Source organism: Stegodyphus dumicola, chromosome 9 (genome assembly GCF_044657685.1).
Source record: "Stegodyphus dumicola isolate Sdum_Otavi_A_Nest chromosome 9, ASM4465768v1".
Taxonomy (NCBI): Eukaryota; Metazoa; Arthropoda; class Arachnida; order Araneae; family Eresidae; genus Stegodyphus; species Stegodyphus dumicola.
In genome coordinates this window covers 143,177,975-143,322,153 of record NC_140776.1, presented here as the reverse complement: position 1 = coordinate 143,322,153, position 144,179 = coordinate 143,177,975, and the positions used below count along the sequence as shown (strand labels likewise).

Here is a 144,179-nt window from a genome sequence, read left to right as displayed (position 1 = left end):
AAGTAAATTAATTTGAAGGTAAAAATATTTTAGCTAGCAGATCAGAAAATTACCTTCAATGAAAATTGTAAAATTTACGTAAAATAGTTTCAATGCATAAAAATGCCAAAAGAAGAACACCAACATACTGAAAGACGAGGGACAAAACTCTGGAATTTAGCTTAAAGAAATCAATTCAATAAACCTGATTTAGACATACGAAGTAAAACATTTCTTGTTATTAAAAGATTCTCCTTGTTAATTTTACCTCCTACCAACCGCGAATGAATGCATAGGTCCCTTACATAGGTAAGGGAGGAACGGTGAGCAACATATTGCATACACATAATACTGCGTATACATTACATAATATTGAATAAAAATAAAATATCTTATGAATCATTGTTTAAAAACAATGCTGATTCATCACAGATGAAATTTATTGTAAATTGAATATAATAAATATATCGAAGGAGTTTCCTTCAATACATGTTTAATGCAGAGGGGGCACAACCTCCGGCCGCAGACCGCATGTTACCTAAACCAAATATCAATGCAACTCAAGAAGCGTAAAAAACATCACTACCCACCCCGATGATACATTTATGGATACATGTATTTCTAAAGGACAATTTGTGTTTTTGTCAAAGAAATACACGTGGATACATGTGTTATACGTGTGTCGAAGACAGGATTATATTAATGTGAAGAACGCAAGAATTTGTAGCGAACAATTTCTGTCAGTGATGATACGAAAAAAAGTCCCTTACTTGGATTGCCGCAGAATAAACTGTTAAAATCCAATACTATGCTAAGAAAAGAAAAATAATGCAGAGTGCTTTTGGAAGACTACACGAATTTAATTTGAGGAAAATTCATTTTGAGGCCGATTACGAAAATTATAATAAGAATAATAAATCAAATATGAATTATTTTAAAATAGAACTCACAAATGGATGCAAATATTGCTGAATGTCCTAATTGTAAAAATAAATAAGAATGCATTGATAATTTGTAAAAGAAAGTTAGCTCAACATTTTAGGTCATTTTTAATCGTATAAAACGTCAAAGTAATTTGCATCTTTCTTTTGAAAGGATAAATAATTTTTTTTTAGATATTGTGAGTTTAGTTAAGTTGTTTTGTCAAACTTAAGACAACGATCTTGTATTTAATTAAATGTTATGTATGTGTATAAATATTAGTATAAGTTAGGCAATTATTTGCAAAATATCTGACATTATATCAGATCGGAAGAGTACCACGTCAATGTAAAATTTAAAATTAGATCGAAAAAGCAATCTTAGATTAGATTGAATAAAACTATCGATTTCAAGGGTAGTCAAATATAAATTCCTCTTCTTTAGCTGCAGAAAAAAAAATTATATATATATTCAGACTATGCCAAAATAAGGGGTTTTTTTGGGACTATCTTTAAAAAGCTATTATTATAGTTATCTTAGAAAGAGTAATAGAATTTTCCCACTTAGGTATACAGATGAAGAAAAGATAATGAATAATGTGTTTTCCTTCATGATTTAATACTAAATGCACATGGGAAAGAAAACCTGCAACATTTAAGAAAACGTAGCGTATTTTATTTATTATTTTAAAATAAATAAATAAGTATTATTAACTTTTTAAACGCTATAAATGCATACAGTAATGACACTTCTATTATAAATTAAAGCTAATTTTTCAAGCATATTTTTAGGCTATTTTATCAAAATTAAAACTTTTATTTCTTTGTTGCGAACTGCATCTTTGAAGTCAGTGTCAACATGACTACGTCATCACTACTCACTTCTTATATCAGGGGAAAAAGCTGTATAAACTAGCGCTTCTGCTTTAAGTCCTGGTTATTAGGAAGTACAAATAAAAGCAATATATAAACGATAAACGATTCACTTTCTTACGCTGACAAAAAAAAAAAAAAAAAAAAAAAAAAAGAAAGAAAGAAAGAAAGGGAGAAAAAAAAAAAAAAAAAAGAAGAAGAAGGCCAGAACAACTGAAGGTAAATAAAAACAATTATACGTATTAGCAGCTGGAAACGTAACAAGGTTTTAACGCAAATAATAACTAAATAACGCAAATAATAACTTTTCTTCGAGGTATTAAAAACGTTTAACACATTCGAGAAGAAATGTTACTTAATTGAGCGTCCTTAAAATGTTTGGGATGTAGTTTTCCCCGCATTTATAATCATTACGCCAATTACTAATACAAAACGTTAGTATAAACTAATAAATAAATTTTATTAGTAGTATTATTGCTTTCATTTTTTATTAGTTTAGGTAAACCAACAAAAAACATCTCTTCACAACAATTAAGCCTTAATGGAAAAAAGTGACCATGAGTATTAAAATAATATATTTAAACTATTAAAAATAATAGTTTACACATAACCGTTAATGTTAAGAATACTATCATTAAATGAATAACTACACTATTTCCGTATATTTTTTTTAAGGTAAATGTTTTAAATAAATCTTCACTGCTAGAAATATTTTTATAAAATTCTTCATAGTTAACGGGAAAGACTATTTCTAGATCACGAATTTCTTTTCAACCATTCTATGCTCAGCTGCAATTTTACTGAGGTACAAAATTTAATCAACAGAGAAAAAAACTCTATCAGTCACACCGTGGGTAATTAACAACCATAATGCAAATCCAATTATTTTCTGAACGTTCCTGAATGCTTTCGTATCAAAATAATTAAATATTTCTACTCACCTTGCATCGGCTGCCATTTTTTGTTCATTACAAACACTTAGTGTCATCAACACATTTTTTTATGAACAATATTTCATTTTTTTTAAAAAAAAGCTGTTTTTAGAAGCTGATAAAGGGAAAACGGGCATTTAATTCATTTTTTGCCTTGTCAGCATCGAATAAATTCACTTTATCATTTAATTTCAAAATGCATTCAAAACGTTTTTGCATACTTTGCATATTAACATCGCTTTAAAATGGATGCACTTAAAACAGTAAACGTGTTCAAATTGTGATAAGTGGAGTTTTAAGTATTGGATGCACTTTTTACAAAAAGTTTTGAGAATAGGGTTGAAGAAATCTGTTTTGGATCAATTAAAGTGAATAGTGACAAGTAGCGATAAGTGAATTAGCGAGACACAAGTAGCGACAAGTGAATTAGCACAGCAACAAGTGAATTATTTTAATTTACGTGGCTTTAGTTACATGTCTTTGATGTGGATTTGTATAAATATGGAAAAGAAATGGAAGATAGATGGTGAATACAGGACATTTAAAGAGCAATGGAATTATCAATATATCATAAAGCAATATGTATAATTTTCAGTGAAAGACATAAATGGATGACTAATAAGGCAATATGTATAAAGGAATAATAAGGCAATATGTATAATTTGCAATGAAATAGCATCAGTCCTCAGAGAATACACTACAAAACGTCATTATGAGATTAAACATTCCCAGATTTACCTCAAATTTACAGATAACCTACGATTAAAAAAATACAAATCTTTAAAACGCGGATTACAATCTCAGCAACTATTGTTTAAAAAGTAAATGATGAACAAGAAGAAACAATTCGTGCTAGTTTCCGCGCGGCTCATTCAATAGCGAAACACGGGAAACCATTTACTGACGGCGCATTAATCAAGGATTACATGGTTACAGCAGCACAAGAAAAGGGACCAGAAAATGCTAATTTAGTTTAAAATAATCAGTTTGGCAGCACACACTGTGGCTCGAAAAGGGAATGATTCTCGAAAGTATATTAACTCAATTTCTGAGATAAAGCGACACTTAGACACTTAGATAAAAAGCGACACTTAGTGTTTGACCCTGAATGAGTCAATATATGTTTCGGATAGTGCTCAGATGTTACTTTTTATTCGAGGGGTAGATAAAAATTATCAAGTGTATGAAAAGCCTCTTGACGTTCATAGCATTCACAGCACAACCACTGAAGAAGATATTTTTTAGAGTTGAAAATGTTGTTCGGAAAAAACAATCTTCATCGGAACAAATTAAAGTGTATTGTTACTGATGGTGGCAAAAACATGTGTGGAAAAAATAAAAGTGTCGTTGCTCTCACTGTAAAGGCCATAGAAAATTATTTTAGTTCAAAACCATTATTCATCAAAATCATTAATTATCGTACATATCATCCTTCAACAGTCTTTGTGCGGAAAATACTTAGATATGTCTGAAGCCAATCATGTAATCTGTTAATTATATCAGTCACATGCTCTCAGTCATCATCAATTGCTCGTGTTTACTGAAGAGCTTAGAAAAAATGATTTACCATACTATACCGCAGTATGCAAGCTTAACTGTAAAAAAGTTCTAACGCGATTTTTTGGACTTCGAGAAATAATCGAAGTTTTCTTGAATGCAAAAAATCTTACTTTGACTTAGTTGCAAAAAAGGGAATGATTATGGAAGTTTATTATTTATACAGATGTAATTAAATGTATGAATGACCTGAATTTAAAATTACAAGGAGAAATCAGCTAATAAATTGTTTCAATACCAACTGGACAAAAAATATTTCAAGCTTTTTAATACAAGTCCAAGCATTCAGTCTGCAGACTGAGATTCCATTTCCAGTAGATTGTGCGGCTGAAGCTTTGGACGCTTTAAAAATAAATTTTGAGCCTCCATTTTCAAATTTTGAAGTAATTGCAAACAATATAAATTTTTGTCAAAATCTTTTAACACCGAAATAGAATCCCTTGGCCCAGAACTTCAAGTGGCAATTTGTAGTGTAGCGATATTTTTAAAGAAAATTATTTAAACTCATCATTGCTGGAATTTTATAAGCGTCTTTCATTCACTTAGTTTGTACAATTGCATAAATTTGCTAGTGGCTCTGTTTCCGCTTTCGGAAGTATTTATTTGTGTGAGAAAAAAGCTTTCTAAAATGAAATATATAAAACATATTTACAGATCCATGCTAATTGATGAACATTTAAAGTCACTGCTGATAATTTCCACAAGTAAACTTGAACGCAATTGCAAACAACAACAGTGGATTATCAGTGGAGTGTTATAGCTACATAAATTTCATTAATAATAACTATAAGCTTTATATTCGTTATGTGAATTGCGTATGTACGTCACTTATTGTTAAGTTTTTAGAACAAATTTTATAGCATTAATTACAAAGCTCAATTTCAGTACGTATATTAGTTATTGTGTTTCTTCTGATTTCTACTTTGTTTACTCACATTGCAAATTTCGAAATGTAACAAACTGTGAAGCGTCAGATATTGAACCTTTCACGGGTAGCTCATGAGCCGTAGTTTGGAGACTCCTGTCTTAGGAGACGAACTGATGTGAAAGAATCATAAATTATGCCGCATTGTTAAATTTAATGTAATTTTCTGTAATTTCTGTAATGTTTTGGTATTTTTAAATTTAAAAAATAAATATATTTTTATTTTTAAACATTTGTTATTATGTACAGTTACTTGTGATCTCTTTGATTACAAAATATTTCATTCAATTCCGTAAAAAGTAAAACATTTAATTAAAGTTTGATATTTTATTTTTATAAGGTAAAATGTAAGGCTTCTGTGAAAAAGTTTCTTAACTCACATTATGTTTCGTGCATTTATGTTTTGTGCATTTCTAATGTGTTATGTGTATATTTTGTTCGCAGCCTAATCAATTTATAAAGTTAAAAAACATATGTGATCAACCACAGAAGTGATATTTAGTCATGATTTTTTTAAATAAACTATATGTAACAATACGGTTCACTTTAAAAAGAAAATGAACGAATTTCTCTCTCTTTCAAAGTTCTCCTTTTATTACTTTGAGATATATACTAGCATATATTTCGAAGGGTATTATAAATTTCTTCCGTTACACAAAGAATTAAATCAGAAAATAATTACAAAATATTTAATCACTTAATTTATTACCTAAGATAAATGAGTGACAAAACTTACCATTCACATTCAATGAATCTTTTCGTGGAGACCACCTTTGAAAGTGACAGTGTATCTGAGAATATGAACACCGAACAATAGAAGATGGTCGACTTCACCACATTTTGGGAAGTTGTGGTTAGTTCTTTATGAGAGGATTCGCCATACATCTTAAAATCAAATTCAGAAATTTGGACTAGCTTTAATGTTTTAAGTGAAATAATCACTAACTCTGCAAATTAAACTGTAAAACATTGTTAAAATAACAATGATTACTTTCAAATTAAAATCTGAATTCATTCAATTAATGTGACTAGAATTCTTTGGCAAAAGTGAGTTAAATTATAATCGAGACAAGTAATCCTCTTGATGAGGTAATTACTATAATGATAATATTAAATAGGTTTCTATAATTTCATTTTCGATTGAGTGGATTATTTAATAATTAAAGTAAAATACCCTGAAACACTAAACGCACTTTACTTATTTTCAAGAGCTGGCGTCTTTTATTTAAGTCCTGGAAGATAAACAAAGCCATGAATTTATACTCCTGCTTTGCTTCAATTAACGGATCGATTAATCAGCTTTTAAGTTCCTCGTTTAAATTGAGCTAACCATTACTATAATTGATCAAAATGTATTTAATTGGATCTGATTAAAAAATATAATATAATATAGATTATTCGAACTTTAATGGACAAAGCTGATTTAAGGTAACTGATTTCCATATTAAAAAAAAGACTATTAGCCAACCATTTATTTTCGAAAATCACATTATTTACTTTAACAAAACAAAAGTTTTTTAACTTCAAAGAATTAGGTATTTTATCTTGAAATTAAATTACATTTTTCAGCAAAACAAATGTTAATTTTTCACCTTTTATGATTCTCACGTATGTACTTTTCGATTCTACGGAAGTAATCTTCCTTTGAAAGATAAATAAATAGTTTATTTATAAAGTATTTGATTTTTACATTTTTTAAACTAAAAGATTATCTTCTGATAACTGTGGCAGTTAATCGAATAATATATAGTTTTTAAATACATAGTATTCTATGTATTTAAAAACTATATATTATTTATATTGTGAAATATTAAGTATCGGATATATACCTTTAATCGAAAATCCACTGCTTATATTTATTAGATTTTAACTCACGGTCATTATACTCTTGTGTATAATTGCTTGACCTTTTTTTTAACTGAAAATTTAAGATCGTTTTCTTTCTGCGTTTTTGATCATAAAGATACGTTTTTTTCTGAGATATCATAAATAATTCAATTCCATTATTTTTGTTTTTTTTTCCTCTTCTTTCTTTTTCCCACTTTCCTAAGAATTGCATGAAGTTCTGGCAGAAATATTTTATGCAACTCTTCATTAGTATCACGAAATATAAAGTAGCGAGAATATGAAAAATGAATTTTTGAAACTTCTATTGCAACTAATGTTTTATAAGAATCTTAAATATAGTTGGTATTATAATTTTTGAAACTTAAATTAGAATATTTTGTATAACAGCTTTAAATCCTATGTGATCTTGTGATCTTCGTTTTAGCGATAGTCATTTTTTGTATCAATTCGGTCTTCGCAATTACTTTTGCATCATACAGACCGACAAAATTTCTTTCTTATATTGTAACATCTAGTAAAATTAAGCAATCACTGTTGCTATCTATGTTTTGAGCAATTCGGTTTTCCTGTAAATTCTGACAAGGAATTGCGTAATTTCTTAATTCTTTTATAAAATTGAAATAATTTCTATATGAAAGTTGACTTTTACCATTATTTCAAGATCCTAACACTTATACAAATAGATCCCCATTTATCAAACTTTTATCACTGATACCTTAAAAACTGGGCTAATACTTAATAGCTGTACTAAACTTCTTAAACTAGTCACTTCTATTTACTTATTCCTTAAAAAAGGTTAAAAAGGATTGTTTGGTTCACCCAACCCTTTTTATTACCTGCTAAGGCAAATTTCCTGTTGATGCAAATAGTTGGTGGTGGTTTCAGTGTTGCGATTATTGAGATTTATTACTAATATATATTACTAAATTTAAGAAATTCTGATGTTGTTCAAGTTATTTTTCTTTACGTTTTGAACAACTAAATCGTTTCTGATTTTCTGTCTGATCATTTAAATTAGAACTTTGCTTCGAATATTTACTAAATTACTACATCTACTCTCACATTGAGATGAAAATCAAATTTTCGCTTTTATTAAGATATTACGTAGACTTCATAACACTTTTAAAACATAATTTTTAAATGGCTAACGGTTTTAAAACAGAATTTTGTAAAGTGACATTCAGTCAAAAATGTTGGTCTGCAAACACTGACCAAACCACAGATTTAAACATAACTCCTTAACTGGGTTCATAAATTAGCAATTTTTTTTTAATTCATAATCTTTGTTTAACTGAATATTTTCTTGAGAATATCATTTATTTACTGTTGAAGAATAACTTTTATTTTTAATTTGAAAAGTATTGGAAACTCCTAAACAGATATCACAGAAAAGCTTAAATTACATTTTTAAGTTTTAGGGAGAAATTTTTTATGAAATAAAACCAACAAAAAAATTATCTTGTTATTGTTCTTTATGGGCAGTTTTGATTAAAACTAAAACGTGTGTCATTCGACTTTTGATAATATCGCGTATCATTCCTGAATTTTATTATTATAGATATAACTCACGTATATAGATGAAGTATAAGTACATTTAACTTACTTTTTATTCTTCATAAGTTTATTATAATAAAAATTATATTTAGGCCCTTTTCATTAAAAACTATTATATTTTTATAATAATTATAAAAAGGAATGCTAAAGTTCACTGCTACTACTTACAGTTCTAGCATATTACTCAGTTATTTCCTAACTAAAATTTTATATGATGATGAAATTCAAGAACTCGGAACTTGAATTAGGGATGTCTCACAAAGCATGAATTAATTAGCAATTTTAACCCACTCATTTGGAGATAACGCCTTTGACATGAAATTAAATTAAGCACGAAATATACCGCTAACGTTGGTGACAAAGCATTAAAAAAGACGAAAAACCGCTGAAGAAATGGAATTTTTTTAAAGAACTCCTGCGATGATCCGAAATCAAAACAATTACTTTGAAACTCATTAGCTGGAGAACCTGCGAAAATTCAGTTCTTTTATTAATTGAAATCGCAGACGAAGTACGACCTGGCTACCAAAACTTTCTGAAGTGTTTGTCGCGTACGTTATCCATGGCACTGTCAGGCGACGAAGAAGCGTTTTAATATTTTGATTCCTTATGGGATTACTTGAAGTTTCCCAAACTGAGTATTTGCTTTTTAATATCTTTCGTTAAATTAAATTCTTTGATGAACAGGATAATTGATTTTGAGATGAGCCTACCAAATGTTTCGTTGATTTCCTTAAATTTAATTTGGTATGAATTTTAGAAATCGTTTCTACTGTAATACTTAACTTTTCGTGCAGTGAATTTCGCTACTGAAGTTATATTTTTTAATATGTCATACCTCATCTTCATAATATAATTTTATCTGCTTAATTTTTAATAGTGTATTTTAACAATCAAGTATTTTACTCTAAATGAAGTACACTCATGTCCATAAATTAAGGATAATGCAAAATCAGGCAAAGGAAGAGTTAGAAGCAAAACAAATTTGACTTATTTGTAAAGCTTATTTATTAAACAAAAGGTAAAGAGCAAAAAAAGATGCTATATGTTTGATATTATTAAAAAAATTAGCGATTTTTTCTCCCTGGAGCAAATTAAAAAAAAAAAAAACTATTTACCAAAAAAAAAATTCATGGTTGGTATGATTGTTAATACATTGTATGTCTCCCAGACGATGCAATACAGTCCGTACAACACCTAGGCATGCTGAGTATCAAATTATCGATCTGATCTTGGGGGATATTACACCACTCAAAAAACAATGCTCTCCGAAGTTCCGGTAGACATGTAAAAGGAGGTTGACGGGCTGCAACTCGTCGGCGAAGCATGTCCCACACGTGCTCTACTAGATTCAAGTCCGGTGAGAATGCTGGCCAGTCCATACGGGTGATATCCTCCGATTGAAGGCATTCGCTTACGATGTTTGCACGGTAAGGACGGGCGTTGTCATCCATAAACACAAATTGTGCGCCCATGGCTTCCCGAAGCAAACGTACATTTTGTTCCAGAATGACATCCCGATAGATTTGGCTTGTCATGGTTCCAATTTGAACATGCAGGTCAGTTCTGGAACCCAGAATAATTCCACCCCAACGAGCATTCTTGCACCACTGTAAAGGTGTCGTTCAATGATGTTTTCTTGGTAATAACGGGTACCTGGAGCTCTCCATATGAAAATCCGGCGAGAATCAGACTGCAAGCTAAACCTGGACTCGTCAGAAAACATCACACAAGCCCACTGTTGCGGTGTCCACATTGCATACTCTCTACTCCAGGCTAACCGCAGGCGACAGTGAGTCGCAGTAAGTGGAACGCATCTGACAGGTCTACGAGCATATAGACCAATCTGACCTAAGCGTCTGTACACGGTCTGCCTTGAAACTGTCGTACCAGTGGCTGAAGAGAGCTGACGAGACAGGTCTGAGGCTGTGCTCCGCCTGTTTCTTTTGGCAGTAACTGCGAAATACCGGTCCTCATTCGGCGTTGTAACTCTGGGGCGACCTGTCCTGTAACGTCTACTCACATTACCATCATTTTGAAATTGTTGCCAAAGCCTGGAGATGACACTCTGGGCAATTCAAGTTCGTCTGATACTTCCAGTTGGGTAAGCCCACATTCCAGACGGCCGATAATTCTACCACGTAAAAAATCATCCAAATGCGTCCTTTGTGTCATAACTATTTGGTTACTGCACTGAAATGCTTATAAAGCGCCTGCGAACAATTTTACTTATATGCCTGTATTCGTTATATATCACTCTCTTAACTCTCGTCATTGTGACGTACCATCGGTGTCATCTTGTTACTTCCTGAAATTTGCATATGCCTTTTGAAGATGTGTGTAGTGATTTTACAGGTGATATATTTATTTTAGAGTTCGATGAATTATCCTTAATTTACGGACATGAGTGTAAAATGAATTTAAATTATAATTCTATTTTTACTTCCTTGTATAAAGTAAAAGAAGTATTCTAATCGCGAACAATTTCGGGTATTATTCTTCAACGGAAATATCCGTTTTGACCGTTCCCAAATCTAATTCAACGATTTTTTTTGCATGACTTCTGAACGTACGGCCAGTACAGAAGACTTTTTTCCAAAACGGATTGTAAAATGGATTTTTTTCGTGACGTCTGTACGTTTCTATGTACAGTGTCTCAAAAAAGTGATGGGACACTTGTGATTTACAAAAAGAAACTGCAATAAAATGAATTTAAAAAACATGTAAAAGTTTTTGTGGGTGTGGTTCATACTTAAATTTAGTAACAATTATTACATAACATACATTTTCTCAAATTATTAAAATATTAATTTAATAAAAATACAATTGTTAAGAAAGGAGCAGAAAATGGCTCACTTAAGTGATGGGACACTTACTTTTCCATCAAATATTTATCCAAAAATTTTACTTTTCAAAAGGTTTTAATATTTTGTTGGATTTCGTTTTACTTTTAAAACATGATTTAATCTTCTTGGGATGGATTCGACTAGTTTTTTTTTGTGATTTCTGGAGTGATTTTATACCATTCTTCTTGAAGCACAGATTTTAATTGTTGTTTTGAAGAAATGGTGTGTTTGCGAATTCTTGATTCCAATTCTTGCCAAAAATTCTCTATGGGATTTAATTGTGGAGATTGTGTGGGTGTTTTTATTATTTCAGGACAGTTATACAGCAGCCAGAGTCTAACGTTTAATGCACTGTGCTTGGGGTCATTGTCCTGGTAGAATTTAAAATCGTTATGAAGGTTCAATTTTCGTGCTGTAGATTTCAAATTTTGATTTAAAATGTCAATATACTTGTACTGATCCATTATACTGTCAACAAAAACAAGATTACCAACTCCAGCGGACGACATACACCCCCATACCATAACTCCTCCTCCACCATGTTTTACTGTTGGCACCAAGATCTGTTTGCAAAATTCTTCCCTGGGATTTCTCCACACCAAGATTCTACCGTCAGAACCAAATATATTAAATTTACTCTCATCAGCAAATATAACTTCATTCCAGTAATCAGAATTCTTATTTATGTTGGATTTTGCGAAAGCCAGTCTGAGTTTTCTATTCTTTTCACTTACGAAGAATTTTTTCCTGGCTGCTCTACCGTGATATCCAGTAGATCGAATTACTCTTCTAATAGTCTCAGAATTAACAATTACTCCATATAATGCTTGTAAATCAGCAGCAACTTTAGGAGCACTCATTCTTGGATTTTTTTTAAATATTTCGAACGATAATTCGCTTTATTCCATTGGATAGCTTTGATGGTCGGCCAGGTCGTCTTTTATCGTGAATCATATGATTCTTTTTATATTGTTTAATGATATTGAAAACTGTTGAATGACTGAAGTTAATTGTTTCGGTAGTTTCTCTAATAGATTTTCCAAGTTCAATATGCAAATTAATAACTAATTTTCGAATTCCAGGCAAAGTTTCTTTTCGTTTAGCATTCATGGCTGCACAGAGCTAAAAACACAAAAATTCCAAAACAAACTGGAGAGAAATACTGCAGACCATTTTATAAATTATTGGCAATTGCTTTTGAGTAAAAATAAATACCTCAAAAGATATTTTTATTGCTTAATTCAGACGATTTTTGTTGCATAGTACGTAGTGTCCCATCACTTAAGTGAGCCATTTTCTGCTCCTTTCTTAACAATTGTATTTTTATTAAATTAATATTTTAATATTTTGAAAAAATGTATGTTATGTAATAATTGTTACTAAATTTAAGTATGAAACACACCCACAAAAAATTTTACATGTTTTTTAAATTTATTTTATTGCAGTTTCCTTTTGTAAAGCACAAGTGTCCCATCACTTTTTTGAGACACTGTATGTATATATCTCGCTTAACTCAAGAACGTTGAAATTTGGTGTATCAAACTGTTATAACACTAATTGTGTGCGTCCGTTTCTATTGCAATTGGCAATACCAAACTCTTTCTATATACATACATATACCCACATTCTTACCCAGCTTAAAGGTACTTACCAGGCATTTATTTCACAATCTTGGTAGAAGTCATTACTTCCAATTGCAGAAGTGTTTTGAATGACGAAAATATTCATGTTTGGGCAATGTCAAAAAAAAAAAAAAAAAAAAAAAAAAAAAAAGCGAATTTTCGACCAATAATGAAATTTAACTACATACATAATAACGGTTTGTAAATACATTTAGTCTAGCAGCAAATATCTAACAATATTTGATAACAGTTTATTGCTGTAAATATCTAAAATTACGTAATATCAATTTATTGTTTCAGCAGAAATGTGTATAATTTAAAAAGCGGCAAGAGAAAATCATGTGGTATTCAACTCAGAATTTATGATATTTTACTATGTGATTACGTCACATTATTTTTCTCAAGAATGGAATCGTAATCACTCCACCGTAAAACTGTAAGCCCACAGTACTTCGATTACACTGTTCCAAGCAGTTTTTCGGACCACAGAATTTTACAACCATATTACATTAAAAGCTCCATATTTGCTAGCAAATATAATATAAAAATTACTACGTGAAATATAAGAAGAAAACATTTAAGAATAGAGTAACAATTGCATAAAAAAGTTATCAAATAACAAGCAAATTTAAGTCTGTTTTTATAACCGTGGAATACTAAGAGCAGACGATGAAAGTAGGGGAAATTCGAAAGATCCATCTCAAGTGGTTTTCGGTCATTCGTTAGCTACCGTCCTTTAACTCATTTCTTATTAGCTATAGTTAGTTTTCGGTATCAATGTGAGTCAAGGAAATTTTTTTCCGTATCAATGTGAGTTCTGGATACACAGTTTTTGTGACAATAGTTCAGTTACTGTTTTAGTGTCAATCCAGCTTCACATTAATAATAAAAGAAAACCATAAGAATATTCTGTTAGATTGATTATATGTTATTTGAATTAAGTTCAATTCTTAATTAAATCAATCAAAAACTATTAGTAGAAACAAATTAAAAAAATAAATATTATTACGAAGTAAATATATTGCATTTAAATTGTTCAGTTTGTTAAGGAAAGTGTAGTTTTGATTTGAAAAATGAGTTTAAAATCTTATGCAATAAGAAAAGAAATGTTCTTAGAGTTTACAATCTGCTAGACTATGCGGCTGATAAATTGAAGAACTCTGTTAAGAGCTGATTACTTGCCGATGCCACTTGAATGATAAATACGTGGTAGTGTTTTATAACGTAAGTGGCACAAAAACCTGAATGGTATAGAAACTATAAATCTTTCTAAGTGAAAACAGATAAAATGCAGAATCCTTATATAGAAGTGATAGTCACCTCATATTTGTAGGTTCCTGAGCTTCAGAGATTCTGGTTTGGCTTGAAACACCAATAAAGAAATTATACAATTTTATATATTTTGTCTGCCTATAACAAACCACTTTTCAATAGGGTATCACTAAAATATTGTCACTTTCTCTTTTGAAGAGATATCTACAAATTTTTTGTACGAAATTGGAAGTTTTTGTATTCTACCCCAAAATTTCTCGAAACGTCATGCCTTGATTGTAAACAGTTTTTCAAATGAACAAAAAGAAAAAAAAAAGAGAAACAGGAAATACTTGCAACAGCAGTTCTGGATACACAAATAAGGAGAAACCAATTTTAAATGTTCAAACAAAATTTATGAGCAATAAATCCCACACTAACAAAGCTGAATGCTTAAAGAAGAAATTAATTACAAAGGATGCTATATTTGCAAATGGTTCGAAAGTACTTTATAAAATTCTCGTTAATTAACGTCTCCTTGGTTACAAGAACTTTAAGGAAGTATCTAGCGACTATTCCTTGGTCTTCTTACAACTGTAAAATATAAGTCCAAAGAAGAGTTAAAATGCCCTGTTATGTTAAAATGTTAGCTTTGATAACCTGCAAAAGAAGTTCACCAGCCGTTTTTATTATTTCTGCAGCAGTGTGAACAAACATAGTGATTAAGTAGCAAACTGGCAGAAATTCTTCTCTCCAGTACTCGAGCTTGATGTAACAAATATTTCCAAACTGGTAGAACTTAGCATCTCTGTCTCAAATGCTTTTGTAGATCGAATCTTTTCACTCATGAAAAGTAAGTTGTGTGATATAGGAACCATACTCTTAACAGATTTAATAAAGGCAGCATTCGAAGTTACAATGACCCATGAAAGCAAGTCCTGCTCAGAATTTTATACATATGCAAAAAATTATGCTCAATAATTAAAAAGTGCTACGATTTCGCCCACAAACCGATAAATTGCATTTAAAAATGCCAAGTAGTGAATACTGGCCGCAATTGGCGGAGAATACCTGCGGCAACAAGCAGACGAAAACTAAAATAGAGGAGGTAATCAGGCTATGCTCAGCAAGGTACTAAGAAATTCTCTCCCTTCCTTGAGAACTGTATCTTCGCAGCAAAATTTTAATCGCAATTCAAAATACTAAAACAACTGAAAAACCACATTAGAAAAATAGCTCACCCCGTAGAAAAGTAACAGGACTGTAAGAACAGAACTATTGTAATGTAAGCATATTACTATCCAGTTTGTATGTACTTGATAAAAATAATATTGCAAAGCAGTTTAAATGATATTGAAATTCCAGTCAATGTGTAAATGAATTACAAGTTTACTTTGATTATCTTTAGTAAAAGTATTGTAAATATGAATTCAGATAATGTTTAAATGTAAACATAGCTGTCATGATTTTATGTAACTATCATATGTAACTTGTACAAGACAATGTTTTGTAATCAACATATCTATGCTTATACACAGCCTTGTATGCCCATGTAATATTTATATTTATATTTGTACACGGAGGAAATATTCCTTTCTGCCAGGATGACTATTAACACTGTAAGACTTTTACAACAAAGTCAGGTCAGTGGTTATCTCAGGTGGCGCTCAGTGAAATATAGATAAACAGTGTCTGATCGACCAGCCCTTGAAAATTATGTTTTGGTTGTTGAGATTGATCCTAACTGGTTAGCCATTTGTCTAAACCAGATCCATGAGTCCAAGAGCTATCAATATTTCCAATACGAAGGTATGCCTTTTCAATAGGTCCTCTTTTACAAGTCCTAAACGGATGAGAAGATGTCCAGGAGCGAAAAGATCAGTAATACATTTCCTATAGATGAGGTGGATCTTAATTTCTCGGTCAAACTTAAGGCATTTCAGATGTCTACTTAGAAGCCTTTCAAAGTAGTCTGCGGAGCACGAGTACCCCCTCCTCCCCGAAATCATAGCACCTCTCGGCTTCCTGCCAAAGTACCGATAATGAGCCGGAGGAGAATGCCAGGAAGAGGCAACAGTAGATTTAACTCTCGAGCACATTTCCAAAAACGTTAAGGTGCCAGTGGTCAGAGTCATTGAAGTACCTTCCATAGCCAGGGCATGACCATTTCATTACCACTGAGACCAATATGTGAAGGGATCCATTGAAGATGTACATCATGATGGGAAGAGAAATTTTGTAGTAAATAGAAACTGAAGTCTTATCGCTAACATGAGACCAGTTTTGCAAATATTGGATAGAACTGCGACTATCAGTCAAAATCCAGATATCATTGTAGGCAGTACAAATGCATGCAGCCTTAAGGCCCTCCTCAATTGCTATAAGCTCAGAATGAAGAACATAACAGTGATAAAGGTTTCAGATCTTCGTATTAAAGCTATTAATAGCTGTTCTAATGAAGACTCCACTACCGAAATTCCCATGTCCATTTTTACTGCCGTCAGTGAAAATCTTAAGGGCATTAGAGGGAATGCCGTTCAAAATTTCCAGTGCAATCATGGAAAAAGGAGAGTGGTACAACTTCTGTTCGTCAACAGACGTGGAGCACCAAAAGGTAGAAGACTAACTTCGATTACTAGTTTTATCTAGGAAAATAGGAATGGCCTTCACGTCTACGCTGGCCCTACCAGGAGAAACTATCGATGTACTTCACCTATTAAGACCATTGTCACTCCCCTGCCACGTTGAGGCAACTAGTAGGACTTGAGGAAAATTATAATCTTTCTGTGTTCTTCGAAGTCTCATCGATCAGCCCTTAAAAGTTATAAATACCTAATATTTAGTATACGAGGGCCATCCAGGAAGTAGATTACGTTTCCGTCTGTGTCCGCTAGGGGCGGGGCTAGCGCGGCCATCTTGGGGTCAGAGCGTTGCGCAGCTCAGTCTGCATCTAGCCGTGCTAGTGAGAGGTTCGTGCTGTGCTCCGTTCAGATACTGTGACGGTTTGAAATGTCTGCGTTAATTGAAAATCCCGCGAGCTGCGAGGTGCGCTCAGTAATAAGGTTTCTGACTGCAAAAAACTGTAAACCGATAGAAATCTATCGGCAGCTTCGTGAAGTGTATGGGGACAACATTATCACTGAAGGTGGAGTGCGTCAGTGGGTCATAAGATTTCAAAATGGCCGAACCAATGTTCACGACGAAGATCGAAGTGGGAGACCCAGCATAGTGACCGCCGAACTTCTCGAAAAAGTCGATGCTAGTGAAAATCGAAATTTCACAATAACGGAACTTTCTTTGAGTTTTCCACAAATTTCGCGAAGTTTGTTGCACGAAATCATCAGCGAAAAGCTTGGTTACCACAAGTTTTGTGCAAGATGGATTCCAAAAATCTTGACAGAGGACCACAAAAATCAGCGAATGGCTGCAGCGTTGAACTTTTTGGACGCTTACCATAAGGATGGTGACTCTTTACTCGATCGCATCGTTACTGGTGACGAAACATGGGTGAAACATATGAACTGTGAAACGAAATTGCAATCAATGCAGTGGGGGCACACAAGTTCTCCCCAAAAACCCAAGAAATGCATGCAAACAATGTCGGCAAGGAAGATGATGGCGACTGTTTTTTGGGACAGAAAAGGTGTAATTTTGGTGGACTTCCTGGAAAGAGGCACTACAATAAACTCTCAAAGGTATTGCCAAACTCTCCAAAAACTCAGAAGATCAATTCAAAACAAGCGCAGAGGAATGTTGAGCTCTAAGATCTTGTTGATTCACGACAACGCCCGGCCCCACACGGCAAATGTCACTCGTAAAGTTCTTGAATCTTTTAAGTGGGAGTTGTTTCCTCATCCGCCGTACAGTCCCGACCTGGCACCGAGCGACTTCCACCTATTCCCAGCAATGAAGAAGTGGCTGGCTATGCAGCGTTTTGATGACGACGCACAGCTGCAAGAAGAGGTAACGAAGTGGTTGAAGGCGCAGGCGGCCGAATTTTTTGACGAAGGAATTTCCAAGCTCGTACATCGCTACGATAAATGCCTTAATTTGTATGGTGACTATGTAGAAAAGTAGTATTTGAGTGTGGCTTTCATCTGTATATAATAAAATTTGTTTCCTATACTTTGTTTATTTTTTTATTCCAAAACCTAATCTACTTTCTAGATAGCCCTCGTATTTGTGTGTTCTATAAATGTGCGGCCCAAAATAGTTTATGCATTCTCTAAATAGGTAATAGGACTATTACTTATTTATAGAACATTAGTAATATTAGTTCCGTTTTAGAAGTGTGATAGGCCTATATAATGTTGACGTTTAGTAGCATTTTGTAAGTAATATAGTAATTTACAGTACATTGTTATATATATTTCATAGCCTATTAGTTATGAAAAGACATCGTCTCACAAAAACAACGAGTCGTTATTTACTTTTTATTTTACAAAATCTGGGAGCACTATTTAATATTTTCTTTGTGACTGCATAAGCAAACATAAACCTACATACAGTTATATAGTGATTGATAGAGCGATTGATATAGATAGATGAATCGATATTTACGAATAAGAGAAATTTAAAAAGAAGCAAGAGGACAATTTTCTTTAAATATAAACTATTGATTTTCTTCCATTTTATATTACACACAATGGAATTAATCCTAAGATTATCACCTGGTGTTCCAGGCTATTTCTGTGAAGCCTAAATTTTATTAGAGAGGTTTTGCTGAATACCAATGTTTATTTATGTTCTACGGAATACTCGTCAGATTCAGAAATATCGCTATGACAAGTTTCACTGTAATTTGTCATAATTATAAAAAAGTAAACTAGTACTAAACCGAAGTAAAAATCTGTACATATTTAGAGAACTTGCCATTTTAGCCAAATTAGGTTTTAAAATATCAGATAAGATCAAAGATGCAGTTACTGATATCAATTATAACCTTCATTGTATTGTAAATTATTATAAGTTTTCGTTTGTAGAGTATTTTTGTAGTGATGTGTATGGTTTTATATACTTATTGGCTTCTCTTTAGTTATTATTTTATTACTTTGGTGCATCTATACGATGATATTATGTTTATTTTATTTTATTTTATTTTCACTGGGAGCTTGTTGTGTTTGTATGCATTTATTTTACGTATTGTGTAACAGATCTTTTAATTCTGACTCTATTGAGAATGAAATTGTAAGGATATCTCAAGTAAAACCGTAAGGGCAGAAACCTTTCTATCGAGCCTTGGCAATATTTTGTAGTTTTTGGTCAGTTTGATGATATTCTGCAAGTTTCCAGAAAATCCATAAGGAATTTTCTGGAATTCTTAGAAATACTTATATTCCCATTTGGACAAAGATATATACATGAGCCTACTTAGGATCCTTGATCCTTGAGTCAGTCAGTCAAATTATAGAACTGCGTGTCAAAGTGGCTGTTTTCCCAGTGCATTTATGATGACTGATGTTTTAGATTTAGCTGTATGAACTTTTTTTTCGGTAATTTACGACATTCCTCTCGAGTTAAGGAGAATTTCGCTTTATCTCTGTTCTTCTCCTTGGAAAATTTATATTTGTTTGTTTTGGATGTGAGACCTGGCATTTTACTCAATAAGGCCATTATGCTTATCTGTCATAGTTATTTAAGATCTTTAAAAACCTTTAGAGCTGAAGAGTATATTTTTATGAAATGATTATACGTATACCAAGTCCTATAAATTAATATGTTATCATTTTTCAACTACCGTAATTACTCGCTTAATTCAAAAACCCGAATTTTAGCACGAAATTAAAAAATATGAATATTCTCAAACGCTTTAATATTTAAAAGTGTTTGCTGAAAATTAACAAGTCAAGAGTTAATATTATCTGAATTTTTTCTATGACTTCGTGGCCCAAATATTAGTTAACATCTATCATGCTAACTATTGTACAGCTTTATTCTTACAAACTAAATTGTGATCATTTAAGCAGTCTTGATTTTTATTTAAGAAAAGTATTTAAATACTTCATAAAACACATCAGAATCTATTCCTAAATTCTATCCCAAGTGCCTTTTATAAGTTACAAAAATGTGGAATAAGAATACTTAAAATATATGAATAAATATAGTTTCGGCACTTTTCAGTTAAATTTTCTTCCATCTCACTATTTAATAAAATTTTATGCATTTAATGTATTTTGATTTCATCTCTCACCCGTGCTCTTAATGATTTTCCTTTTCAAAGAATGACACAAGTACCTTAGTTTATTTTAAACCAAACCTAATTTTACAAACTACACGAAACAATGTCTCGGCAACTTGTCCCACGCATTCAAAGGGAGAATTCTAGAATTCCAAATAGATTCAGATGCAATGCATCAATATTATATTCTATTCTACAAAGCTGCGATGCACCTCAGATTCTGTTTATGGATGACAAAATACGTCTACGTGAAGCTGGTCTAATAAATGAATGTTCCGAAACAGAGTGTATTGGATTGTGTAATTGTTAGCTTATTTCTCATGAATTAAATCCAATTTTATACGTGTTGGACATACTCAGGAGACAAGTTGGAGGTGAATAATTACACACTAACACTGTATCGAGGGTCAGAACATCATTAGTAAAAGAATGGAATATCATACATACTACAGTTAAGTGCTGAATAATAGTATTCCCAGATTGCCAATTTATTGTTCTGTACTGTACGTGCTACTATGTTGTACGTAGTGTGAGACATCATCAATCTGTATTAAAATGGCAGAAACAACGAAACTTGTATAGGATGGGCTCAAGGGGCAGTGTTCATTATTACGACAACATCCTCTTAACCTTAAAAACACTTTAGCGGAGTCTTTCCGATAGTGTTCCCATTGCGTGAAGTTAAAAATATTTAATTTATTCTCTACACGATCAGTGTTCAGGGTATTGCCATATTATAAAAAGATATCGTCACACAAAATAACGAGTCGTTATTTACTTTTTATTTTACAAACACAAGATCAAGAAAGATCTTTAGATCACAAGAAAACACAAGATCTTTAGATTATCTTTAAAATGTAATCAGTTTGATTGCTTAGGTAAATTGGCGGTTTAAAGGATAATAAACGTTTAAATCCTTATTTTTAATAAAACAGCTAATTCATATAATTTAAGATGCTTTAACTTATAGTATAACGGAATGATAATTTTATAAACATTTGTAGCATTATTGTAGTTAATAAATCATGTTTTTTGTCACTATATGCCATATGTATTTCAACTCAGAATCATTTTCCTACAATCACTCACTTATATAATTATTTGTTTTTAATAACTTTGAGAATAGGTTTTTACATATTTCGATCAGACTAGTTCTAATCAGGCAGTTTAAACGCACCCAAAAGGTATTCCTTAATTTATGAGTACACAGCATTGATGGCAATGCTGTTTGAATATTCATCATTAAATGGTATTAATAATTTCACACTGAAAATAATCGTCAAAAGCAGATTAAAATAACCACTGTAAAGCATCCATGAAACTCTTACCGTGAGAGACTATTTTGGACTACTGTTTGGATGGTCGATTTAGAGAACATGATGATTAGCAAAGCATACAATATCTTTATTTAATAAATTTAAACAAATTAAATTTAAATTTTAACAAACACGTATAAAAGTAAAAAAGCAAATTTAAAGCCAAAATTAAAAAAAGCAAATTTAAAGCCAAAAAAAAATTTTAAAAATTTATTTTAAAAAAATGTGTAAACATATAAAAGATTTAAAAGATTTAATTCTCGAACTAATCTACAATATCATTTAAATTCAGAAGCATAAGCAAATCAAGTGCAAAAACAATCCATGAAAATAAATTCACTAATTTAGCAAATTAAAATTAATCCAAACAATTTTTTAAAAATGCATAAGAGAATGACTGTTGAGCAGGCAGGAGACAGACTTATCAAGGGGAATTTGCCTCCAAACCTAACTCTACAATCATTCAATTCATGTTTCGTCATTCATGCAGGCAAGGGTAAAAGTCAAAACCAAAAGTAAAAAGTGAAGAATGTCCAAAAAGAAATACCAATAAAGTGGTACCCTTAGAAATTAGCATTTAAGAATTAAAGTTTTAAAAGTGTTAAAAGGAAAATACTAATGAAGTCTTTTGAAAAACAAGCAAGTAAAGTTAAGTATAAAATTAAACTTTTTTTAAAAAAATTAAATTTTTAAAAAAATTAATTTTTTATAAAAAATAATTTAGAAACTAATATATTTTAGAAACCTTAGTCTACAGAAACCTCCCAGACACGAATATGCATATCAATAAAATGAAACTAAAAAAGAATTAGACATAATCCATATAAACCAATAAGAAACAAAGAACTAATTCACAATTTTTAAAAAACAAATATATACTTAAATATATAATTTCATATCTAAAAATACTTAAATACTACATAAAAAATTTAAAAAAATACTTAAATCAAGTAAATAGTAAGTTTTAATTCTAACTTGCCTACTAAATGAGCGCTAGGGTCTGCAAAAGTGTTTTTAAAGAGAAGTAAGTGTGTTCTTCAAATTAATTATATAGATGGCGCTTATGTAGGTAAAGTTGAGTGCCAAGCTGCTATCTTTGTTATATTAAAAAATTTTTTGCAAACATTAATATTAAAATATATATATAAAAATAAATCTAGAAAAGTTAAATTAAAAATTTATTTAATAATGTTCTCAGCAATGCTTGTCAATGAAGGACTAAGATGAGAGGTTTCACTGCGTATACGCTCACGTTTTTTAATTAAAGGAATGATAACGACGGATAGTTAATGAACAATTTTAAGTTACTGAAACTAGTTCGCATTTACGTTATGCGTCAGGAAAATTCTCTTGCAACCAGCCTGTTGGCAGTGATTTGATACTGTGTCGAACAGCTAGTTTCAACACATTTACCTCTCGGCAGTTGATAACCGTTGCTAAACTGAGCTTTGAGTGACACTGATTTTTTAAAATAGTTCGTTTGAGCAAAGAAATAATACTATTATTTATAATTTATTTCAAACAGAGATCTGGGCGTGTCTGATTCTGTTAAATTTCTTGATAAGGAACGCAAAAAAAGGTAAAATAACAAAATAAAGTTACTCGGCAGTTTCTTTATGACTAAATTTATCAGTTCACAACGTAGTTAAATTCATAAATGGAAAATCATATACAATGAAAATATAGGTGCGCTGAAGTAGAAACATGCGAGGAAAACACATTCTTCACAATAATTGCATTTTTGATCTTGTTGACAAATGAAAAATGTAAAAAATTGCGAAAATATTGAGCTTTAATTAATTAAGTGGATAAATAATTAAATGACACTAACTTTTTATTCGCCAAATAGAAGTTCTATTTGTTCAGTCTAGATTGAAGATAAATGAAATATAAATAATTCGAATTTAAATATTTATTTACGTAGTGTACATAAGCACAATGAAAATATTTAAAGTAGGAACAAAGGGGTTAGAATCTTCAATGCTAAACTTGCATGATAAAAATATATCTGATTATAGTAATTAAAAAAAAGTTTGGTTTTATTTAAATTAGTTACAGAATCCTTACCGATGATGCATAAAAAATTGTTGAATACAATGGTGTCCGCTGCTAAAGGCAAACTTTGTGATAAAATCTGACACATTTTTGCTTTTGTTCCTGCAGTTTGACGTCTTTACAGAAAACTCTTTTTCAACATTTCCTAAAATTTGAAAGTTTTCTTCTGAAGTTCCCAGAATTTTTTAACGTACTGCTTATTATTTACTTATATATGTTTTTGTAAAACCAAATAACTACTGTTACGTTTGAATTTCAGTTTAGTGCACAAACTACACTTATTTTCAATCCTAAAATCTTTAATTTGAATTAATTCAGTAAATGCAGTTAGAAACTCGTATAAAGTTCATAACTGTTTTGATCCTTTTCTTTCGTGAATAACTGAGCAAATTACTGGGTATTTCAATGTGGTCTCAAATCGCGGTGAATCGGTTGCCTGTTCTTTTTTCCCCACGATTTTATCGCGAATACGAGGCAATTGCTCTTAAAATGTCCACCACAAAGTTATTCCTTCATTTATGCAGTAAAGTTTTCATGCTTTGCCATAATGAAACTACTCCCAAGTTCCAGGTTTTCGATGTACTTCACATGTGCAGTCAATAATAATAATGATAAGTGTTTAACCTACAATCAGAATATTGATTTCACGTCTAGTTGTTCCTAATATGAGTGCAAAATAAGATAATTTTCAACATATGATGATTTTTAAGATGTGTCGTTTGTTTGGTTGCATTTCTGAATATTGCACTCATTTCTTAGTATATTGGCTAGAATATATCTTTTTGCATGAGTACTTCAAAAAATGTGAGCAGACATTGACTGAAAATAAATATTTCGGAAACTCATAAACTAATAAATATATTCAACAAAGCTAATAAATGCAAATTAAAATTCCACACATTGTCTAATTATTTATTACTTTGTCTTCCTTTCCCATAATTGATAAACTGAGGACTTGGGAAATTACAGTATTAAATTTCGGAAAATCACAGAATAGTTCTGCATCAATCAAATCGTTAAGTTTTTGATTTAACTACCTATTATTCTTACTGTCACTTCTATTACTGTTAACAGCAATTTTATTAATCGTTATTCATTTCTAGATGAGCAGAAAGCTTTTCAGAAAATTGAGCATGTATAGTTAAAAGAACTTCTTGATTTGCGAGAACCAAACGAAACCCCTTATAGGCTTTTATGCAGTCCGTCAACGGGTAAAAGTAAGCTTTGTAGTCGCAGCGAACGTTTGATGTGACGGCAAGGTACAGTGAGTTAAAAACGCATTCGGGCAGGACAAGATTTGAGACATATTTTGTTTTGAAAAATTAAAGTAATATTTAATTTAAACGAAATACTTGTAGAGACATTAAGTTAATTGGAAACGCCGAAGAAATGAAAAATTGCAAGCGCCTTCGCCGGGAATCAAACCACAGACTTCTGGAATACCGGCCCAGCGTGCAGAACCATTACACCACGAAGGCACGCTAGGAAAGTGGGAGAAATACCTTATATACTTTTATTACAATTTAAAGATTAGAGACTGACATAGAAAGTGATCTTGAAGCCACTTCTCTGGTTGAACTCGTCACGTGTGGGATTCTCTGAATTGGCGGGTTTCCTTTTTGCTGTAAAATATTACGTAATTAGTTCCTGAAGTCTGCGGAGCCAAGTGCTAAGTCAGAAATTTACTTACGAATTTTTACATGATCTGAATTTACCTGTGGTTTGTCTTACCCTCGAAAAGCGGAAATAAATCTGCGTTACATTTGTTTATACTTCCAGCTGTAACCTACAATAAATATTAGTTGCTTTTATTCTACCCTTTGTCCATTTCGCGTTCTGAGATAGAAGCTGGGACAAAATTTGTGTGCTAAGCTTGAAGATTAGACCAATCTAGTTTAAACCAATTTTAGTTTAGCCTTATAAATGTAAAAACTCAGTATACCATCATATATTAGGTAAAGTAGTAAATTACATAACAGAATAAAACTTTGTGGTCCACTATTAAAAAAATACAATGCCTTAAATAACCAAATTAAGCAATGACATATAGCGTTAAAAAGTAAAATTAAAAATTATATCTCTGTTTCAAGACATCACCGATCTTCCTCACAGTGATGAAGACAAAGTCAATGGATTTATGGATTTGCAAAATTCTGTAGAAATATTAGGCTCAATCGAACAGCGATAATTTAATTACGCGTGTTAAGAAAACAGATAGCAATAATCTATGTACTCTGAGCAAAATTTACTTTTATTGTTCCACTCTCTTTAACAAGAAACATTATAAGGAAACTGAGTAACAGACATACGGAATAAGGTAATATCAAAAATCTACTTTTAAAAAATATACCACTCAAAGGTATCACATGCATTACAAAAATTATAAACGCCCTTTTGAAACCTCGTAACTTTTCTAGTTATTTGAAACATAAAATTTTTTTATTTTCTTTAAAAGCCTTTTTCTCAAATTATTGATAAATGATTCTCAGTTTTCTCTCTAGAAGTGCAGAAAAAGTTATACTCCGTTACATTAAAACCACCATCCAACCCTTCTCCATCCAACTACACAAGTAATTTGAGTAAAATTTCTTTCTTGAGCAACAGCTCCATCATGATAGCATTGCTATTACTGAAACAAACCGCCTACAGGTACAATCTTCCTTGATGTTGTAAAAGCATGTGATTGCTTGGGCTTATATTTATTAATTAATCAAATCTAATATCTCAGGGAATGTAATTCGTATTATTGCTTCTTTCTCCGTACGAAATGAATTAGCTTCCGAAAGTGAAATGCATACAAACGCGGAGGCTAATTAAAACAGGAGTGCCCAAGGCTGTTTTCAAGCCTCTCATTATGTGTACACACTTTGACATCATAAAATTCAAACAGCACTGATTGCTGATAACGCAACTGTTCTGAGGTAAGCCGAAAATCTGAAAACTATTTACAGTCAACTACAACTAGGGTGGAATTATCTGTATAGGGAATTTCATAGTTTCAGGGGAATACGATCAGCCTTTCATTTAGCTGTTAAGTATTTAGGTTTAGTTTATGAATATGAAAAAAATTTTCTAGAAGTATGGCTTGCAAATTGGAGAATCTCAACACCGTTAAAATTAAATGCAATCTATTTCGCAAAGGTGATCCATGCACTCTACAAACCACACCCATATCGCCTCAAGAATAAATATAGACCACCTGGCAAGGTATTATACTATCTGAAAATAAACTTAATTTTATGCTTTACTTTGCACAATTCGAAAACAAATTCAACACTTTATTAGCAGACTTAAGACTCCATCTTGAAAAAAGCAGCAGTCTTTCGGTTAATATTAAGATTATACTGCATAAAACAATAATATGTAAAGCCTTTTTTAATATCTCTCCATATGTCGACGTACTACAAAACAAATCTCTGTAAAGTGCATATTACTGCAAAGTTAAGGCTTAGAGAAATTCAACACTTTATTAGCAGACTTAAGACTCCATCTTGGAAAAAGCAGCAGTCTTTCGGTTAATATTAAGATTATACTGCATAAAACAATAATATGTAAAGCCTTTTTTAATATCTCTCCATATGTCGACGTACTACAAAACAAATCTCTGTAAAGTGCATATTACTGCAAAGTTAAGGCTTAGAGAAATTCAACACTTTATTAGCAGACTTAAGACTCCATCTTGGAAAAAGCAGCAGTCTTTCGGTTAATATTAAGATTATACTGCATAAAACAATAATATGTAAAGCCTTTTTTAATATCTCTCCATATGTCGACGTACTACAAAACAAATCTCTGTAAAGTGCATATTACTGCAAAGTTAAGGCTTAGAGAAATTCAACACTTTATTAGCAGACTTAAGACTCCATCTTGGAAAAAGCAGCAGTCTTTCGGTTAATATTAAGATTATACTGCATAAAACAATAATATGTAAAGCCTTTTTTAATATCTCTCCATATGTCGACGTACTACAAAACAAATCTCTGTAAAGTGCATATTACTGCAAAGTTAAGGCTTAGAGAAATTCAACACTTTATTAGCAGACTTAAGACTCCATCTTGGAAAAAGCAGCAGTCTTTCGGTTAATATTAAGATTATACTGCATAAAACAATAATATGTAAAGCCTTTTTTAATATCTCTCCATATGTCGACGTACTACAAAACAAATCTCTGTAAAGTGCATATTACTGCAAAGTTAAGGCTTAGAGAAATTCAACACTTTATTAGCAGACTTAAGACTCCATCTTGGAAAAAGCAGCAGTCTTTCGGTTAATATTAAGATTATACTGCATAAAACAATAATATGTAAAGCCTTTTTTAATATCTCTCCATATGTCGACGTACTACAAAACAAATCTCTGTAAAGTGCATATTACTGCAAAGTTAAGGCTTAGAGAAATTCAACACTTTATTAGCAGACTTAAGACTCCATCTTGGAAAAAGCAGCAGTCTTTCGGTTAATATTAAGATTATACTGCATAAAACAATAATATGTAAAGCCTTTTTTAATATCTCTCCATATGTCGACGTACTACAAAACAAATCTCTGTAAAGTGCATATTACTGCAAAGTTAAGGCTTAGAGAAATAAATAACCCTTTATAAGGAACAGCAGATGTCAAACCGATTAAAAATTCGAAGCATTGAGAAAATAAGTTTCAGAAATTGTTCATGACTTTTATTGCAGTTTTTATTCAAAATCATGAATTATATCAGAATGAAAAAGCACGCATACCCGTGCAATGCTCTTCTTTTGCGGCATCCAGCATCAATTTAAGGCGGCTTTTGCCATCTTTTACACATAAAAAAATTTAAATGCTTTTCACAAACATGCCAAATCTAATTACTCCATTTCATTACCGCTTCCTGCAAGGGAGCACAGAATACTGTTTTACGGAGCTTTAAAAATATCGTTTAATTTTTATATCAACCATTTTAATCTCAAATATTTCAGTACCTTTTAAAGATTCGAATTATTTCCAGATTTCTTTCCAACTGTTAAGAATAAGGACTGCCGCTAAATTCCCGAATAATTTTCATATTTTTAGTTTGTTAAATCAAATACTTTCATTTAAACTAAAATCATCGTAGTGTGTCGCCGTAGGGAGAAGTAATCAGTCCAAACCTCGAGCTAAATTAATTCTTAAGTTTGTAGAACTTTTGGATCGATAGTCACACTGACTATTTTTCCATTTGTAGCTAATAGTTGCAATCATTTCTGATGTACTTGTGCTAAAATGGCAAATTACTGAAATTAATAATGATCGCTGTTATTAGAACTATGAAATAAATATTCAGTGTAAATTCAATGAAGTGAAAAGTAAATACATTATTGAAGCTAGAATGGTTTGTTGCCTGTTATATAAGTTATGAAAAATGATGCGGAGATTTCTGAATTTTATTTATTTATTTATTTATTTTTTTTGTTTAAATGATGCCATTACTAAAACACCATTTCTTTTGCTCACGTTTCACGTTAACATTCCTCATTGAGAAGTAAGAAAACGTGAGGCAGTTATTATGAGAGTTAAAAATTTATGGACTAGAAAGCACTGCTTGCGGAGATTTTTCAGACCTCAGCAATGAGTTTTTTTACGGCGTCAAAGAATATTCTTGCCAACTTCGCTGCGGATGTATTGAACAGTATAGAGCTTTCAACTAAACATGTGCATGCATTCATGCATGCACGCACATCTGTTTCGGCATTTTTTTTCAAATATTTATATAGCATGTTTCTAGGAAAAGAATTCTGCCCCAAGAAATACAGACAAATAGAAGTTACTGAAATTCTGAAGTATCTTTGATATTTTTTCTTGTATGGTGAGATTCAGTGAAAATCGACGAATATCAGTGCCATTAAAAACACCTACGACTTTGCGAAAACACACTCACTTATTGAAAATCCAAGATAATATTTTTGCTGTCTTACTGAAGTATTTCTTTTCTGCAAATATGTGATATTTTCCCTAACTTTTCGAAGTTAAGGGATGTTGGAACCCCAAAATCTTCAAAAAATTGTGATTTCGGATTTTTGCATTTTCAAATTCTCTACACTTTTATCTTTCTAAAAATATCATTCTTTAATCTCTATGAAAATTAGAACTGTAAAAAAATTTAGTTTTAATATGTCATCGACTGCTTTGATCAATGAGGATTTTTACATAAAAACGTGTTTTTCTCCAAACGTGATTATTTTTATACTCGATGTATCTTTTCTCAGGAACTACTGCTTACAGGTATCTAAAATTTTTAGGGCTTATTTATTAGGTTTCCTAATATTTACTGAAATGAGCTTTTTGTGATAAACTTAGAATAAAAAATTTTAAAAAGTTTTTTGTGTGAGAAAAGTGCTAAATTTTACTATACCTAACAAAATATTCTGTAAATTACTCTAAAATTCAAAATGTTTCAAAAGCTCATTTCAGTATAATCAGATAGGTATACTTTAATTACACAACAAATTTCAAGCGTGTATCTACAGCAGATTTTGAGAAAAGGTACATCGAAAATGGCCAATTTAACATTGTCGGTATAGGGGTTTCTGATACCCCTTATCCTCTAACATGATTTTTCACATAAAATTTGGTTTAATTTTAGATAATAATTATTCATCAAGATTCTGCTAACAATATTTCCTTAAATATTAATATTGACTATTAATATAGAACTAACTTCGTCCTACTGTTTAATATCGCAAAGCAATTTAGAAAATATTATTTACTTTAAAATGATGAACTTTATGCCCGCTAAATGTAATTTATATTAAATATGAACCAAGTTTCCTACGAAATTCCTCTCCGAAAGCAATTTTATACCAGAAATGTAGAATTTGATTGTTTTGGTGCTATTTATTAAACATTTAAACTAAACATAGGCAGATAATTGATAAGCAAGCACATGAAGGATAACTTCCTATGAATATTTGTCTTCGTTCAAAAATTTTAATATCTGCTTTGGTTTCATTAGACTTGAAGAGTAGGCTGTCAGAGAAGAAGGATGTGTTATTGCGGTGAACTTTAAGGTAAAAGCGATTTATATTTATGTTCCAAAAACAGGGAAACTTCAGAAAACCAATCCAGTCAACTTGTAAAGTCACCTAGAAACCAGCTAAACTAAAAAACTTTTATTTCGTAGGTTTAACTTTTCGATTATTAATGGGTCTAATTTTCTAGGGCAAACTGGCTATTGTTGTTTATGATATAGGTGCTTAAAATTAAGGAAATCCCATATAGCCAGGCGGTTTTACTGAGAATGAAACTGTCAACATGATCAATGAAACTGTCAAGCTTCTTATTGTTTTGTCTACTAACGCTACCATTGCTAAAATTTCACTAAAGTCCCTATATTTTTTGTTAATTCTTTGAAAAAATTTAAACATCGTAATATGAATCCTTTATATAAACCGCAATATTAGGGATAAATTCTAGAAATTGTTTTTCCGGTTGAAACGGAATACAATGCATTACGTTATATCACATAAAAACTTCTTTCTCGTGTTAATTAAATAACACAGTTGCAACATCAGCCAGTTATTATTAGGTAACGTGTAAAACTAAGTAATAGGTGATGGTGCAGTGGAATGCATTGTACGGACTTTATTGTTGACACTAATGGAGTTATTTCTTTTACTAACTACATTGTAATATCTGTTAAGCATTATTGTTAAAAACTTGTCAATTACGTTATTAAAAATAAAAGTAGGATTTTAAAAATTGAATTATTTAAAAAAATGTAAAACTTCAGCTTTAGATATGAATATACATCAGAATTTGAAGAGAAATGAAAAAAGTTACTAAATCAAATTGTGAGGAATCTTTGACATAAAATATAGTTTTTCAGAAAAATATATTTGTATAGAAATTAGACGTTTTAATTTCACATTTGAAATGACGATAAGAAAAGTTAAATGAAATCTCTTTCGTTTTTCAGTTTCTAACTGGTAAACAATTAATGTCATTAGATTTAAGTAATTTAAAGGAAGCAGCTTATAACTTAGCACTTTAATATCCGAGTGATATGAACGCTGAAGAAATTCAGTCAGAAATATGTAGTTTCAAGAAACATGTTGTTTCAATAATTCTGGACAAAAGCCGCTACAAGCTTTGAACTTTTAAAAATAATTCGCGATTATAATTTAGTTCAGTCCTATCCGAATTTAAAAGCAGCGTTGAAAATTTTTTAACGTTGCCAGTTACTGTAGGTAGTGGCAAAAGAAGCTTTACCAAACTTAAAATAATACAGAACTATATGAGATCTTCACTAGACCAAGAAACACTTTCCAACAGGGCCATTCTCTCTACAGAACATGAGTTCAGTAATCAAATAGATCTTGAAAAATTATGGATGACTTTGCTTCTTTAAAAGCAGGAAAAATTAAATTATAAATATGCTTGAAAGGTTTATGCCATAAAATTTTGAGCAGATGTTTTATTTATACTAAACATTATTTGATCTTTTTTAAAAAGAATATTTCAAAATTTTTAATCATTATTTGTGCTTCACTTTGTGGAATATACAAAGTTATAATTAAATATTACTACTAGATTTATTGTATTTTCACTTGAAATAGTTACTTTTAATGTGCATAAAATATGTATAAATATAGCTAATTTGTTCTATATGTATGATTATATATATGCAGTAATGCATAAATACATACATATATGTATGATTAACGTGTTTGTATAATGTTATGTTTTCAAACATCATTTAGTATTATTCATTTATTCTCCCCCACACAAACAGGTAAATAAATAATCTTGCATTGTATACAGGGGCGCACATTTACCGCTTTGCCTCAAATGAAAAAATATGTAGGCACGGTGAATTAGCTCTGTTACGTATTTATAACAAGCAACTTCAATCCTGCTCAAAATGAAACATTTAAAATATCCACGACACAACTCTGCTGCTTAATTTAAAAATCTGTTTATATATATATATATATAATTATAATTAACCTTAAAGATTCCCAACTATTTTGGCATATATATTTGCGGATAACGTTAAAGATGAGTACCAAGTTCGCTTGGGAACTAAACACTGGGGGTCCAACGACAAGCTGACGGGCCCACGGTCAAGAAAGCAGATTTCGGGTCCTGCAGGCCTTGGACCATTAGGGCTGTTACGCCTCTGGATTTAGTTTTTAACGTTAAATATACTTTGCCTAAGGGGAGAGATATGCCTTTATAAGGCGCACTTTCTAAGGGAACTTAGCTCTCATTCTCGATTTGCTACGGAAAACTACTTGATCAATACTGCATAAAAATATTCAAAATTCCCTTCTTATTTGATCCAGTGTGATGTGTAATATAAATACTCTCTTGTATTTATGTTATGCGTGGGTAAAATACGAAATTAAACCTTTAAATGGGTTCGAAACCAGCTTGAACTACCGAAAACTAAGAATAAATGGGTAATTGAAGGGGGAGGGGTTCGAACTCAATGGGTTCGATTTAATTTAAATGGGCTCGAACTACCAGTTCTCACCGTAAGCTTAAATCATCTTATTCTTTTCAAACATTTTACAGAAAAGGTAATTTTAATCAGTATTTAAAGTGTCTATTTATTTAGATTTTCCTATTTGCCTTTTATTGCCACATCTAGCATCTTCTAAAACGAACTAACGAGCTTCCTTCTTATTTATAATCTCATATAACATACAAAATTTTAATTTACATGATACTGAAAATGTTCGGAAGTGGAACTAGATTAAAGTGAACAAGAATATTACATTTATTAGCTCTTCATTTATTTGCTGCATTTTTTTCAATTATGTTTGCAATTATAAATTAAAACTCTTTGATTAAATACGCAGTTTAATGCATGAATAAAAATATTTATAGAGACAAGCTACTTTCAGATAATTTATGTGGTTTTAATTGCAGCAAGCAATGATAAAATTATTGCTAATGATAAAAATACTCCTAAATTTCGTTCAAAGAATGGAAGAAGAGATCACAGTCCAGAAATACTAATTTTACATGACCTATCTCAGCAGTACCATTCTTCTGTAAAATAAAAGTGTGAATTTTTTTATAGACTCTAATTTTCATATAAAAATGAACTTCTTAATCCAAACCAGATACTCCCAACTAATTAATACCTGAAATTCACCATTTTTTAAAAAAATATTTGGATGGGATTATTTTCTTTTTAACAATGAATTTAACCAAGACATATGGCTTGATGGAAAAATAAAAAAAAAAAAAAAAATAAAAAAAAAAAAAAATAAAATAAAATAAAAAAAAAAAAAATAAAAAAATAAAAAAAAAATCATATATTTTTATCAATCGATTCATTTTATCTATGTGCTTGGGTTTCATTACAGAATTTTTTATGAACATCTGAAGCTTACTATACTCTTAGATTTATTCGTTTCATTACGGATCGAATCTTTACCAGAATCAATTCTCGGAACAGTTATTTTCGGAAAGTATGAAAGATTATTTGTTAGCTTGCTATCGTTTCGTCGAAAATAGCCGTAGATTTACATTTTTTTAATATTTGAAATGTTTTTCATGGAATCTTTCGACGATATATCGTCGTTCGCAACACTTTCAAAAAGAGCTAAAGACGATATATTGTTGCGTATCCGATGGCGCCGTATTATTCGCAAATCTCTCATTTCGCATTGAGAGAGAATTTTCTCTCAATGCGAAATGAGAGATTTGTCAAAATAAATTTATGATGCGTTATGAATGGTCTAATTTCATTGCAAAAGAATTAAAAAAATGGTTCTGGGTTTAAAGTTTTGTTATATTCTATGCTAGACTTCATATATAATATGAATGTAGAAGCGATGAGGTATGAACGATAAGGTAGAAACTCGACACGGGACAGCTTCTTGGGACCGTAATCGCAATACGTTGATACTTGTTACAACAGAAGCTTATGTGTCACGAAATAATATTGTATTGAAACGGAGAGACTAAAATCTTTCTTTCAGTCTTTCCTCTATATAAAGAGCATTTCTAAGAATTTCAGTGTTCGAAAACCGTCACTTTTTTCATACATTTATAACTAGCAGCAGAGACTTTGTAAATATTATTCTTAGCTTAGCTTTCATGAGCTTTTTCGCAAACCTTAGTTCTTCAAACTTGTCCTGTATTCTTTGCATAGATACGATACTTTACGATACTTTACGATACGATACTTTAACACGGCACTAAAACAGTTAAGTTACAAAATGTTATTCCACCACAAATTTATCATCGACGTTGCTTTGCGCGAAACGTAAGTTAGTTATATTATTTTCTACGTAACTTCACAAATAGCTGTTTGTCAGACTGCTGGCATTCAACAAAGCGTGGGATCTTAAATTTATCTTTCAATTTTAATCACTTATTCAGAATTAATCGGTCTATTACTGCTTATTAAATTTGAGCGATTGAAAAGCAATAAGCACATTTTTTATTAATTTAAATTTCGTTTTTAGTGCTATATCTAACTGATATAGTTTAAAATAAATTAAATTAATAAAGAACCCATTTCTTAAATATGAACATTTGCAGCATTATTGTAAAAACTAAAAAATTTTTCTAATGGTAAATATTACGAAGATTAAATGTAGATATACAATACTGATATATTGCGAGAAATTTAGAAAATTTATAAATTTGTGAATCTTTTAAGATATTTTCCATCATGTGCCGTAACTAGTTTTCGCTAAAGTCAGCAGCAAAATTATTTAGCTTCACTTTTTAAAATCATGCGAAATGGGTAATCCATACGCTATTAAACACACATTTTTTTGCATTCTCTCTCCCGTCCGCGATAGATGCTGTCTTTTACAAGAATTACTGCGAAGAAATGCAAGAGGGCTCACCTTAAGAGTTTCATTATTAAAACTAGAGAGGCGGGCATGAAATTCAGCTCTCTTTCTCGTAATTCTATTTAACTTTTTTATTTTAAATTTAAATTTCTGTCTTAATGTACGAGTACTATTCGACCAACCTGAATATGGTACTGCAGTTGAAACAAAAGTATTTTGCAAATTTGCCAGATTTACGTGTTTACAATATAAATTCCATACTTATGAAAAAAAAACCGTTTCTTGTTCTTGCTTTGATTTATAGTCTTTAATTTACAGTTAAATTCTTAAGCATGCTCATTTTCTGGATGATGGATAAAGAGCATCTGCTTCATCCTCGCGGTGAAGAGAGAATGTTTTAAAATAATCCTCTCGTTCCTTGCATCCGATGAGAGCGGAATTATGGGAGTGACGTCGCCGCTTGTGACGTCACGGAAGAACGAAGGATCCCAAACAAGCGATATGATGTTCAACGTTTGTCATCGGGCATTCTTGGCAAGTAGGTGTTGTTATATTTTTGTTCTATAATCACTTTCGTTTATATTTGAAGCAACTGAATGTGCTTTTACTGACTCCACGATTAAATGCATTTTCATCTAGTATGAAATTAACCATAAACCTTTTGCAAGGATACTTGTAGTATAGCTTTGCTTTAAGTTGTGCCGCAATTTTCTTTGGAGATTGCTTCAGAAATTTATAAGTCCTAAAGTATATCATTTTGTACCAGCAAACTTATGCTAAAAGCCTGCTAAATGCACATATATTTTAATTATCCCAAAGTTAATGAATATTGCATAAATTTAATTAAGAAATTTAAAGAATAACGTTTTTTTCTTTAAGAAGAAATTGTGTGACAGATAATATTCCTGTAAGGGACGATTAGTGTTCTACTTTGACTAATGCACTTTTGTTAATTGTTCCAGTTTATATGATATGCAAAATGTTGTGATTTGTACTAAAGCGGATACTTTTTAATCTAAAAATTTATTGATTTGTAGTAAGGATTTAAATTTTATTATTTTTTAACGATTTTATCTTTAGAAAACTCTTTCTAACAGAAAAAAATATATAAGTCTTAGTCGAATCTGAATTTATTCGCTAGTACAAGAAAAGATCTCTCATTCTGCACTGAGGGAACTTTTTGATATGCAAGTGTAAAATGGCTTAAAAGTAAGTATTAAAGCTTAAAAGTATTTGAATAATTTCGACAAATAATTTATTGAATGATTTAAATGCATTTTATCATATGGATACTAAAATTTTATTTGCGAAAAATTATGATAAATATTTATAAATTGTTTGAACTTTTAAATATGTATTGCTTCTATCAGTGTAAAAGTATTTATAATGTCTTTGATTATTTTTAAGTTCATTTGATGAAACGTTCATAATGATACTTTCCCAGTAGTTTATTTAAAATTTGAAATAATACATTGTGAAAACTGTTTTGTTCAGAGTTCCTTCTGTGTTATAACATTATATTGATTTTCTTGCAAAGGTAGTGGCTTCACTACTTGTTACCTTTTCTGTACGGTTGATCATGTTTAAAGTCGTTAAATAATTATATTATTCTTTATGTTACACATTAATATTTCAGCTAGCGAGATTCAGATGAATATAAATAACATATAACCAAGTTATACGCATTTGGAGAATTATTTTTTTGGCCCAAATAAGAACAGAAAGACATATAAAGAATGATTTAAAATTATAAATTACATATGTGGATAGTTTTTCCTTTATTTAATAATAAGCCTATGAATAATTTTGATACAATTAATCTGTTATTAATTGTATTAAAAATTCTTCAATTTAGTATTAAGTATATCTTAAAACTGTGTGTCACAAGATAAATTCCTAATGAAGTATGGTGTTACGGAATTGTTTAAATGTCTGGTTTTTTGAACAATAATGGATCTTTTCGTTAAAAATACTTTAGCTCATATTATTTTATCTGAACATGTGTATTCATGTAAACTGTATTACATTATAGTTTGAATTTGTAGACTTTTTTGTATCGCTAATATATAACTTATAGGGAATAAAATATTATGTGATAATAAATAGATTATGAATATAAAGAACGGAACTGCTTGAATGAGCACGAAGTTAAATTACTGGATTACAGTTACGCACATAGCAGTTGCTTATTTGAGAACAGATACTTTTCTAGAAGATAATCCAAAAGGTTTTGTCATCATTTATTGTGAGGAATTTATATATATATAATTGCGTGTGTAGCCATGATAAATTACTTCCATTCTCTCTCTTATGTTTGGAATATCCTAAACGAAGCTAACAACATTCAACAAGTTTATCCACTCTTAATTAATAGTAGATTAGTTAACTCACTTACTTACCTGATAGGTGCTAAAGTTACAGAATTAACTGCTTTGTTTAATAATAGTGATAATTAAAGCATTTTTAAGTGCTTTAATGTTATCTTTGTATGTTAGTTATTTGCCACTTCCTCTTTTCTTTTCTCTCTTTCTTTTTTTTCTGTGTGGAAAAGGGGTAAAATGAATTGTGTAAAACCTTACAAAATGATGTGGAATTTAGAAATTCAGATATATGTTAAGCCTGAAAAACGTCCCTACTTAAGAAAAATTCTATGTTATACAGTGTCTCATAAAATTGATGGGACACTTGTGCTTTACAAAAGGAAACTGTAGTAAAATAAATTAAAAAACATGTAAAAATTTTTTGTGGGTGTGTTTCATACTTAAATTTAGTAACAAATATTACATAACATACATTTTCTCAAAATATTAAAATATTAATTTAATAAAAATACAATTGTTTAGAACGGAGCAAGAAATGGCTCCCGTATGTGATGGGACACTTACTTTTCCATCAAATGTTTATCCAAAAATTTTACTTTTTAAAAGGTTTTAGAATTTTGTTGGATTTCGTTTTACTTTTAAAACATGATTTAATCTACTTGGTATGGATTCGACTAATTTTTTTATGATTTCTGGAGCGATTTTACGCCATTCTTCTTGAAGCACCGATTTTCATTGTTGCTTTGAAGAAATGGTGTGTTTGCGAATTCTTGATTCCAATTCTTACCAAATATTCTCTATGGGATTTAAGTCTGGAGATTGTGGTGGTGTTTTTATTATTTCAGGATAGTTATACAGCAGCCAGAGTCTAACGTTCAGAGCAGTGTGCTTGGGGCCATTGTCTTGGTAGAATTTAAAATCGTTATGAAGATTCAATTTTCGTGCTGAAGATTTCAAATTTTGATTTAAAATGTCAATATACTTGTATTGATCCATTATACTGTCAATAAAAATGAGATTACCAACTCCAGCGGACGACATACTCCCCCATATAATAACTCCCTCTCCATTATGTTTTACTGTTGGCACCAAGTTCTGTTTGCGAAATTCTTCCCTGGGTTTTCTCCACACCAAGATTCTACTGTCAGAACCAAATATATTAAATTTACTCTCATCAGCAAATATAACTTCATTCCAGTAATCAGAATTCTTATTTATGTTGGATTTTGCGAAAGCCAGTCTGAGTTTTCTATTCTTTTCACCTACGAAGAATTTTTTCCTGGCTGCTCTACCGTGATATCCAGCAAATCGAATTACTCTTCTAATAGTCTCAGGATTAGCAATTACTCCATATAATGCTTGTAAATCAGCAGCAACTTTAGGAGCACTCATTCTTGGATTTTTTTTTAATATTTCGAACGATAATTCGCTTTATTCCATTGGATAGCTTTGATGGTCGGCCAGGTCTTTTATCCTGAATCATATGATTCTTTTTATATCGTCTAATGATATTGAAAACTGTTGAATGACTCAAGTTAACTGTTTCAGCAGTTTCTCTAATAGATTTTCCACGTTCAATATGCAAATTAATAACTAATTTTCGAATTTCAGGTAAAGTTTCTTTTCGTTTAGAATTCATGGCTGCACAGAGCTAAAAAAACGCAGAATTTCCAAAACAAACTGGAGAGAAATACTGCAGAGGATTTTATAAATTATTGCCAATTGCTTTTGAGTAAAAATTAAAACCCCCAAAAAATATTTTTATTGTAGTACGTAGTAGTATCTAATGGTGTCCCATCACATATGTGAGCCATATTTTGCTCCGTTCTGAACAATTGTATTTTTATTAAATTAATATTTTAATATTTTGAGAAAATGTATCTTATGTAATAATTGTTACTAAATTTAAATACAAAACACACCCACAAAAAATGTTTACATGTTTTTTTAATTGATTTTATTACAGTTTCCTTTTGTAAAGCACAAGTGTCCCATCACTTTTTTGAGACACTGTACATAGAAACGTACAGACGTCACGAAAAAAATCCATTTTACAATCCGTTTTGGAAAAAAGTCTTCTGTACTGGCCGTACGTTCAGAAGTCATGCAAAAAAAAATCGTTGAATTAGATTTGGGAACGGTCAAAACGGATATTTCCGTTGAAGAATAATACCCGAAATTGTTCGCGATTAGAATACTTCTTTTACTTTATACAAGGAAGTAAAAATAGAATTATAATTTAAATTCATTTTACACTCATGTCCGTAAATTAAGGATAATTCATCGAACTCTAAAATAAATATATCACCTGTAAAATCACTACACACATCTTCAAAAGGCATATGCAAATTTCAGGAAGTAACAAGATGACACCGATGGTACGTCACAATGACGAGAGTTAAGAGAGTGATATATAAGGAATACAGGCATATAAGTAAAATTGTTCGCAGGCGCTTTATAAGCATTTCAGTGCAGTAACCAAATAGTTATGACACAAAGGACGCATTTGGATGATTTTTTACGTGGTAGAATTATCGGCCGTCTGGAATGTGGGCTTACCCAACTGGAAGTATCAGACGAACTTGAATTGCCCAGAGTGTCATCTCCAGGCTTTGGCAACAATTCCAAAATGATGGTAATGTGAGTAGACGTTACAGGACAGGTCGCCCCAGAGTTACAACGCCGAATGAGGACCGGTATTTCGCAGTTACTGCCAAAAGAAACAGGCGGAGCACAGCCTCAGACCTGTCTCGTCAGCTCTCTTCAGCCACTGGTACGACAGTTTCAAGGCAGACCGTGTACAGACGCTTAGGTCAGATTGGTCTATATGCTCGTAGACCTGTCAGATGCGTTCCACTTACTGCGACTCACTGTCGCCTGCGGTTAGCCTGGAGTAGAGAGTATGCAATGTGGACACCGCAACAGTGGGCTTGTGTGATGTTTTCTGACGAGTCCAGGTTTAGCTTGCAGTCTGATTCTCGCCGGATTTTCATATGGAGAGCTCCAGGTACCCGTTATTACCAAGAAAACATCATTGAACGACACCTTTACAGTGGTGCAAGAATGCTCGTTGGGGTGGAATTATTCTGGGTTCCAGAACTGACCTGCATGTTCAAATTGGAACCATGACAAGCCAAATCTATCGGGATGTCATTCTGGAACAAAATGTACGTTTGCTTCGGGAAGCCATGGGCGCACAATTTGTGTTTATGGATGACAACGCCCGTCCTTACCGTGCAAACATCGTAAGCGAATGCCTTCAATCGGAGGATATCACCCGTATGGACTGGCCAGCATTCTCACCGGACTTGAATCTAGTAGAGCACGTGTGGGACATGCTTCGCCGACGAGTTGCAGCCCGTCAACCTCCTTTTACATGTCTACCGGAACTTCGGAGAGCATTGTTTTTTGAGTGGTGTAATATCCCCCAAGATCAGATCGATAATTTGATACTCAGCATGCCTAGGTGTTGTACGGACTGTATTGCATCGTCTGGGAGACATACAATGTATTAACAATCATACCAACCATGAATTTTTTTTTTGGTAAATAGTTTTTTTTTTTTTTAATTTGCTCCAGGGAGAAAAAATCGCTAATTTTTTTAATAATATCAAACATATAGCATCTTTTTTTGCTCTTTACCTTTTGTTTAATAAATAAGCTTTACAAATAAGTCAAATTTGTTTTGCTTCTAACTCTTCCTTTGCCTGATTTTGCATTATCCTTAATTTATGGACATGAGTGTACTTCATTTAGAGTAAAATACTTGATTGTTAAAATACACTATTAAAAATTAAGCAGATAAAATTATATTATGAAGATGAGGTATGACATATTAAAAAATATAACTTCAGTAGCGAAATTCACTGCACGAAAAGTTAAGTATTACAGTAGAAACGATTTCTAAAATTCATACCAAATTAAATTTAAGGAAATCAACGAAACATTTGGTAGGCTCATCTCAAAATCAATTATCCTGTTCATCAAAGAATTTAATTTAACGAAAGATATTAAAAAGCAAATACTCAGTTTGGGAAACTTCAAGTAATCCCATAAGGAATCAAAATATTAAAACGCTTCTTCGTCGCCTGACAGTGCCATGGATAACGTACGCGACAAACACTTCAGAAAGTTTTGGTAGCCAGGTCGTACTTCGTCTGCGATTTCAATTAATAAAAGAACTGAATTTTCGCAGGTTCTCCAGCTAATGAGTTTCAAAGTAATTGTTTTGATTTCGGATCATCGCAGGAGTTCTTTAAAAAAATTCCATTTCTTCAGCGGTTTTTCGTCTTTTTTAATGCTTTGTCACCAACGTTAGCGGTATATTTCGTGCTTAATTTAATTTCATGTCAAAGGCGTTATCTCCAAATGAGTGGGTTAAAATTGCTAATTAATTCATGCTTTGTGAGACATCCCTAATTCAAGTTCCGAGTTCTTGAATTTCATCATCATATAAAATTTTAGTTAGGAAATAACTGAGTAATATGCTAGAACTGTAAGTAGTAGCAGTGAACTTTAGCATTCCTTTTTATAATTATTATAAAAATATAATAGTTTTTAATGAAAAGGGCCTAAATATAATTTTTATTATAATAAACTTATGAAGAATAAAAAGTAAGTTAAATGTACTTATACTTCATCTATATACGTGAGTTATATCTATAATAATAAAATTCAGGAATGATACGCGATATTATCAAAAGTCGAATGACACACGTTTTAGTTTTAATCAAAACTGCCCATAAAGAACAATAACAAGATAATTTTTTTGTTGGTTTTATTTCATAAAAAATTTCTCCCTAAAACTTAAAAATGTAATTTAAGCTTTTCTGTGATATCTGTTTAGGAGTTTCCAATACTTTTCAAATTAAAAATAAAAGTTATTCTTCAACAGTAAATAAATGATATTCTCAAGAAAATATTCAGTTAAACAAAGATTATGAATTAAAAAAAAATTGCTAATTTATGAACCCAGTTAAGGAGTTATGTTTAAATCTGTGGTTTGGTCAGTGTTTGCAGACCAACATTTTTGACTGAATGTCACTTTACAAAATTCTGTTTTAAAACCGTTAGCCATTTAAAAATTATGTTTTAAAAGTGTTATGAAGTCTACGTAATATCTTAATAAAAGCGAAAATTTGATTTTCATCTCAATGTGAGAGTAGATGTAGTAATTTAGTAAATATTCGAAGCAAAGTTCTAATTTAAATGATCAGACAGAAAATCAGAAACTTAACTTAAAAAAATCAGTTCTGCTTAATTAGAAATTGCTATCTAAAAATACGCGAAGCTGTGTAAAAGAGAGTTATTTTTATCTAGCCTGATTGAAGTAGTTTATGTGATTTTTTTTTACAAGAATGTCTGGTATACAGGGAAGAAGTGTTAAATCACAGCGCGTGTCATGTTATTTTAAAGAGGCTTTTTTTTTTCTTTCTTTCCCCATGTAAGTTCCGAAAAATGTTTAATTAGGAGAAGACGAGTTTTGTTATATTCACGGATTTTTTTAATCTCACCATTGAAGTATGTGATGACACTGGTCATCGAAATTAAAGGATAATGATAGAAATAAAACGTAACTAATACTTAAGGAAAAATTATTAATAGAAATTTGTACACTAGTAACATAAATTGCTATGTTTAGAAGAACCATATTTATGAAGATTGGAAAATGATGAAAAAATTAATTTACCTTTTGTGGAAAAAATGTTTCTTTAATATGGTATATGAACATCTTGGACAGTATATATATATATATATATATGCATACCTCAAATCTTGATTTCATAGACTTTGCCAAAGTGTTGATCAAGTCTTGTAGAACTGCACACCACTCTTCTAAAACTGCATTTTCAGCTCCTGGATGGTCCTGGGAGGAATTTGGCGCGCTGAAATTCCTTGCCCTAAGACATCCCACACGTACTCTGTCGTACACGTCTCAGCCGGGTATGTAAGGTGGCCAGTCCATTTGAGTGATATCTTCTGTTTGCAAATATTCTGACACATATGCTTCATGATGCTGAGCATTGTCATCCATTAGCAAAAACTATGGACCAACAGCACCCCTAAACAGCCTAACGTGGGGTTGTAATACCTCAACCACATACCTCCGAGAGTTTACAGAACCTCCTTGAAATATATACAACTCGGTGCGTCCATTTGTCATGATTCCTCATCAACCATCAAATCGCGGTCGCGGAAATGGGATATTCCACGTACAAGGGAAAGCAAGTTGCGTGTTCCTTCCTGTTTCCAGATCAAAACCTCGTCTAGAATCACTGTTCATACTATATCTGGACTGGTCAATAAACAGTACTCGAGAAGAGTCATCTTGGCTCCACTGAATATGACGCCAGCACCGGTTTAAACGGGCCCCTCTGGAAGCTGGAGTAAGTGGGACACAAACCATTGGTTTTCTCGCAACCAATGAAACCTCATTAAGCCTTCGTGCAGCAGCTAATGCCTCATTAAGCCTTCATGTTTCGGCTAATTCGAGTTTCTGTGGCAGGCTGAAGGTATAAAACCAAATCTCTTGTAGTTGTTTCGTGGTTTCTTTGAGCCGACAACGACACAAAACGATAATTCTGATGCAATTGCTGCTCTTCTTCTTGCAATTGTCATGCTGTCAACTGATTCAGTGCTTAAAAAGTGCTTCAGGCTCTTGGTGTGACACTTTGAGGGATATTCTAAGTTTAGGAGACTTCCATTCGTGTCTGACCTCCCTCGAGTCTACCAATCATTGGCTACTTTTAGCCTTCACTTAAATAATGCCGTTGAACCTTAACTATTGAATACTGTTTACTCTGTGAAACCACATTCACTTTAAAGAAAACTACAGACCAGAATTCGAGCATGCGTCCATTGCGCGATTTGTCATTTGTCTGTCAACTGACTATCAACACCACATTATCAACCACTGAATTAGCATATTTCCTGTGCTAATTAATGCCCGGAAGTGCAATTTTGTTTTCAATTGTATTTAATTAACATAAATAATTATCGCATTGGGTATTTGGTTGCATCATAAATTTAGTGAGCATATTTTTTCTCATTATCCTTTACTTTTGATGACCAGTGTATTTTGCATCGTTTAAAGAACCACATTCTTTGTTGTTTGATCTACTGCTAAGGTGGCTGATGACATCCTCTGTTTGAATAATAGTTTGAGAAATGATACTGGTGTTATACAACATGCATATTTGAGTTTAATACGAAAATAATGTATGTGAATTGCTTACATCGATTTATTTTCTACTGGCAATAAAACTTGCCGTGTAAGAAGTTTATTCAAATTGTGAGTGAACAAATTCTATTTGGTAAATATTATTGTGCCTTTCTAATATACATATGTATATGTGTGTGTGAGTAAAGCGATTCATGAGTAGCTAAAAAAACAAAGCTACTCAGCCATGTGCAGAATAACATATTTGCGTTTCAGTCAAACAAAATAAGCCAAATAATGAATCTCTCTTTAGCTTTGAAAACCTAAAGAGAGATTCATTGTTTGGCTTATTTTGGTTGACTATATTTTGAAATTTTGTGCTATGAAGTTTTTGAAGTTTCGGTAATTTCAATTTAACAATCATATGGTGTATCACGACAGACTGCGACTGACATACATTAGAGAACTGCATCATGCAAATATTTACCATGGCATAGGCTCTCTGCTTTAGAGTTAGATAATGTAAAGTGAAATCTATCGCAAATTTGCTTTGATTCCACTGCCTGTTTTCTGTGCGAGGTGATGAAATTTGACTTCTACAGCAAATTAGCGAGGTACTCCTAGAACTTTAAATTTTCGCTTAAGAATTGCCAATCTACAAAATTAGTCACAAAAGTTTTGCCTTAATTTAATATTTTCCTTTAAGAATACTCCATTTATACAATTGAAAGTTCTTTATTTAAATTTTGAAGGTTTTTGTTCGAGAGTTTCCTTTTTAAATTTGATCGTCTGTTAAGAATTTTCCTTTAGATTTTAAAAACCTTCTCTTGTAGTTAAAACTGTTACGTTCTTCAATAAAGCTCCTTAAAATTAGATTTTTACTCACAATTTTTCTTTTGCTTTAGAAATCTGACAAAAGAATTGCATTTATTTTGTTTGCATAACATGTATGTACCCCAATACATTTTATAACATATGGTTTATATTATAAACTATCCATCTCGATGCGTAAGATCTTTACTTAAATATCGATTGAAAAAGAGCAGTTCTGAGACGCATGCAATGTTGTAATAGTACTAATCTTTATTGCTCATATTAGTGTTTTGATCATTTATTGTTAAACCATAAGTAAAAGCTAAAAACTCATGTTTTATCCTTTAGCCGCTTTAATCGGTGTTGCAGTTAACGATGCTTGCTACCGTATTGGTCCGAATTCGAATGACCGAGAAAGCTTGGATGTTTGTAAATATATAGTATCTCTGCGGCATGGGGCACTTAAAACACTGGCGAGACAAAAGCACTTTCGAGAGATTTGTGATAAGAAAAGAGCTGTACGAGACCATCTTTAGATTCATTCTGCAGGGTGTTCTCTATCGAAATTTGGGCGTAGTTATAGAGTTAATGAGGTGGGACTACACCTACACAACTACTGGTGAAATTATGGTACCCCACCAACATATTTCTGTCTTGTCTTTCCGATCCTTTGCATACAATATGAAATTTTTTAAAATTAGATATGTAAGAATAAGCGGTATCGACATTTAGTGTCTTATTACAATGATTTGCACCCACATTCAACTTATTTACATTCCCTACTATCTACTAGCTCAGAAGAGTTACCCTCGCAGCAGGTGGAATCTGACATAAATCTTAAAATCATTTCGTATAGTTGAAATTCACAAATTTAAATCTTTAAAATATTTTCTGTTTGATAAAGGTTATCTTTTTTCAAGGAAGAAATTTTAGGAATTCTGTGACATTTTTGAGACTTTGGAATCATCTATTTTTCTGGTGAATTTGCTCTAGTCGGTATTCGAATTGCTAAAAATAGAGTTCATATTTCCAGTTGGAGTACATTTCCAATGAAACAATGAAAATCAAGTGTAGACTGCACTTGTTTGCGTACTTTATCTGAGTATCGGTTCAATCGCTTAGGAAAATAAAATAGTATACTTTTTTCTTATGCTGAGAATATAATTATTTTCTTTTATGAAACTGGAAACGTAAGCTAACAAAATGTTTTTAATAATTTAGTAACGTTTGGGAAAGTGCTGAATAATTTAAGATTTTTGCATGGGTAGAAATCAAGTATGTATTCTGAAACATTTGCATTAATTTCAATTATCTGGGAGAAATGTTCCAGAAAGAATTGAAATGTAATCTAAATAAATATAAATTTAGCTCAATTTGATGGTAACATTTATCTTTTACTTTATTTAAGTGTCTATGAAACAGAATTTAACATTAGTTACTTTAGTTTCATAGAACGTGATTTAAAGATGATCACTATTTTAAAACAGTGGGACTAATATTTTCAAATAAAACTTAAGCATGAAATTTTTATGCATTTACCTGACGTTTGATTTGTAAGGTTTTGTTTACAGCTCGAAGTATGTAAAATCTGCTTGTCTACTGAGTATAATTATTATCGGCGTAATAAATTCTTGAAAACTGTCTCATACTTCATGCTTTAAGCAATTTAGCTTCACTTCTGATTTCGAACGTGCAATTATCGATATGAAACATTTCAGCGCAGCTAAAGTAATTAATTGCAAGAGACTGAGTTGTGGATGAAGGCTGTTTGAATATTGAGAGAGAAAATTTATGTTTTAGAATATGTATTTTAAAACGCCTAAAGGGGAACTGGCAGATGCACTCAAAATTTGAGCACAGTGTCAGCTTTAATTTTGCATTGCTTTTAGGGAATAATAGACACACCCTACTTAAAGTAATTTGTTCTGTTTAACAAATCTTCAAAATAAGCTTTCGTTGAGAATGTTTTTTAAGTTTTCGCTTTCAAATTTTTTAATAAGCATTTATTACGAATGTGGGAGCCTTTTTAAAGACTATTTTCGGCTTATAATTTATATTTCAGTATTAATTCTGTATAAGTACCGCTAGTTTTAAAATGAAATATATCACTGAAATTATGTGAAATAACAACAGACGATAAAACAGATCAGTTTACAAATTTGTTCCTTGACTCATTCCTGCTACCTCACTTTTTTATTTCCGAAACATTGCTTTCTTCTCATATACATCACATAATATTCTATAGTAAAATAACAGGTGTGTATTGTGTGTGTGTATTGAGAATACGGCAAATACACTAGGGCTATCTGCCTAAGGGGATGGGATGCCTTCGTGGAGGACTTTCTAAGGGGAACTGGCTCGTATACACGTTACACATGGGGAAAACCACGAAAACGCCCATGTAAAATAACAGAATTTTTAAAAATAGCCTATTTTCAGTATTTCCATATTTTCAGCATTTCCGAAGAGTGTTAAGTGTTTGCCATACACATTTCTACCTTTTTTCAGTCTTTTATCAGGTTATCATATCAAGTTCACTTTTTTAAGTAAGAAGACTCACCCAATTTTGTTGGCTTCTTATTATTAATTTTTGTCGTTTTTAATTATCGCTCTCTTTGCTCAAAATGCAGCATGAAATTGTTGCAATCATGGCTAATTTTAATAATTTTTTTATTCACGGACTTTTAAAATCATTATATTCTGCAATGATTTAAAAATGATACACATATGAAGACAGAGAAAGAGGATTGCAGTGTGTATATTATTGCAAAATTTCATTATTACTGTTAGATGTTATTTTAGTTTAACTCAAATTACTGTATTTAACAATTAGAAATTCTCTCGTAGATAAGAAGTTATAAACATTATTATTATTATTATTATTATTATTACAGTGATATAAAGTAACATTTGTTTCAAAATATGATTAAAAATTACAAATAAAATTACTTTTTAAATGGTTTCTTTTGTTATATTGGAGTGCAGTGCAGTTTTATAATATGGAATATACATTAAAGACCTTAGGCATCTTTCGTTTGAGAGAATTTTGAACTTTAAATATAGCAAACAAAAGCTCTTAAGGGAAAACAAAAATAACATTCGTTCGAGGTGATAAGAAATTTAATTTTGCATGTATTTTGAGCAGAGTTATATTTTAAAAGCTTAAAAATACCACATATAAAAAGGAAACTTGAAATTAAAACCTGATATTTTAAAATGGCTCATATGGGCATTATGTGATATTGCGAGAAAGCAAAGTATTGATTAAATTATAGTTTAATATTAAATGTAATAAAAAACTGAGTATTTTACGCTTTAGTTTCGCTTTCGGCTGCTGTTGAAATTGTCCCTAGAGTCATTTGAATTTCAGGCATTGTTAGATTTGAATGGAATTCGAACAGAAATTCTAGTATTTGGAATTTTATCCAAATATGATCATAACTACGAAAAATGAGTTATGAATTTTTATAAACTGCGTTATACTTATAGTTATTCATTTTCTTCTAAAACGGAATACGGAAATTGTTATTGTAAATAAAATGAGTTTGTTTTCCATAGATTTTCTTTTCTCAACATAACCTGAATTTTTGATGATGTTATTCATGTGGATGTATATATAAACATGTTCATATTAGTGTGTAATAACTCCAAAAAGAAGTATGAGAAACTTACTGCTTCTCTTGTCAGATATCTATGATAATAAACATTTTGAAAATGGTACTTTTATGTTTGTTATGTACGTTACGTTTATGTATGTTGTGTTACTTTTTGCTTGTATATAAACTTTCATCTCTGATGCCGTATGTTTGTGCTGATGAAAAGAATTTCTTGTTTTTCATCAGTTTTCCAGCATTTAAGGCACATAAAAGTAAAGTAATCAGGTATTTACTACATATTTTCGTGTTTAAAGCGAGATATTGTAGCAAATTTTGTCTGCTGAAGTCTGGGGATAAAAAAATATACGAGTTAAAAATCGCTACAAATATTTACACATAAGTAAATTTGTAGGTTAAATAACTGAAAAAAATATTACTTTGATTTTATTTGATACTAATTTATATATATATATGTGTGTGTGTGTGTGTGTATAATTCAGCTTTAAGCCTATATATATATGTAATAATAAAATTAGTCAAGAATACACTTAAAATTCTAACTGTATGTTCTTTTCATTTTTAATGGCGACGTTCTCTTATTTGAAAGTACGTGGAATTAAATCCACAGCCCCGTAGTCAAGTTGTTTTTCCCGCCTTTTCTACACGTACAGTTATAGAATGTTCTGGAAGTATTTAAAGCGAACTGGATTGGCTGACGAGGCTGACGTCATTTCTTGGAAGCTCCGCCTTTCCAGAGGCTATAAAAGGACTCGCAAAAGGAATATCGGGGCTTTTGGGTTCTTAAATGTCACGATGCAATAAACTTCATACAAAAAGTTATTAGTAATTCTTTTTATTTACTCCGGATATCTGATTTTGTAACTGCTATTTCTCCTGAATAATAATAAATGGATCCTGTTTTTTAAACTTATCGTCTGATAATTTAAGCTACGACTACATTTTATGATTCTTCACCAATCTTTTATTCTGGACAAAAGCTGGTACATCACACACACACACACACACATATATATATATCAGCGTCAGGCCAGTAATCCGTTGTGGTTGATCTTCTTTCTATTGATATTTTTAATCTTAAATAAAAATGTTCTCAATCTTGAAAAATGTCTTACACGCCAAAATTCGTGATACTTTTAATTTGTAACAAATTGATCGGCCAAGTTGCTGAAAGAACAAAGATCGCCTTTCACAATCCTTATTATTAGCTAACACATTTTCTTTTGGGTTTGATTTGGTTTATTTAATTACGGCAAAGTTGAGGTCTATCTGACCAAGGGGAGGGATGTTTTCGTGGCAGTTTTTTAAGAGAATCTGGCTCGTATACCCATTACACATGGGAAAAACTACGAATATGCCCACGCAGCCGGTCCATTTGCCGGAATTCGAACCCGAAATAAACTACCAATGCTTAGCGATTTTACCGCTTGGCTGCTGGTGGGCCTCACTTCGTTTCTGAGTGAAACTTTTGTTTGAACTCTCAGTTTTTTTTGCCGTCTTGTATAGATTATTATCGAGAAAAAATGCTTCTTGATCTTTAGTTTTTTAAGATTATTTCCAGCTGCAGCTGCAGGTAATATGTGACATTTCGAGATCAAAATACATTTTTAAAGCTACATTTTATGGCTTAATCTTCTGCTTTCTACTACACGAAGTATAGGTGTACAGACAAAACAGAGAAGTCAGCATTTGATAATTTATTCCGTTTTCAGACTTTAAGTAGGTTTTTGAATTTCCCTTCTCTGGGATTTTTTCCTCGAAATATCCTTTCTTTTCTTTGCAGCGCTTCAGATTTCTCTTGGAGATTTATTATGTCAGTTTCTTTTGAGGTCCCTCTTGCCATCACAGGTGTTTCAGACTCTTCCTTTTCTTCGGGCCATTCGTTTACTGGTCTAGACAGGTATCTTATTGATTAGAAGTTCCCTCTTTAGTGACATATTGCGTAACTAGAAACTGAAATATTGTGCGTTTGTGAATAATTCATAAAGCTATCGAATTTTTAGAAATGAGAGGAGAAGGTTAATAAGAATTTGTCTTTAAACCTTTAGTTATTTTTATATTAGATATGGCATAACCCAAGATTATAAGCTTATAGTACTTAATTAATATATTCTGTTAAGTGTTTTATTTGTACTCATAAATTTTGTATAAATATTTTTTTCAGATATAATAGACCCATCTAGCTTGAAATAACCATTGCTTGAAAGAACTATTATGTTTTAAATCAATTCGTTACGAAGAAGTATTAGTTCGTCTGAAGTTAAATTTTAAGCATTTGATTAACATTAACAAATTTGAATAAAATTTTAAAACTAAAATCTAGTAAAATATGATATTCTTCTCAAGTTTCAAAGGTTTTCAGCTGAATTTCTTTCTGTAGTTGGAGGGATGTTTTTATGAATTTCCAATACATCTCTTATTTCATAACTGGTTGCAAGATAAAATTTATGTACTGTAATTTTAATAATCTGTAATTTAAAATATGTATTCTACATTAAAAAGTATCAACTATCTGTTAAAAATAATTCTTTATTTAAAGAAAATATTTATAAATAATCTTTAAGGTGATAATACTTCCATGCGCATATTACAAGCTCTTTCTTCAGTCTCTTTATTTACAATTACGTTATATTGTTAAGCAACCACCGAACTTTTCAGAAGAATGTGTAGATCCAGAAATTCACACGTTGCCTACATCCTTTTGAAAAATGAAATTACGAGGTTATATAATACTGCAAATGACAGAAGTGCAGCTGCATTAAATGACACTTACGAAGTATATGACAGATACTTGACAGAATACTTGGCGTTAATATAGGATTGCCTAGTAGTAACTTATGATGTTGTAATTCTATTCTTTTAACAAAGCATTATCTTCAAATAATTTTTTCATCAGGTTTAACTAAATTTTCGAGTACCTTTTTTGCAATCTGTTTTAATCTTTTAATTTAAGGACTATTGAAGAGAATTAAACGTATTTATCGCAGTCTGTTCATACGCGGATTCCTTGCGTAGGAATCTAATTGTTTAATAGTACCGTGACTCTGGGCTTCTAAAAAATCTGTATCAGGTAACTTTTGGATATAACCTGTACTTTGTAGCATCTTCATAGCCCATTCTAAATTTCAAGAAAGACCGGCAATTTATATTTCGATAATAATAAATTCTTTGAAAAACAATCTGTTTAGCTTATCCTGCGATTTTGAGAAAATATTTCTCTTGTATGTCAGCTTATAAGGTATTTCTCCCGTCTTCTTAGCATGCCTTCGTAGTGTAGTGGTCAGCACGCTCGACGCGTATTACAGAGGCCCGTGCTTCGAATCTCGGCGAAGGCGTTGCTAATTTTCTTATCTCTTCTGCTTTCAAAAAACACCTACTGTCTATACAGTGGTGCCCGAACTAAAAAAGGTGGTGGATGATGATTCTACGCCACCAGGATTTGGCGATTGGTTCCCTTAATCCCCCTTTGCCCTTTAAAAGAGGCAGTATATAAGGTATTTCTCCCGCCTTCTTAGCATGCCTTCGTAGTGTAGTAGTCAGCACGCTCGACGCGTATTCGAGAGGACAGTGGTTCGAGTTCCGACGAAGAAGTTGCTCATTTTCTATCTCTCCTGCTTTCAAAAAATACCTAATGTCTAAGCTTAAGCATTAATATTACAGGTCGTAAATAAGCATTAATATTACAGGTCGTAAATACTGTTTTTCATAATGAAATGCAATAAATTATATGACTTTAGTTCTGGCTATCTTCACTAATTCACATTTAAAACGAAGAAGAAAATGAAATTATTATTATGTTGCGAACATGATTTGCCAAAATTTCGTTAGACTGATATCTTTTGTTTTCATGAAAACACTTGAATACTTAGGTATCATATTATTTTGGTGTTAACGGCAAGAAGCTCCTGAGTTCATAACTTCCATTCATTCCATTAACTGGATTTGACATAAAAGATACAGAGATAGAACTTTTATGTAAGGAATATAAAAAGAAGTGTTACAGAAAGAGAAGAAAAGAGTGTTAAGAAGAATTGAGAAGTGTTAAGAAGGGATGGCTCATTCATTATGAGTAAAACGTACAGTGAGATCACGACAGATAATACCACAGCAAAATTCCTCAACAGGTAAGTTTAAATTATTGAAATTCAAGGATCTGAAGCCTTAGTTGATAAATAGGACCAAATGTGAGCCTTATTTGAAAAGAGTTCTTATTTCATTGATTACACCACGTGTTTGTATGTGACGCATCTGATATGACTGTTCTAAGTAAATATGTGATTACGACAATTGCTCTTTGAGATCCCGATCTTTTTCCTAAACTAATAAACGTTTTGCCGTATTCTTCTTAATGACTAGCGCTGTATCTGCAACATAAAATTATGTTTGTAAATCGAACTAAAACCTAAAGGGGTCACAGGGTATCGGAATCATGAGAACGATGACTTACAAAATAAACGTAAAGAACAGACGATGAAATTTTATTTTGCAGCTACTTGTAGTTTGACACACTTAAAGCAATTTACAACGCACAATAGAAATACATCTTCCAGAAAATATCCTAAGCCGCTAACAATTATAAAACATACTTGCCTAATTATAAGTTTCGAATTTCTAATATCTAATCGCGGTTACTGTCAGAGCTACGGAAGGGTAGGATAGAGTAGCGGCGAAACAATTCGGGTATGCAAAAAGCAATCCTCGATAATCAAAAGCTGCAATTAAGAATTAGAGTTATTTACATTTTCCGCTCGTGTTAACTAAAATTTACATCATTTTCTGGATTGAACGAATCTTGAATGATGAAAACGGAAAAGAACAGGAAAGAGTAAACTGAATGTTAAGGAAGTGATATAATTGTCCCAACGCTTTGAATATGTTTGGTTTTCAAAATGTATTTCTTTTTGTTTTTGTACCGGTCGTTAGTATCAGATATATTGTTCAGTAATCTGCATGATACCGAGTTTGAAGCTGAGTGATTTAGATGGCAGTACGATCGGTATAGCAAGCTCCCATGTTGTAGGATATTTTTTATATTTTGGTACATATTTGTAGAGTCATTAGGTATTTTTGAAGCAGAAGCACATGAAAAATAAGCAATGCCTTCCCCGGAACTCGAATATGGACCTCTCGAATACGCGTCGAATGTGCTAACCTTTGCACCACGAAGGCATGCCGAAAGGAGGGAGAAAATACTTCATATTATTATTCACAATAAAATAAATATAACACCTGCTCAACTGAGACACGGAAGGTTTCTGACATTCACTTATTTTACCAAGGAATATTACTAGCTGTTAGAGCTTGAATTTGTTTGTCGTTTAGAATTTTCGTGTAGAATAAGCTGAGAAAAGATTTACTTTTAAATCTTATGTTTGTTAAATCTTAAAGAAGAATAAGTTGCTTTTTCCTGGAGTGATGTCAGTTAATGCCACGCTACTTGTATGCAAGATGCGACGGAAAGGAGCTCCATATGCTAAATTTGAACCCGCTCTTTAACTTTGCTTCTTGTGGATAATGCACGCATGACTTTCGGTCTGTAGTTTTCCAATAAAATGGCATTCTTGCTCAGGTTTTGAATAAATGTCACATTTTATCTTTACCATATTTATTAATATTATTTTCCAAAAGCATGTAAAGTTACTATTATTTTTCATCAACTAGTCCTTATATATTTTGGATCTTTACTGTCTTCCCTCCCTCCGTTTCCTCGTCGGAATACAAATTAGATTGAGTATTTAAGTTGAGGTTGTTAGATTTTGAGACAGAAAGTGATTGGCTGATTAGTAAGCACGGCTGTGAAAGTAAGTATTTTTGAAAACGTTTATATGCCAGTTTTATTCAACATTGTATTCTATCAACATTTAAGAGAAATTAATATTTCATTTGATCTCTTTTCAGGATTTGCCATTTTCTTCAGCTCGTGGTCTATGTTTCTTTTCATGGGCGTCTCAAGAAAATCGCTTCGAGACTTCCTGAGCACAACACATTCGAAGTGTGTTTGTACGTCTTACCTGTTATTACTGACTACATTAATTGGTAGTGTGAAGGGTGGTTCGGTTGCCGTGTGAGTACAGACTTTGCAATTTTGTAATGCATAATTATATCTGCATGTAAAATTTAAATATATAATCATTATTTATATTTAAAACTGCATACGCATAGATATTCTTTATTAGAATTGTACTTGATGATTTACCTGTTTTAGCGGAATAATTAACTTTACTTACATTTTTTGAAATTTTTTTTTGAGACTATCGAGCTAACTTCTTTTCTCATTGCAAGTAACTTCGTTGTAAATTTTAAATAATTTAAATTCATATCCATCGTACAGCTAAGCATTGCTTTAAACATTCAGTACTTTTAATAATTATTTTACTTTATTATTTCCTACAGCTTTCAATTAATATTGGTAAAAAACCCAGTTTCCCCAAAGAGATGTACGTACTCCCGAAACAAAAATTATGCTTTCGTAACAGTCCTTTTAAAAGCAAAATAAACGTCATAAAGCTGCATATTATTGCATTGCTACATAACATTTTTAAATCGATTAATCACTATTTTAACTTTGCACAGTTGCAAGAACTGAGGTAGAAAAAAGTGTAATTTAAAAAAGATGGGTTTTTATGCATATATTTAAGGCGAATATTAGAAAGCTGTTTATGCTTTTCAAAATTCTTTTATTTATTTTGTAAAACATTAAGGCGTTCTTCCTGTGTTTCTTGGGTATATAGAGTAATATATCTATCTAGTGATTCAAAGGTCATGTGTTCAGTCCAAGTAAGGCGAATTCTTTTTCTTTACATCCGTCATCTAGAATAGTTATCAGAAAACTGGGAATAGACTAATTGGGACCAACTGGTTTTAGTGCCTATACTCGTGGGAGACAATTCTGTTACATTTTAAGAATATTTCTTCACTTCTATTGCTATACGGATGAGTTATCTGGGAGTAAAACCACAAGTTCTTTTGTATTTTTCACTACTATGCTGGGTAATATTTCAAATCTGTTTTGGACGTAGAGCTTTTGAGCGTTTTTGATTTCAGAATTTCTCATTTTGCGCTTACGGATATATCAAGTGTGATTCTATTCACGTTTCAGAATGTTATCTGTTCAATTCACGTTTCCGAAAAATGATTGCAACATCTTGGAAAGTAACAGAGATATCGGAAGTTATTCTTATTGTTCACCCAGATTCATATTTTTATCGTGAATTATCATTCAGGAGATACGTGAGTCGAAAACACATCAGCTGGAGTTCGGGACTGATTTTATTAGGAATGCAGAAGAGTATTTGAAGAAAGTAATGAAAGTTTAGTTGGCAGATTATCATACCCAAACCTTCCAGGACTATCTGCTTAGAGAGGAATGACTGTGAAGGAGATTTTATATAGAAAATCAGCTCACATTTTCATTATACCCTCGGAAAAGCACGAAACCTCTATGCATCCAGAAATCAGAATTTCCAAACATCGAACCTTGGAAAAGTACCAGCGTTCAAAGACTTTAGGGACGCCTCCGTGCAACCAGAAGGAAGAATCTCCAAGAATTAAACATAGAATAAACTACCAGTGTTTCAAGGCTTTAGCACTTCTCCATGCATCTAGAAAGAGATATGCTAAGAGTCGAACTGTATAAATTATTATCATTCCAAGATCATTAGGCTTTGCCAAAAATACTGGGTTTGATGCCGAAATGAAGAGATTTATATTTATATGATGTAATGACGTAGAGAAAGATAAATTTGATGAACAAAATCTTCAATAAAAAGCCTCAAGCAACGAAAATATAACACACGTTTGTGAAAGGCGAAATCTTGATACAAAAGCATTATAAATGAAAGATTGGGGAAACTAGAGATAGAAATCAGGCGTCACAATAAATATTTTCAGTATAGTGCTTCTGAAACAAGTACAAGGAAAACCTTTGTTAAATTTTATTATTTCAATTATTTATTGTCGCTAAATATGAACGAATGCCCAAGTGTTGACCTGTATTCATTCATGTACATGTGGCATTGATTTTGAGCTCCTTGTTTGTTAGAACCAAATATACTTATTAAATTGGGTATCTCCCTCGAAATATCTGTTGATATGATTATTAGATAAATTTGTGAAACACAAGCAATTAACTTTTTTAAATGGTTGCTCCCGTTTTCCTTTCAAATTTAAACTTATAAATGTTTAAAATCAGTTGCATAATATATAAATGAATCCATTAAATAATATATATATATTAAAATCTAACAAGCAGACCAAGCAATATGGATTTTATCCTCTTCTCAAACAGTAACATCTTATATTTTTCTCGTATTTTAAATGACATTAACAGATTAGAAAAACCTCTCGCTTGAAATTTATTTCCATTGTGTTGATTCAACAACGAGGTATTATGCCATTGTTAAAGACTGACCATTTCATGAACGAGCAAAACAAAATACGATGTCACAACAAAAATAGTATTCGTCTAATCTACAGTTCTCCGCTTCAGTATTTCTCAGGAAACTTTATATTGCATCGAAAGTGAACGTAAAACAAGAGCAAATATTTGTCTGGCTCATTCCTCATCTTTAGGAGGATATCAATATCCCTCTTCCCTCGGTCCATTAGGCTGGTGTCCGATTAACTTACAGAGGTTAGTTAGAACTTCTATAAACACTTAGAGTCTGGATTTTCCCCAATCACTACATATTTGGCAATATCTCGTTATCTTCAATGGAGGAGGTGCAGAAAAATATTTTTATGTGAACAGTGCTCTCTCTCTCTCTCTTGTATCAGTTAGGTCACGTTTAGCGTCCAGTTGCAGTTAAGGTATACAATCATTATCGAAAATATGTGTGCAATATAATTTTTCAACTCAATAAAAAGGTTGCAAACATAACTTTAACATCAATTTAATGATTAAAATTTTTTAATAGTTCAAACATATACGACGAGTATTTTTTGAGATACAAAACAGGTTGGAAAGATGAAATATGATGAAAAATCAAACATTTACAGTGATAATTTCTTTTACTTTTTTTTTTTTTTTTTTTTTTTTTTTTTTTTTTTTTTTTTTGTCTGTCTGGTAGAAAATTTTGTTCTGGGAAAAATCAGTGAAGATAAATAAGATATATAGATTTTCTAGCATTTGCAGCATACAGTGACTGTTATCCCAAAAGAGAGTTAACCGGCATGGACGTTTAGTCTCGAAACGGGATTTTGTGTTGTCCAGTACGAACGGCTGTACCACTTTTCAAATTTTTGCCACCAGATATGATCGCCCTTAATTACTTTTAAAGAAAGTAAATAATGAAAAACATGTATGTATGTATCTTTCTCGCTTGTGAAAAAACGACCGTACCTAAAGCCGTCAAATTTAGAATAACGTAGTCCTTCACCCGAACATGTGCACCTGAAAGCCCTAATTCTGAATTTCGAATTTTTTATTTCATATTTTATGAAACTTTAATAAATTTTTGATTAACAAACTCAACGACTTGCAAGCGAGCAGGGGCAACAATGGACAGAATAAAACATTTTTCTTTTTATCCAGCGGGCAGGACTGTATATCGGAAATTATAAAGATGTGATGTTTTTAAATATTGTGTCATTTTGCTGTTGAATTTTATGCAGCTTAAGTGCGAAGAACATGATATTTTATAAATAAAATTAACTCACAAAAGGCTAATATAAAAAGACAAAAAAAAAAAAAAAAAAAAAAAAAGAAAAAGAAAGTTTTGCAAATGTTCCAATTTGAGAGTAACTATCAAACTGGAAAATCAGAGCTGCGGTAAGACTACTGAAGACAAATTTGATGAACAAAATCTTCAACGAAAAGCTCCGAGTAACGAAAATAAAACCCACGTTTGTGGAAGGAGATATCTTGATACAAAAGCATTATAGATCAAAGATTAGAGGAACTAGAGACAGTAATCAAGAGTCTCAAGAAATGTATGCAAGGAGTGCATCTTACTGAGGAAACTGAACATTGAGATGACGAACTGAGGAGAAAACTAAAAAAAAAGAAACAGAAAAATGAATGTAAAATTTTAAACAAATGCTGCTATGCTGTTTTTAAAATTTTTTGTAATTTTTCTGTTGAATTGTATATGGCATAAATGGAAAAAAAAAAATTATCCTTAATTATAAAGCTAAAAGAACAAAAAGAAATGGGTTAGCGGGAGTGACAAAATGGTAGACTGCGAGCTCAGAAAGAAGACAAAAAGCCTTAATAAAATCTTTTGCGCGTTCCTTAAAAGCTGCACCGTTTCAGGTTTTTAAATTTTTTCCTTTGTGACTGATTCTTTTGAAATATAATTGAAACAGCTTTAAATGCAAAAATCTCTCTCAAAACTGATACCTAATTAAAAAATAACAAGCTATTAACGTTTCACCATCTAATAAAAGTAGAATTATTAAGGGTGTCAGTTGTATGCAACTATCAAAAATTTTCCCTGCTATGTTTCTTTCGAACTTTTAATCAGCAAATAACGCGTCATCTATAGCAGTTTCTTTTCTTACAATCAAGTTTTAAAGCAGTTTGTTGTATATTTTTAAAGCGTCGATGCACTGGAAATTTGAGGAACTTACAAAAGTGAAATTACTTGGTGATTTTTAATCAGTCGCATTCCTCAACATATAAAGTATATTGTGTAGAATCATTCAGTTTATTTCGAAGAAATAAAAATGAAAAATCACTGAGGCTCTCACCACCATTCGAAGGTCTGACCTCCCGATTACAAAACGGACATGTTTCTAATTACACCACGAAGGCAAAAGGAGCAGAAAGGATAAAATTCCTCACAATTACAGTAATACACAGCAGCCAGTAATAATGAAGTTTCTGAAGGTACAGTCAAATAGCAGAAAAGATTAATTGCTTGTTTTATTCTACGCCAGTTCTTAATGGAGAGATTTGCTATTACTTGGTTTCTATATATATAAAATAAATAATTCCGCTGACAGAAGACCACGTATATATTTTTGCTAAATTTTTCTCAAGAGGGATACAATGTAGATTAACATCTAATTAAGCAAGAAACAGGAAGAGAGAAAAAAGTGTTTGTGGATATAATATCGTAGCCTGTCTTGAGTAGCCTGAAAATAGCCAGAAAAAATTAAGAAAAAAAAATCTTGCATTTATTTTTATTCATATGATTCCATTTCTGCGTACAAGGCATTTTAATAAATAAAACCGAGATTATGTTATACAAATTAATAGAAAGAAATTATTTGAATGAAAAATCCAGCCACCTCATTGCTAGGTAGTCCGTAAAAGATTATTCTGTAGTTCAATTGCATAAATATACAGTTTGAAGAAAGATTTTAAGTAATTTCACTAATTAAGTAAGTGTTTAATAAAAATTATTAATTAGATACAATATACTTGTGTTAACCATTAAAAACGTATGCACGTTTTTACAAATTTCTCAAAAAATTAATGAAATTTGGTGTGGATGCAGAGTAATATAAGACTACAGGTTATACCAAAAAAATGTGTACATGCATGAACGTAAGAATACTCACGGCAACAGGGATGTCCATAGCTGACTTTATAAGATGATGATCAAATGAAAATGTTAAGAGGTAAAGTCATTTCTAAATAGACACAAAAGTCGTACAATGAGTTGTCATAGTGTTTGCGAGACAGTTGATGAGACCCTGTGGCAAACGTATTTGCTCAGATACCAAAGCGTTCTAAGCTTTCGACGGCTCTCGCAGGCTTTTAGCGAATTGCAGTTGCTTAAATACTTTCCAGACATATTCAGGCGCGTTCGGGTTTGGAGAATTATGTGGCCAGTGCATCCGTTGAATATCCTCGCTTTGAAATTATGTGTCTAGTATTTAAATAGACGATTGTCGTTGAGTGCTAATTGTACTCTTGAAAAATCGCAGATAGGGCTCTGTGTAACACTGAGTCATCTTCGTCAAACACACGTAAAGTAGTGTTTTGGACATCCAACATGGGCATTTCCGCCGTCATACTGCTAAGTTTTCCTGCTGTTAGTAAATATATCAAATTTGAGGTTCCGTCCAGATAACGGTACATGGCGAGTAAGTGTCCGGTAAGTTTCCGTGGAGAGTAGTGTTAAGAATTGTTACTAAAACGAACGAAAGCACACTGAAGTTGTTCTAAGGCATAATCGTTTGTCAAACGCGTTTGCCATTGTTTTCGGCAGTTTGCCAAACGCGACCTGCTGTGTGTGACAGCGAATGGACAAAGAGAGCGGGCCTTCTTGCGAAACGCCTACTCTCGTTAAGCCTTTGGGAAGTAGCAACCATTGAAACGATGGTTCCAGTGGTTGCAGAGAACACGCGAGAGAAATGTTAAGCTGTAATATTTCTTTGGCACTGAAGGTGCGAAATAACGATCTTCATTGAGCATAGTGGCTTTTAGATGTCGTTGCTGAGGCTTCTGGATATATGGAACTGATAGTGTTGCAACAAACTGAAGGCGACACTAATCGTCACAATAAACTGTTTTACAACTTGTCTTTGAATTTAAAATTACTTTGATAATCTTCAAATCATTTTCCAACTTATTCTGTCATTTGAAAGTTGGTGCCTAATTCTCTCTCAATGCTTATGAACATTAATAATAAGAGTGCACTATGATTATAGCCGATGTGTACGAACGGAGTAAGAGAAGAACAAGTTACCAATTTCTTATTCCTAACACTTTATACATCTGTCACATATAAAAATGCAATTCTACATCAACACCAACGTTGTTGCATTATTATTAGACCACACACTTTTCAGTAGGCTTTAAAAGCTTTTAGCTCAGTACGTTTTAAAAATGGGAAAATAATGTTTATTTTTTAAATATTTAACACCCCTGTACAAATTATATAAATGATATCGATTAATATAAAAGTAAAAAAAAAATATGAAGAAGAAAGAAGAAAAAGTTGTTTTTAAAGTGTTCTTTTTTATAGACTGAATGATTCATAATTAACTTGCTGTTGTAATTTGAATGATAAATGCGACATGGATCGGAAAGATGTCTGAAAAATGCTACTTTGCCAGGAAGCGTAAGGATTAATAGAATGGAAGCACAAGTAATCTGTTTCAATTATTTAATTTCTCTACGTACATACAAACATTTCAATCTGCATGTAAAAGAAAAATCAGATAATTAAGTATTTTAACAGATTTTGCTGAATTAATTAACTGCTAACAAAAAATGAAATCTGACGCTAATAAATATTTTAGTTTTTCTACTATCAAAAAACGTTACGCTAAAGGAAGTTTGCAGACCGTTTCTTATTTTGTTTTATTCATTGTCACTGATGTAAATATTCTTTCAATTGCTTCCGAAGAATGAGAGAGACGTAAAACAGCTTTAATTAATTACATTAAGAAACATTTGTTTTCTTAGAGCATTTTTCATTTAAAAATGCTATTCTTAAAAACAATAAATTTCTTACCTTTTAGCAGTGCTTCTGAAATTCTAAACGGATAATATTCTTTATCAAGTTCGTTATTGATATTTCATTCAATGAGATATGGAAAATTCAAAACGAGTAGCGTTGTAATAGAAAACAATACTGTTATAATAATATTTTCTAACACAGAATAATAGCAGTAATACTTTTTAATACAGAATCTTCAAAACTTGATTAAGAACTCAACATACTATATAGACACATAACTCATCTTCAGATGTTTTATATAAAACATTATATATATATATATATAATGTTTTATATAAAACATTATATATATATATATATATATATATATATATATATTTACATATGAATTTCTGGTAACAGTTTATTATTTGAAATAAGAAATATTGCTACTTTTATATTTATTCTTCTTCCAAAATATTGCATGTAAACTAGCTGTGGATTGAAGCATATGTTTCATGTTTACGAAGAGAAATATTCCTATTTCATAAATCAAAAACATTTTAAAATTCACGGTATTTAAAATTCTCAGTGTAAAATAAGCAGCATTATTAAACAGAAAAGGAAAAACTGTCAGTCATCAAATCTACATTGAAAGGAGACTCCAAACGAATACCCGAAAAACGTACGTCTGTCTCTAATGTTTATAAAGTTCAATCATTTGGATTAAAAAAAAATTCGCCAACCAATAAATTGTAGAGTCTTTAAATACATCTGTAGTAACAATAAATAAAATAATAAATCAAGATTTACAACTTAAAAGAGTTAAAAAAAATTTCCCCAGCTTTTGCTGAGGCATGTGGCTCAACGAAGAACAATTTGTAGAACCTTGTACAAAAACCATTTAGCAGAAGGTAAAGGAAAATACTTTGTGACCCTTGAAGAAGCATGGGTTTACCTAAATGAATGGTAAAAAAAGAAAGGGACTATTTATTATCGAAAACGAAGAGAAAAAAATTACAAACCTTGGTTCCGTCACTGCAAAAAGATTTCAATTAGGGGTTTATGACTTCCGCAGAACTGGTAAATGGGAAATAAATAAAAAAACGGAAAATAAAAAAAGACTAGAAAAAATATTAAAACCCAACTCAATATACTATCAAGAGAAAGTCTTAAGTTCGGTACTTGCAGAAGACATTCCTTTTTTTAAAAAAAAAATTTCTAATGACTTTCAAGGAGTGAAACTTCATCAAGACAAAGCAACAAGTCATACTTCAAAACGTACCAGTGCTTTTCTAGACAAAATGAAGACTGCATACAAACAAGTTCTCTCAAACACCTATGAGAAATACGAACTCTCTGAGATATGGTAATATTTGATGAGAGATGATAATTTAATACCTGTGATTAAGACGGTCCGTTTTAGCATACAGAAAAACCAAAGAAACCAAAGAAAAGTTTGAAAATAGATTTTGAGTTCAACAGTAGAAAATGGCAGAAGAAGAATGAGTGTGTGTCAGTTTATAAACCGTATCCTAGATTTATTGACGTTATAATAGACAAGCAGAGAAATTTAAATTCATCATCATAAAAATTTAAACTTCGATATAGTGTCAAATTCTTCAAACACGATGAATCCAAACGTATTGAGAAGAGTGAAAGGATTTAGATTATCAGTACATCCTCAGTATGTTTCTAACAGCTAATAATAATACAGAAATAAAAATGTTTAACTTTATTCATTTTTTTATTTTTACTATTTGATAGAAAATAAGTGTTTGGGGATTTTGGGGACATTATATTTTTTGATGCTGGAGACGTAAAAAATGAGGAATACCTCGCTGGGACTGGACCTCTCGAACCTGGATTAACTCGTTCGAACCTGCACCTCTCGAAAACGCGCCGAGTGTTCTACTGTTACATAACTAAGGCATGCTGAAAGGAAGGAGAAATTACCTTATATACTTCCCTTTTTAAAGGGCGAAATGGGAGAAGGGGACCCAATCACCAAATCCTGGAAGTGACGAATTATCGTCGACCGCTTTTTAGTTCTGGTACCACACTTTTGAAACAGACGTATATGAAAAATGTGCAATGCCCTCGCCGGTACTCGAACTTGGACCTCTCGAAAGGATGGAGAAAGTACCTTATAATATTTCTTCTTATAATAGAATATATAATTTTTAAGATCATAATTGTATTTTTGTGAGAAATATTTCGTATAAAAATAATATATGTATATATATATATATATTGTTGGCATCAGGATTTTTCTCTTACAATTATATACACTATGTGTATCGTTTTGGAGTTTTTATCAGGACAGAAATACACAACCAACATCATCAAAATACTTTATTCTACTTGTCTTTAAAAAGTGCACGAGTAATTAATATCGTCTGTTGCCATGGTTACATTCTTTAGCTCTCGTTTTTATTATTACAAATGATTTGAATAGCTTTTAATATCATGACGCCATCTGGCGATAGATTGTGGAAATTTCTAACATTATATATATATATAGCAATATTAGGAGATAATATAATCAATATTTTTTCAGTAAATAAATTATTATTATCTTACTTTGCAGCTATTGCGCAAGTATCAGAAAAATTTATTTTCGAACTAAGTGAATTTAAGTTCATACAACACATATATATATTTCATACAACATATCTATATCTATATATATAAAACATATATATATATATATATTAGATGTAAGAGGAACGTTTAAAAGCTTATGCTAAAAAATATATTTGATTCTATAGTTACTTAGCAAAAATGTAAAATCATTCAACAACTAGAAACAATAATAAACTAAATATTAAAATTACAAATCGAGATGACTTTAAAATTAAAAACGGATGAGAAAAAATTAATAAATTTTAACGCACATATAATTTTAAAAGGACTCTTGTCAAAATTAAACATATTTCAAAAATACATGCTATGTACAAAAAATTGCAACAAATGATAAATTGCTCAACTCAAGGTTTGAGCTGGATTTATCAAGGGACAAGCAGCTCAAAACTCGAATCGAGTTAATACCTATAGCGCGTTTCGTCAAACGATAATAATTGAGACTAAAAACGAAATTTCACTAATAGAAAATTCCAACTTAATGATCTGAAAACGTTTGGTAAGTCTCAATTATATCGCTCTTTTCCCGACGCGCCGTAATTTAAATTGAAAATGTAAAACTTACTATTTAACAAGAAAAAGCTTTACAAGAAAGCTCAGTTATGCAAAGGTACAGTTAAAATAAAATAGGCTATTGACGAGCTGTAATTTAAATTGTAAATGTAAAACTTACTATTAAACAACAACAACAACAACAACAAAAAAAAAAAAAAAAAAGCTATACACGAAAACCTAGTTAGGGAAATGTAGAATTAAAATAAATAACTTAAAAAGCTATTAGTCTAAAAACAACAAAATTTTAAGGGATAACCCTCTAACCTGAAAATTATAAACTTTTTAAGAAGAATCAAAAGAAACATAATAAAAACGTATGGAAATGGGTCTTGCAAAGACCAAAGAATAAAACAAAATAAGGACGAAATATACTTACCTCCATAGTTGTAGTCTGCGAAACATAAAATGATTAAAATAGCTGCACAGTGTTGCCGTAAAATGTAGCTAAAAAAGAGGAGTGTTACAAGAAAAGAAAAGTAATTAAATTTCTCCAATACGGTGAAGCTTCGTAAAAGGAGGAAACTAACGAAAAAAAGGCAATAACCAATGGTAAGCAGCGGCCAAAGGGGGAAGAACTTGTTGTTTTGGTTGAGGGTGTCAGAAGGTAAATGATGTAAGCTATTTTTAACAAGATGGCGTCTTGTTCAAAACTGTGTCGTGAAGACATGTGAAGCTGAAAAATAAAATGGCTAACTTCTAAGAAAGTGCTAATCTGGCCGAAAAGAGTTGAAATTGGAAAAATTAGCAATTTGTTAATAAAAAATTGTAATTCTTCGCGCTAGACGGCGGTCAAGCGTTTTTGAAATGAAAATAGCCCTTAAAATTAATAAAAGAATAGGTATGGCCAGAAAACAGCGATATTAAAATTTAATATTTTAACTGAAAGTTTGTGCCAATTAAGAGAAAAATGGAGTCAATAGAACACTATGTTACATTTTTACATTAGATCAATTGAATTAGCCATCCATCAGTTATCTTCCCTCGGGATTCGAGTAAAAATTTCATTATCTAATTCAAATAATCTAAAATAAGAGGTAAATGCCAGCTTTTTAAAGGAATTTTTAATGATAGCTTTTGGAATAAGACTGCTTTGTAAGATTTTAATGAAGTAGATTATTTCTTCTTGAAGGAGGTCTGCGTTATTACAGATTCTTTTGATTCTAAGAAGTTGTTCATTAATGGTATTGATAATGACTTTTTTAGAAATGTTAGAAAACCAATTAGTAAGTTTAAGTGCATGAAAATTGAAGTCTCTGCGCTTGTCAAATATTTTAATAAGATTGTAATTGAGAATTTGAAGATCTAGGTAAACAATATCATTTTGAATAGCATTAGTGGCATTAAGTTCGAGGCAAGTAGGGTAAATATTAGCTTGTTCTAGTTGTTAAAGGCAATAACATCATCAATATATCGATATATGTGTTATATATATATACTATATAATTTTGGGCATTACTTTCGGAAATCACAAGTGCCTGTTATCGTCTGAGACACAGTAATTATAATTGTTCGCAAGCTTTTTAAATTATTTTTGTTTAAAATAAGGCTGTAGTTCTTTACATTTCGAAATTAGCCTTGAAAGGTTACTACGCTATAAAAATTTGCGTTGTAGAATTATATATTTATTTATTTACCATTATTCACTTTTTACGTTCCATTTTTGTAATATTTTTACGTTTGAAATTATTGCCTGAAATACCTGAGTTATTCTGATCCCAACATAACGATCATTTGGCTGGGAACGATTGTTTTATTTACTCGATAATGATTATTTTGCCTGATAAGATTTTAAGTATTTCGTATCACTGTATGATTCCTTCATTGTCCATGAACTATGTTTACTAAAATGCTTTTATTACTGATCCGTTACACCGAACTAACTATTTCAAAACAGTTGTGGGAATTGTAATTCTTTTTTCGTTTAGAGAAAATAGATCTAATTCAATTTGCTTAATCAAATTTTGAATCACCATTATTTTTCAGAATGCTCATTAATAATGTTTAGAAATTTAAAAGCTTTCATTTTCTAATTTTCTATCTTCATGGTTCATTACAATAAATTAACTCTTTCTCGTAGGGTAATTGAATTTATTATACTAATTCAAAATGCATTTTCTCTAAGGGAAAGAAGGCAGTGCTTAAATATTTCTAGAGCAGTAGCATTCTAAGATAAATTTTTAAAAAGGAATGAAATGTTAAGTGAGTAAGTTGAAAAAGAGGACATTCTGAAATTTCCATTGCATTATACCAATTTGTGTTTGTGCATACTTTGTGTTGCGAAGGAAATGGAAATGAGAAAATGAAAGTTTTATCGGTGTCACGGATTAATGTATATTGTGTTTCTAGTATTAGTATTTCAAAAGCATCTCTCGATGAAGTAAAAACTAAACATTAGTTTAATAGCTTTTCCTGTTTTCAAACAAGAAAGAACACATAAAATAGTAGGTATGTGTTCATATAAAATACTCTTTGCTATAAAATTTGTAAACAAATTTTGTTTGTTTAAATTGTTTTCTTAACACATCCCTACTTTTCACATTCATTACTTCTTCCAGGATACTTTTAAGTATCAGATTTCTGTCATATGAATGCCATATTGAAGAACATAAAAAACTGCAAATTGCGATTTAATGATAATGATTACTAGATAAGATTTAAGTAATATTCCAGAGACATTAGGTTATTTTTGGTACAAGAAACGTGAAAAATGAGCAATGCCCTCGCCGGAACGCGAATCGCGGACCTCTCAAATACACGCCGAGCGTGCTGACTACTACACTACGAAGGCATACTAAGAAGGCGGGAGAAATACCTTATATACTCCCCCTTTTAAAGGGCGACTGGGGATTAGGGGACCCAATTGCCTAATCCTGGGGGTGGAGAATCATCATTCACCACACTTTTATTTTGGACGCCACTATAGTGCTATTAGGTTATTTCGAAGCAGGAAAGATGAAAATTGAGCGATGCCCTCGCCGGGACTCGAACCACAGATCTCTCGAATACGCGTCGAGCGTGCTGACCACTACTCTAGAAGGCAGGCTAAGAAGGCGGGAGAAATACCTTATAATATAACTATAATTTAAGTAAGGAGAGCATGTAAAATATTTGTCTCTAGTTCAGTTCGTAAAGATTGTCGAGGAGCATTTAAATTTAGGAATTAAAATTAATTTTTATGGATATTAATGAAACTTTTATAATTTATTTAAGTAGTCAGTAAAATTAGTAAGCCATGCAGATAAACAAACGTTCATAATCTCTAAATAAAACTGCCATTAATATAAAAAATAATGGCAGTTTTTATTTAAAGTATAATGAGAAAAGAAAAGAAAGATATGACATATTAATTGGAATACTGAAATAATTACATACAGTAATTGGAAAGATCAATGCAGTTATTAATTAAAAGATCAATTCCTATCTTAAGTTAAATTTAAAGGACATGTTTTACTATAAAATATCAGCACAAAATGGAAGGAAGAAAAATTACGCTACAGAAATTGAAACCAAAATTGTCTAAGGAAATAGCAATGGAAATTTATTTTGAATATCAATTCTTTATTTCGTTTGAATTTACAAATTATAATTTTGACGTTAGTTCTCCTTTTTCGCTTCACATTAAATTGCCTACTGGCAAATTTATATTCTACCCGTAATATTGCAGTGAAAGATCTTTCATTTTTTTTGAGTTAGTATATGTATACATTCCACATCTGTAAGCAACGTGCATTAATGTATGCACGTTGCTTTATTTACTAATTTCTATAACTTTAATCTTGATAAATCTTAATTTCTGTTCATTTAGTAATTTACTAATTTCTATAACTTTAATCTTCATATTCTTTGCATTTGTGTTAAAAGATCGAAAGATTTAAAACCAGTCTAAAGCTACAAAGACAGACATTTCAAAATAAAGATAAAAGCATTAGTTTTTACCTTGATTTTGCTTTTTTTTAACCTTTATTTTAATTTTCATCTGTTTTAGTGTTTTACAGTGTCATAACTTGTATTCTTATTTTACGTTTTTTAACACGCATCTATTGGAAAAAGTTTATAATATAGCTAATAAATGCCAAACGACTATTTTCGAGTGCTATATCAGCGAGGCTCAATTATATATCAAGTAATATGCAAGGAATAAGTATATTATTGAAAATATAGCACATATAAAGCATTATAGCAATACGTAGCGTAAAAATTAATCATACCCTTGAAACTGCATATTTATATATATATTTTAATGTCATTACATCTTTTATGCGATAACTTGTAAAGTCATCTTAACAAGTCTTAACCGGGAATTGAATAGAAGATCTTCCAAATGCAAATTCGTTGTGCTGCTCACTGTACCGTAAGGATATATAAAAGAAATTATTTTCAATGCAAATACAAGTTTAATTGCAACTAACCTTTTGTTTACATTATATTTATACTATATACACTGAGCAAACTGTACATTACCTATATCATAGAACAGTAGTTGATAGGGAAAATGAAAATTATTTTTAAGTTCAGAAAAAACATAGGTTTAAGGAAGATTAGTTTCAATTTTTGTAACTAAAATTCTTTGTATAACACGTTAAAACTGGCTAATAATATAAAATATCTATCTCCTGTTCAAATATAGTGGTAAGCTTAAACATATTAGATAAAGGGAATGTTATATCATATCTTTTCTCATAGAGTGAATTTTCGACCTAAAGCAACTGCACTTGACTTTCGATTATCCGAGGGTGAATTATCCATTTTATAAATTATTTATGCATTGCTATCCATGAAACAAAAAGGAGGAGGGTGAGAGAAATAGAAACGGAGATTTCAAACTATAAAGCGATATTCATCATTTGATGGATGCCTTAACTTATTTGTGAGACTTTTCTGCTACCTTTTTATTACTCTTTTAATAAACAAAAACAATTTTATGATTTCCATAGTAGTAAAAGTTTATCGTAAAAAGAGAAGTCAATAGAAAGTGACTGTTTATCAACAGGAAACAACATGAATAACTTTCGTGACTCTAGCTACGTGTAAAGGGTAGGAAAAGGGTAGGGGTAGCTACGTGTAAAGGAAAGGGTAGCTACCTGTTATCAGGTTAGATGATTTTCCAATGGGAATCATTCACTAACTTTAGTTTTCTCCGATGTTTCATGATTCCTGTTTGTGAAGATTTCCTTCAATTTGCAAGTGCTTTATATAAAATATTTTTGAGGATGTATTTTAATTTTATGCAAGGATGAGTGAATCAGAAAAAAATTGAATAATTAAAGAAAAGCTAGACACAGTTGCTTAGCTAGAAGTAGGAAAATTAGATCACAAATCGGTTACGGATTTGGATACTGCTACTCAAATTATATATGACTTGAAATATAGAACGGAAATCTCTTGAAATTTGCACCTGACTGAAACACTAGTACTGTAATAAACACAACGTAATAGGTTAAAAATTCTGCCTACGAACAATGTGATGCTTATTTAATTCAACGTGTCATTCAAAAGTCAAGAACATTATTGCATTTCGATTTCCGAAACAATCTGTAAGGAAAAGCATTATTTTTTCACAACACTCTTTAGGTACTGAAAACTTGTCTAATGCATCTTCAGACTATTTCCCACAAGGAATGCAATGACATTTGAGTAATGTGTTTGAAAGGTAAAAATCGAGTGAGAATTATTAAACTATGGAACTGGTTTTTAAAGAATTTTTTTATTACGGGGAAAAGGAAGGTTAAATTTTAATTAAACTGATCAATTTTCAATGCCAATGAGACAGGTAACGTTTGAAAAAGGTCTATAGACTAAGTATTAGCAATACACTAATGAAATGAAACTCCAGTTTATAAACCACTTAAACAAAGATTTACAACGATGCCGTACGGAAATTCTTCAAGGACTTTAAGATTGGCGTCTCTCGTTATACGCAAGTCTCGGAACTCTAAGAGCATTGGAAAGAAGTTTAAAGAAACATCTTTCTTCTCTGATTTTCATTTACCTGCTCGGATGGACACTAGAGTTTTTTAATACTAAATATGGCTATGTAGAGTATTTGTCTCACAAGTGAGCTAACTGGGGATAAAAATGGTCTGAAAAAAGAAAAATAGTCATAACTGATATTTTATGCTGTCCCATCCAACTAAGAATCTTCTGATGATGGAGAGATTATTGCAAAGTTTTTTCTCATCTCATATGACTTCATCAGCCCAGCCAATAAATCAAAGTGTCCTATCAGCAATGAAAAGGATTTATAATTTCTTAAAGAAAATTTAAAAAGCCGTACATTTTGAAAGGGAAGGGGAAAAATCAGAAAGCTTTCCGATTTTATATTACCCTCAAAGGGCCGTTTTTTAACGTTTTGTGCGTTACTTTTAGTTATTAAATATCATTTTCTTCGCACTCAAACCACATAAAATTCAATTCAACAACAATATATCGGCCCACGAGCGGCCGAGCGGCAAAGTCGCTGAACACTGGTAGTTCGGTCCGAGGTTCGAATCCCGCGAACGGTCTGGCTGCATGGGCGCTTTCGTGGTTTTTCCCATGTGTAACGTGTATACGAGCCCTTAGAAAGTCCTCCAAGAAGGCATCCCTTCCTTTAGGTAGATAGCCCTCGAGGCTTTGCCGTAATCACACAACAACAATATCACAAAATATTATTTAGAAACAGAATATCTTTATAATTTCCTACACACAGTCTCACGCGCTAGATATAAAAATGTCTTTTTTCCGTACAGTGTTGCCATTGCTTGCTTTGAAATCGTTGAGTTTGTTAATCAAGAATTCGTTAAAGTTTTACAAAATCTGAAACAGGTTATAAAACAAATTCGAAATTCAAAAGTTCCAAGTGTCCATGTTCGGATTGAAGACTACGATATTCAAAATTTAATGGCTTTATGTACTGTTGTTTTTTTACAGCGCAAGAAACATTCATGTATTTATGCAGATTCTCCATTATTTAGTTTCTTTAAATATAATATATGCGATAATATTTCGTGACAACAGCTCGGAAAGTGAATCGACGCAAAATGCCGTTTTAAAATTAATAGCCCTTCTGGGCTAACGCCATTTGGGGCAACAATTTGAGGTATTGTAAACTTGATTGCTAAATCGCGGTTTGAAATCAAAACATGGACTTTAATTCAGAGGTGAAAATTTTGATGTCTGATACCATAAATGAAGAATTTCTCCTGCCGCAAAGAGGTTGTATGAGTGGTTCTTGTTAAAATCATTTCACGTATTCCTTATTTTGAAAATCTAAATGAAGAAAAATGAAAATAAAATGGCTAGAAAATGAAACAATTGACTGAAAAAGAATGAGGAAGGTTACGAACTCTACTCTGATCAAGATATTTCAATCAAGATTCAGTAAACGAAGTAGAAGAACAAAATGAAGTTGAAACAAGAAAGATAGCCCACAGCGAAACAACTGTTTTTGCTATTAGTAGAACAGCTGGCTCAACGGTTAAGGTACTCAACAGTGTATTCGACCATGACAGAGCAAACAAGCTAAAGAGTTAGTGCTGTGGTCTTCGGGATGTGAATGGGTAATATGAGGGATATTGAAAGAAGTCTTAGAACAAGGAGCGGAAGTACGTGGTAAGGAGAGCGCTACTGAGATAAAGTAAAAAGTAATGATGACAGCTTACTTTGAGTATAGATAAATTGCTGTAGCCTGCAAAGGGGCACTGTCTGATGAAAAAGATTGTTTTGCACGCAGTGACTTTGTCTGGTACAGATTGTACATAGTTATAATGCCTATCAGGAGTAATACATTTAGGTTAAAAAATAAGACGACGTAGATACTGTTACAAAAACCATTACAAACTTGCAATATTTTACATAGCTAATATAGTACTTATTTTAGGTACTTCTCATTATTATAGTAAATGTAGGGCATAAAAATACAATAAAGGAAGGGTGTAGGTACAGGTACAAATGAAATTAGTAAAAGAATATTTATGCATTGTAATTAAAAAGATTTATTTACAATAATAGATTACATTAGAATGTACATGTTTGCAATTAACGGGTACAATATGCGAACATTAATGTAGATTATTTATGCAAAATTGCAGATTCGGATTTCGTATTATTAATAATTACACACGTAACAACGAAACTCTAGAATATGTAGGCAAACTGTTGGACTATGTAACTCAACAAAGTAAATTTGAATTTGAATAGCATTATAATATTGCTTAATATTCACCAAATTTGTTGAATAAATAACTAGATGTGGAAAAACTAATAAGAGAGTTTTCTCTAAAGAAAAACTGAAAAATTATACTGATTATTTTAGTTAAATTATTGAATTATTAATACCTTTTTCAAGTAAACATTAAAACAATTGAAAATTGTGTTCAAAATGTGCATTTAAAACTATATTTAGTAATCTGGGTTTCATAATTGTCAGTGCATAGACATGTGCTATTTACACATTTAAAATTTTTACTTTTATAGCATTTCGAGCCATTTCGGATTATCCATGTTTCTCAAAAATTCGTGCATACCAGGGACTTTAACTGTTGATTGTCATGGAAGAATAAATTCATAATAAAAATTATGCATTACCATACTATGGAGGAGTATACTCGTCAGCACACAGGAACATTAATATACAGTCCCCTACAGAAACATGTTACGAGTGTTTTAATGGCAAAGTTGGACTTTAAAAATTAAAGTTGCGTGTATTGGTGACTGCTTCAAAATTTTTCACACTTTCAAGTCGATTCAATGAAACACAAAATCTGATGTATACACCACATGACTTCCTTGTACGGAATATTAAATTATACGCATTTGTTTCTTGCATTTCTTTTAAACTTATTGGATTTAATTAAATCTATGTACTTCGCCGACAGCGCATAAACCACAATAGAATAAAGGCATTCTTTAAAATTCACTCTATTTGTTTAACATAGCGACACTATGGCACTAAGTTCACTTAACAGTATTATATTTCATTCATATTATAACTCAGAATGCACAAAATGTATATCATTTAAAGAATTATCTAATCGTTGTCACATGTTCTTTTCAAATACTATAATAAAGCTAGAACGATGTAAAAAAGAAATTAAGAAAACAAAACAAAAAAGAAACAGTGTTTCACAGACGATTGAGTATTTCTCATTCAATTAATTCAATTTTCACTTCGCGACAAGACAAAAATACATAAAAGCTCAAAATATCTGTATTAAAAATTACTAATTATTAAAAATTAAATTACTAATTATTAAAAATTAAGTAAATCTTAAATACTTATTTCCTCGAAAAAATTCCAGAAAGCATTAAGCATGATTTAATTCGCAATAATAAATGAAGGCGTTATTTTTGTTGTTGCGAAGCTTAGTCTCTCTAGATTGGCAACAAATCTACAATTCTGCTGTTTCAAATGTAAACAAATATGTCCGCCATGTTATTTAAAACTTAACCGCACTTAAACAGCTTTTAAATTGTTGATAATTGTACAAATATTGTTTCCAGAATTACGAAAGGAATAAAAACCTTAACCGGAAGATAAGAACAACATAATTCAATCATTTTTAAAGCAATAAATGTACAATTTACAAACATATAAGAGTAAAGAAACTGAGATCACTGTGCCGAGTAACATAGTGGATATATATATAAACATAGTATATTTATATACGTTTGGTACGGCCGATTGCAACCAAAATACGAGGTGCACTTCTACATGTTATAGCAGTCTTATATACAAAATTTCAACATTCTGAGGCTACTCGTTTTTGAGTTACGCGGGATACGTACGTACGGTCATACGTACGTACAGACGCCACGAAAAATTCTCTTCAGAATTAATTTTGAAGCAGTTTTATTATTTTTTTGAGGAAACGAGTCTTTTATTCAGTCCTTACGTACAGATATCACGCAAAAACATCGTTAAATTGCATTCGATAGCGGTTAGAATGGATATTTTCGTTGAAATATGCTGCCTGAAACTTTTCGCGATTACAATACTTCCTTTTTACTTCGTACAAGGAAGTAAAAATGGTACAGTTTTTATTATAAGGGCTTATATAAAATTGATAGTTTGTTCAGAAAAAAAAATCCATTAGATTTTTACGCCGATGCATACTGTTAGGCTTAAATGTAAAAAACGGCAGTGAACAAAGAGCGTCAGAGGAGAGCGAAACATCTTGAAGCATTCCAAATGTAAGAAAAATATACATTCTAAAGTGTGCATTTCCTATAATCAACAAATGTATAGAAAATAAGTATGCATATTAAGCTAAGTTTGAAACAGAGCAGAATTCTGATAATTACAGCGCCAATCAACAAAGATTCCAATCGGGAGAATCTGTAAGCGTAATACACTTTTTTTAAAAAAATTCATTAATGTCTTGTGGTGAATACTATCATGAGCCTACAGAACATCTATGTAGAAGAATCCTTATATAGATGATCTTTATGCCAGGTTCAAGTTTAGGTAAAAGTGGGCGGGACCCGAGGTGTAGTCTTGTCGCACTAAATGTGCAGCTTCTCCCCAGTTTTGATTTATAATACTAGACGAGGCACATGTGAGGTTCCATCGTATTTCCTTACCACCAGACACTCGAAAAGACATTTCACTTGACAGTATTTTAAGTGCCTCCATGTTGCACTGACAATAAAACATCTACGCCTTTTCCGGGATTCAAGCCAGAGCCAACGATAGAGAAGTCAGCACTGATAATCAAAATACCGACAGGACTGCTGAGTTGTATGCCAGCAAAATAATATATGTTCAGAATACTGAATACGGGATGCCACTTCATCTGTCAAAGGCGACTGAGGAATATAGCGGGGTAGAAGTGAGAATAGGATTGATTGAGGTACTTGATTATGGTAGAAACCAGGGTTATTTCCCTTACGAGAGGAATGCCTTCGTGAAGATTCTGTAAAGAAAACTGGCTCGTATTCCTATTGTACATTCTGAACACGGGTCCAACTACCAGTATTCAGTGGTTTTAACTGCTCGGCTATTTGTGGCGCTGTAGAAATGAGGAATTTCTAAGTAAAATAATGGGAACGAATCCAAAAGGCATTTTAAGAAGGTAATGTATGTTACAAAAGCAGCTGGTCTTGATACCTTTCACTTATATTTAATTTTAAGGTGAGGGGCACCCATCGTATGCAGTTGCAGCAATACTGAATCTCCTTTAAATTGTTATAATCTTCTTCAGATATATTAATTGTATAATAAAAACGATGAGTAAAAAATCAGTGCGATTGAATTTTGGTTTTGTTCAACATTAAGTCATAAAGGCTTAAAATAAGGTATGGCAAGCTAATACCGGATATTGTATTTTGAAAGAAAAATGTGTGTCTCCTAAATTTTTAATCCCAAATGGCGACGGCCTTTCGCTTCATCTGAGTTTTCAATTATCAAGCTAACATTAATCCACATTACGCAGAATAATCTACGTTTTACAGCAGTGAAAGCAGATGGCTGAAGACGCTAAATACTCTCTGTACAGCGTTTAACAGCGATAAGGGAATTATGTTGAAATCCATCTAATCTAATATGTCTTGACAGGCAACGGTTAGGGGCAAATGACATTCAAAGCGTAGTTACAGACACGCCCTTTTGTTGTCAACAAAAGGGAATTTTTACATATATATTAGAAGGCAGCTTGATAATAATGTAAGACTAAGAAATGTTTCTGCATTAATGAAATAATTATACTATATTTATAACCACTATCGGTAGCATTAGCACATAACATACACAGGATTAAGTTTCTGTAAATATAATTTTTTTTATATATTGACAACATCTGTAAGTGATACCTTTCTTCAAAGCTTACACAGTGTTTTATGCTCTAAAGATACACTGGACATTAATTTGCGTTTCATCTGAAAGTAGCGATAATTTTAAGAAAATATTTGGAATGTTCAATGTTCACTTGACTCAATATTCACTTGTTTCCTGCACCGTTTTATTAATGGTCTATATATACGAAGTGCGACAATTAAATAAAGAGAAATTTCCTATAGAATACATTTATTATCGATTAACTGAAAATCAATCCTGCACTTCTTCGGAATAGTTCCCCTGCAATTCACTTGCGGCAGCATTTCTTTCAATGCAAAAAGCAGATGCTAAATCATCCAAAATAATGCAATTCAAAACTGTCATCATGTCCTTTTTGATATCTTCAAAATCATCATATCGATGTCTGTTCATTGCAGATTTCAACTTGGTGAAAAGGAAAAAGTCACACAGAGTGAGATCTAGACTGTGCAGCGAATGCAGAAAGATAGGACTTCTTCCTCTTTTTTTTTTTTAACTTTCAGTTAGCAAGAGTACTCAATAAACTGGTGCCGCGTTATCGTGTGAAAACGTCTAACCTCTTGTCATTAAATATGGCTTTTCCTGCACATCTCAAGGCCTTGAAGTGTTCCAAAATTTCTCAATGGAAAGTTGCTTCGACAATCTGATTTGGTGATACGAAACTTTTTGTATACAAAACAATGAATATAAAAAAAATTCTAGCTCATTTTTGAAACGATGAGCCCATTCGTATACAAGGCTTCTGATAAGCTAAGTTCACTGTACACACCCTGCAATTTTTTACAAATTTTAGGTGAAATTTTATCTAATTTTAACGAAAAATTTAATTAGTTCTTTTGCGCAGCTTTTTTACCAACCATTTTGATGTCAAACGTTTTATATGTTATTTGACGAATCTCTAACTCCGCTCTCCAGAACACTACCCTTCACCAAACTAACTTACTAGGCGTATGTACTACGATAGCTTTGGTTGTGTTCACACAGATTCTTAGCAATGTTGCCAGTTCTGGAGTTACAAATTAATTGTTGTTACTTAACCATCATACCTCGTACTTCAGAAAATATTTCCGGTTTAATATAATTTTTTAAATTTCTTCTGTCAACAAATTCTTAAACTGAAGGAAGATTTGAAATTAATTGAGTGACTTAAAATAAAGTAAAAATTTAGAAATTTTGAGGTACAGATGTATAAATTAAGGCATTAAAAATGCTTTTTGTTACTTAAAATAAATATATAAATTCTTTTGAAATATTAAAACATCGGTAATTATGAATCATTGCACTTTAAATTTGGTGTCACTTTTAATCAGTGTACTATTAAATTAGAAGGTCTTATGCCCAGTTCATTAGCAAATACTTGCTACTAACAGTTTCTTATAAGCTATGTTCACGGTACACACCTTGCAATTTATTAAAAATTTCAGACGGTTTTTAGCCGATTTAACGAAAATAGAAATCATAACGGAAATCGAAACATATTTTATCTTATGTAGGGGAGAATTATAACTAATTTTCTACACATATTTCTGTCCTTTAAAAATTGTCTTTGGTCAAAAACCAAACGATTCTACTATGTCAGGCTCAAATATATGTCTTTGGAAACATCTTTCATTAATTACAGTAATGATGCAAATAATTATAAAAATTGTTAGTCAGATACCTGTAATTTAAATTTATTTTAAATTGCATATCAATTATTGGCAATTTAAAGATTTTATATCACGTTGAATGGTAACATTGCCCGGTCATATAGTTGACATACAAACATATGTCCTGGCGCTGTAATATACACATTGCCTAAAATTTTGGAAATATTCTACCAAACGCATTTTTAACCTCGTAACTCTGAAATGCATGAAAAGATAGAGAATTATTTTTAAATTTTGTCACATGCATACGCTGGTTTGGCTCTATGTGTGTGTTGCGTTATGATATTTATTATCCGTAACATTTTTCCACCTAAATTATAAATTTCCTTTTTTATCTTGAAAGTTATTTTTAGTACTGGAGAGTTCCTCATCATAAGCGCTTGATCTTACACTGCTGTTAAATTTCTTACTTTGCAGAAACATTAGGTATTTTTGGAAGCAGGCAAGATGAAAAATATGCAACGCCTTCGCAGGGAATCGAACCGTGGACCTCTCAATTACGCGCTGAGCGAGCAGACCACTACACCACGAAGGCTCGTTAAGAAGGCGGGAGAAATACCTTATATACTCTCCCTTTTAAAGGGAGACTGGGGATTTTAGGGGACCCAATCGCCAAATCCTAGGTGAGGAGAATCATCATCCACCACCCTTTTAGTTCGGGCGCCACTGTAGAGACATTAGGTATTTTTGGAAGCAGGCAAGATGAAAATATGCAACGCCTTCGAGGGGAATCGAACCACAGACCTCTCAATTACACGCTGAGCGTGCAGTCCACTACACCCCGAAGGCTAGTTAATAAGGCAGGAGAAATACCTTATAACTTTAGGATAAAGTTATTTTTAGTACTGGAGATATTAATTTCTAAATTTTAATGTATAAAAAATAAAAATTTAATTTCTATTCTAATAATAAGCTCATGTAAATTTCTATTTAAAGTTCTCATATCTTTATCACTTGATTTATTAACACAAATTATTCAATACAATTCTAAGAAAATAAAGAATTTTCCATGTACATATCATAAATAACAAGTCGTTAGTTTGCTTTATCCTATTCTCTTTCAATAAAATATTTAATTGCATTTGGTTGAAAGAAAATTCCTTTCAAATGCTATTGAGCATTGTAAGGTTATACGTCTTCAATAGTCTTCTGCGATTGGATGGTTAGTTCACTGATTAAAGAAAATTTTGTAAAGGTATCTACGTATGTGGAAAAATGCTTTTGTGGAGAAAGTTCTGAGAAAAAATGTCTTTTTTCTTTATATTACGTATATTTGGCGAATAGCATGATAACTTCATTCAGCCAGTCCTTTTCCCGGAATTTGAACCTAGGCCAAATTATGAGTGTTCGGAGATCTTATGCATAAGGCCATTGTTAGATCACCGTATGATTACTGTGCATTTTCGAACATAAGCCGATGCACGATTTTGTTGGGAAAATTCATCAAAAACTGAAAACCTGAATATAGACCGAATTTAAAACGGCTTTATAAATCCAGCTATATGTCGCTAAAAGTTCGAATAATTGGTCATTTAATTTAGCTATAGTCTGTCAGACGCGCTGAAGTTGAGTGCCAAGTTCTCATTCATTTGAAAAACAGGCCAAAAATGTCGGCCGATAGTTTAAAAAGTGTTAACATTAATAATGCTTTGGATGGAATTGAACATGGTATTATTCACTAAAGGATGTTAATGATGACATGGAGTACAAACCATTTATCTGGATTTGACTGTAGCAGAAAGAAAATTTCAAATCAGGTACAGACAGTTTGAATATATATTAAGATTAGATAAAATAAAAATAGACTTTCAATAGTTTCTTTTATTAATATTTTTCAATTATTCATTTTCGTCATTAAATTATTTATAAATTATTTTGAACTCGTATATAAGTCCAATCTTCAACAGCAAAAAATAACTTCTTGGCTTGTACACGAAAATATACAATTATTGCTGCAAATTGAAATACCGGCAAGCTATAAGCAAATAAATATTATTATGTGCAAATATTAGGGTTCATGTCGATATTATGAAGCAATATAATCCATCTTCGTTATTCATTCCTCATTCCTACTTGAAAAGCATTCATTTAACTTCGGATTGAAAGTTAAACTACAGATTCAGATTAACGGGCGTAAATGGCCTTTCGTTAAAAAGTATCTAATTTAACTTTGGATGAAGAAATAAGCTGCAGATTCAGATTAAGGCGCGTAAATGGGATTCTAGCTCTAATATGATGTGTATGCACAGTTTCCATAATAAGCGAAAAAAGACTAAAACTTTTAAACGCATATTTTAACCCTTTCCATAATAAGCGAAAAAAGGCTAAAACTTTCAAACGCATACCTTATCCAAAACATTAAACCTATAAAGAATAGTCCTGCTGTGTTTTAAACACGAATCAAATTATGAACCCAGCCAGATAAGTTTAGTTAGTTGAACAGATAGCCCCTCGAGGTCTATCTTCTGTGTTTCATCTCAAAAGTAATTGGATACAGCAATGGTGTTCATCATTATCCGTTTATTTTTATCGATAGCAGTGACAAGGTGTGGGCGTTTATTACTAACTGGGAAGGAAACCCATTACTGTACACATCATTTTTTTTCTCTTCTCATTTCCTTTTGGAGATAAAAATATTTACACTTTTCTATATATAAATAAATACATATACGTAAACTGATGCATGATCCGGAGGGGAGACACGGCGAGTGTTAGACGTCGATCGAGATTGCTCCTGCCATCAGATCCGGTTTCGTGACTCAGAGCGCCCTGTCCAGATAAACGTGGCTCGCTAAACGTGACGTCGTCCTTTGAATATCTGATTAAATCAGCATTTTTAAATGCTATTTTCGAGTCAGTATTAATTTGTGAAGTGCTTTTAGCATTCACAGTTTTTACTTGTACGATTATTTTTGATTTATTTTGGAAAAATTACTTTATTTTTACACACCTTAATTGCCATGCGCCTGATTGATTTTTAAACACGTGGTAAATTATCGAAATGTGTAATTAGTGAATTATACAATTAATTTTGGTTAATTAATTAATTTTATTTAAATTTAAATCTGATTTTGGTTTATTGGATCGCATAGTGCACATAGTTACCCTCAAGCTTACACTTCAGGTGTTTGTCAGGGGCCTTGTGTACTTTTCGCCCGTACATCCGTCTGTGGAGAAGGCCATCGAGCCAGGGCTCTATTCCGGGGTACGGGACTCCATCAATGTGGCTGGTCTTGCAAAGGCTCCTTCATGACCATGGAAAAGCTAGTGGATATTTATATAGCTCAGATTAAGGAAATAGAACAAAATAAGAATGATAAGGATGAAACATTATCAGAAATAGAAAGTAAATTTTATGCTTTTCTATTCAGTTCACTTGACATTGTAATGCTTATTAAGAAACAGAGCAAGGAAACTCAAAATGATAATGTAACTGATAAAACACCTGTGCCGAGCACAAGTTATAACGAAAATAGTAGGGCTCGTAGTCCAATTAACATTCATGATGACTGAACTACTAGTGCAAATGAAAAAACATTAGATCAGGACACAAGCTCAGATAATGATAAGCCCAAATGCCGTAAAGGTGATCAAACCATTAGGACAAAAGCACATAAACCTAATGCGAAGAAAGTTAAATTAAACACACGTACTCAGATAATCTCGCCGATAATAATTGCAAATCAGACAAAAATCAGCACAGCCAGTCAAGATATAAATAATGATGTGCAAAATAATTCTGAAAATGCAAATGATGAAAATATGTAAATAAATACAAATGAAACTGAACAAAGTGGTAACACTGAAAATCAGACACAAACAAATAATGAAAACACGCAAAGTGTTAATACTGATAACAATACATAACCTATGGAAAGTAACAAAGAAAACTCTTACCAATTGTTCTCAAAGAGAATACCATGGCATGGAGTAATATAAAGAAAGTCTTTCACACTAAGAAATTCACTTACATAGGACATAACCTTCGTAATGAAGGTATTAAAGTAATTGCAGGAGACGCAGATACTTACAGAGGTATATTTAGTGTACTAAAAAAGCTCAAAGTTGAGCATTATTCTTATATACTGCCTCAAGACAAAAACCTGAAAGTCGTGATATATAGACTTACCACTACCTCAGATATTGAGGAAATTAAATCAGAACTTGAAGGGCGTAATTACAAAATCCTGAAAATCAAGCAAATATCAAGGCGACGCAGTGGAGAAGTTATTCCACTCCCACTGTTTTTAGTCACTTTACCAAAAAAAAATGATGACTCCAAAAAATGTATCATGAATATAATTTATGTGACATGATAGTAAAGATAGTTGAATATAAAGGCATACAGGAGCCCATACAGTGTTTTCGCTGTCAGAGCTTCAATCACATTCAAGCCGGATGCAATTATGCTCCCAAATGTGTCAGATGCGGCGGAGGTCACTCAATCAAAGAATGCCCAGACAGGAAAAACGCTGAAAAGCCGCTGTGCTGCGCGAACTGGGGGGGACCTCACGCATCAAGTTTAAAGGATGCGAGAAATATCCCAAAAATAATACAAATGTCACAGTTGAAAACAAAACCTTTTCTAACCGCATCATTGGAGGTAAATGTTATGCCCAGGCTATCTCCTCAGGTATTTACTCTGAAACTATTAACGAAGCAAAGAAGGTATTCGAGAATCTAACTGAGCTAGTAAACGTTATTAAAAAGCGCAGGCTTTCTTCAACTGACACAGCAGGTCAGACAATTAAATCAATATAATCAAGACATTATCAAAACACAAAATCTAGATAATGGGTTTACACAGAAATAGTCGGGCCCTTTCCAGATCATGACATGGAACGCACGCAGTGTGCTAAATAAAATACAGGAAATGCATAATTTTCTACTTGTGAATGATATCGATGTTGCACTCATCACAGAAACGTTTGCGACTCCTTGCTATAATCTTAAAATCGCAAACTACAACTATTAAAGATGCGACAGATTGAGTCACAGAGGGGGGGTGGGTTGCGATTTATGTTAAACGCTCCCTTCAACGCTGCTTAATCAATAAAGGTTGTGGAAATGGATACGAAACAGTCACTGTTTCAGTCTTGCTTCCTCTTTATGGGGTTGTTTATTTTATTGCGTTTATTTTATTTACATTCTACCGAGCAACCCACTTAATATAGATAAACTTGAAATGCTGCCCATTAATAGCCACACAATTCTTTCCGGAGACTTGAACTCTAAGAATATAGAAATGGTGAAACCCTTTTTAGAATTTATTAACAATTATCCCATTTATTTCTACGCACCGACGGAGTACACTTATCTCCCTGATGACCCTCAGAAAGGTGATATTTTAGACGTCATCCTTACGATTACCTCAATACCGATGTATCTTGATGTAAAAGTAGAACTTACCTCAGACCACGTACCCGTCGTAGCAATCCTTGGAACTAATAAGAGCACTGAGAACTAGTATAAGAAAATTACAGACTGGCAATGTTACTACAATCAACTTTTGGGGAACCCCCCTAGACTTTAAATTCTTAAAGACGACGAATGACATTGACTACGCCATTGAGGTTTTAAATAATAGTATTCTAAGCTCGTATAATAAAGCCACAAGAAAACTCCCTGCAGATTATAATAGCGCCAGGTTACCTAGTGAGATTAGAAATAAGATAAAACAGCGCAACAAATTAAGAAATAGATGGCACATTTCCTGGGATCCGGGAGTCAAAAAAGAGCTAAACCGACTGAATAAGAACATCAGAAATAGTATTAAAAAACACCGAGATGACACTTGGAATGATAAAATTGAGAGTTTTAATGAACCCAGCAATGCTTTCTGGTCGTTCGCACGAAATCTCCGCAGAAAACCTCCCTGTAATAAACCTATTTACAGCAACAATAATATTGCACTTACTAATAAAGACAAAGCTGCTGTGATGGCAGAACACTTAGAGAAGCAGTTCGTTCCCAATCAAGATCCCAACGATCCTCTCTTCTACTATGATGTTCGTTACTTCATCAGAGACTGGCTTAGCGGCCCCGGAGCCAAGAATCGTACTGAATATACCTCTCCCAGGGAAGTCAGAAATATAATAAGAAAAATGAAAAACCGTAAGGTCTCAGGGTGCGATGAAATAACTAATGTTGCTATCAAGAATATGCCACTTAACACTGTCACCAAATATGTTAGCATACTCAATGCCTGCCTAGAACACAACTACTTTCCGAATAAATAGGAAAATGCTAAGGTTATACTACTGCCAAAGCCCGGTAAAGACGTCACAAAACCTGAAGGATATCGTCCCATCAGTCTTCTGCCTCGTCTAGGCAAAATTTTTGAAAGGGTTATTTACAAAAGAATTGAACCATACATGACTAGATTTCCTCCAGAACAATTCAGTTCTCGTAAGAATCTTTCGACAACGAAGCAATTAGTTCGACTCTGTGAGTTCATCGGATCTGCACCGTTTAAAAATCAAAGTGTCGCCTTACTCATGCTGGACGTGGCCAAAGCTTTCGACCGCGTCTGGCATGAGGGGCTAATCTTCAAGCTCATCTCCCTGTACTTTAGCAGAAACATGATACTAATAATTCATTCATTCATCAGAAATCGTAAGTATTTCATCAGTTATAGAAGTGAAAATTCAGAAGCTAAACGTTTGAACGCTGGGGTAGCCCAAAGATCTATTCTTGGACCCATACTAATTTTATGTTACATACTTCCCTGATGTATGTAAAGACATGAATTCTTATATGGGTTGCTATGCCGACAATACGGCTCTGGCCGTAAAGTCGCATAGCCAGGAACATGCACTAGGCAAACTTCAAGAAACAATTCCCGCCATCGAACACTGGTGCACAAAATGGAGAGTTGCAATCAACGGTCAAAAATCACAACTTATCATCATCGGAGAAAAAACATTCCAGGAATACCTATCGACAAGAAACTCAAGCTCTTTAATGTAGAGGTACCAATAGTAAAAAAAGCCACATACCTCGGTGTAGTCTTTAATAATAGATTCAACTGGAAGGATCACATCCAAAGTGCGAGATGCAAAGCATCGGCAGCTATTAAAAACCTTAACCCGCTTATAGGTAAATCTTCTAAGTTGGATCTGAAAAGAAAAAGACATATTTATACATCGATTATCAGGCCTAACTTCTGTGATGCGTCCCCTGTATGGGCGATTTACTCGCAAAGGGATAATAAGAAACTTCAAATTTCTCAAAATAAGATCCTTAAAATTATTTCCAACGCACATTTCTATGCGTCTAATGAGGCTCTTCACAGGAATTTACGAATTGATAGCGTTGAAGAATTTCTGCACAAATCGAACAAAACGTTTTTCGACAAAACAAGAAACTGCCCACATTTGAAACTGTTTAAAGTCTTCGATTATATAGTATTTGCTGAGGACTCACACATCCGACCACTCGCGGCCTTCCTCACCCATGATTCGAATTTTCCTACTTAATCAGATAAAGAGTGCAACTTCATTGTATATATGTATATAGATTTCTTTATTTTCATAATTATTTCACAATGTATTTCGTACTATATTTATATCGCATCATGTATCTTTTCTTGTAACTAATAAAATGTATTATGTATTTTGTTTTGTACTTTTCTTATAGCACCTACTTATCATGAATACATTCTACAAATTAGAATGTCCACTTGGTCTTCGCCTCTCATGGTCTATGGCTTTAGTTTGCCAGTTTTTCTTAACTTGTGATGTCCTGTAATCACCTCCCTCTTCTCACTTCCAATCCTCCTACTACCCAGTCTTGACATTTCACTGTCATGCGCCCTTTGGGCCATTGTGTCAAGAGCCAGGCACATTGCGCAAAATGTGCCTGGCGCATTTTGCGCAAACCAGCAATATTCCGGCAAAAGGGATGATGAATGAATGAATAATGATGCATGAAAGAAGTTCGTAATTGCTTCTAAAAGCACGTCTATTCTCAACATTTTGATTTTTTTAATAGGGATTTATACGAAACATTTTGGGTTTTTTAGAAGAACATTATTCACTCATAGCTTAAATTTATTTAAAACTGAATAATTTTAATATTTAATACGAACAGCACAAATGCAGGCCTAATATTAAATAAAATCTTATTTGAATTTGTAAAGATATTTATTCTTTTGAATAAAAGGAAATGTATTACATAAATCTCATTAGTGGAAAATGATTTTAATAATACCTAAAATAGGTTTCCGTATCTTTTTTTTTGTCATTTTCAAGCTTTTTTTCACAGCAGACAAACGTACATTCAGTTTATTTTTCAATTTATGATAATAAAATATTCTGACTGAAAAAAAAAAGTATTTCAAAACTCTATTACATTTTTGCAGGAATGTTAAGAAACGAATTAAAGATAAAAAAAATACGAATTTTAATAGCAGCTTTCATGCAGAAATGTCATGTTTTACTTCAGGGGGATATAAATAGTAATTTCGAAATGTTTTGCAACCACACCGGTGGCCAAGCGGTTAAAACGTGCTGAATGCTATTAGTTCGGCTTAGGTTCGAACATAGGCAATCCAGCTGACTGCATGGTTGCATTCTTGATTTTTTCTCATGCGTTCTTTAGCCAATTTCTTTCATAACGGTCCTTGATGTAAGCATCTCTTTCCTTAGGCTGATAGCTCACGTACTTCTTGCTGTCTTTAAATAATTAAAAAATTTCGGGTTGCTATATTTGGTGTTATGAAAATATTTCAGACCTTTCAAAATATCGGCTTTCCGTAGCTGCATGCGTCTGCTAACACTCTAAACATTTCTGAAATTTTTATTGACGACCCTGTTGTACAGTATGTTTCTGACATTTACAAATTGAATTTACTTTCATAGCACCTTCTCACAGAAAATATGCTCCTTTCAAAGAGCCTTTATTCTTACACTTTTCTATTTCTAATTACTAGTTCGTTATCCAGCAAATGTTTATTTATGTAACTGTATTGATGTATATAAGCTCTAATTCACTTTGTGTAATTATGCTTTTATATACATGCTTTTCAATACTTTCTCATATATTAATTATCAGTAAAATATCACAGCCTCGATCAGTCGCCTTGACAACACCTGGTATTAAAAGTACTAGGCAAAGAACGAACTTCTTTGGCTAACTTCTTAATTTACAGCAACCTATTTTCAGTGTGGAAAATTAGCAGAATTTGCATATTGTATCGAATTCCTGAAAAAATCATGGACAAATTTTAAAGAAATGTGGTATGAATATACATTTATAACGCAGAAAGCCATGTACACTGCGGGAAAAAAGGACAGTTCTATATCTCCCGTTCTTCTGGACCGATTGACGAAATTCAACTTGCGTTTTTCATGTCTCAAAAGCGCGACTAAAAGTTATATATAGCATTGTTTTAATGTAGGTATTTTTACCCAAATTTGGATTTTTTCTGAAATGGCAGGCCAATTTTTTCCTATTCTTCAGTTCTACAACTCAAATCATGCCAAACTGCCAAGTTTTGTAAAAATCGCATGAGTAGTTTTTAAAAAATTAGCTCTCAAAATTTTAGCTGAGTTTGGTATATATTTATAAATATCTCTTTTTTTATTAAATTTATTTGATTCTTTCTTCCCCACATTTCGAAATTTAGGTTCATTCCAAATAACATTCACCCATTTTCTGATTTATTTTTCAAATTCGTATTTTTAAATAATTTTTATAAATTTTTCGAGAAACATTTTGAATTATGACCTCTAAAATATCTACCATTATCTTAAAGTAGATGTATTTCTAAGCATACCTGCAAAAAATTATTTATTCAAAATTTCCGAAGATATATGCAAATTTATATATTGGCGCATTTTGAAATTTGGCATATTTGTTAAAAGCGAAAATAACATCAAATATGGTTTAGGCACTTTGTTAAAATTATTTGAAAGTAGGAATAATGTGACTTTTTTCCCTCTCCTGTACAATGGAAGGGAAAGGAAAATAGGTTGCCGTATATTAACAAGTTGGCCAAATGAATTATACTTGCCGCAAACTGAAAAAAAACACGCCGAGTTAAAGTTTTGAATTTCTCCGTAAATTTCGCACCCAATTTTACGAAATTTAATACTTAGGCGCAATTTGAGTCGTAGAATCGAAATATGGCAAAACATCGGTTATTTCTGAAAAAGTCCCATTTTGCGTCAAAATACCTATGTTAGAACAATGTTATATATAAATCTAATATATATTCTCCATCGCGCTTTTCGAGATGTGGAAAACACAATTTGAATTTCGTCAATCATCGGCCCAGTAGAACGGAAGATATAAAACTGTACTTTTTTTTTTTTTTTTTTTTTTTTAGCGCAGTGCATCATTCAAAAGTCATTTTATGTAAGCTTGTGGTATGGTCCCCTTTAATAGCCAGACAGGTCGCCCAGCGTGGTGGATACTGGACAAGAAGCCAGGTGAGGAATCCTTGTAGCAATCGATTCCACTCTTGCAAAAAGGTAGTTTTCAACTCCGGGATCATTCTTAGGAAGGGATGAAGAGATGAACTGCAATCCCAAACATGCTCTATAGCAGGAATTCTCAAACGTGTTTGCTCCTTCTATCACCATTGCAAACGCTTCTATCACCATTGCAAAAGATCACCTCCTCTATTCCAAACCTTAAAAATATACATTCATTTAATAAATTTCGATTGTTTGTATGCTTTATAAATTAAAAAAATATCTATGGAGAATATTGATTAATATCAAAACTTGAACAAAAATAGTTTTTATATTTATAAACTAAATACTTTACATGTAAATAGAAGCCTGATCTCATTCCTTCCTGAAACTACGAAAATTTCTAAAAAATGTCATTTCAGAACAATTCCGATTTTGTGTCAAAATATCTATACTAGAACAATGCTATATGTAAATTTAATACATATAATAATACTAAGTCGCGCTTTCGAGATATGAAAAACGCAAGTTGAATTTCGTCAATCGGCCCAGTAGAACGGGAGATATAGAAATGTCCCCACCCCCTTTTTCTTCCGCAGTGTACGTCTAGACTTTGGGGGGGGGAGTTTTGACTTGTTGGTTCCGACTTTATTCCTGAGTATGCAATAGTTAGATATTCTTAAGGGTTGTGAAGAAAACATTATACGAATAAATCTTTCAGAATGTTAACCTGATAAAGGCATGTCTTCAGTTACGGTTACATTCAAAGTTATTCATATTATCTCTGTAAAATAAATATAGAAATACTTCTGTGCCTTCTTTCATCAGCATCTTTTAAATTTTATGATTTTACCAAACACATTTCTCAGTTAATGACGATAAGAAAGAGAATTTGAAGAATGACACATTCGAAACATAATCGACGACGGTGAATTACATCAGAAATGTTTTGAGTCTCGACAGAAATGCGAATCCTGACTGTGAGGGAACTGTATATTGAAAGTAGCTTGTATGAAACGTTTTTGTATCGTCAAATTCTACAATACAGAATTCTTTAATTCTATAATTTAATTGAATTTAAAGAATAAGACATATATCTTTCAAAATTATCAGGCTAAATAATTTTTCAGTAACACTGGGGGGGGGGGATAACTTAATAAAATACTCGCGTCATTTTTCGAAAGCAAGCATTTTATTCAGTTCATTTAATAACAGTAATCTAGAATCTGATTTGTGTTTTTCAAGCTTGTCGCGTAATGGAAATTAAAAAGAGTGCTTTTACAATTTTCCTTTTATCATTATTTTTGAACGAGATCTACTTAAATGTTAGAATACGTCTTTGAAACATTTACTTCAGTTTGAAAGAAAATACGAGTTTATGTATATATTTAAAGGTATGCTTAATCGACAAACCAAAATATTAAAATTTCCCCCTTTTTCTTAAGTTTTCTCTTTTTTTCGATTGAGTATGTTATACCATCTAAATCAAATGTTCGCAACAGTTATGCATAGAAGAGCGCATTTAATAATATTTTAGTAGCATGGCTAACATAATTTGAAGCAATCTGATATTACAGTATGTAATACAAAAGAGAAAAACATATAGGTAATGTAAAACAAGAGAGAAGCACAAAACGAATTTTATTTCACTTGTAATATTAAGTGTGACTTTTGATACTTTGTTCGTTCGCCATGATACCTTAATTCAGAATACAGGACGATCTTCCTTCTCGTAAGCCTTCATAAACATCTTCATTGGTTAATTAAAATTAAAATTTTAATTTAGTTTAATTTGTGTATTTGAGATTTATTCTTATCGAAAGTCAAGTAAATGAGCAAATAGAATGAAAGACTATATTCGCTTTTATACAGTTATTAGTCTTTTTTAAAGACGAGAGTTTGTTTTGTGGATTAAATTACAAAATTTCCCACCTATTACATATACTTTTAAATATTTTAGAGATCCTTTCTACTTCTTCTGACCTAATTTCAAGAAGTTTAAAAATTTTTTCAAATGTTTTCTTTAAATTACGAAATTAAAATCAATATTATTAATATAATTACTAACAGCAAGTACATAACCAAGAATAAGAAATATAGATGATGGGATCCAGGTGAAGAGGCATTGATTTAACTAATAATTGTGTAGTTTCAAACAGATTTCTATCAAAAATATTAGGCAACCTCGACTTAACTCGTCAAAGTTGAGGCTAACGTAAGCAAAATATTTCTTGTATGTACTATGTTGAAAGGTACAATTTACGAGATAGCGAATGTTGAATATCAGTAGCAGCGTGAAATTAAAGTTATCTCTGTGGTGCAGAAAATATGCCACATAATAGAAACAAATGCGAATTTCAACGAATAATTATAAGTAAGATTTAAATGTGTAAATTCATGGTACAATAGTAGTCGTACCAGTTGCAACACAGCGACTGGTAACATTGCATGTGGAGAATGTTGCATATGATAATTACGGCACAGTATATCCCCTGAAGAATTTAGTAGGACGTCAGCTGATAGCTGCGTGATAGGATTAAACACGAATGAATTTCAGAGCACTTGCATCGCAGAATACATTCTAACCAAAAATGTCTATAAAGTAATATTACAAGTGTTGTACTGGTGGCTACGTGAAATAACTCCGTGTGAAGTAGCGGAAAAATGGCACCGTGAAAGTGCGAATACCGTTTGTTAGAAGAAAACATAGTCAGCGCAGGCGCAAGATTTTAACGGCTGACACCCAGACTTTGTATAAAGCATTTGTTGATAATGTGTGAAGCTAGGACCCGGCGTAATCAGCATTTATAAAACATATGCTACGGAAATGAGGGGATACTTTTGTCAATGATGCGCTGCTTGCACATGAACCGAAATTCTATTTGAACGATATGGGATTTCGCTTCATGTGGAAACAGCGAAATCTCAATTTTCGTAAATACTAAATCACTTATTCGTAGTCAATAATATCTCCTCTTGTTCCAGTTTGACATCTCTAAACCCTCCATCTGAATAAATAGTGCTCGTACCGTCAGACATGGCTTATCAAATTTTAGTTCTCATTTATTCGCTTTCACGATCATAATTACTTTGGCTTCTTAGAACACGGTACACTAGTGGTACTAGAAAATACGTCGCTAATGACCTACTAACACATTTTGTTCATGCACGACGGAGCACGGTATATTTTGCATGAGATGGTCACACAAATGTTATTCGCAAGCCCACAACAAATGTATTAGACAAAGCAGTCTTTCGCATTGTGTATCCGATTACCTGATATGAATTTGATGAACTTCTTGTTATGTCGTGAGCAAAAATTTCTTACTTTTCACATCTGAATGGAACTGGCTCCGATATAGCAATGAATACTCAACATCTAAAAATTTAAGTACCATTCCATATTTTTGAAAATGTATTTAATATAATTCTAATCATAGTTATATATGCAAATTATATACTATAACCACAATAATATAAAATTTAACTTATATGAACAACGAGAATAAGCCCAGCATAAATTTTCTAAACTTGAGACAACTTTAGGAGTTTAAATACCTCAAACTCAAACATAAGCGTTTTCACCCTCTCAAACGTAGCTAATTTGATAAATATCACTAATATTCGCATCGGATTCCATTTCATTCACACCCAAACTCAATTTTGTAACGCAATCGTCTCCCCAGAAGAATTGGCTCAATTCCAAAACATGTGTGGAATGTTATACGCTATTGCCATTCAAACGCTGCAGAATTTTTCTACTACAGTTGTTGCGAGATTTATTCTCGATATATGTGAGAGGCACAACATCCTCCCTCCTTGATTTTCTGAAAATCAGAGATTACACAAAATGTTCTAACATTACGAATAAAACAAAACAATACTAATGCATTAGGTAAGGAAAAACATAAACGAAAGTTAGTTGTCATACAATATATATGATAGAGCATACTAAAATGAGATGAATAAAGAATAAACTTCAAACAATTACAGTCATTGCTAAACAAAAAAGAATTAAGTCCAAAATGTCTATATTGTACATTATGTCTAAGAGTAGGTCCTTGGTTTTAAGAGTCTACCGTATCTAGATCTGTTTTCAGTTTCCAGAATTAGCGCAGGATCACTGGCAGTTGAAACTTCTAGTGGATGCAGTTTTTTGCTTGGTCTTACCAAATATCCACTGCTTAATTCAGAAGTGAAACAACAAATCAGCGTATTGTGAAAATTTGAAAATATAACGCTGATTTTTGTTGTTTGACTTCTGAATTAGTATTTGTTCGGCGTGTTATTGTGTCTTAATTATCCGCTGCTTGGTTTTACGTGTACCACTCTTTTAGCTCAATTTCTACTATTGAACATTTTTACAATTTTGCCCATTGGCCACATTACACGTTTTTACTGTCTAGTTCTATGAGGACTACGTCCCCCACCTTTAGATTTTGGCATGAAACGCTATGCTTCTGCACCAGTTGAGCCAGATATTCCTTGTGGAAGCGACTTCTCAGTTCTTGTCTCAACGTATTGCAGTAATTTGCACGCACATTCAGTTTCTGAAAATCGATGTAATCCAGATCTGGTAGCCCCACTTGTTTTATGGTTTGCAAAAACAGGGAAGGTGTCAGAGGTACGAGCTCTTTCGAATCATCATAGATGTACGTTATGGACGGCTGTTTAATGTGTATTCAACATCACATAGGACGGTCAGTAACTCCTCGAAATTCACCGACGATCTCCCTAGAATTCGCACAAGAAGAGTCTTGGTGGAGCGAACTAAGCGCTCCCACCATCCCTCACCACCACGCAGCCGTACGGGGAATGAATTTCATTTTATTGGAAAAAACTCGTTTTCTGTGACTTTTCCCCAATCCAGGCATCTCAGAGCATTGTCTACTTCGGTAAAATTGGTTCTGCTATCCAAATACACTGTCGCAGGACAGCCTTGTCTGGCAATGAACCGTCTCAGAGTCTGTAGAAACGTTTTGGTACTCAGAGAGGTAATAGGCTCCAAGTGAATTGCCCGGTATGCGGCGCAGGGGAACAAGACGATCCAAGCTTTACCCTTTGGTCTTAGAAATAAAGGTCCACAAAGATCGACTCCAGTTGTTTCAAAGATTGCCGAATCTCTTACTCTGTCAAGGGGTAACTGGATCATAGGGGTGGATAAAGCCTTAGCGAAAAATCTCCTACATTCTACACATCGGCTCACGAAAGATCTTATATTACGTTTGGACGAAATGATCCAGTATCGCTTTCTTAATTTAGCAGCTAATATCTGCACTCCCGCATGACAGTTCTTTTCATGATACTCTCTTATGAGGCATTCAGTCAAATAATGCTTGGACGGAAGCAACAGGGGATAAAGGAAACAGAATTTATCATCACGTTCAATGATTTTAGTTTTAACTCTGAGGACTCCGTCGTTGTCTCTCACTACCAACAGTCCGTGGACAGAATCTCCTTTCTCTTGAAAGTGCTTCCTTTGCTCTAAACTCCACAAAAATGTTTTGGTGATAGTTTTTCTTCTTAGGGTATCGGAAGCATACGAGGTTTATTTTTTAGGAGTTTATTAGCAAAGCGTAGAACCCAGCAGAATACTCGAACTATTTTAGAAAAACTCGAAAAACGTTTTAACACTCGGAATTTTCTAATTTTATGATCAAATTGACAATCACTCCCTTTTTAATGTCTGCTGCAACAGAATTCTCGTCTGGCGTAAACTCAAAGTCTGGCCAATCTTCCGGACAGCCTTTCAGAAGTTCGGGGCCGTCTCACCAATTGCTTTATCGTAAATGTTCAGGAGCGCAACCACGAGATGCCACATCTGAAGGATTCAATTTCCTTGGGATATGTCTCCAACATTTCTGTTTCGAGAGTTTTCGAATCCCCTTTACTCTATTATTTACAAATACGCCCCAGGTTTCCTCTCGTTGTATCCAGCTAAGAGCCACAGTAGCGTCTGTCCAGTAACATCAACTAAGCACAGAGCTTCAACAATATACCTTGTCAAACGTGCACCTAGAACACAGGCTAGCAACTCCAAACGCGGAATATTTATTTTCTTTAATGGCGATACGCGTTATTTTGCTATGACGAATTTCACGAAAACTTTGTCTCCTTCCTTACTCCTTAAGAAAATGACGGTTGCATAAGCGGCTTCACTGTCATCGCAAAAGACGTGTAGAGTTTACGAATCCTTCTTTCCATAACTCATGCGATGAGGTAATTTAAGGCGAGAAAGACTAAGCAACCTCTTGTCAATCTTGTTCGAAGGTCATCTGGTAATAGCTTATCCCAGTTCGATTTTGTTGCCCAGGCCTCTTGAAGAATTAATTTCGCACGTAATATGACGGGCACAAAGAAACCCAGCGGGTCAAAAACAGCATGGATTAGAGACAATAGTTTCCTTTTTGATAAGTCTCTTTTAACGATTTCTCTTTGGACGGCTATTGTAAGGCTGTCATCTCGTCGGTCTCACTGCAAGCCTAGAACTGCGGAGACTGGATCACCATCTTCAGCTGCTAGCTCTTGATTAATCCACATTAAATCCATAGTCCACATTCGAAGATCCATTTTGGCTTCTGCCATAATAATAATCGACTGGCTCATAAAAACCTTTAGCTCTTCGTTATCATCGACTGACGTGACACAATTGTTAACATAAAATGATTTGGCAAGTTTTTTTTCACAACAGCTTTGAATTCAGGTGAAACATGGTGCAAATTAAATGAAATTACAGCTGCCAATAAATAGATGCTACTAGTTAACCCAAAAACAACCCTCTTGTGACGAAACACTTCGATTCTATTATCTAACCACCACAAAAACTTTAAGTAATTTTGATCCTCAGGCTCTACCTCAATCTGAAAAATGGCCCGCCTAATATCGGATGTTACATCGATTGCCTTTTCTCTAAACCGCATTAGAATGGCTGAAATTGCCTCCATCATTCTTTACTGATTTGGGAACAATTTCTATGACATCTTTCGATAGCCATTCGTTTAATACCATACTAATCAAATTTATTTAATTTTCTCAATTTTCTCGCAGTAGCAAAGAGCCTCTTTTCGGCAATCTGCAAGTTAGAGGGAATTTCAGGGGGGGGAATTTTAGAGCCCAAGGTTAACGCATGCAATATCTACCATCTCCGGTTCTGCGAAGGCCCCTAAGAAACTGCTTTTGCGCCAATTGGTCTTCTGCGACCCGGGAAATGCTCTGAGCATCATCTTCAATGCCGATAGTTTCTAACTTTCACATAACGGAAGGTTCCATGTCTTGAATAAGAAGATTGTATACTAACATGGATAGGGTACCCTCAAAACTTTGAATAATCGTTCCTTTCGATTCCTCGCACAACTTCTATCTCAGTTTAGTATTTATGGCTGTCAAACGACCACCCTCAAGCTGAATTACTTCACCAGTAAGTATTTGCCCATAAATAGCACTCCCTATGAAGATTTCTATTTCCGTATGACCCTCACCGACATCTGAAATCCAAATTCTGTGTCTTTTTAATTTCTTCAATAACAGACCTTTAGGAATGCGTGGTATGCCTCCACAAATGGTATTTTGATCCAGAAAACTAAATTGGTACACTTTGTTTTTCCCAACCGGGCTTAGACTGATAGAATATTTCTTGTGAATTTTGGACTCAGTCCTTGTTCACCCAAATAACGCATGAGTTCAATTCTCAGAGCAAGTGCTTTTCAGATTTAAAGCTTCAACTGTGGATTGTAAAACGTAAGATCGTTGGGATCCACAATCCAAGAGGCACCTGACCACCTTCTTTACATTGCCTACAACTATTTCAACCGTTAAAGTCATAAGTGACTTAATTCATACATAAGGGAGAAGACATTGCACTTTGTACCGTTACTGACTCTTTTCGCTTTTCCTTATTGTTAGCATTATTCTCTGATACCTCCGGGCATAAAGTTATAGGGTGAGATCGCCTACACAAATAGCATTGAATAAACTGTGGACACTGCTTCGCAAAACGGCCTGGTTTAAGACAGCGAAGCATTTTAATTATCTTAATTTGTCTAATTTGTTTATTTCTTTAAGCACACCTATCAAGCTGTAAAACATTCTTTGCTTTCGTGATATTTTCCGCAGAAAACGCATTTTGTTCTTTAATAGCAAGGCTCGCCATTTTGTTATGTTTGCACAACACTTCCTTTCCGTAAAGACGTTTGAAGAAGTTTTACGTTCATCTGGTTCTCCATAAATGGAATTCCTCAGCTTACTGAAGATTTTGTTAAACATGTCTGCAACATTTCTGGTCTCTAAACGTTTGCGCCAACTTTTGTATGGTACAGCTCTTTTAACTTGAATCAGTATTAGTAGTATATGATTACTTATGGACTTATGATGTCCATGTTACTGTGTTTCTGAAAATTCATTTCTTCATGTTCTGCTTTATGTATTTTTTGTATATTGTTTATGTACCGTTCGTGACGTAACTGGCGAACTTTGCGTTTCTCGTAACATGACCGCAGTACGTGTTTTTTGCTCTCTTCAATCTTCAAAATGCCGTCCGGTGTTTGGTGATTATTCTGGAACACTCTGCAAAGATGCAAGCAAAGCAAACTAGAAATTTGCACATCTAGTCACTAACTAGTACATTTATATACATATATAGAGAGAGATAACACATAGACACAATAAAGGATTTAGAAATGTGTCTATATGATAACAAATAGGCTACGTTCTACGCGGATCTAAATTTAGACGCGCCATTGCTTTAAATCAAAATGTTTGGTTATCTCTCATACAAAGCTTGTCAGCGAAAGAATCCATGTTTCCTTGGAGACCAGCTTATCGAAAATTTTGTCAAAACTTCTGATTAATTACGCGTGTCTTTTACTAGATTGTCATTCATCTGGGAATAGAAAAATTTCTTCAAACTTTGTAGGTTGATTTATGATTCATTGTTTGGGAAACAAGTTACAACATAGTCTACAAAACTCAAATAACCTTGTATTGACCTTCGAACAACTAACTGAGCAGTTTTCGCGCGTGTGTTGTTTGTTAATTTTTGGCGAATAATGAACGTTGTCTCTAACATCAAAAATGAAAAATCTCATTTAATTAGAAACATATTTAACAAAAAATCGTTGTTGATGAGAAAAGTTAATTCTTATTATGAAATTTCGCTGCAATTATTATACATAATTCAGATATTGACATAATTTCAATATGAATTTCTAATGGACAAAATAGTTTTTTGAATTTATTTTTAAAATATTCATCTTTGTTTCTTTGGCATTCTGTAACACATGAATTTGACAGCTAAAATAGGATTCAAATTTTGGAATTATTACGATTTTCGTGTGAATTTAAAGACAATGCTGAGGCTATATTTTTAAGACTTATTTTTATGTATTTAAGATGAAAAACTAAAAACAGTTTTTTCCATTAAATTAAAATTTATATAATCGATTACACCAAACTGATTATGTGAAAAAAGGTAAAAGACAAATCCTTCGAATGAAATTTATCCTTGAAGCCAAATTGGCCAATACTAACAAAAAGTTCCGATTTTAATTATTCCTTACTTGCCCACAAACTACCTAGAGACACAGTATTGTACTTGACGAATTGACATCCTTTGACATCTGTTTAAAATGAGTTTTAAATAAATGCAACACAATATAAGATTACAAATTAAAACTTTTAGATCATACTCGATGTATGAAAAATTAATGCAAGCTAAATATGTTGCGAATCATGTAGATTATTATTACGCTCAAAGAAAATCAGCTACATTGCTTGACAGAGATGTGTATAAAATATGCAATATAGTATAAAAAATGATTCTAAAAACCACACTTTTTACATAAATAGATAATCAGGCACTTAGTAAATAATTTAATTTTCAAATCTTTTGTGCGTAAGTAGATAAACAAACACTTAATAAACGATTAAATTTTCAAAACTAAAACACTTATACAAAACGCAGGTTTTTTTGGTTGTGTTTCAGGTAGCACTTAAATTATTTGAACACGGCAAAGCCATGAGGGCTATCTTCCTAAAAGGAGGGGATACCTTCGTGGAGGTTTCTATGAGGATTATTGGCTCATATTCCAATTATAAATTGGAAAACCACGAAACCAAACATGCACCAGCCTGTTCAACTCTGTTCGAATCCAAAACTGGCCGAACTTTCAGTATTCAGCGATCTTAACCACTTGGTTACTCTTGGGGGCACTTCAGGCAATACATTCTTGAACATTCTATTGAATTGAATCAATAAGTGCTCAAGTCACTTCATGTGTAACTCGTGCACCACGCTTTCTACAATGCATAACTCGTTCACCACGCATTCGTCGTGCGTCCATAGTTCATCTACATTTCATAAAGGAAGGGAAGTATTTAAACAATGCCCAATCATATTTCACAAATGATTGCCTGGCGAGAGATCGGGGGATCTGCCTGGCCAGAGAAGCATTTGCACACCTTGCTATGCATTCAGGCTGAGCCGAACAATGTTTGGTCGGGCGTTATCTTGTCTAAAACTATCACTTGAAATGCCCTGAAAATATGGAGGAAGAATGGGGTGCAGGTAATCAACTTAGTGGCGTTCCATTAATGTGCCTGCAATATACACTTACCAATCAACGTGTTTCTTACTTACCTTTCTACCGACGGTGGAGCAGCTGATCCACTTGGACAGTTAGCATACTGGCCAGGTTGCCCCGCTGACAGAACTAACTACAAAATTTTCTAGATTGAAGGTTTCCCAGGACCACGTTTGGTGAAGGGGTAAGTAAACTTACAAGGTATTTTCTGCATGCTTGGTGGTGCAACGGTAGCACACTCGGCGCATATTCTAGAGGTCCAGGTTGAAGTCCTGGCAAGGGCATTGCTCATTTTTCATGTCTTCTGTTTCAAAATAACGCAATTTCCCTACAGTGGCGCCCTAACTAACTTTTTCACCACCAAGATTTGCAATTGGGTTTCCTAATCCCCAGTTGCCCTTTAAAAGGGGGTATTTTCTCCCTCCTTTATATACCTTCGTGGTGTAACGGTAGCCCGCTCAGCGCGTATTCGAGAGGTACAGGTTCGGGTCCCGGCGAGGGCATTGCTCATTTTTCAGGTCTCCTGCTGCAAAAAAGAATCCTAATGACTCTACAAACTGCTGTGTTTCAGTTCTTTTCAACAGTCAAATTCCAGGCGTAGCATGACGAGTGAATGTTTTAAGGTTGTAAAAAGATTGCAGTGTGGGAGAACAAATTCAGTTTTCAATACATGGCTAGATATGGATATATACAACTTAAATTCTGTTAATGGGCTTCCACAACATGAACGATTAATGAGTTTTTAAAGATACTTTTGTATAGAGGGATAAGGCATGCACTTACAATACAGGTATAAGGTGTGCAATAATTTAAAGATGATTAATATATATGTATGTATATGCATATTAAATGAGAAAAATTAAAAAGGAAAAATAGAGAAATAATTAAAAGAGACAAGAAAATGTTAAATATATTTAAGCAACTACAGAACATATAGGGACTGCTGGCGATATTTATAGGAACTGAAAGTTACTCTGGACTGTTATAAAGAGCCTTCGCAGGAGGACCATGTTACTTTCACACCCTCATATCGGAGAGGACGATTATCATTTATGAAGGAGAAGTGAAATTCGTTGCTGAAGACTACATTGCGCCATCTGACCCTCTGCCCAAAGCTGCTGCGACACTATTGCAAACGTTCGTGAGGGAGACTTGTTACCTTCGTAAAGAGGTGCTTTTTACTTAACTTCTTTACTAGCGAACCTTCGTAAAGAATTGCTGGATACCGAATCTGCATTATTCAATCTTCGTGAAACTGTTTGCGCCAGTATAAAAATAATGGCAACATCTTGAATACTTTGCAAAATATACGATAGTAAGATTTGCTTTGAAGTACATATTTGCTTCTTGAATCCGTATTCATCGGAAAGAAGCGACTGAAGATTGGATTCATCATTTTTAAAGGAGCAGATCTATAAATTTTTCTGAGATTGGAAAGCACATTTACAGGGCTGAAATACCTCACTTTAGTGCTGCCTTTTCCAGACCTAGAGAGAACGAAGATCTTGGCAGTTTTCCAAGCATTGGAAAACAGCTTTATCTCAGACACTGATCATTTCCAAATTGCAATTAATTTTGTGAAAGTATTGGAAGATAAATTGCATCAAAACTCAGCATAGATTAATTCGTTGAAGGAAAGGACAGTCATGAGTTCAGTAGACTTATCATGAGATGTAGCAGACTGATTGCTAAATTAAAGATTGACAAATCCTTTCATTTTAATCAGGATGTCCAAATGAGTGGATTCTTTTATGCTGATGTATCCAGCTCCCTTCTATCGTAACTGGAGTCTGTAAAGTCTAAAATATGTTCCACATTTTCAATCCAGGTTCTAGCCTAGAGATTTTCAGTAGCAGACAGTACAATGATACAAATCCCGAAGCACTCTGTTTCCGTAAAGCCGTTTTTCTGCTCGCATGAACCAAGTTTCATGCGCCTATCTTTTATGAGAGAATACGCTGGCAGAAATTCAAAGAATTAAAACAACTCTGATCACATCTTAGAATGAAGTCATGGTAAAGTTCTCCTGTCCATCTAACGGCTTCAGAGTTTGGTTGGATAATATTCTACGTGCCAATCGTCTGTTTCATTGCAAATGCAAACATTTGCTTAATTTGTGAATGTGCACTTAGACATAAATTTAAACGCAATTCATTTTCATTTTGAAGCGTTTTCACCGTCAGAGAGTTTACTTACACGATAGATAAAATTCGAACTCCAACTTTCTAGAAAGCTGTCATTTTCAACTTTTCCTAACTCAGATTAAAGACAGTTTAAATTTCATTTTTTACAATGACAAATTCGCAAATTTAACGGTCACAGCAGTATTTCTAGTATTTAGTTAGTGAGTCAAAACAGCAGCTGTAATTCTTAAATTTCGCTCTTTTTTATTATATTAAACTATTATTTTGCATATATCTGAAGAGAGTTAACATCTTGGATGCGTTAAAATTTTATGAAAAAGTAATAAACCGTTAGAGATAGAATAAAACGCTATAATAATCAACACTACTCTACAAAAAGTGCGAAAACATTTCTCTATTTTCTGGAAACTGAATTAGACCAAAGTACATACCTCAGAAGTTTTATTTATTTGGCTAATGAAGTGATACAGACTAAAATTTAGGAATAAATGTTTTGGCTATTTCTAATAAAATCTAATTTTGCATGAATTTACTGATAGAAATTTTTAATGTGCGGTGCCTTTCATTAACATATAGTGGATCTCAATTTGCCAGTTAATATTATATTTTAAATACTGTCCTATAAATTTTCTAATTTTGATGAACGATTATGCGCTTGATGTACAGTGACTCTATTACATTTAGTATTAAAGAAAGATTTTCCAGTTATTAATACATTTCAAATACTGTCCTATAAATTCTAATTTTGATAAACGATAATGCGCTTGACGTATAGTGACTTTATTGCATTTGGTATTAAAGAAAGACTTCAACTAAATCATTTAACTGTGAGCGGTCATGCTATTTTATAGTGAATATTTGCATGAAATATTTCCTTAAATAAACTCTCTAACAGACACGTTTCCTTTAAAAGCAAGCAAAACCGAAAGTGAGACTACCTGAACTCTTATAAGGAGAGTTCATTTTGTTTAAATTACCTGTTTAGTTTAGTAAATTACACTGAAGAATAAATGCCTATTCTTTATTTAGCACGTCAGAATTTCTTATTATTTCTACTGTTGAATTCAAGTTGATAATAATCGAAATTCTCGTATTGTGTAAAGATATTTTAATTCGTATTTAAAGTTGTAAGAATGTACACAAATTTATCTGAGCATCAACGATGGAAATTATCTAAAAGGAGGATGTATAAGGTAATCAAATACAGATTCATATAAATTTGATTTAAACAGCATTTGAAAAGTCTATCAAAAATCACAAAATACATTTGAATTCTAATACAATGAATACAATTCTTGTAATTACTGCCTTCATAAATTTTCTCAAAAATGTATGATGAATGAACTGATCGAAATGAAAACTATGCTCATAATTTTCTGCTGTAGGATTTTTCCAGAACAGATTTAAGTTGCAATCTAAAAGGAAGTTTTAAAGATTTGTTTATATTCCATGTATTTTTCACGATTTTAAACGATCATTTGATATATTTAATTAGTTCTGCATCCTACACTTGCCTTAGAAATGCTTGAAAATGTTCTTGAACTATTGCCATCTACCTTTTTCATATGGATTCAACTGCTGATCGAATTTTTAATCCAAAAATAATGTCCTAGTTTCGCATGTATAGGAAACCTTTAATTCTACCAACATCTTATGTTAGGAATCCCGTTTCTCAGAAATGGAACTATCTTGAGCTAGGAGCTAACTTGAAGCAATGTATGTAAATACTGAATACTAAATATTTATATCCATTGCTTCAAGGTTACTAATAAGTCCTGCCTTCGTGTTTAGCACGGGAATTAGTAAATTCTCATGGATTCGTTTTCACACTGGTAGCGTCAATTAATTAATTAATGATATTATAATGATAATGAATGCTTTTAAACGATTAGGAATTATAATTCATGACTGAAACTAATTAGAATCTATAAAAAGTGTATAAAAAATAGGAAGCAAAGTATATAAAGAGTTTGCTAACAGAAATATAAATATTTCTATTAATCTAAACATTATAATTACATATATATAATTTGTACTTCAATACCGACACAAAGTTGAGATTCATATAAAATTTACACCAGTCTAAGCTGTTTTTGCTTAATTTCTTTTTTTGACATCGGCGTGTATCTCTTCTACACATAAGAGTGTAGCATTTGCATCTCAAAGTTACTACAAAACTGTGATTAATTGTAAAAAACCTTCAAAGCATATTTGAAATCTATGCATAGAAAATTATCATTATTTACTTCTGAGAGACAGCTTCTATTGGCTGGACCTATTTGTGAATTTATAATTTTAAAAGATATAGCTTTTTTCTTCATTTTGCGTATAACCTTGGAATCAATTTGTTTCAAAACTTATAATTACTTAAACTTTTTCTAAGTGTAGCTATTCTGCAATAGTTTGCTGTTATGATAAAAAGAAGTGAATTTTAATTTAAAATTCTTTATGTTTTCTGTTCTTGGCATTGCACTATTTTGCGATTATGTAAAGAAATAGTTAAGATGTTAGACTAAAATAAAATACTATGGATAGGAATTTTTTTTTTTGGTTGATAGAAATAACTATAACTATTATTTATTTTAAATAACCAAAATTACCTATTAAAAATTCTAACGCCAATAAGAATTTAAGGTCGAGTTTTCGATGGATATTTTACTCCTTTATTACAAAGAAATATTTCAAAATCTGTTGCACAGAAAAGATCAGGTAACATCACAATCCTTACTATTCTCTTCGGAGAAGAACGTCATGCATCCTTGTTCTCAAATTGTAAAAAAGCTGAAGAATGGTCCTTTTTCATCTAATCTGCGATCGATATTTCACCAGCATCTCTAGTTTTAGTAATTCACAAGCGTCAAAGAGCAGTTAATTTGTAATTCTGCTTCAGAGAGGAATATTTAGTTTTTGATATATTTAATGGAATATAAACCCCTTTATAGCGTTGAACTATAGTCTGCCTGGAACGGCATATGCCTTCATTTTGCTCATTTGAAAATGCTCAACTGTTTTTCATTTTTCAACTAACCTGCTATTTGAATTTTAAATTACTTCAATCTAACTATGGGGTTGTCAACTGTATGCAATTCCATGTATTTTTGCTTACAATTATTAGTTTACGGTTAATTTTAACATGGAATGCAAAAATAAAGGTTTTCGATATATTTTATTTTTTTACTTTCGTAAGTCCAAGAAAGCGGCTGAGGCTCACAAATAATTATTCAAATAATTAATACAAACAATTAATACATATTAAAATAATATGTAAAATTTATGGTGTTGATTGTTTAAGAGTGTCAGAATATGTGTCAGAATTGGTTTAAAAAATTCCGTTCTGGAGATTTTTCTCTTGAAGATGACCTACGTTCCGGCTGACCTTCTGAAACTGATGATGGCACAAATTAAAGCCGTAATTGAATTAAATCATTACATAACTAATAGATAGATTACAAAAATGTTGTCTGTATCACACGCAACAATTGAAAATCACGTAAGTCTTCTTGGACTCGTTAAGAAGCTTGATGTTTGGGTTTCTCATGAATTGAAAGCAATTCAGTTAACGAATCAATATTTGCGATACGCATTTCAATTTCTAACAATGAATTAGAGTCTATCTATTTATGAATCTTCTATAAGGTTTCTCTTTTATTTACTCTCTTTCTTATCTTTTATCTATAAACTCTTTTATCTATATCGTCCACATCAGGAACATTAATTATATAGGGGATTCATTGTGGCAAATGGAAACGTTTTGACTGAGTTTATTGCTTGGTGCCGTCACGAAAGCGCAAGACTCTGAGGAAGTTACAGGAGTTTAGGTGAAAACTCCAACCGTACCACCCACATTCACCGGATACTGCTTTAAAATTATTTTTCTCTCAAACAGAATTGCCCTCTTTCTATTTTCCTCTCCTTCGCACCTAAGCTTGATTTTTTGCTCAGCAGGCAGAAAAACCTTAGCGAGAGCAAAACAAGACATCAGTCTTCTTTGTCTGTCTGTCTATAAATTACCAACTTGTACAGCCGTTACATAGCTTTCTTCAAGAAAAGGAGTGAGATAATGTTGAAGAATTTTGCAGTAGCTAGAGAACGGTTTTCCTCACAAATAAATCGAGCGCCAAGACTACTTTTATTAAAAAAACGTTTTCCCTACGCGCAAATAAAATCTAATAATGCTAAAAATTTGTAGCAAAATACACGGTACAACTTTTTATATGTTTTTCTTCTTTTTTGTATGCCTTAAATAGCAAAGACGTGGTTTTTATTATCACAGTTATGGGTATTGCTTTTATTAAGAAAAGAAAAGAAATGAGCAATAAATTCCTGCTGCTTTGTGCATCAAAAACATTCTACTCATAGAACTCAAAATCTTTAGAATCTTTGAACTTCCTATTTAATTTATTTATCATGTCTAATGTACACCAGATGTTTCTTATTATTAATTCGATTTTTATGATAGCCTCGCGTGTTTATACTCTTAATTTATCAGTTTATTCCAGTTTTTATGAGTTAAGCAGTAATATGAAAAATAAATGTGCATGCTATCAATCTCTTATCAAAATTTTGTTTTCCTTCTATAAAATAAAGATATTAAACAATTTTAAAGCTTTTAATCAATTTTTTAAGGAAAAATATTTGAATTTTATAAAATACGTTTTTTAGATGAACAAAATATCAATGATCTAAAAAGAGGAAAATGATTTATTATATAGTTTAATAAAAAAAAGAAATCAAGAATTCTCTTTAAAAATTTAGCTACGAATAATGAAAGCATGAGTAGTTCCTGATGCTGTTATATCTATTATTCTGAGATTCTGAGTAGGGTGTAGTATACGTAAAATGCCATACAATTCAAGCACAAGTAAACAAGCGAGTAATGAGTGTGAGAACATTATAATATAAATAAAGTATCGCGTTTTAAAACAATTAAATGCTATAACTCAATAAATGGGGCCAGTGTAAAATAAATGGTTTGTTTAAATCTAAATTACTAAATGAACAGTCTTTTTAAAGTTAAATAAAAACCATTATTTAATTAGTACTTTCAGTTAGTGTACCGGTAACTTACTGTATTCAGAAAATTCTCTGGAGGCAACTGGTATTTATAATTAAGGAAAAATTCACGTACTTCTGTAAAATTATTTTTCTTTTTCTGGGTAGTGACCACCTTTAACACACCGTACTTTCAAATATTATAAAATTTTTTCACCGTAATACTTTCTCTTTCTTTTTTTATTCTTGCCGAAATTAATATGTTAGCATAAATACTCATTCTTTTCTGAAAAAGCAAGAACTATTTAAACAAACTATGAGTTTTAGAATGCAGTTACAACAAAAACAGTTTTCTCCCAAAATCTTTGTTTTACGTTTAACCAAATTTTTATAGGTGGGCAAAACCACAAAGCCCGGTTAACATCGGATAATAGTTCATGTTTCCAATTACAGATAAAATATTTGCACTATGTAGAGACATTAAGATACGTTTAGAGCAGGTAAGATGAAAACTTAGCAACGCCTTCACCGGGAATCGAACCGCAGACCTCTCAATTACGCGCTGAGCGTGAAGACCACTACACCACGAAGGCCCGCTAGGAAAGCGGGAGAAATACCTTATAACTATTTTAAAATATAAATGTTTCATTTTTCTAATATTTTAATGAGATATTTTCCTAAGTAAACCGTCTATCACCGAATTTGAGCTTAATGATTACAATATTCTTCAAATTTTCGAACTATTTAAGATATAAAGCAAAACAAAATAGATTCTTGAACAAACTGGTAGAAGGAACTTGGTGACAAACTATATTTTTGATCCAAAATTGCACTGAAGGTTTAACTGCCCATATTAATTCTTTAATTTTTCTGACTTCTGAAAAGAAAAAAAGGGGCTTGTTAAATTTAGGAGTGGTTTTCTTTTCTTTCTGGAAGTTCGTCAGATTGCAGGATTTCCCTCTCCTGTCTTTCCTTAATGACTGCTTCTATCTTCTCTTCTTCCTTCATCACCGTTCAAAAACAGTACCTCCTCCTTCAGCTTCTCAGCTTCCTCTGGTTGGTGATGATTCTGTTCTCTGGCGAGGAATTCATCACATTTCAAACGAGCAAACCCAAAAGGATCGCCATCCTCCAGTAGAAGCAGTAGTGCTGCCTTTTCGATGGGTCAAAAAGGGGTGTACCAGAATTTGTCATGAAGCTCCTCTTCTTCCTCCGCAACACCAAGATCTCCGAACAAGGCCAACAACCGAAGAAAACTCTGTTCATCACATAGGCACCAATGTTTCCACGTTTCCGAAAACATTAATATTCCAGTCGTTAGCCTCACTACTAGTTCTCTTTTCCATGGTATCAAACTGGAATTTCCAAGCGTCGGTCCTTCAACGGCTTAGAGGGTAAAAGCATACAAATTGCCATTGGCAGTCAGGCATCCAATAGTCCCGGGATGTTGCTCAGACCTTTTTCGAGATATAATCTTGAAGCGCACACCTTTCAGAAAGGATAATAAGAACATTCCAGACAAATTACGGAATTCGGTCACAACTTTAGATAAGAAAAATAGTTTTAAACATTTCTTGAGTTCAGACACAGCGTTTTACTTTTCCAGTTACCAGATTCTTTACAATTATAAAGTTTTTACCAAGTTACAAATTGTCGAAAATACCAGCTGAGCCAGAAACAAAAGATTCTTTAGTTTTACAGAAAGGAGGAGAAAAATCATAACATTTTGTTTTGTTCCAATTTGTCATGAAGCTCTAGTCGTTTAGAGGCCTCTACTAAGGCCGGAAGCGGTGGTCTTTTTATCATGGAGGCATCTAACAGGTGAGCCACGGCTGCCTCCTACGAAGGTGCAGACAAATTATATCCATGCCTTCTCCGGAATCCGAGTCCGGGCGCTTCAGTACGGCTGTCGAAAATGACACCCCCCCCCCGCAAAAAAGAATAGACATTTCTGTTTATTAACATTGGCAACAGTAATTATTATTTTTTTAAAATTGACATCGGTTGTAATTCTGTTTGTATCATCTGTGCTCTTGTGTAGATATGCCGCGTTTTGTAGCTACGTTTGGTTTCATGTTCGACACGTAAAAATTAAGAGAATGAAAAGTGTTACCTACAAAAACAGGCTTTAGGTATTGCTTGATGATGTTCTACTTCTTAAGTTCTCCCCGGAGTTTGACGAACTTTTGGAAGAAGGTAAAGGGTAAAAAAAGGGGTAAGTGAAACCTTTTTTCAAAATTTAGAATTTTGAACTGAAAAACTGTAGCTACGTTTGTTTCCGTGTTCGACACGTAAAAATTAATAGAATGAAAAGTGTTATCTACAAAAACGGGCTTTAGGTACTGCTTTGATGATGTTCTACTTCTTAAGTTCGTCTCGGAGTTTGACGAACCTTTGGAAGAAGGTAAAGGGTAAAAAAAGAGTAAGTGGAACCTTTTTTCCAAATTTAGAATTTTGAACTGAAAAACTTTGGTACAGGTTTTCAGCAGCGGCAGTCAGATTTCGTGAACACTTTCGGGTCTGGGCGGCAAATGCAGCAAATTAAAATTGTAAGGATCTTAAGTTTGACTAACGTTTATTTTGTTTTAAAACTTTACTATTATCTCTTATTTTCCACTTCTTGCCAGAATAAACGCGTTAAATTGTTAATGCAAATTGTACTTCCTAACGCTTAAGTATTTAAGTTGTAGCTTTTTGCCAAGAGCAGAGTTAGAAGGGTGGAGTGTGAGCCTTCTGGCCACTAGACTTCACGCGAGCTTGCAATCAGTTGCTGTCCGCCTTTAAGGACAGAGGTTTTAGTCCTCTTGAAAGCTAAAGACGTATTGTAGTTTTCCGCAGTTTGCGTACTACATACGTAGTAATTTAAAAGACCAGTCTTAGTGTTAGTCATCTGTGTACAGTATTGAAAGTTAGCTGTTATTTAAATTTTAGTTAGTTAGTAGTCTTATATTTTTACGTTCAGACCACAAGTGGTTGGTTTTTGTATCCGGAAGTGCGGGAGGGCCTGTAATATCGTGGAAAATAAAGGGTAATTTAACCCTTCTCATCTTGTCGTCTTTGCTACACTCCATAGGACATAGTTTGTAGTCAAACTCACTGTCTAGTTAAGACACGTCATGTTCGCCAAACAGATAAGGATAAGGAGGAATAGTAGTCCTGATAAAATTAGCAAAACACTTACGTTTAAGCACAACAACAAACAAAAGAAAAAATCACAAGCAAACAACAGAAAACACAAATCAAAGTAACAAAATAAACAAAAATAAGCACAAAAGAATTAAATCAAAATTTAAAGTTAGTTAACAATAAGGGTAGTGTCCCTTTTGCGAAGAACATGATATTTAATAAATAAAGGTAACACACAAAACGTTAAAAAACTGCGCTTTGGACGTAATTTAAAATCTGCATGCTTTCAGATTTAAATTTTTTTATTATCTTATTCTCTACATTTTAGTGTTAATTACCCGTTATCAATTAAATTATTCAATTATAAAATCATTTTTAACATTGAATAATCACTATATTTTTGTTTATTATCTACGATAAAACATTTCATGTATATGATCTTATATTATCTTGAATGGTTTGCTCGCATTCTCTTTTTTCTGCTCTTGCATTATCGTTATAATGTCTTTTTCCTTTCAGTGTTTCGCTATCGAGCTCCTCGCAGAAGCTTATGCTTGACCTTCTGAGAATGCTTTTCTTTTCTAGATAAAATTACTACGCGATTTGAAGCGCTTCCCCGTAGCATGTGCACTCTTGTATCTTGCGATAAAACTATAGCTAGCATCCTTCTTGTAACAATATCGTAATGGCATTTAGCAGAAGATTGTTCCGATTTGGCTCAATAATGTGTAAGTGGAGCTTCATTAAAATCTATACTCGTATTTCCTCAATATGAAAGAATAGTTATCTGGTAAAATACAGAAGGTTGTCCGCACTTAATGAAACATTTTTTTATAATTAGTTTTTATGCATGAAGGGGGCATTTCATAGCAATATGCGTCTATCTGATAGCCTTGAGTTTTGGCTATAACGAATTTTCCATGAAAGCAGACTTTTTCTTATCACCATCAACTTTAGTTTGGTCTCATTTTATTGAGACGTTTTCCAAAATCCGTTCATTGTTCTTGGATGCCATTTGCCTAATCTGTTTCAACAATCCTAAAACGCAAAATTTCGTAGGAGAAGCGTCAGTTGATTGATTATACAGGTATTTCATCAAAATAGGATGCATTTTATTCCTATTGTAATTTTCTTTACTAAATAAGAGCAGACGAATGCTAAGGGATTTGTCCCTATGAAGATCAAATTTACTGATTTCCTTTCCAAATACGACTGGAATTTCAACTAAAAATATTGATTCTAAAATATATCTATTCTTACAGCATGATGTCCAGTTACGAACTTTTCTATACATTGACGAAGCTATTTTTGTATTGTCATTTTCGTCAGTTCAGAAGTAGAATATTGATGGTTTTTTCATTACAGTTAGTTAAATGTACCTATACCTCATCGAATGTTAACACAAATTTCCATTAATAAGCAGCTAAGCGTTTTTTATATAATTTTTTACATTTTTTTTTCTTTCCGAAATATGCTTTGGCAAAATCAGAGGAACGTTAGGCTTATGTATCGTTTTCAACTGCAAATCTCTATGAATGATTTTACTTACAGAGCCGATTTCCAATGCAATGGGTTTTTAAGTCGGCGGATTTTCTTTTAGTATCACAGACTTAATTTTCTTGATATTTACCCGCTTTCAAACAATTTGATTGCGCTTTCGTGGCCTTTCTTTTTTTTTTTTTCATTTTCAGCTAGACTCTTTCCTATTTAATATATTAAAAATACGTTCTTTTGAAAAGCAATAACCTGGCTTCCTATTTAATATATTAAAAATACGTTCTTTTGAAAAGCAATAACCTGGCTTCCTATTTAATATATTAAAAATACGTTCTTTTGAAAAGCAATAACCTGGCTTCCTATTTAATATATTAAAAATACGTTCTTTTGAAAAGCAATAACCTGGCTTCCTATTTAATATATTAAAAATACGTTCTTTTGAAAAGCAATAACCTGGCTTCCTATTTAATATATTAAAAATACGTTCTTTTGAAAAGCAATAACCTGGCTTTTTACTTGGCTCTACAAATTGTTGATACAAATATTTTCACCTGGAAAACGCATTTACGTAATATTGTAGCCAACTATCAATTTTAGGAACCATTTACAAAATAAATCTCTTACTTCGCAATACAGTCAAACCAAATCTGTAGCAGATGATTATACTAAAGTGCCAAGCCTTTATCTGAAAATGCTAAGGGAAAAATTTAATAGAAAATCCTTTCTATAAAGTATAAATGACCTTCGGTAGAGTTTCTAATAGAAAATTTAGGATAGACTGAAAACTGCTTTGTAATTTATAAATTGTTGAAAATTATGCTCTTTTTTAAACGTCTGTAATTTTTTAGCAGTTTAATTTTAATAATTTTTGAAGAGCTTGGTTTTGATCACATACAACTGATCAGATTATTGATTGGCCTTCCATTTGTGGTTTCTCTGAATAAAAGCTCAGCGTGATAGATTCCTTTAACTTCTTATTAACACGATGCATATCCATCTTGGCAGTAAAGTTGAACTTGTAGGAATGGTCTTTACTATTTATGAAACAAAAATCATCTATTACTGCAAAATTTCAAACTAATATATAAAACGTTTTAGTCATACTTATGCTTGTTGTTCTAGAAATCAAATTAAATTCTTATTATAAATCCGACTATAGAATATCCGACTATAGAATATATAAATCCGACTATAGAAGTTTATCACAACGACGATAGATGATAAAGTTTTAATTAACTATTCTGTGTTTTAGGGAATACTGAATTATATATCCTTTTACCAACATTATACTTCGATTTATGTTGTAATTTATTACTGCCTAACATGATAAGCCTTACTTTACGAATAGATTTTTACACTGTAGCTAAATGACAAAATGTCAAAAATCCTACAGTCTCATCTTTTAGAATCCAGCTTAGCTGCTGAAAGATGTCATGAACTGTTATCCTTGCGATGGGAAACGTGCCAATTCATAAAAACAAAAATATAGTTTTTCGTGAGAAATATTTAAAGTCGAGTATTTTTTGATAAAATAATGCAATCAACTCTGACAATCAGGAGGCAGATTAACCGGGTTGCAGGTTAACATGGTCCTGTATAAAAAGAAAGTTTACTTAAAGTTGCTGTAAAACGATGGAAATTTTATTAACGCACACTTTAGTATGAAACAAAATTCTCGCAAAAACAAAAATACGAGAAAAGAGAAAACTACATGCGGATAACAGCAATGATACTTGATGATGTTATAGTATTTAGGAAATATTTTAACCACAGCAAAAAATAATAAATTGTTCATAATCTTGAATACATGAACTTTGTACTATAAAAACAAAAACTTCTTATTTACGTCTCTACACGAGTTTACTTTAATGACGTTTTCCATATTCTTGACTGCTGTTTATGCCATAACATAATTTCTTCCTTTTGATTGATGCTTATTTCTTCTTTGTTATAGCAAATATTTTTAAACACTGATATAATTTGCCTAACGAGATGAACATTTTCTCCAGATTAAACTGATGAAAAAAGGGCAAATTATCATTAGCATTTTTCTGTTAATTATAATGTGGATTACTCTTCTTTGCTGAAATACAAAATTTTTCTCGATGTTCTTTAGCTGGTTAAATATCAATAGTACATTATTATTATATAATTCAAGATAAATATTCAAGATTCGGTTAAGGAATTTTAATTATGTTCTTCGTTTACTAAATTTAATATTCTGCAATGTGGTTTCCGTTAAACATTGATTTGAAGTTCTTGTTTACTTAAATACTATTTAGTATCAGATAAAAAGAATTCAGGAAATTTTTAGGATTCGGTTTTAAACTCGAGCTCGAAAGAATTTACTATTCGTCTCCTTTTAGAAATCGCATAAATATTTCGCTCCTATGTTTGCGTAAAATAATGCTTACTTTTTCCATGTAACAAACAGAAATTGCAAACTAAAATTTGAAATGTTAGCGAGAGCCACACAGACATTTAGAACCTTTCGTTCTTGAGAAACTGTATTATTATGATTCAGTTTTATTTTATATGCAGATGATAACGTACTCGTAAATAAGATAAAGAGAGAAATTCTGCAGCAGTAATACGTACCACATATTTTAATATAAACTGTCCTTAATATATTCCAGCCGCAAAAGGAAATGAAGATAGACCTACTCTTGACTTCCCCTCTTAAACTAATAAAAAAAATTAAAAGCAGATGCCAACATTCGTAACAGTGGAATCAAAATTTATGACAGCAACGAAAAAGACATCGTAAACTCCCTAAGGCAATTTGGAAAAGCTTTATGACTTACCTGCTTAGAAAAAGTTTTCACAATTTATGATTCCTAAGGAATATTGGTATAATTATAATGTTTTACATTTGAAAGCTGTACTCTCTTATGTGAATTGAGGTATTATTTTTTTCGCTTATAGGAATTTATGTCATGGGTATTATATATTCGTTTGCGTTTTTGTTTAGAATACCATTTATAAAGCATTTTTATTTTTTTCTCATGCTGAAGAAATGTCTATTAACTTCTAAAAGAACAATTACATTACTTAATCACATAAAGACGTTCATGAAACTACATTTAGGAATAATTTTCGATTTTACGAGAGCCATAGAACTATATATATAATAGCAATCCTTCAACGAATTTCGAATTTTTACCATTTTCTAGTATGGTAATGGCCGTTGGCCACATTACATGCAAAGGAAAAGTGCGAAGACTTTAGTGTTACAGGGTCCATCTGCTTCAATACAGGTGACAGGTGAATACAGGGCCGGACGGCTTTATATGACAAATCGGGTGTCGTCCGGTACCCGCACCTATCTAGAACAACACAACCCTAGGACTGCATCGGGAAATTATTAATGAAGAATATGAGGTTTTGACGTGGCCAAACAAGGGAGTATGCATATATACGTCAGCATACAATTAATAAAAATTTCATACATGTGAACATTGGCTGGTATAGGCACATTGGATACATATGTGTATTGGCCTAAGTGGTTAATGAGATAGGCAGACAATAAACACTTATAATACATTAAAAGATATGATACACTCATAATGCAATTGGAGCATTAATGCAGAAGATGTCAAATAATGATTACACGTAATCGTGTATCATCCTGTGTGACTATACATAAACTACTAGAAATGATATACATAAACACTTATACATTAATAGCAAAGATATTCTGAAAACAACACATGCACAGTAATACGAATGATGGCGATAAATGGAAACACATAATCATGTATTATTCCAATTAGGCCAATATACTGGGCTATGCACACATCATTAAAAATGATACATACACACCTATACGTTGACAGAAATGATACACTGAGAATGAAAATTGTACATCAATATGACCGATGACAATTCATGATTGCACATGATCGTGTATTACCTTACGTGGCTATACATATATTAGTACAAATGATACACTTAAACACTTATACATTAATGGAAATGAAATACTGAAAATGGCACTTGTACATTATACAATAGATGAAGAATAATAGTAACAAGTAATTGTGTATCATCCTATGTGGCTACATTAGAAGAAATGATACACTGAAACATTTATACATTCTGCTTCAATACAGTGAAACAGCAAATTGCATAGTTAAGAATTTAATATCTTCTTGAATAACACTACGCTTACTAAAGCATCAGCAAGTGCAGATGTACCAGTGCTTTCTGCAAACTATCTTAAGGTCGGTTACGAAACAGTATAACTGATAATGCTGTTTACTGAGTGCGTTCACGACATAGATATTCACCTTTTTTAATAGCCTATAGGCACAGAGTGCAATTAGCACAAAAGTATTTTTGTATTTCGAGCATAAAATTAAGTGTTGTATTGAAAAATATTTATAACTAAATTGCGAAGCTATTTGTTCTCAAAGAAAAAAACATAATTTGAATGTTATGTCAACCTTCATGATTTCATGTAATACATTCGTGTAATGCGAAAATATTCTCTTCTATGAAAGTTTTTGTTTCATAAGTATTGAGAAATCTTAAATAAAAAGGCTTTCGTATTAAATTGCCTTCGGCGTTACAGTTTTGAGAAATGAAATGTGTGTATTGATTTTTATGTTTGGAGTTTGAATTTTTTCAACTTTATCTTTACTAAAATAAATTTACAGCTCATTATTTGGTTAACATTTTCCATTTCTTTCCTCAACTTCCCTTTTAGAGTTCTTTTCCATCAAAATATTCACAATTTATTTTCTTTCGATCCATTATGCTCCTATATAAATTTCCAATTCAACCTATCGGAAAAATCACGTTCAAGACTTTTTCAGAATCTCCTGACCGTTTCTTTCTTTCTCTTTGATCCGACTACATTTCGCGAAATAAATTCATAAAAACATAAAATATGATTCGTTTATTCAGTTATTTAAGCAAAGCTTATCAGATTCAGTGCCCTGCAGAAATTCGCATCCAATCATTATTCACTGTTTATGCACTCACATTTTAGATTGGACTAGAATACAAACACCAATAGATAGCTAATATTAAAATAAATAACGTTAAACGTTTTAAATATTATCTTTGGATTTTTTTAGCAAATAGAATGCAGCAATGAAAATCATAGTTCTGAATGTATTTGCCATACAGTTGGTAATTGAATCCAATCAGAAAAACATAGATTCTTAATCCATAAACCAATACTTTCAGTTTCAGTTCAATGTTTTAAACATCTTCCTTCTCATGTCATGCTTGTATATTGCCGAAAACGTATAGCATGTAAGTATGTTCTAAGGTCTTGAAGTTACTATACTTAAATACGGAATTCGTGTAATTTTTCTTCGCATTTACTGCTTCGAAAACAAAATTTACTTGTTATTTTCAGGTAATCATTAATTTTTATAATTAACACACGTTTGCTCTTTTTAATTAAAATGGAATGTACACTGCGAAAAAAAATAGAACAGTTCTATATCTCCCGTTGTACTGGGCCGATTGACGAAATTCAACTTGCGTTTCTCATGTCTCGAAAGCGCATAGGGTATATATTAGATTTATATATAGTATTGTTCTAACATATGTATTTTGACACAAAATCGGAATTTTGAAATAACATACGAATTTTGTTCCATATTTCAATTCTACGACTCAAATTAATCCAAACTACCAAGTTTTGCCAAAATCGCACGAGTAGTTTTTACAAAAGTAGCTCTCAAAGTTTTAACTCCTTCAATGTTTAATTGAGTTTGGTATATACTATTTATTAATCTCTCTTCTTTTATTAAACTTATTTGATTCTTCCTTTCACATTTCGAAATTCAGGTTCATTCCAAATAAATTCACCCATTTTTTCTGATTTATTTTTAAATAATTTTTAAAAATCTTTCGAAAAAAATTTTGAATTATAATCTATAAAATTTTTAGCATCCTCTTAAAGTAGACGTATTTCTAAGCACACCTACAAAAAATTACAGATTTTTATTCAACATTTCCGAAGATATACGTGAATTTATATATTGGCGCGTTTTGAAATCTGGCATATTTGTTGAAAGCGATAAAATATCAAATGTGACACTTTGCTAAAATTATTTGAAGTTAAGAACGATGTAACTTTTTTTCCGGTCATGCACAATGTAAAAAGGTAGGAACGAGGAGCCCTTTTTTCAGCTCCGGCATAATGGAAAGGAAAGGCAAATTGGTTGCCATATATTAAAAATTGCGCTAGGTGAATTATTCTTGGCGCAAATTAAAAAACAAAATGCGCCAATATAAATTTTTTAATTTCTCCGTAAATTTCGCACCAAATTTTACAAAATTTAATATCGAGGCACAATTTGAGTCGTAGAATCTAAATATTGAAAAAAAAAAACTATGTTATTTCAGAAAAAGGTCCGATTTTGTGTCAAAATACCTATGTTAGAACCTATGTTATATATAAATCTAAAATGTATCCTATGTCGCGTTTTCGAGACATGAAAAACGCATTTTGAATTTCGGCCAGTCAATCGGCCCAGTAATGGGAGATATAGAACTGTCCTCTCCCCCCCTTTTTTTACGCAGTGTACTTCATTCAGTGTTATTGAAAAAAAAAATTATTTGAGTTGATATTCAGGCTGCCAATGAAACTAATGAAGACATTTTAAGCTTCCCCTTCTTAGACGTTTTAGCTTACTTCTGAGAGTCAGTTATAACCCGGCCATACAAACGACGTTGGCTGGGGTTGTTATAATAATGAATTATGGTATTTTTGTGGATTTTAAGCTGGAAATTATACTAAATGCAGTATAACAGAGTTTCAAAATTGAAAGCAATGTGCGACCCATGCTCTGTCATAGGGCTGTTAATTAAAACTTTTCACGACAATGCATTAAAGTCACGTTGCATTTTATATATAACGAAAAATATCCAAATTCAGCAAATTAAAAACCTTCAGTGCTGTCAGATGAAATATATTACGTCAGAGGACGAAATATAATGACTATGTCAATTTAAACTTCAGGACGTCTTCTTTTTCTGCTAAAATCTTTATCGGTTTATGGTTAAGAACTCATAAAAATCTGCATTTCGAATGTGATAAAATGTTTTCCACACCCCACAGTATTACAATTTGCACTTTTAATTTTATATATGAAACCTATTGGTATATGTTTCAAAATCTAAATAACTTAAAGCGATGGAAAGTTAGCTCGATATGAATCGAGCTAGTTTACCTTTGTGTTTCCCTTTTAGTTAAAGAATTAAGGATAAATCGTGTATTCATCTTGAAATCACTTAATAGTGTTCTAGATTTAGTGTGTTTCAAATTTTTTATCAATAAACTGACTGAATCAAAGGTTTTCTATTGTTTATCAGCTAAAATAAAACCATTTTTAATTATTACTTTGCATAAATTAATCTTAGAAATTACCTGAAATTTTGTGTGATGTATATATAAACTATTTGATTATTAAGTTTTGTTCATAATTGAATCAGTTGGTTATTATTTTTCTGTAGGTTTGGAAATCGAGGCGGTGGCCATGGAGAAACAACAGAACGGTGGGGAGGTAAGGAAATTTCAGTTAGTTTTTCTTTTCTATCTTTTATATAAGTTTGCATATATGTAAACCAAAATAATTAATCAGCTTGTTTTTAATGTTCATATTTGTTCTTCCATTTATGCAAAATGCTTAGGTTTTTCACTACACTTGTTTTTCTACTAATCGTGTTCCTTGAAAGTCAGAATAGTCAAACTTTTAGAAACTTTATCACAAGTTTTATAATGTGCATTATGTTGCACAAGTTTTTTTTTTTCTTTTTTTTCTGAAGTTCAAATGTTTTTAGTAGAAGCATATTTAACCATACTTACGCTTTTAAAATATGTAACATACTAATTTATGAATATCATAAGGAATTTAAAACGGTCTTCAACTTAATCTTTTTTTGGGGGGGGGACGGGAGCCAGAATATGTTTTTTCTTCTTTGATGGCCACACATGAATTACACTCATGTCCATAAATTAAAGATAATGCAAAATCAGGCAAAGGAAGAGTTAGAAGCAAAACAAATTTGACATATTTGTAAAGCTCATTTATTAAACTTAAGGTAAAGAGCAAAAAAAGATGCTATATGTTTAATATTATTAAAAATATTAGCAAATTTTTCATCCTGGAGCAAATTACAAAAAAACCTATTTACAAAAAACCAATATTACATGATTGGTATGATTGTTAATACATTGTATGTCTCCCAGACGATGCAATACAGTCCGTACAACGTCTAGGCATGCTGAGTATCAAATTATCGATCTGATCTTGGGGGATATTACACCACTCAAAAAGTAATGCTCTCCGAAGTTTCGGTAGACATGTAGGAGGAGGTTGACGAGCTGCAACTCGTCGGCCAAGCATGTCCCACACGTGCTCTACTGGATTCAAGTCCGGTGAGAATGCTGGCCAGTGCATACGGGTGATATCCTCCGATCGAAGGCATTCGCTTACGATATTTGCACGCTGAGGACGGGCGTTGTTATCCATAAACACAAATTGTGCGCCCATGGCGCCCCGAAACAAACGTACATGTTGTTCCAGAATGACGTCCCGATAGATTTGGCTTGGCATGGTTCCAATTTGAACATGCAGGTCAGTTCTGGAACCCAGAATAATCCACCCCAAACGAGCACTCCTGCACCACCGTAACGGTGTCGTTCAATGATGTTTTCTTGGTGGTAACGGGTACCTGGAGCTCTCCATATGAAAGTCCGGCGAGAATCAGACTGCAAGCTAAACCTGGACTCGTCGGAAAACATCACACAAGCCCACTGTTGCGGCGTCCACAATGCATGCTCTCTACTCCAGGCTAACCGCAGGCAACAGTGAGTTGCAGTAAGTGGAATGCATCTGACAGATCTACGAGCATACAGACCAATCTGCCCTAAGCGTCTGTACACGGTCTGCCTTGAAATTGTCGTACCATTGGCTGAAGAGAGCTGACGAGACAGGTCTGAGGCTGTGATCCGTCTGTTTCTTTTGGCAGTAACTGCCAAATACCGGTCCTCATTCGGCGTTGTAACTCTGGGGCGACCTGTGCTGTAACGCCTATTCACATTACCATCATCTTGGAATCGTTGCCAAAGCCTGGAGATAACACTCTGTGCAATTCCAAGTTCTTCTGATACTTCCAGTTGGGTACGCCCACATTCCAGACGGCCGATAATTCTACCACGCAAAAAATCATCCAAGTGCGTCCTTTGTGTCATAACTATTCGGTTATTGCACTGAAATGCCTATAAAGCGTCTGCGAACAATTTTACTTCTTTGCCTGTATTTCTAATATATATCACTCTCTTACACTCTCGTCATTGTGACGTACCATCGGTGTCATCTGGTTACTTCCTGAAATTTGCATATGATTCTTGAAGATGTGTGTAGTGATTTTACAGGTGATATATTTATTTTAGAGTTCGATTTCCGCCTGACTCCGAATTATCCTTAATTTATGGACATGAGTGTATTTTCTTATGTGATTTGACTGAGGTCAGAGCACAAAACCTTTTACTCACAGCTCAGTTATTTGACGAATAAATTATAATAGACTTTATTTCCCTCTCATTTCAAGAAGAAATATAGAAGTTGAATTTTAGAAGGCTGAGCGACCCTATAACCTAATGTCTACTTTTTCCAAATCTAGCTTTTTAGAGAAATTTCAACAAGGCAGTCTTTACGTCAAACGTCTAGGTACTGGCTGGTAAGGAAGTTAATGTTTTGGTCGACGTCATTTGAAAAAAAAAACTGAGTTAAAGTTCCATTTCAGGTTTGTGTAACAAAATATGTTCATAGCATAAGAAACCATTTAATGTACTACTAAATTATAAATATAATTTTGCGTACATAATGAAAGAAGAAGGAAGCTATTTCTGAACATTCTGAACATGAAGAGCATTAAAAAATTTTTGCTTTGTGCAAGTGAGGATCCAAAAATAATACCTGTAATTTTTCCAAAAGCTTTAATAGATGACATGTCTTAGATATGTCTTATGGCATGTCTTAGATATTTTTCAACTTAAAAATGTTTGAGCCATTTCTTCGGAGGCAGAACCAATTGTAGCCTACTTTGTTCATGAAAATACATTTTCTGGGCGTAAAATGTACTCTGAATTTTTCTGCTGTATCACAGCACGCGTCATCGGGAAAGGTTACTGCACTGCATTAAACGTCAGAGGACGATAGAGTAGCTAACAGCGTAGAGACATTGGGTTATTTTTGATACGGGAGACATGAAACATGCCCTCACCGAGACGCCAACCACAGACCTCTCGATACGCACCGGGTGTGCTGACTACTACACCACGAAGGCATGATAAGAAAGCGGGAGATATACCTTATATACTCTCCCTTTTAAAGAGCGACCGGGGATTAGGGGATCCAATTTCCAAATCCTGGTTGTGGAGAATCATCATCCACCACCTTTTTTTTAGTTCGGGCGCTACTGTAAAGACATTAGATTATTTTTAATACGGGAGACGGTAAAAATGAGCAATGCCCTCGCCGGGACGCGAACGCGTACCTCTCGATACTCGCCGAGTGTGCTGACTGCTACACCACGAAGTCATGCTAAGATGGCGGGAGAAATACCTTATAACAGAAAGTAACTGTTAGTCCGAACTGCGTGTTCGACTAAGGCGTAAGGCAAAAATAAGGGGGCATATATCAGCGCAGTGTTTAGTCGGAATTTTCAATTTGACAAATAGAAAATGAAACAAAATCGTTCTCTTCAACTGCAATCTAAATTGGACTTAATGAGAATATTAAACCTCGACAACATTAAAAGCAAATGTCGTATTTACTCGAAAATAAGATTACCTATGTTTCCTATATTTTTGTTCAATCATTAGGTATATTTTACAATGGGGTATTTTGATAAATGAAATTGCAGAATGAGAGGAAAGTGCTTAAATATCATATTACATAGAATAATTACAATATGTAAATACTAAATAAGTCTCATACTTGTAGAATATGCATATGGCATAATTGCAGCTAATTAAATTGTTCACATCTAAATGAGCGATTTCAGTTTAGGACTTCAATTACTGTACCGGTCACTGGTTTACCTAAAAAAAAATAGATAACAATATATCAATAATAATGCTCTTGGACCACAACGAAAATTCTGAAGGAAGAAGGAGGGAGAACTAAGATTCTCTTTCAAAGATAAAGAAATACCTTCACTTTTATATTTTAAAATTTATCTGAAAAGATAAGGAAGGTCTTATGTTATCAAGTTCAGTGTTCCTCCTTACTTGCTTTGGGAACATTAAATGACCTGACTTGGAACAGGGAGCTTACTAAAGCTATGTTCAATAAATGTGGGAAGTAGACAAGATACACAGGAAGGGTATACGAAACCCTTTATTTTTCTCTCTTTACAATGATTTCCGGACTTCAGAATACAGAGACCAACCACTTGTGGTCTGAACGTAAGAATATAAAAATATTAACTAAACTCTAACTAAACTAACTTTGGATTAATAAACAAGTGCCTACTTGAAGATTGGCCGTATATTAACAGAAAGGCCGTAGAAAGGCCGTATGTAGTACAGAGAACTGTTAACACTACGATACGTTTAAAATTATCAAGAGGATTAAACCTCTGGCCTTGAAGGCAACCAGCAACTGAGTAAAACTGCTATGGCAAGCGGCCTGCTCCTAAACACTCCTTCCTCTCTCTTGCTTGGCAAAAAGCCACAACTTAAGTACTTGGCGTTCGCAAGACAAATTTGCATAAATAAGTTAAATCTTTTAATTCTGGCCGGAAGTAGAAAATAGGAAGTGATAGTAAAGATTTAAAATAAAATAAACGTTAGTAAAACTTAAGATCCTTACAATGTTCAAAGGCTTTTTATTTTAAAGTAAATACGGTATTTTCTCCCAAAGCACTGATGTATAACCAGTGGATCTCTTTTTTGGCAATGCGAGCGATAACGAATTTTTGTTGGGCATCTGACTTAAGTTACTGATTGAAGGGGTAATCTAACTCGTTTAGCAGAAATTCGGGAAGCGTTGTGTTTATATTCGATCTACCGGAAAGTTTTATCCGTTATTGGAATAAAACAAAATACAAATATTCTTACTGTCAATAAACTTTATTAAATAATATAATTGTCATTAATATTAATGACTTCTTGCCAGCTTGAGGGCATTTATTATATCCCATTTTTGAAAAATGTTGCATCTTTTTATGCGAAAAATTGAACCAGTGCTTGTTCGATATCCTCTACATTTTTGAACTTTTTGCTCTTCAAAACATTTTGTAAGGACAAAAACAAGTGATAGTCTAAGGGTGCTAAGTCTGGGGAATATGGTGAATGCAACAGAATTTTCCAGCCTAGTTCTGCAATTTTTTCACGATTCCCCAAAGCAGCATGTGGCCTGGTATTATCATGATGCAGTATGATGTCCTTCCTATTGAACATCACGGGCCTCTTTTCTTAGACTGCTCTCTTTAAATTATTCAGTTACTGACAATACTTCTCCGAAATGAGCTTTTCGTTCCGTTTTAAAAGCTCATAATGTATTGGTCCTCGAATATCCCACCATATACAGTATCTCTTTAGAGGTGGAAAGGCTAGGCTTTCCGGGTCCACAATATGGCCTTGTCCTTACCATGCTTTCGTACGTAATCCACATTTCATCCTCAGTTATCATTCGGTTCAAGAAAGGTTCGATTTTGTTCTGAGCAAACAGAGATGTGCATATGACGACTCGATCATTCAGTCTTCTGACTTAATTCATTTGAATATTTCCACACCAATTAAATCTTCCGAATACGGTCCGAAATGGTTTGCTGAGCTGAATTAAGCCTTTCAAGATCTCCGATGTTGTCCGAAAATTATCTTGCTCCAACATTGTCTTAACAACATCGTCCTCGATCAAAGATAGTGCCCCAAAAAGTAGCTTATCAAAAAGGTCGAAATCACCTTTTTCAAATTTTTCGAAACATCTTCTGCATATCCTATCAGAAACCGTACCTTCACCAAACACTTTCAATAAATTCCTACATGCTTCTGCAACATTTCTCCCTTGTTGAAATTCGTATAAAACACAATGGCGTAAATGAACTTACCAGTAGCCATGTGTACACTATCGCTCCATACTTAAGACGAACGTAAATCAACTTTGTTTTAGTTAATTTGCTATTTCAGTATGTATACATTAGCGATAAAAATAGAGAGTCGAACATGCGCCAAATAAGCATGTGCTTTCGTGTCAAAAATTGTTGTCATAGAAAAGGAAAGAACTTTCCGGTAGGCAAGGATTCTCAAATTGTGGGGAATTCCATATTTAAGGGGGAGGGCAGTTAGCCTTTTATTTAGATGTTAATTATTTACTTTTAGGTTATGAGTATAAAAAATTACTTTTATTCAAATTTTGATATTTAGTAATATTTTCTAAATTTTTATTGTTTAATTTATAAAACATGTTAGAAAATAATCTAAATCGAATATTTGAATTCGTCGAGGCAAGCAGTGTTAGGGGTTCCTAATGTCATCCTGCGGCATATTTTGCTAAGCATTCATCAGTTGTCGCTCCAGATCTGCGATATTTTGTGGTGCCCATATCTGGCGACCTACTATCTCCCAGACATGCTCGATTAGTGAAAGGTCTGGTGACTTTGCTGGCCAAGGAAGCGTATCAACCGCATTTTGACAGTCCAGAGATATATGTGCGGTATGTGGCCTGGCATTATCTTGTTGGAAAATGGCTCCAGAATGATGAGCCATGAAGGTAATGCAATCGGCCGCAGGATGGTATCAATATATCGTTGAGCTGCGGAGGATGACTAAAGATAACCTGCTGCCATAAGAAATAACGCCCCATACCATCACACCAGGGGTTATGGCTGTGTGCCTTTGTAAAACAAAGCTGATTTGGACCCCTGGCCCCGTCCTTCCCAGACACGAACACGGTGGTCATCTCCTTCAAGAATGAAGTGGGATTCATCGCTGAACACTATACGATGCTAGTCCGATGGTAACCATGATGATCGGCTGCGACACCATTCCAGACGATTCCGCCGATGTTGTGGGGTCAAAGGCAAACGTCCCTGTGAGCGTAGCTCCGCCTCAGACAAGCGCCGTGGGATGGTGAATGGTACCACGGGAGACATAGACGTGGCTGTAGTGCGTTGAATAGTCGACAATAATACCGTTGGGGCGGTTCGGGCCTGGCAAACAGTCATCCTATCTTGCCTCGCATTTCCAGAGCCTTCATTTCGTCGGCAGTTTCCTTGTAGCAAGCATTGCTGCCAACATCTTTGAACAGCAGTGTTCTGTACGCTGCAGGTGGCGGCCTATTGCTCGGTATGACCACCTAGCTTCGCGCAACCCTACAATGCGACCACTTTCGAAGTCGTTTAGTTGTCTGTAAGGTCTCGATATCGTCGTAATGGCATCTTTAGTTCCTTCTTTACGGAATTAGAATGGCAGCAACAAAGAAAGAAAATTTTCCGGCTCTGTTACTGGTTTTATACTTTGCGAATTGCGCACTAGAAATGCTCGCTATGGTCGCAATTCCTGTTATTTTATTTGTCTTGAAACTTTGATCATTTGCATGTTCGATCAAGATGTTTTTGCATACCAAAGTTCGTCACGATCGCGAAAGTTATTCTTGGTGCTTCGATGTTTTTACAAAAGAGTTTATGTATACTTATAATACATACAACTATGCTTAAGTAGAACATCAAATAAAGTAATATTATTCACAGACATTAAAAATTGAAGTATTGAAAAAGAGTAACTTATATAGAATCATTATCAGTCCTAATTTCATCAGTTTTACCTATTTAGGCAATAAAAAAGAGAAACAGGAACATACTTTGACAGAGTATCTGAAAGAGACTAAATTAGACCTTTTGGCCCAGGTACAAGTAGCTAAGGTGAGAATCGAATGCCACCGGTCTTCGCTTTCTCTTGCCAATATTATATATATTTCGGTGCACGTTGGTCTTTTATGCTTTTGAATTTCATTATGCAAAAATATTAAAATTTATGCTGACAATTAAGTTCCAAAAATGCAAAACGCGAAGCGTAAATATATGAGACATTTTTGATTAATTAACTTTGTGCTGTAACAGTTTTAATAATGTTTTTGGTGAATAAATAAATATTTATTTTTTCTTTGCAATGCATAGTTTTTATTTAATTCAGCATAAAAATGGATTTTTATTATTGTTGTTTTCTCTTTTTAGTTATTTCTCCTGGAACTCAAATCTTCCTCCTTATCTTGGGCGGCGTACTATCCTTGTTTGCGCTCTATGGATTATACAGGCTGTACTTGTGGTGCAAGACCAATCCCAGGAAAGGACATCATTGAAAATTTCCAAACTTCAGCGTCTGATGAGCTCTCTGAGAGAGCCCTTTTCATCTCTTCAACGAATCTTTTTCCATAACAATCAGGAGTACAAAATACTGATAGTTATTTAATTGGAGAAGATAGGAAAAGAGTAGAAGATTTCAATGTCTATCAAAACTGATCACTTTGTACGTTACTCGTGACATCCTTATTTTTAACAGTTGTATAAGATCTTTTCTTTCCAAGTGCCAAAGGCCAGACCTTTCAAATCCTTGCAGATATAAATGGCCGAATTTATTCTTTGTAAATATTCCAAATTACACGAGGTACTTAGACTATTGAATATATCGTTTGTAAATAATGCAGATGTATAAAACTACTCAGTTATTCAATTTATTTATATACCAAATTTTTTATAGTTTTATTACTTCTGCAGAGAACAATGTCCATAAATATCCTTGTTATAAGAAATGTACGTAGTGTGCTGACAGAAATCTCTTATAATCTGCGAAGCGGACCAAAGTTTATTTACCTTAAAATAAAACGTAAGACAGGAATTCCAAGTTTTGCATGATGTCGCCAATGACTGATAAATCTGGTAATGCACTTCTATAAACATGCACAGATTTTTAAAGCAATTGAAATGGCAGTCAGTTAGTGGCTTAATACAGCTCAATTTTATGATGATATGTGAGATAAGATATTTATTATCTATATATCTAGATATATATCTATATAACTATTCTATAGGCTTAATAATGAATACGATTTAAAACTCTAAATTTACAGCATGTAAATGTGTTCTTATAAAGTCTGTATTGCTTCGGTAAAATTTAATTATCTTAATTAAAGAGATTGTAACCTACTACCTAACGGTATTACCTAAAATTACTTATTTATTGTACTACTTAAAGAGATTGTCACATTCTTTGCTTAGCTTGAAATCTGAATAGCATACGCTATGCTTACATTTGAAACAACAGAACTTCTCCACTTATGCTGTTGCTTACACGCACAAGTGTACTAGTATTCCATCTGTTTTTGAACTCAAACAAACATATCTGAACTGCGTCGCAGCAACTCATATGTAAGTATGTACTCTTGATATTTACTCTGCCCCATTCGGTCATTGAAACGGAAATAATCACTGCAAAATAGTACACATTATAAGGTAAATAATTAAGCTTTAATATATACGATGTTTAAAATTCTTAACACTTTTCATTAATTTAACCACAATTCATTTAAAATTAGAAGCTGCATGCATTGCAAATGGATGATAAAATATCTTCTCATTCGAGATCTATCGTTCATAATAGATAGTAATTTGTTTTATGTAAAATTAGTCTTAAGATTTGAATCCTGTTATGAATATGCTCGAACCAGTGTCTTTCAGTGACGTTTGCTCTAGTTCCAGTAATGGTCTAGATCAGGGGTTCTCAACCGGTGGTACGCAAGAGAAAAATAGGTGGTTCGCAAAGATGCAAAGTAATTTTAACTATTAAATTCAAAAATTAAATCCCCAACATCCTGACTGAGTTTCTTTCTCTAAAACTTGTAAATTTATGCGATCTGAGCTTTGCTCAAAAGTGGTGGTGGTATTACCTTGTAGTGATGGTACTAAAGGTTTTTCAATTTTTGTTTAGATTGTACGCGTTGTCAAAAGGTTGAGAACCGCTGGTCTAGATGCTATTGTAATAAAAATCTTGCTATAAAAATATAAGCGAAATTCTTTGTTAGCTGTTTAATAACTGATGATTAGTAGAATATATCGGCTAGATTAACTACATTGTTCTACAGGGTGATTCTCTTAGAACTGACCTATTTCATTGAGCAGTAATTTTATTAAAAAGTATCCCATTTTAATGCGATTTGCGGCAAAAGATTCAGGAAAGATAAACCTTTAGTGTCTGTCCTTTTTTTTGACGTGCGACACCGAAACAAAACAGGAAATAAGAAATCACGAAAACCGCGAAATACTATACAAGGAAGGATAGTTTGCGTCTATAAAACGTTGGTAAAAACTCTGATTGCCACCAAACGTGACGCGTAAAGGTTTGTAGAGGTTTTAAAGGTTTATAGTCACTTACCCTAATGTAGACGGTGAAAATGACCACCCTCCTGGTATAATCAACACCGAACTCACAGCTCCATGTTGGTTATATTTTGTTTTCACGTGTGGCATGGGGCACCTTCATGCTGGGAATATCCCTCAGTCAGTCCCACGTCATCAAGCTGTTCTACAAATTCATTAAAAATGTGAATGTAGCGCTCGCTATTCTCCGTTCCCTCAAAAAATATTGGTCCCACTATGCGATTGACGGACAGAACACACCAGACTCCAACTTTGTCTGAACGAAGTGGCATCTCCATTCTGGGTATTGACATATCCGAACAAGTGCAACCAAGCTTCATCTGCGAATCATGTTAGCTCCAGAATGTTGGGAGTAAGGTTGATGAACAACAAGAAACACTCACAATAGTCCATCCGCTTTCCTCCCTGTCTGGGTCATGCAATTACTGCTCCGTCGTTACTTTGTTCCATTCATTCCGGATGATTCCGCAGCTCTCTGACACGTAATTGTATCCAGTCTTCTGAGATAAATGCCGCGGTTTTCGTTATTTCTTCTTTTTTCAGCTTTGCATATCAAGAAACGAGACAGACCATTGATTTTTTGTCATTCCCAAGTCTTTTGTTGTAAACCGCTTTAAAATAGAATACTTTCTAACAAAACTACTACCAATGAAACAGGTCAGTTCTAAAAGAATCACCTTGTACTATTTATGTTATATCAATGGATTAGAAAAGAAAATGATGCAACACTCCAAATTAAAATTCTCTAAAAATAAATAAATAAAGATTATACAGAATGAAAAAAAATGTATTAATTTGTGATTTAGAGCTGCACAGCAAAGTTGTGTGTTGCAGAAAATACAAATTCCGTTCCTAAATTTATCTTTTTATTAGCGGCTCTATTTGAGCTCTTTAGACTAAATATGTGCTTTAGTCTGAACTCCCGATTATCTGCATATGGATTATCCGTTTTGCGGATTATCTGTGCATCGTCTCTAAGAAAGACTGATACTTGACGAAATTGAAACACATGAGATTATTTACTTAAAACTCTTATTTTTGCAGTGCATTTATATACGAAGTATTGGAATAAAGCTGATTTGCAGCTGAAAAAAAGAAAGAGTATTGGTTCCTGATAACGGGAAATATGATTCTGTTGGTAAAGAGTTAACAGCATTGAACCTCATTAACATTATTTCTGGCGTTTACAGAATTGGATTATCCATTTTGTGGATTATTAATGCATCGTCTCACTAAAAGACCGATATTTAATGATAATGGAAAATGAGAAATTTAGAGACCAATGTATTGTTTAACAAGAGCCAACAAAAGCTAGTAAAAAGGGAAATAAAGGAGAAGTACCAAGAGCGGCCACTGTAGTGTGTAGATGAGCTGCTAGACTCTAAGGGTGAACAAACTGAATTTTTACTTCACAGTAGAGTAGCTTTACGCTATGTTTTCCATACTGTTTAAATGAATGTCATTATTTCACTTAAAAAATGAAAAGCCATAGAAACGTTTGGAGAAATGAAAATCTATGCAAATTTTAATACTATTTCAATTAAATACTATTTTAATATAGCTCATAATTTAGTTTATTTAAAAGTCTCTGAAGTATTCCTATTTTATGATTGTTGCCATAATTGCAGTTTTGAAGGAGTAATTTGAATTATCGTTGCACACTTAATTGGTATAGATATTCGGGGGTTCAGTGTTTACAATATAAAAAAAATTTCAATTTTACTTTATAATGTAAACATAAGAGTAGTGAACTGTAAAAAAATGCCAAGAGTTTTAGTGATATAAATTTAACAACATGATTAAAAAAACTTTGTATGAATGATAGATAAAATGAAAAAAAATGTAAAAGATCTTGGTTTCCTCAAACATGATTCTCTCTTTGCAAGTCTATGTCTATGTTCATTTGTGTTGTTTATAATTCCAGAACTTACAAGAATGCAATATTTTGCTTTTTTTTTCCTAAATTATCATAATCTTATAATTTTTTATGTGGTAGATTTAAATTTTGATTAAAATATATTATTTAAACATCCTTTGCGAGTTAAAAACCAACATATTTTTTAAGTTAAAAGCGTTCATTTTCATGATAACTGCATAACTTCCTGAAAGAATATGTACGTTGAATGCATACTGTACACTATATACGGTATATACATTGAATGTATACAGCAGGTAATAGCTTATTTGAATTCATCTGCGTCTTTTAAAACGATTATGCTCCATACTACAAATTTTCCTAAAAGCGAGTCATTTAAATCCTGAATCAGATTTTAATAATGGTGTAAAAATTACACTTTTTGGTTTTCTGTGCAAATTATACATTAACTATCAAATGATTCACGGTATTAGGCTTAAATAAAATTTAAATGAAGTCTCAGATTTCTAGAAGAAAATGAAGGCTAATTTATGCATTAGTAATGTTTAAAACAAATTTTAGTCTGATTAACAAATAAGAAACATAGTTAGATTTAAATTAAATTGAAAATACTTTTCACGAGTTAAAGCAAAAAGAAGTTGCCATGAATAATTTGATACCAGGTCTACTCAAAATAGTATAAATAATTCTGCTACTAAGCATCTAAAATTGGTTTTTGTATCTTTAAAATTTTTTGATGTTAAAGATTCTTAATATATTTATTGTATGTTTCATCTTTATTTTCATTATCGAAAGTCTCAAAAATAATTTTCATCCTGTTTCTGTTCAACTGAGTTTTATCGATACAAAGTATTTTATAGGTATTTTATCTTTTTTCAAGACACTTTAGGGAAAGCACCGTACAGAATAAAATATTAAAACAACTTTTATGGCAATAAGTTTATTACTATCTGCTGTGTTAAACTCCAACGACTATAATAAGTTTAAGTCCTGTTCTTGAACTATTTTATATCATAAATTGGTTTTTTTTTTTTTTCTGTTGTTAACTCGAAAATGTGTTTGCTTATGGATTGGTAATTGTAATCGTTCTTCGATGCGTATATCAGTAACTCGGATGGGAATCGAAAAGCTTCAAATTTCATTTTTCAAATTTTGAGAATAATTTTAAAACAGTCATTGAACTTTTGAATAGTCTGAATACCAACTTTTATTGACAAAATTATTGAGTTATTACATCACATAATTTTATCTTAATTCAGTTTATATACATCGGGTTCATAAAAAAGCCTTATAATATGGTTTTTAGTTTTGCAACTATTGGTTGTAGACACGTTTGTATCTTTTCAAAAATGTTTTAAATAACGCAAATACGTATGTTTTGGTTAAACTTTAAAAAAATCAGTTTTTATTTTAAATTACAAGAAACATTTATACTGTTCATTTATACTTATACCAAAAAATAAAATGCAAAAAATTTGACTCTTGTACAACAAAAATTGTCAGATATATTTAACTTTAAAATTTAATATTATGTTCAAAGGTTAAACATAAATTGAGACTGGAATTTACACGTAACTAGAAATGAAATATTAGTTTAGAAAAAAGGTTTTCGATAGCAATAGGTTAAATGGCGATCATTGCTATGCATACTTTCGAGAAACATTTTTATCAACACTCTTCCAAAAGGGAGATATTATTCCTAGAATTTTGTAGAATTACTGTTCTAGAATACTTATAGTCTTTAGAATTGGTGTAAATTCAATTCGCAGCATTATTTGCATCAATAAAAAATGAAGACTATTTCTGTTCCAATGAGTTTATTATGTTTGTTACATTATAATTTAAAATAACAAAACTGCATGTGAATATTAAACACGCGTTTTTATTATTTAAAAACTGCTTGTGTAAAAATGCTTTTGGCATAGAAAATTTAATATAATTTCAAGTAAAAGAATGCTAAATCACAACTTAATATCACTGACTGACATTAAATGATAGAAAAGAAATAATTAATTTGTTTTTAGCTGATTCTTCAAGCCGAGAAACATGGTAAAAATCCTAAATTTTGAAGTTAAACATCTCGATCAATTTTTGTCGTATAGGAGTCAAACCTTTTGGGTTTAAGTTTTAGAAGTAATATAAACTTCTACTAAATTTAAATATAAGGACCCGGTGTCCGTATATCCTATATAACTGTTGAAATAAAATTTCTCAGCATTAGTAAAGTTGTGTTAATTAAGCTCAATAAAATGCTTCTAGTTCCAAGTACCGAAACGGTCAAAAGGATTGACAGCTATAAAAGAACTTCGGTCGATTTATTTATAAAACAATTTCCAAAGCCATTTTATTCCGATTTCATTATGTTGGAAATAACTTGATAAGTACACAATTTAAACAGAGCTATATGTATATGTTATAAAACTGAGATAAATGCTGAGATAAAACAATACCATTTTCAGATAACTATATCTTTCATTTTACAAACACACTTTTCTCAAACATTTACTAGATATAGCCTTCTGTCATTTTTAACTGCATGTTTAAAAATGTAAGTTAATTAATAGTATAATGTTCTGTGTTTTTATTGAGTGTAATAAGGGTAACACATCAAATATACTACTAAAATGATGCTGTTATTTGATGAACGGGGTTGTGATGTGAACATTTCAATAGTATTTCCAGCATTTCCAAAATATATTTAGTCATTAATTCAGAAGTCAAACAACAAAAATCAGCGTTAATTTACAAAATTTTCACAGTTCATCGGTTTGCCTTCCACCACACTTTAAATCATGTCATCCGACTAAACAAAAGTTAGCTTCATTTTATTCCTATGTTTTCCGTGCTCTTCAAGTTTGCTCCTCCAAACTAGCCCTTGATGAAGAACTAAATTATTTAAAAGCAATAGCTATTGACAGGGGCTTTTCACCCAACATTATTAATCAAGCAGTTAAAAAATTCTCATCTCAACACACTAAAAGCCACACTCTCATTTTAGGAGATTATAAAAATTCTGTTGTCATTCCCTTCTTTCCATCAATTAGCTATAAAGTTGCACATATTTTGCAGAAATTTAACTTTCGGGTTGTTTACTCTCCTATCAATAAAATTCCAACTTCTATACTCAAGGACCCCATTCCGGATATGAATTCCTGGGGTATTTATAGGATTCCTTGCCAGTGCGGTTTAATTTACATTGGCCAAACTAAGAGAGCCTTAAAATTTCGCGTCAAAGAACATGAGGCATATGTTAGAAAAAAGGAAACACAGAAGTCTTCTGTTGCTCAACATTGTTGGTCCGAAAATCACACTTTCAATTTTTCTGCTGCCAAAATTATTCAAAAAACATCTTCCATTGGAGAACTGGATTTTCTAGAGGCATTTCACATTCATAAAAATCTTTCTGTTCTAGTTAACGATCCTAATTCCAATCCAAATTTGCCTTCGGCTTTTAGAGAAATTATGTTTTAGTTCTGGTTTCGCCAACAGATGGCGCCACTTGCTTATTCTTGTCCAGGCTTTCTTATCTTATCTAAACATTATTTCCTATCTTGTTCATTTGCGGTTTTGCAGCTGAAGATGATGGTTCGGTAAAACCATCGAAACTACTCCTGTGAAAATTTTGTAAATTAACGCTGATTTTTGTTGTTTGACTTCTGAATTAGTATTTATTCGGCGTGTTATTGTGTCTTAATTATATTTAGTCATGTTGCATTCATGATAATTTATTTACTGAAGTTACTGCACAATAACTTCATAAAATTGTTACATATTAGGCCTTTATTCGGAAGATCTGTAGCGCCTTTTTTAAATTGCTGTGAAGAAATTTGATGCTTTTATTGGAAACACAGCTAGTATCTAACAATAATTATTATAATGAGCTATGATTCCTAATGTGAAATGCTAAATCTTTATTTTATTAAAATTATTTCTATAAACACAACACGAAAAATATTACTTCATATAACGTATTGCAATCTTTTAGTGTTTTAGCAGTCATATATTAGCATAGAGATAGAATAGAGGGGGTAAAAGCATTTTTCTTTGAAAAGCGTTGCAGATGAGTAAAAATCTTCATATTTAATATCTTTTAACTTCATGCTAACTTGAGTTCGTTTGACTAAAGCGAAAGAAGAATTATTTTTCATTTCATATTTCATGACGCTTAATTTTATAGACTAAAACTTTACAAGATTTTCTTATTGGTTGCGTAAGTAATCAAAAAAGATCTTTCAGATGCTATGCAAACTCGAATAATTCCATACATATAGACAGAGTCTTTTATAAAGCAGACTGTGATATGGAGAAGCATAAAGATGTTATATGAACTGCTCTTTGCCAAAATGAGGTCATGAAGAGGTATAAAGATGCTGACTTATGACGTCATTCAGCGATGGGAAATATTTGGCACATAAAATTAATTCCGACAAGCGTCTCGAGCAGACTAGCATAAATTTAGGCATCAAAGCAAACGAAAAGCATAACGTCTTAATATATATATATATATTATAAATGATAATAATTTGTGATATGAAAGGTCTTTTGTAAATATTTCTGTATATTACAAATTTATTGCTTAAATTAGAATTACCTCCTCATCTTGCTTTTGCAGAATTGTAAATATGAATTTAATAACTCGAAAGAAACTAAATATAGCTTTAATAATGCCAGATAACTTGAAAGAAGTTTATAGTTTTCTTAAACCACATTCATTAATGTCATATATATCCGCGTTAGAATAAATACCATAATATTCATTTTGAAGTATCTTAAGAGGAAAATTTTCAAAAAATCGTCATCATTCATTCTGTTTCTGCTATCCTTTCACGTATGACGTATGAATGACAATTGTGTTATTACAACTTCTATCAAAAACTTCTTCGATGAGTACAGTATTCCAATAATACAATGTTTAGCATTTTAAACAAAATTCTTCTGAATATTATCTGTATTCTCTAAATACAAATAACGTGCAAATGAAATATGGCACTCCTTGTATTTAGTATGACTCACTACTTTTTTAAGAAGGATTGAAAAGATACGATCCCAAATCTGATATGTACTTAACTAAAGTTATGCAAAAATTGCAACTAAACAAGCATTTCTGTGACTTTTGGAAAATAAAAAAAATTTGAAAAAAGATAACATCAAGAAACACTTTACTGGAATGATTCATAGTAGAAATATGATAAAAAAAAGGTCTTTGGATTAAAATTTGCTTATTGATTGTTTATTTCTTGAACCTTCATATTTATTTGTATAACTTTTTGTCACCACTGTGAAGATTTTACTAAGTATCGATATTTTTTCTCTAAAAATTAGAGAAATCGATCTAAACGATGCGATATCACGCGCCATTCTGCTGCTAAGATAATAGGTAATTGACAGTATATGAATATTCGAGAGAGCTGCAGGTTAATGCACTATTAGTCTTATTTAATCTTAAATCAAATTAAGATCAAGAAAGATAATAAAGAATAAGAAACAGTCACACCGTGTTAAATTTTGATTTCTTGGTGGACTACGTGATAAAGATATGTTCTTGCTTGTTGAACAGCCGGTCCAACACTGAGTTAGATTTTCTTCCATGCCGTGTAAACAACGCTTTACAACTCTAACACAATTTGTTTTTGCATATTCAAGCACTCTAATTGTTCAATTAGCGGCCTTATTGCTCGACTGACTTTAAAAGCCCTTACGTTATCAAAACATACAAAAGAAATAATTCATAAACTTTAACGCTTCAGCTTTAAAGCAAAGCTAAATACCAGTTTAAATCCCAGAATCCAAGAATAAATATGAAATCACAGATACTGGATCAGATCTTATGCACCCACATCCTACGTATTAGTCATTTTTGGTCATTCATATAATTTTTGGTAAATAATATCAATCCTATTTACTCCAGTTTGTAAGGAATTTAAACCTGGAATCATTTCTTGTATTTTTACTCATACTGATGTTCATTGCTCTTCCCCCATAGTCTTAAAAGTTTGATCATCGACTAAGGGCCTCAAGGTTTATTTTATATCTATAAACTGGAATATATCACTGGATTTGTGTACACGAGTTTTCCGTTTCGTGGGTTATTTGAAGGTGCTGGCAATAGTACTAAATTTTTGGTGCTCATGCTAGAATAATTTAAGTATCCAAGTACCTATAAAAGGATATTATGAGTTCGATGATTAAAATAAAACACTTTTGATTTATAGGTATTTAATGTGTCTGCTCTTTTAGGCTAATCCTCTATATTTTTGTTTAAAATTCTCTTAATCTTGCATTTGATTTGATCTTGCATTTGAAGATTTTACTCCATCTAAACGTGTATTACATATAGATTTTAGTTAAAAGAAGGATAATTCTCGTTTGGGTATCAAAAGCCCGAAATTAGTAACAAAACTTAAATATTTATTGCTTATTTACTCTAAAATAAAAAGTGAAATATTATATGGAGATTTTAGTGGTACTAATTCGAGAAACCTATTGAGATTGCAACGTATAACATGTTCAATTTGTAATAATTCGTATATGCCAATAAACAGATTTTGTAACCATTCCCATATGCGAAATTAATTGTATTAAGAACATAAAAGGATGCATCTAGTCATCATGCTGTTGAAATCTGAGTATTAAAAACTCTTTTTAATTTATGCCAAATTTATAGCTGCATCCAATTCTATTTTTATATAGTTTTCACTTTACATAGTTTTAGAAAATACATCTTTTTCTTTTGCTGTTAATTTTGATCCAGTACCGTTCAAATGGCGCATTTTAAAAAATCTTTATCTGAATTAATTCTGAAAGAGCATTTCTGCTTCCAAAAGTCCACACAGTTTACAATTACTTTGAAATTGACGCAGTCGAATTTTGATTAATTGAATACAGTTTGAGCTCTTATAAAATCCATAAATTTAAAACTAGACTACTATATCTGCATAGCGAGTTTACTCTATTTTATTCTACAAAATGAATAAAAACTACTATTTTTGTTTATCAAAATTTTGTTTATCAAATCCTTACTTTAATTTCCTAACTTAAAATATTTATAAAAACAAATTTAACCTAAAAACAAACTCAAAAATGAAATAAAAATTCATTTAATTAGTACAAGAATAAATTTATCGAAAGCCTATATTAAAACCATTTCATTTAGAATGAAATGGCAAAGAGCGACAAAGAATAAATGAAGTCTTGTGTCACATGTCTAACTCATAATATTTGGGCAAATTTCTAAACATACTTATTTCGTAGTGAAGTAATATATACTTTATACAAATTCTCATAAATAGATCTGCAAAATAAAAAATATAATCCAGTGTTAAAAATCAAATTAAGCTCTAATTAATGATTTTAGTATTTGTTTAACTTCTTTTTTTATATTTATTACTTGAATTTCTAAGTTTGGAACCAGTCGTCCCCCACTCTATTTTTTTTTTTTTTTTTTTGGAACCATTTTCATCTCCCACTCTATTTTTTTTTTTTTTTTTTTTTTTTTTTTTTTTTTGGAAATTTTTTCTAATATTCATCTAAAAATAGAAAAGGATTATTTTTATAATTTACATCCTCAGTAATGATGAAAATAAAAATCTTAAACTCTTTGTTTCAAATATTTTTCAAGAACTAGATACAAGAAGGGATTTTTGCATAAGGTAATCAATAGCCGTGTTCAAAAGACAAATATTCAATCTGCAATGCATAAACCAGTCGCTATTTCTGTGTAAAAGTTTGTGTCCTTTTAAGCCATTTAATTGGCTGAAAGTAGTGAAAGTCGAGTAATCGTATTTATCTATGTGCCCGAAACTGTTAGCTAAAGTATCCAGTAAAGTCATCTGTAAAACTCGTGGAGTGTCCTGATATACATCACTTCTCCTGCTTTATGTGTGTGGTTTTTTTTTTTTTTTTTTTTTTTTTTTTTTTTCCCTCAAAATCTCAGCTGGCACCTATACAAGCTTACTTTCGTGTGTGATATTATGTAGCAAGTCTTTTAAGCAAAAATTATCGTTTTGAGTGCATAAAAGCATTACAACACAAGCATTTTCAGCGATAAATTTTTAAGGCCTTCAATATATCTGATACTGAGTCCTCTTGCTCTTTGTTTGGTAACTAAATCATGATAAATCTGCTCAAAGAAAATATTTTTATGGTACTGCTGCTACTACTGATAAATGGAAACAGCTGGACCAACTTATTAGAATCTTTCCAGACGTATCAGATTTATATATTACATTATGTTCGATTAAAACCCTACTAACCATTCTGCAGAATTATTTTATCTTTTATTGCACATATGATTACCTACTGTATAAGAAGAAAAGAAAATGATCTATAGTAATATAGTATAGCTTTGAAATGAAAAATGCAGTTAAATATCTTGAATCATCAGTACCTGAAATAGAATATCTACCACAGAGCACATAATATATTTTCATACTTTAGTTCACACTCTGTCAGTGGTAAAATGAACATAGTCTTAGAACAATTCCCAAAAGCTAAAGATGGCAGTAATTAGTAAATGAGTTGACTTTTCCCGGCAGATAAGAAATAACTCATTTTTAGTTTTACCTCTTGTATTTTTTCTTTAATTCATTATAAATAAAAACTTGTCTAACAACAGTTACAGGTACAGATGTTTGCTGAACTCAAACTCAAGTGGCAGCTATAGCTCCACATTCCTGTTCTAACATAAATATCAAATAATTTTGTATCAATAACTGACATTAGCGATTACATTCTACTCGAATGTGTTATTATATCTGTAATAATCATTAATATGTGTATATTTTGCTATACTATGCAGACATAATAATTGATATAACAGTACAATCTCAATTATATATAAGTTATATGTTGTATATCAGTAACAAAATTATTTACTGTATTTTGAGAGAATATCCAGTTTATGATAGCTGATATAATGATTTGTTGTATAGTATTTAGATTATGAGAAATACAATACGAATGCCTATTCCTATTTAGTGAATATGAGCACTTATTAGTTGCTTAGTATATGCCATAACTTTAATTAATATATTCCTTTTAGAGATTTATTTCTACGGTTTCGTCCACATCACAATTTACTGATCTTAAGTAATCTTAGAAGTTACATACTGATTCTAGTATTGCTGTAATTATAGTACATTAGAACTGAGTTTTCCTTTGTTTTTTGAAGAAGCAGTTGAATATCTGTACACAGATTCCTCCTCCAACTCAAACTTCATGAGCTAATTCTTTTCGAAGTTTGATTTATGTACAAAATGTATTTTAAAACATCTAAAAGTTTTATAAAACAAAAATAATGTAGCTGAATATTCGATCAAAATTAGTTTTTTCTTTTGAGTAATTTGCCTTTTTTATCGTTTATAAGAAAATTTTTTCTATCAACATTTTTTTTTTTGTTAAAAATCTGGCATGAACCAAGCGAAAGAGAAAAAATCAGTGTGAAATTTAAAATTAGGCAAAAAAGCAGACTTATTTTGGCATAGAATTTAAATCAAATTCTGTTACTTCCTAGCGTGATCAGACACGGGTTCCTATTCTTTAGGAATAAATGAGCATCATAAGCTTTAGCTAAATATTTATTTCTAGATTTTCCGTTTTATTTTTTTAACAATATTTACACTATAAAAGAATCTATTGAAATTGTCGATCTCCGCAGCACTCAGTCATAGTTTCTGTTTACTAACCCCCCTGATCAGGAAGCATAAAATTGTCTTGAAACCAGACTTCGAAAATTCCGTATCACATATGCTGAAACTCATGAGTTATTGTCTCTCATTAAAAATACTTTAAATCATACCTACTTCGTTTTCTAATCATACCTACTGACGTCAAACTGAAGGAATTGCTGTGAATACTTTGTGATTTTAAAATGTATTGCTTTAAGGTCAAGTTATTTGGAAAACTATATTTCAGATTCTGGATTTGCTCCATCGATGACACTTTCGCGCATTGTGATCGTAATAAAAAAAATTTAACCAAAATCGTATCTATTATGAGTTTGGCTGATCTAGCCATACAGTTCACTTTTTAATTGAAACTGATAATTATGTTTCTTTTCTTGATATTCTAATTATCCCTAATGAATCTAATTTAACACTGCAAATATTTTTCTGTCTATTTGTTAAGCAAAAAATAACTTCTTTTTATTCTTTTGCGCTTCGTGCTCTCAAAGCTTCTTCAGAGTCGTGAACTCAGTTATTTGAAATTATGTGGTATTAACAGATAACTTTTTTTGAAATAATTGATAAAGATTTTGAATTTTCATCTAACCATCGATAAAAGGCTTTCCTCTATTGGAAATAAGTACAACCTTGTTCTTATTCCAATGCATTCTTTACAAAATCAACCAGATTTTTCAGAAGTTCAACTTCCAGATCATTTTTTCACCTATTAATAAAATTTTTTATCAGTTTTTAAAGATGTCATCTCTGATTTAAAATCTTGGATAATTTATAGCATATCCTATTGGTATGATTTTTCATGCATCATTTTCGTACATTAGCAAACAAAAAAAGGTTTAAAATATCGCGTCAAAAAACGCGAATTTTATGTTCGAAAAGCAGAAATTTTCAATAAAGTTGGAAGAATCTTCAATAATTAATCATAATTGGACATTAGATCACAGTTTTAACTTTGGTTCTGAAATAAATTATCGGTGACACTCCTTCAGTTGGGGAACTGGATTTGTTTGAAGTTTTCACATTCACAAAAGTTTATTTTTTTAATTAATGTCATTAATTCCAATTCAAGCCTATTTGACGTTTTCAGAACTCTAATGCCTTTTCACATTTAATTACTATTTTCCTTGACTGCCCGGTCTAAAGTCTGCTTCGCTTCTAAAGAAAGAGACTTGCATCTGATCCCCCTTTCCAAATTTGATAGAGTTTCACTATGTCAAAAAAGTCACTTTGGGGGGGGGGTTACTTTCAGTTAGTATCAAAACTAACCGATTTTTATCACAAATGAAATCATTATTGTCATAAATATAACTACAGTCGCAAAATCTTTTAATGCTCATGCTAACTACAAATGAATAAGAAAGATCAATTATGTGCTAAATTATCAAATGCAGGGTAGGAAATTATCAAACTGTAGAAGTATTAATAAAGTTTGCGGTGAATCATTTGAAAAAGACATAGACTAATCTGTAAACTTCGCTAGAGAAATGACAAATTTGGGAACTAACCCACAACGAATCAAATTACGTAAGAACTGTGTCACTTAAATCCGGTTTTATCATTTTGACTTAAGATAATTTTACATTACTGAACACTACACAAAATTCGTGTGTTTAGATATTTTGTTGTTAAGATATTTGTTTAGGGTTGGTAAATTACTGAAGGGAACTCGCTGTCTGTTAATGCTGTTTCTTTTCTAAAACCAGACACACTTTGGTAAGTAATGCTCTTGGTTGTACCTTTTTTGTTAGCTTTTATATAAGAAAGAAACACATACTATCTGCGTAAAGTCTATACCTACCTCCATACCACGTCTATACCACTGGTATATACCTACCTAAGGTATAAAATACTATATATACCGCCATGTAAATTTATGGAGAGGAATGATGGCTTTTTTTTTTTTTTTTTTTTTTTTTTTTGGTAGCCGATCAGTATTGATAGGAAGTAAATCATTTAAGTATTCTAGCTAATTATTATTAAGGCTATGTTAATCGAAATGTTTTTAAGTTATCATGTACTCACTTATATAGCGAATTTTTAATTTTTAACCGTGTAAATGCATTACTAGTAAATTGTAACGAAGGCAGTTGATAAAAATCACTTACAGCGCAAGTCCAAAATTTCAGCCAACTTAAATGGTGGAAGATATAATAAATATTATTCTCATCCAAGGAAGCTGTTAATAATTGAATCCAGAACCAAGACTAAGAATGCATATTAAAAGCAATAATAGCATATTAAAAGAGTTAAGTAGTTTGCAGTTGAAACATTTATTAAACTTGGGGAAAATAACTAATTTAGTAAAATGCAAAAATTAAAACAGAAATGTCAATCCTACGACTTGTACAAAATATCGGCCATTGCTAATTTGCTTTAGTAACTGAAAGCCTACTTGGCAACCAAAAGAGATAATTTAGTAGTGATATTTAAGGTAAAATCCACCCCTTTTTCTGAGCAGTCTTACAGATTACCTGTCGCAAATCTTAAATAAAATTAACTAGTAGAAAAGAAACACATTAAAGTACAATTTAAAATTAAGCAAAAAAAGTCTTATTCCACAATTTAAAATTAAGCAAAAAAAGTCTTATTCCGGGTAAGATTTTGAGTAAAACTCTATCAATTTCGAATGCGTTCAACGCATTCTTTTTCTTCAGGAGTTAAACTATTCTTAAAATTCTTAACGATCAATTAGGTTAGAAACTTTCTTTTAAATTACTATCAATAATGGATACCTAACAATGCAGAACATAGATTCGACTAGCCAGTTTAAATATAGTAATTATTACTTTTATCATGATATGAAATTTTCAAATCAGATGGCTATCATAAATAATGTATTTTAGAAAAAATCGTACGACCGCATTCTAATAAGGCATTTGCCCATTTATGCGCATAACGACTCGTTTGGTTACTCTGATTCACTAAAATGGGCTAAAATGACGATAGGGGGAGGGTAAA

The 144,179-nt window shown here is 32.3% G+C and overlaps 1 protein-coding gene across 1 annotated transcript; it reads left to right on the top strand.

The window, feature by feature from the left end:
- The first annotated feature begins 36,099 nt into the window (after positions 1-36,099).
- Positions 36,100-138,999, top strand: LOC118183015 (uncharacterized). The gene is made up of 4 exons (XM_035352412.2): positions 36,100-36,164; positions 55,432-55,597; positions 119,736-119,785; positions 127,467-138,999. The coding sequence occupies exons 1-4, from the start codon at positions 36,128-36,130 to the stop codon at positions 127,589-127,591; spliced, it is 378 nt and encodes a 125-aa protein (XP_035208303.2). The 5' UTR covers positions 36,100-36,127; the 3' UTR covers positions 127,592-138,999.
- The last annotated feature ends 5,180 nt before the right edge of the window (positions 139,000-144,179 follow it).

Coding starts and splice junctions, on each gene's coding strand:
- LOC118183015 (XM_035352412.2), top strand. CDS start 36,128: ATGATGTTCAACGTTTGTCATCGGGCATTCTTGGCAA. Junction 55,598..119,735: donor AAGGGTGGTTCGGTTGCCGT/GTGAGTACAGAC, acceptor ATTTTTCTGTAG/GTTTGGAAATCGAGGCGGTG. Junction 119,786..127,466: donor AACAACAGAACGGTGGGGAG/GTAAGGAAATTT, acceptor TTCTCTTTTTAG/TTATTTCTCCTGGAACTCAA.